The sequence below is a fragment of the Capricornis sumatraensis genome, chromosome 12 (assembly GCF_032405125.1).
Source record: "Capricornis sumatraensis isolate serow.1 chromosome 12, serow.2, whole genome shotgun sequence".
Classification (NCBI taxonomy): Eukaryota; Metazoa; Chordata; class Mammalia; order Artiodactyla; family Bovidae; genus Capricornis; species Capricornis sumatraensis.
Window position 1 is genome coordinate 84,391,539 of NC_091080.1, and position 120,936 is coordinate 84,512,474.

The 120,936-nt window shown below is 42.6% G+C and overlaps 1 protein-coding gene and 1 non-coding gene across 2 annotated transcripts; both read left to right on the forward strand.

The window, feature by feature from the left end:
• Positions 1 to 55,408: 55,408 nt before the first annotated feature.
• TM9SF2 (transmembrane 9 superfamily member 2) lies at positions 55,409 to 105,433 on the forward strand. Its single transcript, XM_068984276.1, has 17 exons — positions 55,409 to 55,711; positions 71,984 to 72,051; positions 73,740 to 73,833; positions 77,160 to 77,287; positions 81,755 to 81,884; positions 83,196 to 83,320; positions 84,270 to 84,381; positions 85,922 to 86,001; positions 86,785 to 86,893; positions 90,782 to 90,914; positions 93,207 to 93,326; positions 95,977 to 96,034; positions 96,614 to 96,773; positions 98,524 to 98,675; positions 99,719 to 99,830; positions 101,763 to 101,934; positions 104,910 to 105,433. The coding sequence occupies exons 1-17, from the start codon at positions 55,547 to 55,549 to the stop codon at positions 104,975 to 104,977; spliced, it is 1,986 nt and encodes a 661-aa protein (XP_068840377.1). The 5' UTR covers positions 55,409 to 55,546; the 3' UTR covers positions 104,978 to 105,433.
• Positions 105,434 to 114,739: 9,306 nt separating this feature from the next.
• TRNAG-CCC (transfer RNA glycine (anticodon CCC)) lies at positions 114,740 to 114,812 on the forward strand. Its single transcript has one exon. It is a non-coding gene; the product is annotated as a tRNA-Gly (tRNA).
• Positions 114,813 to 120,936: the final 6,124 nt, after the last annotated feature.

A 120,936-nucleotide genomic window follows, 5' to 3' on the forward strand; every position in this document is an offset into this window, starting at 1 on the left:
TCAGGTGGGTTCCCTTTCCCCCTGTGTGTGTGTGTGTCTCTGCTAAGTCATTTCAGTCAAGTCTGACTCTTTGCAACCCTATGAACTGTAGGGGATCTTCCCGACCCAGGGATTGAACCCGGGTCTCCTGTGTCTCCTGCACTGTAAGTGGATTCTTTACTGCTAAGCCACCAGGGAAGCCCCTCTTTCTCCTTACCTTTTCTAATTAGTTACAGTTAGCAATTACAAAAACCATTAATTTTTATTGTGGTAGTGGTGGTGGTGGTTTAGTTGCTAAATCATATCTAACTCTTTGCGACCCTATGGACTGTCACCTGCCAGGCTCCTCTGTCCATGGGATGCTCCAGGCAAGAATACTGGAGTGGGTTGCCATCTCCTTCTCCAGGGGATCTTCCCAACCCAGGGATCAAACTCAGGTCTCCGACATTGCAGGCGCTCTCACTGCAGCGGATTCTTTACTGATTGAGGCACCAGGGAAGCCCACTTTAATCAGTTTTGAGTGAACAGTTCTGTGGCACTGAGAACATTCACACTGTTGTGCATCCATCCTCACCATCCAGTTCCAGAACTTTCTCATCTTCCCAAACAGAGACCCTGTAATCATTAGACACGAACCCCCCAGAGCCCCCTACTTCCAGCCCTCAGCCACCACTGTTCTTCCTTTTGTCTTTATGGACTTGACTGCTCTGGGAAGCCCATACAATATCTGTCCTTCTGTGTCTGGATTCTTTCACTTAACATAATGTGTCCAAGATTCATGCACTTTGTAGCCTGTATCAGCTCTTCACTGCTTTTTAGGGCCAAATGATAATCCATTGCATGTATGTCACTTTTTTTATCCATTCATCTGTCAATGGACACTTGGGTGGCTTCACCCTTTCGGCTATTGTGAGTAGTGCTGTGATGACTAGGAACACCCACTGTAAAAACATCTGTTTGAGTCTCTTCTTCCACTTCTTTGGATACATATCCAGCATTGGAATTTCTGGATCATACGGTTAATTCTTTGTTTAATTTTTTTGAGGCATCATCACACCATTTTCCACAGTGTCTGCACCACTTTACAGTCCCACCAGCAACGGACAGAGATCCAGTTTCTCCAGTTCTCACCAACAGTTGTTATATTCTATTGCTTTTTAAAAATACTCACACTAGGGAATTCCTTGGCAGTCCAGGGGTTAGAACTCTGAGCTTCCATTGCCAAGGGCACAGGTTCAATCTCTGGTTGGGGACCTAGGATTCTGCAAACTGTCTAGCATGCCCCCGTGCAAAAAAGTAAAATAATAGACTCTTCAATTAAAAATACCCACACTAATGGAAATTAAAGCCATTGATTTGTATATGTTGATCTTACGTCCAACCACCTCCCCAGATTCTCACATTAGCTTTTCATTTAGTGTCTTGGATTCTCTAGGTAGTTTATCACATCACCTGCATAAGTGACAATATCTTTCCTTCTCATTGTAGACTCAATGTCTTATTCTTCTATGCTGTCAAGGACCTGCTTTACAAGGTTGAAGAGAAGCAGTGTTGGATGGCAGCCACCCCTCCTTTCCAGCGTTTCACCCTTATTGTCATTCAGTCGCTCAGTTGTGTCCGACTCTTTGCAACCCCGTGAACTGCAGCACGCCAGGCTTCCCTGTCCACCATCTCCCAGAGTTTACTCAAACTCACATCCATTGAGTTAGTGATGCCATCCAACCATCTCATCCTCTGTCACCTCTTTCTCTTCCTGCCCTCAATCTTTCCCAGCATCAGAGTCTTTTCCACTGAGTTGGCTTGTTGCATCAGGCGGCCAAAGTGTTGGAGCTTCAGCTGCAGCATCAGTCCTTCCAATGAACATTTAGGGTTGATTTCCTTTTGGATTGACTGGTTTGATCTCCTTGCCAAGGGACTCTCAAGAGTCTTCTCTTACATCATGATTTGTGTAAGCTTCTGGTGAACCCTGGTTAGGGCTCAGCATGTTCCTGGATTGCTAAGAGTTTATCAAGAGTATCCAGCTTTTCAAATGTTTTTGGGGTGTCTATTGAAATTATTATGGCTCAATGCAATGAAATACACTGATAGGTTCCCTAATAATAACCCACTCCTGCCTTTGTTGGGTGAACCTACTTGTCTTGAAGTATTTGTGTTTAATGTAAAGTCTGGGCTACACTCGATCACCACAGATGAACAGGTGTCCAAAGGCTAAGGAAACACAAGAGATAATGATGGATAAGGATCATATCCTTGCTCCCAGAAGGGCACATCAGTGGAGGAAAATCCCGAAAGAGCAAGAGTCTTCAGAGAACTTCTGACCCTGTTGTAATAAGGTGGAAAAAAAACACATTTACCCAAGTTAATACCGAGGAAAGTGCTGGGTGCCCTTAGAAGAAGCGTGATAAACAGATTTTGATTGGTGAAATGTCCACCCAGGAAGAGCCTCATGTTGTGCTGAGAATCTGAACTGCTGGGGTACGCAGAGCTGGGGCAGAGCTGACTTGCCCGGGGCTTGAAAAGGACAGGAAGAAAACCTGGAAGCGGAAAGCTAGAGAGACTGGCCAGTGCTGGGGAGAAAGGAGCAAAAAGGAAAGGAAGAAAACCCTGCCATCGGGGCAGCCAAGGGGGGCGCCTGGGGGAAGGGACTGTCTCCTAGGCTGCAGGCTGTTTGCTCTCATGACTTGTGAAAAAGTGAAAATGAAATTTGCTCAACCGTGTCTGACTCTTTTGCGACCCCATGGGCTATACAGTCCATGGAATTCTCCAGGCCAGAATACTGGAGTGGGTAGCCGTTCCCTTCTCCAGGGGATCTTCCCAACCCAGGGATCGAATCCAGGTCTCCCGCACTGCAGGCTGATGCTTTTACACATCTGAGGTCCAGAGGGGGAGCAAGCAAAGGGCCAAGCTCTGTCCTCAGCTGGAGACGCCATGCAGGTGGAGCGAAGGAGCTGGGGGCACCTGACTTCAAGGTCACCTGAGGTTTGCTAAGTCATGTTAGTCATGTCCGACTCTGTGTGACCCCATAGAGGGCAGCCTACAAGGCTCGGCCACCCCTGGGATTCTCCAGGCAAGAACACTGGAGTGGGGTGCCATTTCCTTCTCCAGTGCATGGAAGTGAAAACTGAAAGTGAAATCGCCGTCATGTCTGACTCAGCCACCCCATGGACTGCAGCCTACCAGGCTCCTCTGTCATGGAATTTTCCAGGCAAGAGTACTGGCGTGGGATGCCATTGCCTTCTCCGAGCCCGAGGTTTGGGAGGCAGCAAAACCTTGCACCTGCGCTGGCTGGGGTGGGGTTTACCAAGGGAAAGGGCAAAGTACAACTTGGGAGATGAAAGTTCTAGTCTGGAGGATCTTAATCACATGGATGTGGATCCTTCAAAGGGCCTGTGAAGAGAACCCAGAGGGTCCATGAACTTAAATAGGAAAAATTCACATCTTTATTTTCCCTAACCTCTAACTGAAATGGAGCATTCCCTTCTGTCTTGAACACAGGTAACAAATCCTAAGTTTTAGCCATGCCAAGAGAAATAACAAGACAGATTCTCGTTCCGCACTTTAGGGGTTGCTAGTATCTCAAAATATTGTCCATACCTGTTGCCACTTTGAAATCACGTGGTCCTGAAACAACTCTAGGGATATGAAAGAGGGTGATGGGGTGAACGGTAAGGACCACACCAAAGGCAGGCTGGAGGGGGCTCCACCTGGCTCTCTGTTTTGTCATTTCACCCAGCACTTTCCCTGTGCCGGATACTGGTGACCCGAGGGCAGATACATAGACACAAGGCAGAGAGCCTGCCTGGAGGCAGGCTGGAGGAACCCAGGGGCTGGGGGAGGGACACAGCTCAACCTGCGGACCTGCAGCTCCTCGCCCGATGATTCACGCCGCGGGAGCACAGAGGAGGGGTTGGTGGGGGTCAGATGAGGTTTCTCACGGGAAGTGACATTTGAACTGAGTTTTTCAGGATATATTAAGAAGTGCACACAGGACATAAAAACTTTCCTCTAACCAGAAAAATCCCTCATCAAATGCATGCATGTCTCTGCTTAGAGTTCAGAAGAGCAAAAAGCAGAAATTTCCCCTGGCCATGGGGCTGAAACAGGAAACCACCCAGAAACCCTCAGCCAGAGGAGGCTGGGAGTCCCCGGTTCCCTGGGCCCGAATGGACATTTCACAGGAAGCACCGCTGGGTGCAGCGCACGACTGTGGCCACTCCTCTGCGGCCACCCCTCTGCCTTGGCATGAAGCCTGCATGAGCTCACGGGCTGCCATCTGTCTCACATGTTAATGAATCACAGGCACCTGTGCCTGATGCGGACCTGGCCCCTGCAGATCCCTGTTGAATGAGCGAATAAATCCAGCCACAGCCTTCTAGAGCTGAAGGGGGGCAGCCACATAGGGCAGCCATGCCTCCACCCCTCTGAGTGCCATTCCTGTCCCCAGATCACAAAGGTGCCCTGCCCCTCTGGATGACCTGGGAAGACCCCCACCCCCAAATTCCCAGGGATACAGAATGGCTTCAGGGCAGTGAGCAGGTGAAGCGGCATCCCCCCTGTGCTGCTCAGGTGTGAATTGTCTCTGCTTCCCTGGTGGCTCAGAGGTTAAAGCGTCTGCCTCTAATGTGGGAGACCTGGGTTCAATCCCTGGGTCAGGAAGATCCCCTGGAGAAGGAAATGGCAACCCACCCCAGTATTCTTGCCTGGGTAATCCCACGGATGGAGGAGCTTAGTGGGCTACAGTCCATGGGGTCGCAAAGAGTCGGACACAACTGAGTGACTAAACTTTCACTTTCATCCAGGTGGGCAAGGTGTCATCACGGGGATCGGCAGGGTCCTAGTGGGTGTCTGAGCTTCGTAGACGAGGGACCCCTTTCCTCAGGGCGTGGTCTGGGCTGGAAGGATGAGTCCCAGCTGGTGGTAGCAGAGGGCTGGAAGCATCTTCACTGGAGCCTCCAACCTGAGCTCACAGTGGGTGCAGAAGGTCGCCTCCTCCCGCGGCCTCCTATGAGCTGGTCCCTGATCTGCAAAGAATACAGTAGAATGCTTCTACGGCATCTCTGTTGCCCCCAACAGTGTTATGGGCAGAACTGTGTCCCTTCCACCAAATTCATCTGCTGAAGCTCTAACCCTCAGCACCACAGAATGTGACTGTTTCTGGAGATGGGATTTTTAAAGAGGTGACTAAGTTAAAATGAAGTCACATAGGAGGGCCCTATTCTAATATGTTGCTGTTGAGTTGCTAAATCGTGCCTAATTCTTTTGGGATCCCGTAGACTGGAGCCCACCAGGCTCCTCTGTCCAAGGGATTTTCTAGGCAAGTGTACTGGAGTGGGGTGCCATTTCCTTCTCTAGAGGATCTGCCCGACCCAGGGATCGAACCCGGGTCCCCCGCATGGCTTTCCTGGTGGCTCAGAGGTTAAAGCGTTTACCTGCAATATGGGAGACCCGGGTCCGATCTCTGGATCGGGAAGATCCCCAGGAGAAGGAAATGGCTACCCACTCCAGAATTCTTGCCTGGAGAATCCCATGGAGAGAGGAGCCTGGTAGGCTACAGTCCACAGGGTCACAAAGAGTTAGACACGACTGAGCGACTTCACTTTCTCTCTTTCTCCCCTGCATGGCAGGTGGATTCTTTACCACTGATCCACCAGGGAAGCCCAATCTAATCTGACCAGTGTCTTTATTAGAAGAGGAGATTAGGACTCAGACTCACACAGAGATTTGACCATGCAATGACTCAGACAGAGGACGTCCTGTCTACAAGCCGAGCAGAGAGACCCCAGAGGAAACTGATAGCTTACGGTGACCGGCGTCAGCTTCGTGATTTCCAAAGATTTAACCTCGGGATCAGGGACCAGGCTTGATCAACTTAAGAGCTTTTGTACAGCAGAGTTTTATTAAAGTATAAAACGGAACAGAGAACGCTTCTGACATAGACATCAGGAGGGGGATGAGAGTACCCCCCTCGCTAGTGTTAGCAAGAGAGTTACATACTTTTAAACTGGTTATTACAATAAATCAAAAGAATGTCTCAAGGTTGTAAAGATCTTACTAGACCCTCTCCCACAATTTGCATTTTAGAATAACAGGATTAGAATTTAACAATAGAAAGATCCCACCAGACCTACTCCCATAATATACATTCTAAGACATCAGGATTAGTCAGAAGGTCTTCAGGAAGGAGGCACTGTCCTCAGGAAGGATATATTGTTGTTATATAATCCTTAGCACAGAGTGTCAACTGAGTTGTTGTGTAGTCATCAAAGACAGAAACTTTTTATGTGACCAAGACTAAGGAACGTACAGAGAAAAAAGGAGGTTTGTCCTTTCCTCCTTGAGAATTCAAGACCCCATCTCCGCTTTGAGAGCCCCAGACCCCTTTTTCCTCCTTGGGGACCCCGGACTTCTTGCCAACCTGTCTAGGAAGTGACTCAAAACCAACCCCACTGACGCCTTAATCTCAGACCTCCAGCCTCCAGATTTATGAGGAAATAATTTTCTGTTGCTTAAACTCCCCAGACTGTGGTACTTTGTTACGACAACTCCTACAACTGACCTTACTCCGTGAAGTTTTTCAATGGGCTCCTAGAGATAACACCCACATGCTTCTGTCACCACAAAGGAGAAATACACAGAAGTGCCTTCAAAGACTCATAGGTCAGAAAGACCTCGGGACCCAGGGGTGGGTTATTTGGTTATTCGCTGACCTTATTACATCTCCGCAACCAGAACAGGGTTTCAGAGCTTGAACTTCCCAGAAGCGCCAGCTGCTTCTTGCTGATGTCAGAGAATCCACGCTCGGCAGTAAGCTGATGTTGGCTCACACAGATTTTACACGCAGAGGAGAACCACGGAACCCTGAATCCCATTACACAGCTGATGTCTGCAGGGAGGTTAGTGGGTTTTAGTCTTAAAAAAAAAAAAAAGAAATCTGATGCATGCCTTAGTCTTTTACAGGGTTTATTAGTCATGTGCCTGACTTGCCGCCTCAAAGACAACAAGACTTAAGTCCAGCTTGCAAGTGTCCTAAGGTATTATACTTGGCAGCCAGTCTCTCAGTTTTCATGCATTTCACTGATTACCTGGCAATGCCTCCGGAGGCTTTGGGGACATATGGGCGCCCCCCTCTCGCTGCCCCACCCCCATCTCCAGCTCGCTGTGCCTTTAATTGCCAGGCAGGTAACAGCTTCCAGCTGGGCTCTGCTTTAATAAGATGGAACCTCCCTCTGCCTCTGGAGAAAGTCCAGGTGGTTTTGTTGGTTTTGGTTGATAGGTGACTGACGGGCACGTGCGTGCAGGAAAGCTATGATGGGTTAAACCGTCTCCCGCTGTCCCCTCTCCCCGAGGTGAGTAAGCTCTCAGGGCTGGAGGTCCCAGGACGGGAGAGGCAGCGTTTGCTGCTTCCTGGCCCAGTGCCTTCACTTTCTGAGCTTCCATTTCCTCACTGTAAAATGAGAAAAATAATAACACCCCGCCCAGAGGACCTTTGCAGGCTGAAGGGAGTCACTTGTGAATGGACTCTGTCTGGGGTCTAGTAATACTATGTGTCTGTTCCCTTTTGTCCCTGTCTTGCCCCTAGAAGGCAGAACTATGGCTTCTCCTGGGCACCCCCCAACCTTGCCCAGCACCACGCTGGGCACATGCTGAGATTGGGACAGAGAGTGTTGATGAATTGATGTCCTGGTCTCAAATCCTTTGCACATTTCACTCAACGGTGTCTGCCTCAGCTGGGACTATATTTGAAGAAGGTGAACTTTAAAACTGTCTTTCTGATAAAAATGACTGATGTTCCTTGCATTCAGTTTGGAATATGTACTTGAGCACAAAGAAGAAAATAAATATAGCTAACCCTAGATGCTGAAGTTTCAGTATGTTGGCCACCGGATGCAAAGAGCCAACTCATTGGGAAAGACCCTGATGCTGGGAAAGATTAAAGGCAAAAGAAGGGGAAAGCAGAGGATGAGATGGTTAGGTAGCATTACTGACCTAATGGACGAGAATTTGAGCAAACTCTGGAAGATACTGAAGAACAAGGGGAGCCTGGCATGCTGCAGTCCACGGGGTCACCGAAGAGCTGGGTGTGACTTAGCAACTGAACAATATTTTGCAGTCTTTCCTTCCAGTCTTTTTTTCTACGCATATGTGTACTCAAGTCCCTTTTACTCCACTGCCTGGACATTTGCCCTGAACATCTTAGAGAAATCTGTCAGCATCTAAAGCCTCAAAGACAAGAGCTTCCTTACAACAGAGCTACATTTGACAGCCCTGTGTCTCTCAGTAGTTGAAGTCCCTGTACACTCCAGGGCTCATTCACACTTCTTATGGAAGTAAGATCACTCTTGTATCAAAAGCACGACCGAGAGAGCTGCCGGGATATTTCCAGGCTGGCAGCTTGTGGTGATGAGAACTTTTTAAGTTAGGCAAATAATTTAGAGAAAAGAATGTCTCTAGGTTTCTGGACATCTTGCTCCGTGTTTGTTATTTAGATGAAGAAATACAGTCATCTCGGGTTTATTTCTGGTTATGGAGGAACTAGCTGCGGGGCCCTCACGGTGGGTCCTTTCCCCAGATCAAGGTTTCACAAAGGAAACCAGAGGGCAGGCTGTTGTGCTGGGCAGCCCTGCACCACTCAACAGGGCAGGTCAACCTGGGCACCCAGCTGGGAGGGGAAGTGGGTCTGCAAGGCCCACTCATCTGATCCAAGCATTTTTAGGAAATAACAGAGGGGACTCCCCTGGGGTCCAGTGGCTAAGACTCCTCGCCCCCAGTGCAGGGGACCCGGGGAATCCTGGTCAGGGGACTAGATCCCGCATGCTGCAACTAAGACCCGGCGCGGCCAAATAAATAAATAATTTTGTTAAAAAAGGAAATAACAAGGCAAAAAGTGTTTTGCCCAGGTGTAAGACCATTTATGGAGTCCAGGAGGCCTCTCATGCACCCCTGCTGATTTGGTGTAGGGTCCACATGTTTGACACCAGACGTAGAAACAGCTGTGATTCTCACATAATCAAAGCTGAGCTGGTGGGTGACTTTTTTCTTCAATTGAAGTATAGGTGATTTACAATACGGTGTTTGTTTCAGATGTACAGCAATGTGATTCATTATATATACACATATTTTCAGGTTATTTTCCATTATACGTTATTACAAGGTATTGAATATAATTCCCTGTGCTATCGAGTAAACCCTGGTTGCTTATCTGTTTTATATATGGTGGTTTATATCTGTTAAACCCATATTCCTAATTTGCCTCTCAATCCCTCCCTCTCTTCTTTGGTAACCAGAAGCTTGTTTTGTATGTCTGACAGTGTATTTCTATTTTGTATACAAATTCATTTGTATTATTTTTGTTAAGATTCCACATATAAGTGATATAATATTTGTCTCGGCCTGACTTACCTCACTAAATATGACAATCTCTAGGCCCATCCATGTTGCTGCAAATGGCGGTATTTCATTCTTTTTATAGCTAATATTCCATTGTGTGTGTGTGTGTGTGTGTGTGTGTGTATACATACTGCATCTTCTTATGCCAATGGTCTGTTTTTGCGCACTGGGGTTGCTTTCATGTCTTGCCTATTGTAAATAGTGCTGCTGTGAACATTGGGTCGCATGTGTCTTTTCATGTTAGAGTTTTTGTTTTTATCTGGATATACACCTAGGACTGGAACTGCAGGCGGATATGACAGCTCTTGTTCAGTCGCTCAGTCGTGTCCGACTCTTTGTGACCCCATGGGCTGCAGCACACCAGGCCTCCCTGTCCATCACCAACTCCCGGAGCCTACTCAAACTCATGCTCATCGAGTCGGTGATGCCATCCAACCATCTCATCCTCTGTCGTCCCCTTCTCCTCCTGCCTTCAATCTTTCCCAGCATCAGGGTCTTTTTCAATGAGTCGACTCTTTGCATCAGGTGGCCAAAGGATTGGAGCTTCAGCTTCAGTATCAGTCCTTCCAGTGAATATTCAGGGCTCTGTTTTTAGCTTTTTAAGGACCCTGCGTCCTGTTTTTCCATGGTGGCTGCAGCAGTTTACATTCTGCCGGTACCTTCTGAGTCCTGCAGTCTGCCCTTTATAGCTGTGACCCTCCCACCACTGTGGTGACGAACCCAACTACACTTCAGATACATTTTTGTGAGTGTGTGTGAGTCTATAAAGGGAAACACTCCAAGGTCAGCCTTGCCGTTTCTTCTTGGCTGTCTAACTTTTTAAAATATTTCGATCACGAAAATATCTGCTTCTCCATACAATTTTTCCTCATAGTATTTAAACCCTACCCTTCACCCTGAAATCATACTGAATTCCTGTAATTTATTTACACATGTGCATGTACCTGTGTGTACACACACACACACGCACACAGGGCTTCACTCAAGGCGCTGCAGGTATGCAATGTTACATACTTTAGCTATTATTATTGTTGGTTTTTCTTTTGGATTTTAGTCTGACCTTTAGAACCCTGTGAATAAAACGGAGACCCCAGGAGTACAGACCAAGGACACCTGGGAGATCAGTGCATTCCTTTTTTTTTTTTTTTAGTTCTACCAGTTTATTACTACCAACCCTGTCACCCTCCACCCTCATGCACACGTGCTCAGTCATGTGACCCAATGGACTGCAGCCCACCAGGCTCCTCTGTCCATGGGATTCTGCAGGCAAGAATACTGGAGTGGGTTGACATTTCCTTCTCCAAGCGCCTTCCTTTTTAACAAAATTGTTAGCTGAGGGAAAGTAGGGTCGCCTTTCGCACGGAACAGTTTGAGCTCTTGACTACGCCCTCTTGTGGTGAAAAAGGAGTAAGACAGAGGGATTGGTCCCTAGAGCAGAAAACGTTTCCTTTGCGTGAATGTCAGTTATCCCTACTATGTCACTACTATTGTTGCTGTGACCACTGCACTTTCTACAGGTTGATTGTTATTATTCATAAGGACACTATTGAACCTGGCATCGTGCTAAGTAAGCACTTCATGTACTTTATTTCATGTCAGATTTATAACAACCCTATGCTGTAACTAGGGCCTTCCCGGGTGGCTCAGCTGCAGGGAATCCGCCTGCTGATGCAAGAGACCCAGATTTGGTCCCTGGGTCGGGAAGATCCCCTGGAGAAGAAAATTGCAACACACTCCAGTTTTCTTGCCTGGAGAATCCCGTGGACAGAGGAGCCTGGAGGGCTACAGTCCCAGTCCGTGCAGTCACAAACGTGTCAGACACCACGGAGCGTACAGACTAAAGAATCAACATTGTAACTATTGTTAGCACTGCCATTTATAGAGCAGGAAGCTACAGCTCAGAGGGTTTGAGTAACTTGTTCAGAGTCACACAACTCATAGGAAATGGGTCTAGAACTTAACCCAAGGCCTAACCCCTGCGCTTAACCACTTACCCACTGTCACACCATAGCCAGTTAGAGTGGTGTTACTCAAACCTGAGTTACATGTGGACCCCTTTAAATGAAAAGACTTTCTTATGAATGAAAGAAAACAGACTCCTCTGAGAAACTGAGTTAAAACTCTGTAACCACAGGCGATCCTGGGCACCATCTCAGCTATCCAAGAGCCACAACCACCTAAAGAGCCCCCGGCATGGGGCTTCCCTGCGTGGCCTCATTCAGTTAATCCTATCCATTTTTTTTTTTTTAGAAGATCACAGAAATGAAAACAAAGCTAAGTTTTATTCTTAAGGGGGCATGTGGGCAAGGCACTGCCCTCTTGCCTCAACCCTGCCAACTATTTTTAATAAACCCCAGCCTGAGAAACACCCATTTAGAATGCGGGTACAGAAGAAAGCGGTTGGTGTCACACCACTCTTTGCATGGTGCTCGGAAGACTGTTCCTGATGGGCTGGCCCTTTAATCTCATACTTTTAACAATCCCGTAAGGCTTTTCTTGGATATCATTTGAACCCGAGTCTTGGAGGTGAGTCTTGCCTGAGGCAGAGTGCTCCCAATGCCAGAGATGAGACACAAGCTGTGTGCAGCAGTTAATTTGGTTGATGGCACACGGTCCCAGGAGGCAGGAGTGAAGGATGCGTGTGTGTGCAGGTATGCTCTGTAGGAAGGGGGAAGGGAAATAAGAAAAGGGAAGACCATATAAAATGTGCTTGCGAGTTGCCCACCAGAATCCTCTGCAGAGGGTGTGGACCGATCTCAGAGCTGCCCACCTGCCCAGGAAGGAGAGGAAGAGCAGCTGCCCTTGCCTGGCTCATTATCTGCGCCCCCAACCTGGGCTTCCCTGCTGGCTCAGTTGGTAAAGAGTCTGCCTGCAATACCAGAGACCCAGGTTCAATCCCTGGGTCAGGAAGATCCCCTGGAGGAGGACATGGCAACCCACTCCAGCATTTTTGCCTGGAGAATCTCACTGACAGAGGAGCCCGGCGGGGCTGCAGTCCATGGGGTTGCAAAAGTTGGACTCGACTTAGCACTAAACCAGCACCACCGATCAAGGGCTCCCCTGAGGGCAGTAACCTGTGCTCTTCTAGGCTGTCTAATGAGCACCAAGCTCCAGAGGCGCCCCCAGGGGTTGGTTCATTCATTTCCTGAAGTTGCTATAGCAAAAATACCACAAACGAGGTGCCTTGAAACCACAGACACCTTTTTTTTTCCTCCCACCTCTGGAGGTCAGAAGTCCAATATCAGTTTTGCCAGGCCCAAATCAAGGTTATCTTGGAGACTTGCTCCCTCTGGAGGCTCCAGGGAGAAGCCCACTCCTTGTCCCCAGCTTCTGGTGGCTGCGGGGCTCCTCTCTCCAACCTCTGGGTTCATCTTTACATTGCTGTCTCCTCGGTGTGTCAAACCCCGCTCGGCCTCTTCCTTATAAGGATGCATGAGGGCATTTAGGACCATCCTGGTCACCCAGGATGAGTCTCCTCGTCTCAAGATCCTTAGTCTCACTGGGTGGTTTAGTCACTCAGTCGCGACCCCATGGACTATTGTAGCCCACCAGGCTCCTCTGTCCATGGGACTCTTCAGGCCAGAATACTGGAGTGAGTTGCCATCCCCTCCTCCGGGGGATCTTCCCCACCCAGGGATCAAACCCAGGTCTCCTGCATTGCAAGCAGGTTCTTTACCCGCTGAACCACCAGAGAAGCCCCTTTAGTCATCTGCCAAGACTCTTTTCCCAAGAAAGGGGACCTTCACAGGCTTCACGGCCACAAGCCTCACTCACTGCAGGTGAAACCCATTGGGGCCAACCAGAGGGAGGCTTGTCTGAGCTAGCGGCCCTCCCCAGAGCTGCAGGCAGAGGTGAGGATGACAGCCCAGGGCAGGAGGTGTCTGATAACCAAGTGGACGCCTCTGACCCACAGACCAGGCCATTCAAGGGTGACGGAGGCGGAAAACCTCTGCAGGAATTCCTGGGGAATTCTGCAATTACACTTCCGTTCTGGCAAATGTGGCTCAGGTGTTGTGGCATCTGCTTGATTTATTTCTGCAGGACAGTGGTTTCCCATGTGCCTCTTGGGGCCGCGTCATGAAGAGAATCTAGAATAACACCTCGGTCATCTTTTTCTACAGGTGCTTGCTTTTCACTCACCTGGAACGTTCCTGGAACAAATGCAGTAGGTACCTGCCTGGTCTCCCTGCCTTCGCGTGCTCCATCCTAGAGAACTTCATCTCCAAAAGGCAAGCCTGCCCACACCCCACCCAGGTCAGGCCCTTCAGTGGTCCACGGTGCTGTGAGACAGCAGTGGAACGGCGCTGGGATGGCACATTGCACCACATCCTCTGCTTGTATTTATCCCCCACTTATGGGAAGGTGACTGAACAACCACATCCAGGAGATGGTGAGGGACTGGGAAGCCTGGTGTGCTGCCGTCCATGGGGCTGCAAAGAGTCGGACACGACTGAGCAACTGAACAATATTTCAATCTAATCATTTTTAACTTAATTTTAGCTGAAGTATAGTTGATTTACTCAACATAATTTTTCCTTTGTTATTCTCCTTAGTTTATTTTATGCGTTGAAAACATTCTAAGAAAGGGTCAAAGGCATCACCAGAATGCCTATGGAGTCCCTGACCCAATAGAGGCCAGCCTCACTTGCAATACTCCAATCTGTCCAGCAGAGGGGACTAGAGCTCCTGTGCAAACCTGCATACACATTCCTGCCTGTTTTACTATTGCCCACCATTGCAGAGGCAGAAATGTCCTTTAAATTCATATTCCTTTTAGAATAGTAATAATGTATGCACAATGATCAGAATATGAAAATACTTACAGACCTGCTCTCCTATTTCTTTGTCTCCTATTTCTTAAAATTTCCATACCATTTTTTAAATGCTTAACTGAGCAGTTGGTACTGAAGTTATTTTTAAACTGTGTCTTATAGCTGGAGCTACCTTATAATTTCTATGTCCTATATGAAAGTATGCAATCAGTATAAAGTGGAAGTTAAGATAAAGACTAGCCTGACCACATTATAAATACACACAAATGTATACAAAATACCAAATAACGTGAGCCATAGCATGACTGTGGAAGAGCCTTCTAGGTCTTTGGCCAACTCACCTAGAATGTTATCTAAAGGCTCCCTAGTGTACATAATGTAGTCCTTTTTTTCTGAGCAAAAAATCCTTTCCTATTGTGTTTTCTCAGAGAGTCTGATCACCCTGATCAGACTGATATTTGTTATTTGTTGAATTATCCACCTGGTATTTGTTAAATTATCCCAGTGAACTGAGTGTCGGGTATTCAATGCCTATTTTACACAACAGTTTTGAATGGGGAGGTCAGTTTGAAGGCAAGACCTGTTTGTCCTCTTTCTGCCATTGTCTCACCAGTGATTCAGGGGTTTCACAAACAGCAAGCTTCACAGACTGCCTTCTCCCCTGTTTTTTCTGGGGGAGCAGGATCAGAGGAGGGGGGAAACGTGATAGCAGGCGAGCCCCACCTATTTCTTCTGACGCTGGTAAGGCCTCTGATGAATAAATTAACCGCAGTTTCTCAGCATGCCTGCCCTGCGTCTGTGTATGCCTGTGACCCAGGACATGCAGAGAAATAGTCCTTACCCCAAACCTGAAAACTCTTCGTAAGGCAGGGCCACCTTCTCACACTGTATGGCAACCATGTGGCGTGATGTGGGGCTCAGATGGGTGAGACTTCAAATCTTAACTGCAACTCTTAAGTGATATTAGTCAAGCTGGCTTCCCAAATGGCTCAGTGGTTAAAGAATCCGCCTACAACGCAGGAGGCGCACGCAAACGCGGGTCCAGTCCCCTAGTGGGGAAGAGTCCCTGGAGGAGGGCATGGCAATCCACTCCAGTATTCTTGCCTGGGGGAGAATCCAACGGACAGAGGAGCCTGGTGGTGAGGGTCCATAGGGTCGAAAAGAGTCAGACACGACAGAACTGAGCACGCACGCGTGGGTCAAGTTACTTATTTTTGAACATTATCTCCGAATCGTAGTTACCTCCAATAATGCTCATCTCTGAATAATATTTATCTCTGGAACTACCTCTGAACACATGTTGTCTCCTCCATAAAATGGAGTAGCAGTTGCTCTTCCTTGGGGTTGTGCAGATTCAATGCAATTTTGTTTGGAAAGCAGCAGGCGCACAGAACATATTTGGTCAATGTGAGCCCCCAACCCTTCCAGCTCCCCCCAAAAACACATGCTTTCCCCTTGGAAGAGATGCACAGGCCAACTCTGAGTGTTACTTTATGATCCTAGGGAGACTTAGAAAGTGGGCTATTAAAAGATAAATTTCAGAAAAGGATAAACTCGTGACTCTTATTCAAATACAAGAAAAATGACACGTGTCGAAAATACTATTTTGCTCCTCACACAGTGAACGCGGGCGTCCCTCGTGGCTCAGTGGTAAAGAACCCGCCTGCAATGCAGGAGATGTGGGTTCAGTCCCTGGGCTGGGAAGATCCCCTGCAGGAGGGAATGGCTGCCCACCCCAGTATTCTTGCCTGGAGGATTCCATGGACAGAGGAGCCTGGTGGGCTACAGTCCATGAGGTTACAGTCAGACACAACTGAAGTGACTGAACACACACAAACGCACAAACGCATGCACAGTGAGGGAATCAGGCAGATTTTATAACTGTTTCAAGGAAGAAGTCAAAATGCACCTGTGCAAGGAATAAAAGAAATGTTGAAATGAATCATAAAGGAAAGCTATTTTTTTTTTCCCAGCAGTTGGGGAGCGGGGAGGTAAGTTGGACCTCTCCCAAACAGGATGGAATGTACGTAATTACCAGTTATCTGTAGCTCCTACAGCTGTAAAACAGCTTAGAGTCAGAAAGAAAAAAAAATCAGAATCCAATAAGGCAGAGATTGCCTGTTATGGATAATGCACAGTTTTCCATCGGAACACTTTCTTTTTTTCCACCTTACCGCTGAAGGTGTGTGCAGCAGTAACAGGCGCTGTTTTTATTTCCTACTTCCTAGAACTAGATCATACAGAAACTGCCCGGCAGTGACCCCAGGTTTTGAAATCACGAGGAATCAGGGTTCCAGGTCCTGGAACAAAGCTACAGGCTCCACAGGCAAACAAAGTCCTTTGCTAAAAATCGGTGCGTGTCGCAGAGACAAAGCAAGCCCAGGCAGGCAGCACCCAGCCCCTCAGGACCCCCAGAGCTCATCTCCAGCTCCCGGGCAGGTGGGCTGCCAAGTGCGGAGGGCATGGCCCCAAGGGAGGGAACCGCCCTCCACCTGCCGGGAGGAACATTGACCAGCGTGTGGCCAGCTCCTAGTCAATTTCATGCCCAGCCGACTGCTTGGGTTAGGCTCTCCGCCCAGGTGAGGTCCACCACTAGCTCCCAGTTTCTAGCTCTTGTGGTCTGCTTACTCATACAAGATGTAATCTTTCCCCAACAACTTTTCCAATTCTTGAGACCCACCAGAAGCCCAGTGCCACCTAATGTGGCCTCCCAACTCCGTTCCAGAGCTCCTGAAAATGTTAGTCCTAAGGTGGCTCCTTCATGTGGCCCCGTGGGTGGGCGCATGGACTGTGATTGTCTTTGCCAGATAGTGCCTGGCATTTACCACTCAGGGTTAGTAAGTAAGTCCCCCAGGGAAGTGAAGCGGAACCATGATTCTTATTGACTGAACCACCCAGCTTCTTTGTTGAATAGCAAGTGGATTCAGCTCCTGTTTCAGACTTTTTCTGCTCCGGATACTCCTCCCCTTGGACTTCCACTTAGCAGGGTAGGTGAGTGAGGCATTTGATCAGACTGCAAAATTTAAGGGGCACCAGGGTGCAAAAAAAAGCTCCATAATTAAGATAAATAGCCTTTCAATACAATTTTAGGAAACTGAAATTAATGCAAACAGTCCATAATGAGCAAAATCTAAACGTTTTAAATAAAATGAGGATCCAGCTCTGTATACGCAGTATCCAGAGAGTGAGTCCTAAGCCTTCCACCGAGCCTAAATAAAAGCAAAGCAGACAAATAGCACCTTAAACTTTGTCCCACTGGTGCTTTAAAGTCTAGGCTCTCAGAGGTAAATGTGCATTTTTAAAACAGTGAATGCACACTTAAGATTTCATTTCATTGAAAGTAAATTTTACACTAAAAGAAAAAAATATTAAACAGATATTGAACTCTGCTTAGCTAAATCATTAAGGGGTAGTGTATTGATGTTTACAATTTGCTTTGTCCTACACACACACATATAAATGGTGCTGATAAAGAACCTGCCTGCCAACACAGGAGACATAAGAGACCTGGGTTTGATCCCCATGTTGGGAAGATCTCCTGGAGGAGGGCATGGCAACCCACTCCAGCATTCTTGTCTGGAGAATCCTATAGACAGACAAGCCTGGCCAGCCGCAGTCCATAGAGTTGCAAAGAGTCGACATAACTGGAGCGACTTAGAATGCATGCACGCATATATGACGGGTTATGGATGAGTAGGGGGAAGATAAAGGGGGGGCTTCCCTGGTGGCTTGAGGTTAAAGCGTCTGCCTCCAACGCGGGAGACCCGGGTTCAGTCCCTGGGTCGGGAAGATCCCCTGGAGAAGGAAATGGTAACCCACTCCAGTATTCTTGCCTGGAAAATCCCATGGACAGAGAAGGCTGGTAGGCTACAGTCCATGGGGTCGCAAAGAGTAGGACATGACTGAGCGACTTCACCTCACCCTCAACCTCATTGATAAAATACAGTAAAATGTTAATAATAGAATCTAGGTGGTAGGTTCATAGGTATTCACCATAAAATTCAATTTTGCTGTGTTTTTGAAAAAATTTTAAATAGTTTTAGAAATTTAAAAATAATTAGAAAAAAATAGAGAAATCTGCCATTACAAATGTAGGATCACTAGCCAAGTTAGAGGTTTTGTTCTTATTTTCCCTTGACCTTTAATGAGTAGAAAATGGTAAGGATTTGACTCTAAGCATACCAAGTTTACAGTCCTCAATGACGTGTATTAGACCACACCCAGTCCTGTCTGGCAAAATCCTCCGAAGTTTATGTCAAGACATCCACATGCTTTTATTTCTTCTGAAGCCCTGACCTCACCTAGGGTGTGAGAATATGATATACAGTGAGTGTCTGCTCTGAAGGGCATCTCGTATGTCATGCGCTGATCAGAGCACAGGGTTTCGTTTATATTTAATGACTGTTAGCTTCTGAAGAGTGGCAGAATGTGCCACTCCAAAATATGTCTCTCTGGCGTAAGAATTATGCTGAGCTGAAGGCAATTGAGAAAAAAAAGCTAAAAGAAATGCTCTCTGTCCTCCCCTATTTGCCTAAAAGCAGCCCACAAATCTGTAAAGTTGTCTCTCCTCCCTTCTCTAAGAGGAAGGACAAAGGTTAATCCCCGGAGATAGCTTGAAACCAACTTAAATCAATATGAAAAGCTGACTCATATTTACTGTCCCCTTCCTGGTCACTTCCTCGTGACTGGCATCCTCCACTCACTTCTCTCTTTTGTCTTTAGTTGAAGACGATATTTAAGCCTGAGTTTTAAGCCACCTCCGAGAGCTAATTGTTTTTCACCGGGTGTCTCCCATATATCCATGAGAGATACTGGTCAATAAACTGCTGTTTGTATTTCCCATCTTAAGGGGTCTTTTGTTACAGGGGAGGTCCCAGCTGAGTGCTAGGAAAGGTAGGAGAAATTTTTTTTTCCTCCCTACACTATTAATGTTTTACTATTATTATTACTATCTAACTCACAGGAGGAAAGAAAGAAGGAAAGGAGAGATGCAGCCAAATATTTTTTTTTTAATAAGGTATATAATTCCATGTGAATTTACTATATTCAGACAGTTGTACAACCATCAGCACAATCGATTTTAGAACATTCTTGTCACCTCACAAAGAACGCCATACACTTCAGTCACCTTTTCACAAACCCTCTCTCTTCACTCTCTCAACCCTAGGCCACCATTAGTCTCCTCTCTGTCTCTATAGATTTGCTTGTTCTGGGTATTTCATATAAATGGAACCATATAAAATCTGGTGTTTTTGTGACTAGCTTCTTTCACTTAGCATACTGTTTTCAGGGTTCATTCATGTGGTAGCATGAATCAGTACTTCATTTTTTTAAATAACTGAGTGATATTCCATTGTATGGATATAATGCACTTCAGTTCAGTTCAGTCACTCAGTCATGTCTGACTCTTTGCGACCCCATAGACTGCAGCACACCAGGCCTCCCTGTCCGTCACCAACTCCTGGAGTTTACTCAGACTCATGTCCATTGTCGGTGATGCCATCCAACCATCTCATCCTCTGTCGTCCCCTTCTCCTCCTGACTTCAGTCTTTTCTAGCATCAGGATCTTTTCCAGTGAGTCAGCTCTTCACATCAGGTGGCCAAAGTATTGGAGTTTCAGTTTCAACATCAGTCCTTCCAGTGAACACGCAGGACTGGTCTCCTTTATAATGCACGTCATCTATCCATTTATTGTGATATTTGGGTTGTTTCCACTTTTGTACTATTATGAATTATGCTGCTATGAATATGCATGTAGTTTTATGTGGATATATGTTTTCATCTCCCTGGGGTGTATACCTAGGACTGAAATTATTGGACAAAGGTCCATCTAGTCAAAGCTATGGTTTTTCCAGTAGTCACATATGGATGTGAGAGTTGGACTATAAAGAAAGCTGAATGCCAAAGAATTGATGCTTTTGAACTGTAGTGTTGGAGAAGACTCTTGAGAGTCCCCTGGACTGCAAGGAGATCCAACCAGTCCATCCTAAAGGAAATCAGTCCTAAATACTCATTGGAAGGACTGATGCTGAAGCTGAAACTCCAATACTTTGGCCACCTGATTCAAAAAACTGACTTATTTGAAAAGACCCTGATACTGGGAAAGATTGAAGGCAGGAGAAGGGGATGACAGAGGATGAGATGGTTGGAGGGTATCACCAACTCAATGGACATGAGTTTGAGTAAACTCTGGGAGTTGGTGATGGACAGGGAGGCCTAGCGTGCTGCAGTCCATGGGGCTGCAAGGGGTCAGACACGACTGAGCAACTGAACTGAACTGAACTGATGGTAATTCTATATTGAAAATTTTTAGGAACCATCAGACTGTTTTCCTCTGTGGCTGCATCATTTAATATTCCCACAAGTATATATGGGCTCCAATTTATCCACATCCTTGCCAACACTTGTTATTATCTGTCTTTTTTCTTGTGCTTGGCTGTATGAACTCAGTCATGTCTGACTCTTTGTGACCCCATGGACTGTACCCGCCAGGCCCCTCTGGCCATGGGATTCTCCAGGCAAGAATACTGGAGTGGGTTGCCATACACTTCTCCAGGGGATCTTCCCGACCCAGGGACTGAACTCGTGTCTCTTGCATCTCCTGCATTGGCAGGTCCTGTGCTAGCACGTGAAAGTGAAAGTGTTAGTTGCTCAGTTGGGTCCAACTCTTTGCAACCCCGTGAACTGTACCCGCCAGGCCCCTCTGTCCATAGAATTCTCCAGGCAAGAACACTGGAGTGGGTTGCCATTCCCTTCTCCTGACCCAGGGATGGAACCCAGGTCTCCTGTAGTACAGGCAGATTCTTTACCGTCTGAGCTGCCAGGAAGGCCTGGTAAGGCACTAGAACCCTGCTGCTGCTGCTGCTGCTGCTAAGTCGCTCAGTTGTGTCCGACTCTGTGCAACCCCACAGACGGCAGCCCACCAGGCTCCCCCATCCCTGGGATTCTCCAGGCAAGAACACTGGAGTAGGTTGCCATTTCCTTCTCCAATGCATGAAAGTGAAAAGTGAAAGTGAAGTTGCTCAGTCGTGTCCAACTCCTAGCGACCCCATGGACTGCAGCCCACTAGGCTCCTCTGCCCATGGGATTTTCCAGGCAGGAGTACTAGAGTGGGGCGCCATTGCCTTCTCCTACCAGCACCATAGAAGCTGCCTATTATGTGACACTGATGAGTTGACGAAAGTAGCAAAATAAGAAGCTCAGAGTGGAACAGCCATCTACGCTGGGCTCAATGAGTACTGAGCACATGGCAGGGAGTGTCTGAATTTGGGTTCCCTCAGAATTAGACACTGAGACAAAGAGCCTGGTGCAAGAAGTTTGTTTTGGAGGAAAAGAAACCACCACGAGAGGAGTAGGAGAGTGAGACTTGGAAGCAGAGCAGCCAGTGTGGGGTCAGCAGTCCAGCCGGGAGCGACTGTGGACAAGGAGAGCTTGGTCTCTCTTGGGAAACCCTTTGAGGCTCAGTGCAGTGCCCACACCTCCGAGGGCTCCTGAGAGGTGAGAGAGTTGGGGTATTTATACACCGTGTCCAATCAGCCATTGGTTGTGGCTGCTTCCGGGAAAATTAATTCCCTGCTCCTGCCATGAACATAGCCAGAGATAGCCCTCCACCTAAAAAGGATAAAAAGGAACCTTCTGGCAGTTTAAAGTTGGGCTGGCAGGCGGTGAGATGGTTTGGACAAGAAGAAAGAGGCAGGCTATTGAGAGAGTACACTGCAGGGGTATGAAATTGTACCTACAGTAGGTAGGTACAGTTACCTACCCACCTGACCTGCCTCTTGAGAAATCTGTATGCAGGTCAGGAAGCAACAGTTAGAACTGGACATGGAACCACAGACTGCTTCCAAATAGGAAAAGAAGTGCGTCAAGGCTGTATATTGTCACCCTGCTTATTTAACTTCTATGCAGAGTACATCATGAGAAACGCTGGACTGGAAGAAATACAAGCTGGAATCAAGTTTGCCAGGAGAAATATCAATAACCTCAGATATGCAGATGACACCACCCTTATGGCAGAAAGTGAAGAGAAGCTAAAAAGCCTCTTGATGAAAGTGAAAGAGGAGAGTGAAAAAGTTGGCTTAAAGCTCAACATTCAGAAAACGAAGATCATGGCATCCGGTCCCATCACTTCATGGGAAATAGATGGGGAAACAGTGGAAACAGTGGCAGACTTTATTTTTTTGGGCTCCAAAATCACTGCAGATGGTGACTGCAGCCATGAAATTAAAAGACGCTTACTCCTTGGAAGAAAAGTTATGAGCAACCTAGATAACATATTCAAAAGCAGAGACATTACTTTGCCGACTAAGTTCCGTCGGCAAGGCTATGGCTTTTCCAGTGATCATGTATGGATGTGAGAGTTGGACTGTGAAGAAGGCTGAGCGCTGAAGAATTGATGCTTTTGAACTGTGGTATTGGAGAAGACTCTTGAGAGTCCCTTGGACTGTAAGGAGATCCAACCAGTCCATTCTGAGGTGATCAGCCCTGGGATTTCTTTGGAAGGAATGATGCTAAAGCTGAAGCTCCAGTACTTTGTCCACCTCTTGCGAAGAGTTGACTCATTGGAAAAGACTCTGATGCTGGGAGGGATTGGGGGCAGGAAGAGAAGGGGACGACAGAGGATGAGATGGCTGGACGGCATCACTGACTTGATGGACGTGAGTCTGACTGAACTCCGGGAGTTGGTGATGGACAGGGAGACCTGGCGTGCTGCGATTCATGGGGTCACAAAGAGTCGGACACGACTGAGCGACTGAACTGAACTGAATTGAACTGACTCACGGGGAGCTTAAGTCTCAAGGTGGCAAGATATGACCATACGGCAGAAAGAGAGCAGTCAGCAGAATACACGGCCATGTCAAAATGATGATCTGAACATTGTGCAGTAAGAAAGACAAAAGTGATGACCACACATTTTTAAGAATCTATTTACATGAGACGTCCAGGAAAGGCAAATGTGTGGTTACATGGAGCCGGTATTGGCGTGCAGGAGGGGGTTGGGGTGGGGAAAGCAGGAATGACTATAAAAGAGCCAGAGGGCTTTTTTTTTTTTTTGATGGAGATTGTCTTCAGATTGGATTATGGTGACATCTACGCAGCTCTGTAAAAGTTTTAAAAATCACTGGATCCCTACACTAGAAATTAGTGACCTTTATGATGTACAAGAGCTGCCCTGGTGGCTGAGCCTGTAAAGACTTCACCTGCAGTGCAGGAGACCCAGGCTTCCCAGGTGGCACTAGTGGTAAAGAACCTACCTGTCAGTGCAGGCTAGACATAAGAGACGCGTGTGATCCCTGGGATGGGAAGATCCCCCTGGAGTAGGGAATGGCAACCCACGCCAGTATTCTTGCCTGGAGAATCCCATGGACAGCAGAGCCTGGTGGGCTATGGTTCATAGGGTCGCAAAGAGTCAGACACACCTGAAGCTGATGCATCAATTTATCACGCATGGTGCATAAATTATATCTTAACAGAAGCTGTCTTTAATAAGTGATGCAAAGAGACTTAAAACTGCCTGTAGGCACCGGGACTCAGGGCCAGCCTCCATCCTTTGTCAGTATAAAGCAGACATCCTGCTGCTGTGAACCAGGATCCAGGTAGTGCTGGGCCAAAATGACTTTGAAGTTGGAGATCCGTCAGACATTGACCACCTTGAGCTGGACAAGTTACTCAATCTCTCTGGGTTTCTTCTTCATTGTGTAGACTGTGCTGGGTGTTTTCTAAAGATCACAGGAATACTTAGCACCTTAAAAGCTGATAATATTGGATTTGTTACCTGGGGCCATTAGGGATGACTTCTTGGCATTATAAGGCATAAATACGGTAATGGGATAGCTGTCCAAACAAAAGTGATTTGGAGAAACATCCTAGCTCCAGGACACATACAAAATGAACGGGACTTTTAACATGAATAATGTAACAGTGGTAACAAAGAGCAACCCAGGGTAGGGCTAAGGAAAACACATCAGGGAAGAAAGTGTCAGTGAATAGCCTTCTGGGGGCGAGGCTTTTAACAATTTATACAGTTGGTAGAAAATCTGGCTTCAGGAAACCTCTAACTCAGCTTGACGAAGAATGAAAGAAATTTCCATTAGTTACTCCAGCTCCTATTCGGTCCTTCTGATGACGGAAGAAAATTGAAACCATTGAACCATGCTTTGTCTGACCAAGATTATTGATTTAATTTGAGCAGGTAATAAACTTGGCTGGAATGCTGCATATCATTGGTCAAATCAGGCCGTACAGTCGCCAGTTTTAGTCAAACTCTCTTTTAAACACCAGTCGAGAACTTTCTCCTGCATTAGGCACCTCTTAATTCAGTTTTCTATCACAATGTTCCCTCGATACTTTTGCAGTCAGCTGTGGTTACTAGAAGTGCTTTGAGATGGGACTTTGTTAGCTGCTAACAAAAATAAGTCAACTGATTAAAGCTATTTGGAGGTAGGTCTCATGAACTATTATCTTATGGGCGTCTGATTTTCAGAACGAGGCCTGTCCAAACGAGAATTCTGTATGTGATCAATCTTTCAGATGAGTTTGCTTTTAGAGTTATTTTCAAATGACTCTAGGGGTGATTTTCATTATTATCTTTTTAAATTTTTTCTGAACTTTATGAATATTATAAAACAAAATGGCACTATTTTATTTTAATTTTAGGCATTTTAATTTGTTTAATTATGCTAAACAATACAGGAATATATTCATTTTGTAAAAGATTCAAACAACCTAGAAGTGCTTAAATACTGCTACTGTTATCATTAGTCTCAACTAATTTTGCTACAATTAAAACAACTGTGACAAAGTAATGTGCACCCTGCTAATACTTTATTTACACTTAGATGTAGTTTTCATGGTATTATGCATTATGATTTTACATGTTGTAACTTGCCTTTTGTGCTTAAAATGGGTCTGGATGATTTTTAAATGTGTATATGTATATAGATGTGTGTGCATATCTGTGTATACATGGACTTCCCAGGTGGCTCAGTGGAAAAGAATCTGCCTGCCAAGCAGGAGACCCAGGTTCATTCCCTGAGTCAGGAAGATCCCCTGGAGAAGGAAATGATAACCCATTCTAGTTTTCTTGCCTAGGGAATCCCATGGACAGAGGAGTCTGAAGGGCTACAGTCCGTGGAGTCGCAGAGTCAGACGTGACTAAGCAACGAACACACACATTTATGTATACATTCCTATATATATATATAGTATTCCAGAGCTGTACCTTATTTTACAGTTCTCACCTTGATGGACATCCATTTGGCTTTCCAGTTCATGGGGCATCCTTCGTAGACTCATGTTTGTGCACACGAACAGGTATCTTTGTAGGAGAGATTCCTAGGAGTGGAATGAATGGGTCAAAAGGTATTTGCATGTTTACTTTCAGTAGATACTATGATATTGCTGCTCACACAATCTAAATCTATACTCCCACCAGCAGTGTAGGAGTGAATAGCACTTTTCCAAATTAACTTAAAAATTTTTTGCCAATCTGCAGGCAAAATGTATCTTCTTTCCTGAGAGACAGTGACGTTGGAGCTAGGCATTTTTTCATACATTTATTGTTTCCAGATATACCTGACCTGATGTCTACTACATCCCTGCCTAGAACTATCCTTGAAAAGCCAACTCAAGTCTTACTTCCTCTTTGAAACTTTTCGAAGCAGAATGGAGTGGAAAAGGTGTATCGTTGGAGACTCTGATAAACCACATGAACAGTATTGCTCCCCCGTATTCACTCCCCTTACCAGGAAGAGTCCCTCTCCGGGTGCCCTGAGCCCGTAGTGGCCTCCCTCAGGAGGAGTTGCTCTTCCTGTCTCCCTGTCGGCCATCTTGGCCGTATGGCTCGCTTTAGCCGATGGAGCATGAGCTGTAGTGACAAACGCCACATCCAAACGGAAGCTCTCAGAGGCACTGCAAGCCTCAGCCACTTCTGTTTTCCTTCTGCGATTACAGAACCTGTTCCCATTTTCCTCCTGGGGTGAAGAAAACATGTGAAGGAGAGCTGTCAGGTAATGTGACTGAGAAGTACTGGGTTGGCCAAGAAGTCCATTCGGGCTTTTCCATTACATCTTACGGAAACACTGGGACGAACTTTTTGGCTAACCCAGTGCCTCTTGGTTGTTATAAGCTGCCGAGATTTGGATCTGTGGAAACCAACTCAGAACCCCTGGGTTGGTATAAAGGTTATTTTAAGCTGAAGAGATTTGAAAGTCATCAGATGAGGGAGAAAGGAAAAAGCCTCTTCTCTGACTAAAGACAGCAACTTCTGGGAAATAAGGCTGCTTTATTTCCTCTTTAGGGTAGATCTACTCCTAGAAGCAAGAACATGAATAAAACCTTCCCCAAATACAATAAATGAGTCACAGGGGCGAAATGTATAGAGTGGGAAATAGAGTCAATAATGCTGTTATAATATATGTATCTGTCCCCATATAAAATCTTTAGCTATTATTTTAAAGGACTTATTGTAAAGGACTCCTCATGGTGGTAACTAGACTTACGATGGTGACCATTTTGTAATGTATAGAAATTTCTGATCACTGTGTTGTGCCCTTGGAACTAGCATAGTGTTAGAGGTCAATTATACTTCAATGTCAAAGCTAACAAATAATAACTACTGAGACCCTACTGAAGAGCACAGGGAACTCTCCTCAGTGCTCTGTGCTGACCTAAATGGGAAGGAAGTCTGAAAGAGAATATGTGTACACAGAGCTGATTCACTTTGCTGTACCGCAGAAACCATTGTAAAGCAACTATACTCCAATAAAAAGTAGTGAATAAAACCGAAAACAAGTTCCCCAAATCCCTTTACCAAGGGAGTTTTATGGCCCTCACGGAGATGGAAAGATCACTCATACCTGTATAGAGGAACATTATCACAAATATTTTATCCCCCATGTGTTTTCCTGAAAACCTTTGTCTTTAAAAAGTCATCAGTTTTCCCATAAGTGCCTCGCTTCCCCTGTCTTTCACCTATTCAGATGGTATATAAGCCCTGAATTCTGACCAGCCCTTTGTGTTACTCATCACTGTGTTCTCCCATGTGCATGTATCTTACGTATGTAAGTGAACTATTTTTTCCCTCCTATGAATCTATCTTTTGATAGTTTAATTCACATGCCACAGAGACAGAACTTAGAGGGTAGAAAAATCCGAGCTTTTCTTCCCCTATGGGAGCCATTTGTTACTATAGCAAAGCTGAATGATACAGAGAGAGATGGGTACCTTCATTTCCAACTGTGTCTCTTCCACTTACTTGCTGAGTGAAGCTTATGTTCTAGAAGACCTTTGGTCAAATGCTCCTTCATAAGCTCCTTTATAAATTAAATATAGCTAATGATTTTTTTCCTTCTTGTGGAGAACAAATAAGATGAACAAATTGTTGTGTGTTGGTATTAAGTCATAGTAATACATCTTTTTCAGAAGACAAATTATACATATTCCAGTAAGAAAAGAGATTGGATAATACTCACCAAATTCCTATGCCAAGTTATGTTTAAAAATTACTTTCTTACCATTTGGTGGTTCTGTTAAAGAATAAATAAGGAAGGGTCCACCCAAAGTGCTTGAAATGCTCACTGAGAATTACGACTGGCTGTCACATGCCCCATGATTGCTGCCATGTGATGGCACGGTCGTGAGAGAGGTCACCAGGGGGAACTGAGTTCTTCCCCTTTTTGAAGTTGGCACCTTGCCCTCCCCACAGAACTTGGCTGTGGGTCACAAGCAGCATTTCTGTGTCTGCCCCTAAGATCAAACAAGCAAGCAGAGTCCCTGAAGTGCTTAGACTTTTTTTTTTTTTGGCAGCACTACAAAGCATACGGGATCTTCATTCCTTGACCAGGGATGAAATCACACCCTCTGCAACAGAAGCAAGGAGTCCTAACCACCAGACTGCCAAGGAATTCTCAGTGCTTAGACATTTGAAAAATTCATCTCATGACAAGGAGCTGGAGAATTATATGAATATTACATATGTATACATTTTTGTTGAGCAAACTGTTTGAGATAGAAAACAAAAGGCATAATACACACCCATCTGTCTGGTCGCTACTTACCATTGTGCAGAAATTTCCTCAAGTTCCTACAAGTGTTAGAAGGAATCACAGTTGAAACAAGCGATATCATCAATGGTTAACTGTTGTCCCTGGGTGATGGGTACCTGGAGGTTTCATCTACTTTCTTCCAATTTATGTGTAATTTGAATTTTCCATCAGAAAAAGTTTAGGAGAGACAGAGGGAATCAAAGTATGCCTATTCCATGGCAGGGAGTCATCTGAACTTAGCCAGCGTTTAGAACAGTTGAGTAAGTTCCTTAACTTTCTGATTTTCAGTTTCTTCATCTGTAATGTCCGCTTAGTCACATCTGAGTCTTTGGGACCCCGTGGACTGTGTAGCCCACCAGGCTCCTCTGTCCATGGGACTCTCCAGGCAAGAATACTGGAGTGGGTTGCCACTTCCTACTCCAGGGAATCTTCCCAGCCCAGGGATCGAACCCACGTCTCTTCCGCCTCCTGCATTGATGGGCGGATTTTCTTACCACTAGCACCACCTGGGGAGCCCTTTGTCTGTAATATGGGATTAATAATAGCTCACTCTTGGTATCATGGAGAAGACAATGGCAACCCACTCCAGTGCTCTTGCCTGGAAAACCCCATGGACGGAGGAGCCTGGTAGGCTGCAGTCCATGGGGTCGCTAAGAGTTGGGCACGACTTGAGCGACTTCACTTTCACTTTTCACTTTCATGCACTGGAGAAGGAAATGGCAACCCACTCCAGTATTCTTGCCTGGAGAATCCCAGGGAAGGGGGAGCGTGGTGGGCTGCCGTCTCTGGGGTCGCACAGAGTCGGACACGACTTAAGCGACTTAGCAGTAGCAGCATGGTATTGGGCTTAGTAAGGGGTTCCAAGGAAGCTACTTTTCTGCGTGCAAAATAAACACCTGTTTATAATGAGAATTTCCCCCGTTCCCCCCAGCACCCCTTAACTGTCTGATTACTGGGAAAGGTAGAACCCTTGTGATGGGGTTATTGCCCTTGTAAGAAAAGGAAGAGACGCTGGAGTTGTCTCTCTCTCCACATGCAGGTAAAGAAGAAAGGCCTTGTGAGCACGCAGGAAAAATCCAGTTGTCTGTAGACAGGAAAGAGACGTCACAAAGGACCATATCTGCCACCACCTTGATCCCGGACTTTTCACCCTCCAGAATCGTGTCACATAAATGGCTGTTGTTTGAGCCTCCCAGTCTAAGATACGTCCTTACGGCAACCCGAGCTGACAAAGATAGCCTCTGCCTATGAGTATATGTCTTCACCTAAGTCTAAATGCATTTGTGTTTGCTTTCGTCTTGTGCTTTTATCTATGTGTTTCTGCTTCTTCTGAATGTGGTTTTATCAAAAGAGCCAGAAATACTTTAGGCATTTCTATAAACCAAGGCCAATGATAGCACCCATCTCATAAGATTGTTAGGTGTCAAGTATCGTTATTTTACTTTATAATTTATTGGTTCCTAGATTTGGAGAAGTTAGAATTTATCTTATCATCACTTATAAAGGCAATTTTAATGGTTAAGAATGGGTTTGAACCTTGTGTTTACCCACCGTCTGTCCATCCTTCCATCCATCCATCCGTGGCCTCACTTTCCCCACCTGCAACTGGACATAGGAAAAAGATCTTTCTAATCGGATCGGATGAAGTAATCCATGTAACCTGCTTAGTGCAAGGCCTGCACATGGTAAACACACACTAAATGTCAGCCACTAGAAACAGCACAGCATTCTGTTGGAAATGACGGTGCTTGGGCCTCCTAGGTGACGCTAGTGGTAAAGAACCCACCTGCCAATGCAGGAGACACAAGAGATGTGGGTTCGATCCCTGGAGGAGGGCACGGCAACCCGCTCCAGTATTCTTGCCTGGAGAATCCCATGGACAGAGGAGCCTGGCGGGCTATAGTCCACAGGGTTGAAAGAGTCAGGCACGACTCAAGCGACTTCACATGCTTGCATGTAGGGAGAAAACACAGATGTGAGTGAGGCTGAGGTCACAGTGCTATGACTCCGTGGCATCTTCACTAGGCTCCTTTTCCTGGGAAGAAGGGGAAGATGGGCCACGGTGGGTTTGTAATGGAAAACTCTCCGGACGATGGGTGAGACGGATGCTCAAGGCTAATAGGTGTTGGCTTCCTCCACCAGAAGGGAATGGGCTTGTCGTAGCTGGAGAGGGTCCCTAGGCTGCCTATTTCCCTTAAGAACTTGTTGGAACACTAATCATTTTGCGCACTGTGTATGACAGCCTTGTTAATCTTTTTTTGTGCTTTTCAACTGTGTTTCTTAACCCATTCTTGGTACCCAGAAGCAGGTATCTGTTTTATAAAGTAAGATGAACTCATTTGTTGTTCAGTCATTCAGTCGTGTCTGACTCTTTGCAACCCTGTGGACTGCAGCACGCCAGGCTTCACCATCTCCCAGAGTTTGCTCAAAGACCTAGACACACAAAAGATGCACTTATCAGAAAAAGGTAACTTATCACGTTGAGGAAGGTACTTATTTCCTTGGAGCTTAAGTTGTCTCGTGTATAAAATAAGAAGTTTAGAAGATCAGCTGTAGCACTCTTGTCTGCTTTTCTGGGGTATCCATGGCATCCTTGCTTGGGTTCCCTAACTCCTGGTCTCTGTAAGCAGACCTATTTTCGTGAACACTGTTTGGAAGGATCATGCTAGCATGGAATGGCGATTGGGAACCACCTCCCATGTTCAAGTGCCTTGCTGTTCCTTCTTCTCTGTCCTCATCTCCACGCCAAAAACCAGAGGGCTGCCAGGCAATACCTGGCTGGCAGATCTGGGGAAAAGAGACAGGGAAACTAAGTGATAATAAGCCTCTTTCAGGACCAAAGAGGCTTCCCTAATAGCTCAGTTGGTAAAGAATCTGCCTGCAATGCAGGAGACCCCAGTTTGATTCCTGGGTGAGGAAGATGTGCTGGAGAAGGGATAGGCTATCCACTCCAGTATTCTTGGGCTTCCCTGGTGGCTTAGCTGGTAAAGAATCCGCCTGTAACGTGGGAAACCTGGGCTCGATCCCTGGATTGGGAAGATCCTGTGGAGAAGGGAAAGGCTATGCACTCCAGTATTCTGGCCTGAAGAATTCCAAGGACAGTATAGTCCATGCGGTCACAAAGAGTCGGACAGGACTGAGTGACTTTCACTTTACTTCAGTACCTGAAAAGAAAAAAATGTGATGGTTACACCCTACTTCCATGGTCTCCTGGAGAAACTTCCAGGCTGTGTGCTTTTTTTTGCTTCTTAATCAGAATACAATCAGAAATCGGGAAGGCAGTGCTGTTACAACAGTCGATGCATATGGGATATGTACCAGGTACTGGGCATTGTAGTCAGCAAGGGCTTTACAAGAGCCTCTCATTTTCTCAGGGCTTCCTGGGTGAGTCCGACAGTAAAGAATCTGCCTGCAATGCAGGAGACCCTCTTTCAGGATGGTTCTTAATCAGAATACTTTATCAGCTCGTGGGCGCTATTACAGCTGTACCAGTTGTTAAAGTGTGGGAACACTGCGGTGCTGGTTGGTTACCAGGTGACACTGGAGTCCACTAAGTGCTTCCCACCCACACCACCCACCGCTCTGGCTGCAGGTAAGGCACCGTGGGGGGCATCTAGCCAGCAGCTTCCTGCTGGGGCAGCAACAACTTCCAACCGCCAGACCATGGGGAATGCCCAGTGCAACCTGGCTTTTCGAGGCTGTGTTTAGCCACCACCATCTGACTCCCGCTGTCATTACTGCAGCCGCCTGTTGGAGCAGCCTCCATGCTATATAATACCGGCTATTCAGCGTTTTTTGAATAATTTCATTTATTTTTGTTTTTAATGATGTTTAGGTGGTGCTGAGTCTTCGTGGCTGCGTGGGCTTTAGGTGTCGAGACCAGGGGCTCCTCTCCAGTAGGGGTGAGCAGGCTTCTCATCCGGGGCTGTCTTGTAGCAGAGTACAGGCTCTAGAGTTCACAAGCTTCAGTAGTTGCGGCTTGTGGGCCCCGTAGCTGAAGTTCCCCGGCTCTACAGCACAGGCTCAGTAGTTGTGGCGCATGGGCTCGTTTGCATATGGAATCTTCCCAGACCGGGGATCGAACCCGTGTCTCCTGCATTGACAGGTGGATTCTTTACCACTAGGCCACCAGGGAAGCCAGTTATTCAGCATTTTTAATCTCACTCTGCCTTTTCTTTTTTTTTGCACCAACTGCAGCAAGATTACATTAGTTAATTAAAAGATTCAAAGATCTTTTAAAAATCTCCTCAGACATCAGATGTTTTTCATTTTGCCCTGCTGTCTTAGAGACCATGTTCATATGTATCCATAACTATTACACTGTTGTAATCACAGCAAAGTTCATTTTTGTGTCTTGCCTCTCTTGCGTGACATGATGTCATAGGCATTTTCTCAAATTCCTACATAGTTTGGAAAATTATTATTTTAATGATTTATCAGCTCTTACTTGGATTTAAGCCAGATGACTAGGCTATAAAAATTATGCGCGGTGGGTGTGGGAGGAAGAGAGAAACGAAAAGCGATGAATGTCCGCTCTCGTGCATCCTGTAGGTTCCCTCAGCAGGTGTCAGATAGCTAGACAAAGTGTGTGGCTCAGAGTTCTCCTACTGAGCTGAATTCATAGCCCTGGAGAAGGAATTTCTGAAGAACTTCACAGTCGTAATCACAACTTGGCCCAGATACCCAGTTCAACGTCACTTGTTTCCTGGCTCTTTTCTTGGGGAGGTTCAATCCCCCGACGGCTCAAAGCCCTTCATAGAAGTACTTATGACTCCGATGAAAGTAGGGCAACTAGAACCAATGGCTGCTTTTGAAAACAGTCCGTCCAGTAAAATCTAGAAAAACGTCACTAATCTCTCAGAAACATCCCTTGATCACAAAGTGACTAACTTCTTTATTTATGAACATTTGAATAAGTAGGGCCATTCTCCCCCATGCCCTGAATCAATTGCTTCTATAATTCTCTATGTCTTTTTTTCAGATTGTAATAAAGAAAAACAAGAGAGACTTGATAACACTAGATATTCGACACATTTTCTTGTTGCTAAGGCTTAAAAATGTTTTTTCTGTGTGTTGAACACAGTATTATCCTGTGCTTTGCTTGCTGTAGGTAATTTAGCAACGGGATTTACCTAATAGAACAGTTTTTGCTTGTTCTTTTGCTTGATCTAATTTTAAGTAATTACTTTTCTTTTCCCTGGTGGCTCAGACGGTAAAGCGTCTGCCTATAATGTGGGAGACCTGGGTTCGATCCCTAGGTTGGGAATTTCCCCTGGAGAAGGAAATGGAAACCCACTCCAGTACTCTTACCTGGAAAATCCCATGGATGGAGGAGCCTGGTAGGCTACAGTCCATGGGATCGCAAAGAGTTGGACACAACTGAGCAACTTCACTTCACTTCTCTTTTCAAAGCTTGTTTTCCTAGTACTTCTACTGGCCCTGGTTTCCCACATAGCGATATTTACCCCAGGATAACCTGCCCATAAGGCACTAGAAAGAACAGCTCAATTTCCTTCATCAAATATCAAGCATGAAATGTAATTTAAACGGGTAAAATGAGGAATTCCACACCAGTCATAAAAATCTACCCATAAAAATGAAAATGAAAAAACAAAACCTAAACCAGAACGCCCAAGTCAATAAAAGATTTCATGCATGCATGCATGCTAAGTTGCTTCAGTCATGTCCAAGACTTGTGACCCCATGGACTGTAGCCCGCCAGGTTCCTCTGTCCGTGGGATTCTCCAGGCAAGAATACGGCAGCGGGTTGCCGTTTCCTTCACAAAGGAATCTTCCTGACCCAGGGATCCAGCCTGACTCTCCTGTGACTCCTGCATTGCCAGCGGATTCTTTACCACTGAGCAACCACCAGCAAAGCCCGGAAGATTTCATAAAACCAATCAAATGCTAAGATTACTGACAACTGGATTTCTTAATCTGAGTCATTATCCAAAGAGAGTGCCTTCTCCAACATTCACCAAATACCTGTTATTTCATTCAAAACACCGTGCCTTCCTGGTAGAACAGTAGAACCCTGCGGCACTTCCCGCCAAGTCCTCTGGCTGCCTTTTGTCTACGGAAAACTTAAGTCAAAGCGTAAGTTTAATCAGAGAAATGTGAACATGCAAAAACAAAGGCAAACAGTCAACGGAGACCAAATAATAATAATATAACCATTAAGCAAAGTCAAGGGCTTTTAGTTCCTTCTCAAGGGCTATAGATATTATTCTGAGCCATATCCTGTGGGCTGTCTTATAGGAACTGAAAGCCCCACCAGGTGGAAGAAATGAGCTTGATGACCGGACTGTACGTACGACATAAGCTGCCACAATTCTGAGAACAGGCCTCAAAGAAATAGAAACAAAATAACCCTGGAACTGAAGATTAACTGTACCTAGAACAACCAAGATGACGCTATTCAGACCACTGATGACCTATTTCAAGATGACTGTCAGAGTTGACTGTCTGTTTCTTCTTGGAGCCCCCTCCTTCTGTCTATACAAGCTCTTGCCTTACTGGTCGCCAGTAAGCGGGAATTGGCCTTTGGACAGACATCCGCCCTCCCCTCTGTGGCTTAGTCACTAGGTCATGTCCAGCTCTTTGCGACCCTGTGGATTGTGGCCTGCCAGGCTCCTCTGTCCATGGGATTCTCCAGGCAAGAATACTGCAGTGGTTGCCATTTCCTTCTCCAGGGGATCTTCCTGATCTAGGGGTTAAACCCAGGTCTTTTGCACTCCAGGGAGATTCTTGACCAACTGAGCCACCAGGGAAGCCCTCCCCACTAGATGCCAGCATCCAAAAGAAAGAACCTTTCCTTCCCACCAACCTGGCTTGTTTATTGGCTTTTGAGCAGCAAGCAGCTGGACCCCACCTTTTGGCAACCAACAATGGGACTGGGTGTGCTAATGCCTTAATAAAGTTAGTCCCTGGAAATAAAGAAAGCAGTCAGTCAGCTCTGCAGCATCCGCTCATTTTTTGGAAAAACTTTTCTCTTTTAGAGTCTCGATCTTTTTGTTTAAGCACATTTTAAAATGCTTTACATCAAATAAGGAAGAAAAGGAAAGCGTTAGTCTTTCAGTCCTGTCCGACTCCTTGCCACCCCATGGACTGTAGCCCACCAGGCTCCTCTGTCCAAGGAATTCTCCAGGCAAGAATACTGGAGTGGGTTGCCATTCCCTTCCCTACGCAGAGTTGAACCCAGGTCTCCTGCATTGCGGGCAGATTCTTTACCATCTGAACCACCAGGGAAAGTGAAAGTGAAGTCACTCAGTCGTGTCCAACTCTTTGTGACCCCATGGACTGTAGCCTACCAGGCTCTGAGGAGCCTCTCAGTCCATGGAATTTTCCAGGCAAGAGTACTGGAGTGGGTTGCCATTTTCTTCTCCAGGGCATCTTCCCAACCCAGGGACTGAACCCAGGTCTCCTGCACTGCAGGCAGACGCTTTACCATCTGAGCCACCTGGGAAGCCCAACCTCAAATAGAAGTACATTTTCCAGTATTTTATAGGGGACAGAGGAAAAAAACATAATTTCTTTAGGACCTCTGCGCCAGGCACTGAGTAGGTGCCTTTTGATGTTTTCTCATGGAAACTATAGTCTGGAAACTGTCTCACTGACACTGAGCAGGATCTATAATAGCTTCCTTGCTTGTGTCACCCAAAAAATTTTTTGTGAGGACCATATAAATGAGGGTAGCTGGGGGTGGGGAGGATTTCAAACTTCTAAGAGAAGTCACCTGTGTGGGGCAGGGAGCCACCTTTTATTTTAGACATTTTTAACATTACGCAATACCTTTGAGGCTATTAACTTTTTAATTGTAACTTTTCCTTACATAGCCCGCTAAAGGTATCTTCATGTCTGTAACACGTTATATTAAATATAACCTTAGTAGTATACACTTCAAATGTAATGATTCTGTTCAAACATAATGAAAAAATGGAAAGAAGAATCTAAAAATTCAATTTTAACATAAATAGACTATCTAGAGCAATTTTAGGTTAGGTTCACAGAAGAGAATTAGCAGAAAATAAAGAGACTCCCTATTCCCACCCTCTTCACTGTGCATCTTTTCCCTATTATTCACATTACTATTAATGCTAATAATATTAACAAAATATTATTCATATTTTCCCACATTATTCATGTGGTACATTTGTTACAATGGATGAGCCAATGTAGATACCTTAACTAAAGCCTATAGTTTGCATTCAAGTTCTCTCTTGCTGTGGTACATTCCATGAGTTTTGACAGAGTATAATGACATGCATCCACCATGACAGTATTACACAGAAGAATTTCACGGCCCTGAAAGCCCCCTGGGATCCACCATCCTTCTAGTAGTCACAGACACCAATTCTCCCAGAGTCTACCCAGGCTCCTCAGAGCCCAGGCTTCACCAGGCCTCAACTTCGGCCCATAAACACTCGAATAAATATTAGCATAGTATCTAACCTCCCCAGGTCATGTCCCTAGGGTGACTGTACCTCCCCGTAAAGTGCCTGCCTGAGAAAACTCAAGGCTTCCCCAAAATTGCCTGTTCCAGCCACATCTGAAAATAAGGGCCCTGCTCCCAGCCTCTGTGAGAAAGAATGAGCCCAACTTAGCAAACCCAAACAGTTTCCCACGGACCCACTTTTTATAATTTTTCACTTCCCATACTCTTCTCAAGCCGCTGTTTTCCCCACCCCACCCCGCCCCCCTCCCCCATCTGTCATCACCTCCACACCGATCAGTATTGAATTCAGTCCACAACGGATTCTTTTCCTGATGGCAGTTCACTTCAGTTCAGTTCAGTTCAGTTCAGTTCAGTCGCTCAGCAGTGTCCGACTCTTTGCGACCCCATGAATCGCAGCACGCCAGGCCTCCCTGTTCATCACCATTTCCCGGAGTTCACTCAGACTCATGTCCATCGAGTCCGTGATGCTATCCAGCCATCTCATCCTCAGTCGTCCCTTTCTCCTACTGCCCCCAATCCCTCCCAGCATCAGAGTCTTTTCCAATGAGTCAAGTCTTCGCATGAGGTGGCCAAAGTACTGGAGCTTCAGCTTCAGCATCATTGCTTCCAAAGAAATCCCAGGGTTGATCTCCTTCAGAATGGACTGGTTGGATCTCCTTGCAGTCCAAGGGACTCTCAAGAGTCTTCTCCAACACCACAGTTCAAAAGCATCAATTCTTCAGCGCTCAGCCTTCTTCACAGTCCAACTCTCACATCCATACATGACCACAGGAAAAACCATAGCCTTGACTAGATGGACCTTAGTCAGCAAAGTAATGTCTCTGCTTTTGAATATGCTATCTAGGTTGGTCATAACTTTTCTTCCAAGGCGTTAGCGTCTTTTAATTTCATGGCTGCAATCACCATCTGCAGTGATTTTGGAGCCCAAAAAAATAAAGTCTGCCACTGTTTCCCCATCTATTTCCCATGAAGTGATCGGACCGGATGCCATGATGTTCATTTTCTGAATGTTGAGCTTTAAGCCAACTTTTTCTCTCTCCTCTTTCACTTTCATCAAGAGGCTTTTTAGCTTCTCTTCCCTTTCTGCCATAAGGGTGGTGTCATCTGCATATCTGAGGTTATTGATATTTCTCCCAGCAATCTTGATTCCAGCTTGTGTTTCTTCCAGTCCAGCGTTTCTCATGATGTACTCTGCATATAAGTTAAATAAGCAGGGTGATAATATACAGCCTTGACGTACACCTTTTCCTATTTGGAACCAGTGTGTGGTTCCATGTCCAGTTCTAACTGTTGCTTCCTGACCTGCATACAGATTTCTCAAGAGGCAGGTCAGGTGGTCTGGTATTCCCATCTCTTTCAGAATTTTCCACAGTTTATTGTGATCCACACAGTCAAAGGCTTTGGTACAGTCAATAAAGCAGAAATAGATGTTTTTCTGGAACTGTCTTGCTTTTTCCATGATCCAGTGGATGTCGGCAATTTGATCTCTGGTTCCTCTGCCTTTTCTAAAACCAGCTTGAACATCAGGGAGTTCACGGTTCACGTATTGCTGAAACCTGATGTATTTCCTGATGGCAACTGACCAAAATCTGTCCTTGACTTGAACTAGCATCAGGTTTTCTCTACCTTTCACATCATATTCAGTTATTCAGTCATGAATGACTCTTTGAAATGCTCTGGACTGTAGCTGGTCAGGCTCCTCTGTCCATGGGATTCTCCAGGCAAGAATACTGGAGTGGGTTGCCATGCCCTCCTCCACGGGATCTTCTCGACTCAACGACTGAACCCTAGTCTCCTGCGTGGAAGGAGGATTCTTTACCACTGAGCCAATGGAGAAGGCCATCTTTCCCATCACTGATCTTACCACCTCCACGGTTTGGCCTTTTCCACAATGTCCTAGTTAGAATTGCAGCCCTAGAAAAAGACAGGGCTTATTACCTACAACCAAGAACTCTGACTACCACAGGCGCCCTCTCCTGGACAGTGGCCGCTACATCAGTCCAGTCGTCTCGGAGTTAGAAGGTTGTCCTCAAGAAGTTGACTGGGGCTTCCCCTATGGCTGAAAAGAATCCACCTGCAATGCAGGAGATGGAGGTTCGATCCCTGGGTCAGGAAGATCCCCTGGAGGAGGGCAAGGCAACCCACTCCAATATTCTTCCTGGAGAATCCCATGGAGAGAGGAGCCTGGTAGGCTGCAGTCCATGGGGTTACAAAGAGTCAGACACGACTGTGGCGACTGGGCAGGCACTCAAGGGGCTGACTGATCAACAGTGACAAAAACACTGGGTGAGGAGGACATGCTGATGGTTGAGTATCCACAGGGTCAGTGCCCTAACCTCGGGAACAGCAGACTCTCAACTTCCGTGTCTTCTGAGTTCCCATCAGATGATTTTCAAACTGTTTTAGTTTCTTTTGAAGCCTATTGGCCTCGATATTGAGACATTTTCCTCATCCTAATTGTGCATTTCTTAGTATCTGAGCCGGAAAAGACAATGGCAACCCACTCCAGTACTCTTGCCTGGGAAATCCCATGGACGGAGGAGCCTGGTAGGCTGTAGTCCATGGGGTTGCGAAGAGTCAGACAGGACTGAGCGACTTCACTTTCACTTTTCACTTTCATGCACTGGAGAAGGAAATGGAAACCCACTCCAGTTTCCTTGCCTGGAGAATCCCAGGGACAGAGGAGACTGGTGGGCTGCCGTCTACGGGGTCGCACAGAGTCAGACACGACTGAAGCGACTTAGTAGCAGCAGCAGTATCTGAGCCACTCAGAATGTGCCCTTGTTCCTTGTAGCCTGAAAAACCTTGAATCTGCAAAATGAACCACGTTTATACAGTGCAACTAGCAAGAAAATATTCATCGTTGGGTAAATTTCCTTACCTTATACTAAAGAGAACCATGCAAAGAACTTGAAAAAACAAATGAGCTAAATGAATTAATGCATTAGAGAAGAAAGTTTGCTCTGAAAACAGGTGTTTTTCTTCAACTATAGAGTGACCCACCACTATTCTTGGAATCCTATTTTCTGAAAGACACCGAGTATAGATATGTAATTTTAGTAATGTCTTTAACAATAGCATCTTAAAATGTAATAAATGGAAAAATACAATGTGTATAAAAATAGGATCACATTAACCATTCTATTACTTCTTTTCTGGTTAAACATGTCAGATTGTACTCAGAATAAAGATAATAGAATTGAAGGTAATCATCAAGGAGTCAATTTTCTTCCTTGGAAATTCTGACTAATTATAAGTGGGATGTATCTAATAGCTATGGTATCTTATTTTAGTGACTTGTTCTCTCTTTGGTAGAACCTCTGCTCCTGTTATGTTGTAGACTTCTGTTGCTATTAGCTTAAGATAGTACCTCATTCTCCTGCACAGAACCACTGACTGTAATTTCCTAATAAAAGTTCATTGTGTTATCTGTCATGGTCCCTTTGAAATAGTCTCCTTCTTGATTCTCTTGAAAAAGAATTCCTTAATGAGGGAAAGAAAAGGGGAAGGAGGGACTTCCCCGATGGTCTAGTGGTTAAGACTCCATGCTTCCGAGGCAGGGGGCTCAGGTTTGACCCCCGGGAACTAAGATCCCACACGCCATGCAGGCCAAAAAAAAAAAAAAAGAGAGAGAGAGAAAGGAAAGAAGAGAGACGTAGAGGAAGGGAGAGAAGGAAGGAGAAAAGAAAGAAGCCTCTTTCTGCTTTTCTTCTGTTGGCATCTTTGAACGAGTTCAAAAGAGAATTTCTCAAAATGCTAAACGGTGACTCAACTCTTCAGCTTTTTCAGGAGACTGAGTCTCTAATTCAATCTCTTCTTTTCCGTGGGAAGAATTAACGTCACACACAATACCTCTTACTGTGTTCCTCTAAGCAGACCTCAGTCTGTTCTTTGTTATGCGGAACCTCTAACGCCCCCTCTGTTACCAGGTCTGAATCTCTGATCCTGGTGGTTCTGATTCTTGTCCTGCTCGGGCTGAATCCTTGGTGGCCCGCGGTCACACTTACTCCATACACATCAACCCAGCTAGCAAGTCCTCTAAAAAACTTGCCAGGATAATTTGGTCGCAACCTCCCCCCTGTTCCTACCTCATTTTGCATTTCTCTCTGGAATCTGTCACACTGAATTACCATCACTGACTTCCGACAGGAATCTTTGAAATCTTCCCTCGGTGGGGAGTCAGGGAAAGCCCAACGGTGCCGTTCTTCTCCTTTCCTACCTGTAAAATGTTGCCGCCTTCCTCTCAGGCTAACACACAAATTGTGAGGCTCTTTCTCAGAGGTCTCACCTTGCTCTCGTGTTTTTGCAGGAATCTAGATGGTGCATTCCCTATGACCGGAACTACTGTGAACGTGCCCCCATTCCTTTCATCCTGCAAGATCTTGAATCTGCAAAATGAACAACATTGATGCCAGTACAAGATGCAAGACTATACGGTCAAGCACGGTTCTGAACCTGTCTCCTACCCCTTGTCCTCAGCTGCTCTTCCTGCCTCCACAAACTGTCCACTGTGTGTCCAGCCTTACAGATCTCATCGCTTTCCTTCGGTCACGTGGTTACTCTTTGTCCTGGATCTTCTTCTAACTACTTCACATTCTCTCAGTGGTTAGAACAGAAACGATCCAGCTGAGAACTGCTGGATCACTAGACCATCAGACAACATGGTATCATTTCTCCCCAGTTCTTCCTCCAGCTATGAAACAACCTTCCCCGTTCAGAGCTGCCCCAGTCCTAACGCCTTCTTCAGGTGTCTTGTCTGCCTCCAGACTTCCATAGTTAAGGAGAAAGACTCTCACTTCTCTCAAATTCTCCTGTCCTTAACTCCTTCAGAGTAACTGCTCTTATAAAATGATAAAATGGTGGAATTTATCCATCTTTCTCCATCCCACTCTCCCCAAAAGGATTCTAGGACTTAAGTTACTTAAAATTACATAGATTATATGAGCTGTAAAAACTTTGATAGTTATAGACAAATTTAAAGTCCTCCCCCCACCCCCCAATCTTTACTACTGGCACTGCCAGGCTCCTCTGTCCATGGAATTCTCTAGGCAAGAATATTGGGATCGGTTATTATTCCCTTCTCCAGGGGATCTTCCCAACCTAGGGATCAAACCCAGGTCTTCAGTGTTTCGGGCAGATTCTTTCCCATCTGAGCCACCAGGGAAGCCCTTGTCTGTCTTGTAGCTATAAAAATTGGTTACTAGCCCGAGAGAGGAGTTGACTCTCCCTTGAGTAGGCCTGCTGTTCTAACAGCATCTCTCACTCTCATAAACTCTATTCTCCTCTCATTCTGCCTCATGTCTGGAAATTCTTTTCCAACTCGCACACAGACCATGACGATAGCCTGCCTGTCTTAGGATTTTGTGATACCCTCGCCTTGTGTGGTAGAGCTCTCAAGACAGCTCACAGGCAAACTGTCAAACGGAGGCCTAATACCTGACAACAGCTGTGGATTTTTGAGAAACAGCTTGGCCTGTGTGGTGCCTGGGGCCTCACTTCCTGCTGGCGTCTGGGCAGGAATAGCTGAGGGAGACTGAGATCCCTCAAGGGGTGGTTAGAGGGTTGATTGTCACAGCCTGGTAGGGATCTGCTTCTCAGTCTGCCGTCAGAATCTCCCTTCTGTCCTGGATGCAGCAAATAACGATCTAGGAGGCCTCGTGCACTTGGATTGTCACCAAGTCCAAGCTCATCTGGTCGTGGAGTATGGGGTCTGGATGTTAAGTTTCTTTTCTAGAACAGAGAGGGAGAGGAGGTGAGGAAGTAAAGTTAAAAGGTCCTAAGTCTTGCAAAATATCCCCTGGTTTGGCCAACCTCTGGCAGGGGATGAGTTAATTTCTCCTTTCCTGCAGCCATTCACAGAGGGGCAGGGTCATGGTGTCTCCCTGAGCAAAGACACTTTAGTTTAACATTCAGGCAGAGGGACAGGCTTCCCAAGGCAGGCCGTTATTATGAATGCTTATAGCTATAGGTATAGCCTGGTGTGCTGCAGTTCATCACGTCGCAGAGTCAGACACTACTTGTGACCGAACAACAATAGCTATGCGTGCGTGCTAAGTCGCTTCAGTTTGCAAACCTATGGACTGTAGCCACCAGGCTCCTCTGTCTGTGGGATTCTCCAGGCAAGAATACTGGAGCGGGTTGCCATTTCCTTCTCCAGGGGATCTTCCCAACTCAGCGATTGAACCCAGGTCTCTTGCATCTCGTGCGTTGGCAGGTGAGTTCTTTACCACTAGTGTCTCTTGGGAAGCCCTAACAAAAGCTACAGACAGCATCTTTTTAGTGATTACAGTAATGAAAGCAATGGGAGGCAAAGGTTGAAGTAAAAGAAACAGATCCAACACGGAGTCAGATTTTGTTCTTCCCTGTTAGTTTTGTTGGTGGAAGCACACTGACTGAAGCTGCCCACCCTGGCCAGACACCATAGGAACCATTTGCATGAGTTGTTTTATGACAGGAAGTCCTGATAAGGAACATGGAAGTAATCAACCACCACCAACCAGCAGAGTGCAGGAAAGGTCAAAAGGAGACACCACATGTCCGACCACCTCCCAGAATCCTCACTGGCATCCATCTTGGCTAAACAAGGCGTGCACCACCAGGAAGGACTCTGAGTCAGAATGATTGGCTGAAGCTGATCCCATCACCATAAAACCCGACACTGCAAGCCATGTGGCAGAGCAGCCCTCCTGGGTTCCCTTACCCTCCGGCTCTCCGCCCGAGTATCCTTTCCCAATAAAATCTGTTGCTTTGTCAGAACATGCATCTCCTCAGACAATTCATTTCCAAGTGTTAGACAAGAGCCCAGGTTTGGGCCCTGGAAAGGGTCCCCCTTCCTGCAACAATTTCAGTTCTTCTCTCTAGATTTTTGGATAAAACCGTTTGAAAACTCCACCTAGTATAACTTTGGTTACTTTTGTAGAGCAAAATCAAATAAGCCAAGTGCTACTGAAATGCCTGGCAGCTTCCTGATGCTTAATTCTTGATGGGAGTTCTGGTCCACTTGAAAGACACACTAGGATGATGAGAAAGGGAAACAAATACAGTACTTGGTTTCTCATTGCCTCATCGTGCCAACACTTTCCCCTTTCAGAAGGAATTCTGGCTGCATTCCACAAAGTGGAAATTGTGGGCTAATGGATGCTAATGGTGCAGGGGAGGCCAGGACACTGCACCGCCCAGGGCAAAGCGCGAGATGTATGGGACGATGATAGCACTGCCAGTTCTTTCGTGACTAAAAGAAACATTTTATCTAAAAGCTATTTCTCCAATAGCATGGTGAAGCTTCTTTGCCCCTAAAAGGCTGAACCAATATGAAATCATGGCAGATATTGTTGCAGGGAGGAGGCCAATTCTGACGCCATGTTGGAAACTTTTCTTGACTTGCTTTCCAGCGCTCTTGTTATCAGACTTAATGGGTTGCCTGGAGGACCCTGACCCTCTCTCTGCTAGACTGTAAACTAAAGTGCTTTTGTTCAGCTCCTGGAGAGATAGTTTGTCCCTGCCCTCCTGTGAATAGAAGAGATTAACACACCCCTTCTTCCAGAGGCTGGCCATTCCCTGGAGATGTTTTGCAAGACTGAAGACCCTTTCGCTTTACTTTCCCACTTCCTCTCCCTCCCTATTCTGCCTTTTGACTTTGGTTCCTCATTGCTTCTTTCTTTCTGATCTATAAAAGAATCTGGCAGCCAGACCCCAGTAAGATGTTTATTTTGAGGCGCTAGACTGCCATCCCCTCGGTCTGCCGGCTCCTGGATTAAAGTCTCTTCCTTGCCTCAACACCTTGTCTCTCAGATTCATTGGCTTATCTTGTGGCAAGCAAAGCGAGCTTGGACTTGGTAACGGTATCATTCAAGTTTTCCTATTAAAAAAATCTATCTACATATGTGTGTAAATATATATTTATATGTTTAAATATACATAAGCTATCTATACAAAAATCTCTTTAAAAATGAAAATTATGTTCATTAAAGAAGCGTAAAAACTACAGAATCAAGAGGGAGGAAATCGCCTGCATTTGCCTGCATAGAGATAAACCAGTATAAGAATTTTCATGTGTGTCCTTCCATTCCTCTTTTGCGTTTTAAGCCATTCTAATAGGTGTGTAGTGATACTCATCATGGTTTTAATTTTCATCTGCCTATTGGCTAATAGATGCTGAACACGTGCTGATTTGCAAGCCACACGTCCTCTTTGACAAAACGTCTACTCAAGTCTTTCATCATGTTTTAACGCGTTTGTTTTCTTCCTGTTGAGTTTGGAGAGTTCTTTATATACTGAAATCAAGTCCCAGCCCAGGGATTGAACCCCCGTCTCCTGCACTGCAGGTGAATTCTTTGCTGTGGAGCCACCAGGAAACCTTACAATAGCTATGCTGTGTTGCGCTGTGTTAAGTCTCTTCAGTAGTGTCTTGACTCTTTGGGACCCTGTAGACTGTAGCCCGCCAGGCTCCTCTTCCATGGGATTTCCCAGGCAAGAATACTGGAGCGGGTTGCAATGCCTCCCTTCAGGGGATCTTCTCAACCCAGGGATTGAACTCGTGTCTCTTATTGTCTCCTGCATTGGCACACAGGGTCTTTACCACTAGCGCCACCTGGGAAGCCCTATAATAACTATGCTGCTATGTCACTTCAGTTGTGTCTGACTCTGTGCGACCCCATGGACTGCAGACACCCAGGTTCCTCCATCCATGGAATTTTCCAGGCAAGAGTACTGGAGTGGGTTGCTATTGCCTTCTCCATAACTATAGTTTATTGCAAATGTTTTTCCCCAGGTTTATTTTGGCGTACCTTAATTGTGCAGGCCCTTTTTGAGTCCTTATTCAAATCTTTGCAAATCAAAGATCCATCAGTGTTAGGGTCACAGGATTTAGCAAATAAAAACAAACAACAAATACTTTTTCAATAAGTATGCTCCAGGTAGGCATGGGACATATATTCTTATACTAAAAAGTATCTGCAGCGTAAAGGTAACTGGCCACCCTATATCTGATCTTCACTCCTAACTAGGAGTCAGATCACGGCTGAATTGGGTGTTGGGTTCTAAAGTCAGCACAATGGGAAAAAATTGTATAAGGCTGAAAGTATCTTTAAAAGTCCTTTTAAGTAGCTTTCAAAGTTAGTATGCATGAGTACTGCCTCCTACCTTATATGGTAATTCTTAAGCACCATGACATTGGGAACTTCTCAGGAATAGGAGAAAAGTCCCTAGGCAGATGGCTGGTCATTCAAAACATTTTCCTCCTGTGTCAGTAGGCACAGGGAGGAAAAGGAAGAGGATTTTCAAGGATTCCTGTCTGTCTACAGGCTTTTCTGTTTTGTATCAGGCTTTAAAATGTTTAAACAAGTGGTTATTGGTAGTTGTGGTGGTTTAACAAGATTTAATGGTGAAGTTCATCCCACATGGTTATTAAGCTCTAAAGTTAGTGCTCAAGAAAAACATGACCACCCTGTGACTCCGTGGAATTGTTTCTACACAGTTACCCTTCAATTCACGCTCTCCAGCTCCCTTGGTCCACATTTTATTTTCAATAAACATTCTAACCCCAAGTTACTCAAATATTTTTCTTCTGGGGGAGCTTGTATATTTTGGATCATTCGGCAGCTACTTAAGAGTAATCATGGTGACAGGCTTCCTATGGCTTGTTGGGCAATCACATCCTGTTTCATGCACCTTTTCTCTTTATTTCTCTTTCTAACAACTGTGCCCAACATTTTATTGGAAAAAATATACCTAGTGATACTCAGAAGTTTCAACTCAATCATTAGTCAGGAGTCCAAAGCAAAATGAACAGAAAGAATGATGTTCATAACAGCAAATGTAATTCATGAATGACATTCCAATCTCATTTATTTCTAGCATATTTAAAACATTTCAATCAAATAAAAAATTTGTAATCCATGCCAAAGTTCATTGTCGCAGAATTTGATCTGTAGTGAATGACACTGTCATACTGTCAATCTTCTCTTCAAAACATGTGTATCTATAATATAAATATAATATACATTCAACATGATTGCATTACTACATGTATAAAAATGTTCATTCACATTGTTTCACATATTAGATGTATTACTTTCATTGGTTAATACTGTCTAGATATCCTGACCTTCTTTAATGCCAGTTTCTAAATCCAATATGCTATAAAAGAATTACTGGCTCTTTTCATATTGCTATGGTTTCTGGAAATCTTGTTCACTTTTGAAGAGATTGGCAATCAAGGAGTGACTCAAATACTTACAAATAAATATACATACATCTATACAGATACATAAACACGTATGTACACACATATACACAAACATTTGTATACATATATATTTTCTGTAATCTTACAAAAAAACCCAAACAAACTTTCTGGCCAACCCAATAACTTTATTATGGAAAATGCATGAAAGTCAAGAGAAAGGTACCCTTGGGTATCTCCGGTGTCTGACACCCAACTTCAATGATTACCAACTTTTCACAATAATATTATTCACAGCAGTGACATTAGTCACAAGAATACAAGTACTGTATAACATATATACATATAGGAAAGTGCACAGATCATAAGGTTACAGCTTGATGAACTGTTAGAAAATGACTGCACCCAGGTAGCCAACACTCAGAGTAGGCTATAGAATGTTACCAGCACTGCAGCAGCCTCACCACCTGCCCTGCATATGGCATGCTGGATCTTAGCTCCCCCACCAGGGATTGAACCTTCATCCCCTGCAGTGGAAGCCGCGCCAAGTCTTAACCACTGGACCGCCAGGGAAGTCCCAATCACTACCTTTTTATAGCTCCCTAAAGGTACTCACTACCCTGATTTTGAACATCATAGATTAGTTTTGTCTGTTTTTGAACTTTAGATAAATGGAATCATACAAGTGTTTTCATTGTGTTTCTTTCACTTAATATGTTTGTGGGATGAATACACATTGTTGTCTTTGACAGTGATTTGTCTTCGTTGCTGTATAGTATTCAATAGTAGAACAATATACTAAGGGTGTTATTCCATTCTGCTGTAGATGGACATTAGAATTCTATCTTGGTGAATGTATCTTTTGGTGAATGTAAATAGGCATTTAGATCTAGGGGTGAAATTTCTGGGTTATAAAAATACGTGTGCAAAATAATTTTCCACCAATTTACATACCCACTGGCAATGGATGGGCCTCTCAGTTGTTCCACGGCCCTGTCAATACTTAGTATTGTCAGTTTTTAAATTTTAGCTCTTCTGCTGTGTAACTGTGTCTCATTGAGGTTTTAATATGCAATTTCCTGATGATGAATGAAGTTGAACATGTTTTCATTTTTGTTAACCATTGGCTATTCTTCTGATGTATCTGTTCTATCTCTTGCCCTTTTTTCTACTTAGTTATTTTTTGTAACAGTTAATAAAAGTCCTTGTATCCTGGATATGAACATTCTGTTGGTTATATGCCCAGCAAATATTGCTAAACTGCATTTAAAAGTCCAGATGGGACTTCCCTGGTGGTCTAGTGGCTAAGGCTCTGCTCTCCCACTGCACGGGGCTTGGGTTCGATCCCTGGTTAGGGAACAAGATCCCGCATGCTGCAACTAAGACTTGGCAAAGCCAAAGAAATAAATAAAAGATATAGGATCACAAAATAAAACAAACAAATAGAATACTAACACTGTTCATTACCTCATTTATGAGACAAGGGTGAACTATTTAAAAATCCATAAAAATTACCACAATCTGAATTTGAGGGTTGAAGTATACTTGAGCGACCCAATATTTTTTTGCAGACGTTTCAGGAAAAAGGCAAATATATTTAGTGACACAAAGGAGTGAATGAGCCGTAGTTTATCCAGACAAGATGGCATTATCTTGGTGAAAAAGTGAAAAACAGCCCCTGACAGATTGGGCTGGTAATCACAGCTAGGCTCTGTTGAGTACAAATGATTTCAGAGAACATGGATCTCAGCTAGGCCACTCTGACCATGATCAAGACAAAACAGGGGCCTGTTGTAATTATGTTTAAACAACAGTAAAACCCTGAACATTGTCCAAACCACAAATGACCAGACATCCCCCTGCTCAGGCTGAGAATAGTGCTTGCTGTTTCTTTACCAACTACATAGCTTTAGCCTCAGTCTAGTCTGCCCTTCTTCTAGATAAGACTTAAGATAACCAGTCTTAAGAATTTCTTCTGCTTCCCGGCAGCATCCAACCCAGAGCAAAGCTCCACTTCTTTAAACACTCCTCCAAACCATCCAGCGCACACCCTGAATCCTAAAATTAGTCCCTTTCTAATACCCTAAACCCCATGTTGTATATCCTTCATTTTATCAAGCAGTAAACTCAACAGCCTTCGACTGTGTGGATCACAATAAACTGTGGAAAATTCTGAAAGAGATGGGAATACCAGACCACCTGACCTGCCTCTTGAGAAATCTGTATGCAGGTCAGGAAGCAACAGTTAGAACTGGACATGGAACAACAGACTGCTTCCAAATAGGAAAAGGAGTACATCAAGGCTGTATATTGTCACCCTGCTTATTTAACTTATATGCAGAGTACATCATGAGAAACGCTGGACTTGAAGAAACACAAGCTGGAATCAAGATTGCCAGGAGAAATATCAATAACCTCAGATATGCAGATGACACCACCCTTATGGCAGAAAGTGAAGAGGAACTAAAAAGCCTCTTGATGAAAGTGAAAGAGAAGAGTGAAAAAGTTGGCTTAAAACTCAACATTCAGAAAACGAAGATCATGGCATCCGGTCCCATCACTCCATGGGAAATAGATGGGGAAACAGTGGAAACAGTATCAGATTTTATTTTTTGGGGCTCCAAAATCACTGCAGATGGTGACTGCAGCCATGAAATTAAAAGACGCTTACTCCTTGGAAGAAAAGTTATGACCAACCTAGATAGTATATTCGAAAGCAGAGACATTACTTTGCCGACTAAGGTCTGTCTAGTCAAGGGTATGGTTTTTCCTGTGGTCATGTATGAATGTGAGAGTTGGACTGTGAAGAAGGCTGAGCGCTGAAGAATTGATGCTTTTGAACTGTGATGTTGGAGAAGACTCTTGAGAGTCCCTTGGACTGCAAGGAGATCCAACCAATCCATTCTGAAGGAGATCAACCCTGGGATTTCTTTGGAAGGAATGATGCTAAAGCAGAAACTCCAGTACTTTGGCCACCTCGTGCGAAGACTTGACTCATTGGAAAAGACTCTGATGCTCACAAGGATTGGGGACAGGAGGAGAAGAGGACGACAGAGGATGAGATGGCTGGATGGCATCACGGACTCGATGGACGTGAGTCTGAGTGAACTCCAGGAGATGGTGATGGACAGGGAGGCCTGGTGTGCTGCGATTCATGGGGTCGCAGAGAGTTGGACACGACTAAGTGAATGAACTGAACTGAACTGAACTGAACTGAACTAAACTCAATAGTGACAGACATAGGCCCTGGTGTGTTCCTCCTGGTGGTCTTTGGTTGGAGGGCATTGACACTGGATTCCCCAAGTGGAATAATCCAACAGCCTGAGACTATTTACTTGTCAGGACACTAAAAACAGACTTATCTCTAGGGTGAAATTACATTAGCCACAGACACTGAAATGAAATGATTAATTAATAATTAAAAAAAAAACCAGAGGAGTCAGAAAATGCTCAATTATAGACTAAAAGTAGATTAGTGGTCCCTGAAGCTATATGTGGAAAGAGGGATTAAATGTTAAAGGTCTTCTTGTTTGGGATGATGTTCTAAACCTATATTATGGTGATGATGGCTGATAAATTTGCTAAAACTTATTCATTTGTATACTTAAAGTGAGTGAATTGCATGTAAAAAAATATGCCTCAATAAAGTTAACAACAGTAATTCCAGAGAAGACCAGCTACCTGAATCCAGCAAACATTCTCTCTCTGTAAGCAAACTACAGGACAAGCTACGTTGTAAGCAGAAATGTGGTTGGGACATAAATTCAGAGCAAGTCGAACTGGCTATATGTGATTAGAATACCTCCATTTATATCACAGACACACAACCACTTCAGATGTGGAGTCTTTATACTTCAGTGTTTGCCTCTGCAGCTTTCATTCTTCCAGGTTCTGCCGGCTAAATAATCCTTCTTCTGGTACAATGCCTACTTTTAGCCTACAGATCAAGTTATGTTGTCCTGGGAACCACTTTTCACCTTAAAACTTCAGATATCTTGGCTCTGAACTACCATGAGTTGTGTTTACAGCCTCAGGGTCAATTTTATTTCCAAGTTGCAGTGTTCAGACTGGGAGGGAAGAGGACAATGGGTGACTTTTTGTCCCTATCACAATTTTATATCAGAAACGGAATGGCAATGAGGTGATTTTTATCTTATAAAAAATTTCTACTGGCACACAACGAGCAGGGCACAACTGCCTCTCCTGCAACATGACACCGAAGTAAGGCTGCCAGGTAAAACATACACAAGTCCCATAGAATATCTGGGATGTATACAGACTTGGAAGAAAAGTTATGACCAACCTAGATAGTATATTCAAAAGCAGAGACATTACTTTGCCAACTAAGGTCTGTCTAGTCAAGGCTATGGTTTTTCCTGTGGTCATGTATGAATGTGAGAGTTGGACTGTGAAGAAGGCTGAGCGCTGAAGAATTGATGCTTTTGAACTGTGGTGTTGGAGAAGACTCTTGAGAGTCTCTTGGACTGCAAGAAGATCCAACCAATCCATTCTGAAGGAGATCAGCCCTGGGATTTCTTTGGAAGGACTGATGCTAAAGCTGAAGCTCCAGTACTTTGTCCACCTCATGCAAAGAGTTGACTCATTGGAAAAGACTGATGCTGGGAGGGATTGGGGGCAGGAGGAGAAGGGGACGACAGAGGATGAGGTGGCTGGATGGCGTCACTGTCTCGATGTACGGGAGTCTAAGTGAACTCTGGGAGTTGGCGATGGACAGGGAGGCCTGGCGTGCTGCGATTCATGGGGTCGCGAAGAGTCGGAAACGACTGAGCGACTGAACTGAACTGAACACAGACTTAAAAATTACTCATGGTTCAACTAAGATCCTCTATTTCATTTGCGAGTAGACATAGAAGTCCTGGGAATTGCAGAAAAACATACTGTCCAAATAACTTTGGCAAAAAAATAGTGGAAGAACCAAACTCCAGGCTGTCAAACAGCCTCGCATCGGAGTTGGCAAAAGCTACCTGTACCAGAGTAAAGGACAAAAATCCTAAGTGTTAGAGCCGAGTCAGAAATATTAGTTGTCTTGGGAGGAAGGTGAGGGTCACAGCCAAGGGAAGGATGGAAGGAAAACTTCATTTATCAAGAATTTCTGATCAAGAATTCCCCACTCAGCCTTTCTGCGTGGCAGCGGCCAGAGAACAAGAGCCTGCAAGGAAGGGACTCCACTTTGCGGCCTGGATGACGAACGGGGCGATTTTCCCACACCAGTCCCAAGGCACCTGGCAGGCGCACCTGCGCTAGGTAAACGCGAGAAGCCCGGCCAGACCGGATGCGGAAGTGAGGAGTGAGCTCCGCCCCGCGGCTAAGCCCCGCCCCGCGGTTGAGCAACGCCCCTGCCGCGCCCACCAGGCCAGGCCTCGCGGGGTGACGTGTCTGAACTGTGAAGGCGGAAGCGGGGACGAGGTCGCTCGGGTAGGAGTTGGCGAGGTGCGGCTGGCTGCTGGGCGTGCGCACGCGCAATCCGCGCAGTGGGCGGGCCAGATTGCGTCTGGAGCCCGGAGACCATTGCTATAGAGGTAGGGTTCCCTTTTCCGGGTTTTTGCTAATGCTGAGCTCGGAGGACAGAGGTAGTAATGTGGGTAGGGAGGCAAGAAGACACGCCTTAGACACCCCCACTCCTGCGGGCTGGGTCTCCAGTAGCCATTTGACGGCGAGCCGTCAGCCGGTCCCCTTTCTTTCCTCTGTGAATGGAGGAGGATAAACGCGTGTGGGAAACGTCAGGTTTATGTCAGCGCTGAAAGTCTGTTGTTTTTCAGTGGCTCAAAAAGTCGTGTCCGACTTTTTGCTATCCCATGGACTGCAGCATGCCAGTGTTCCCTGTCCTTCACCATCTCCCCGAGCTTGCTCAAACTTGTGTCCATTGAATCGGTGATGCCATCCAACCATCTCATCCTCTGTCTTCCCCTTCTGCCTTCAATCTTTCCCAGCAGCAAGGTCTTTTCCAGTGAGTTGGCTGATCGCATCAGGTGGTGAAAGTCTGTGACTGTCAATTCAGATCTACAATTGATGTGGTCTGGCTAGTACCAATTCCAGTCGAGTTCTCCTGTTACTAGCTCCTCCCTCGTGTTCTAGACGCTACTGTAAGTTCCCGGGGTGTAAGCTAATGGGGGTGAGGGGTGGGGAATGAGGCAGTCCACAAATAACCACGTTAATGCCAGGTAGCGAAAAGTGTTTTGGAGTGTCAGAGTTAAGCAGAAGAGTGGAATTGAGTGATTTAAAGATTTTATGAGGTCGCTATTGTCAAGAGTGGACTCTGAGAGGCTACTGCAGGAAGTATTAGTCCGAGAGAACTGAGATTTTAGCTTGGTCTAGAGTGTAGCTGTGGATTTGGAAAGTATTGAAAGGATTTCGTGTACTTCAGCGGCCCAGCGAACACAACTTGTTGAAGGATGTATGTGGTGAATGACGGAAGAAGAAATTTAGGTTATCTTCTAGGTTTGGGGCTTGAGAAGCAGGTGATATGTAAAACAGGAGGAAAAGGTTGGGATGGGGCCAGTGAAATAGTGAAGATAAGTATTTAGTGGCACCGGATAAACAGAAGATAGTGGACAATAAATGTTCATTTTTCTACCCCTTTCTAAATGTAGAGAACATTTGCTTTCTCTTAGTATATTGTAAATCTCTATGACTTCAAGTATGGAAGTCTTTTCACCAGCCCAAATAAGTTCAACAAATATGTCAACTGATTTGCTCCAGGGAGAAGCGACCTAGACAGGATCCCACCGCTCAAGACACCTCAGCCTTCTACTCACCTCCTCCCCCAACCCCAGCTTTCCTTATAAAAATGGCTCCCTTTTCTCTTTCCTCTGCCCTGTGCTTAAGGTATATTCCTGCCCTCTCTCCCATCCTCCCTTAATCTTCTCAACCATCTAAAGAAGATGGACGTTTTCTCTCTACTTCCCAGTTCTCCCTATTACCTGGAATTTGATAAATTAATTTGCTCAAGGTGCACGTAACTGGATAGTAGTGTCCCAAAGCTGCAGTTCATTCTTCCATTGTTCCAGTTATCCCCACAGAATATAGATCAGTGGTTCTTAGCCTTTTGCTGGGTCACAGATTCCTTTGAAAATTTAATAAATGTTATAAAATTTCCAGGGGGGAAACGTGCAGATACTCACAAGAATTTAGATAGGGTTGCACGGGGCTCCACACTTTTATGAATTATCCCTCTTAGCAAACTTGCCCATTCTTGAATTCTGAGCTGGGGGTACGTCTGGGTTATAATTCCTTGCTATGTTGTCTAAATAGATGCCTTCTTCTGCAGATTTGATTGAAAGTTAAACATCAGAGGAATGGACTTCATAAACAAAAACTGTGGCCCCCAGTTCTACAAGAATCAAGCCATTTGCTACTGCAGTCACCCAACAACAGTGCACCCTGAGGGGAATTCAGGATGGAGAAAAAACAATATGCTGTGCTTTGGAGCCTGGCCCTGGATAGTTAGGATGCATATCTAAGGAATAATTTCACTGAACTCAGATGCTTGCATCCGCTCATACACAGAGATGTCTGTTCTTTGTGATTAGCAGTAACCTTTTGATATTGGCCTAGCTATTTTGTTCCAGCCAAAAAACTCATATACATCCTGTCTCCTCCCTTACCTCCTGAGACCGGTTCTTCAGAGCTATCTGAGAGGGGGTTTTTCTATGCTATATTCCTCAGTAAGGTCCTTGAATAAAACTTAAAACTTCCATGTTGGTGTTTTCCTCACCAAAAGCGTTTCTCCTGGAACAGTGTACCACACAAACACACACATGTACGTCGTACACCACTAGCACAGAAAGCGCATCAGTTCAATAGGAAAAGTGACAGAAATTTGCTCAAGTATGATCATACCAGATTTCTATTTTGCACGAACTACATTTCTCACTGGGCTCAAAGGTATGGCCATGTCTTACTTTGTAAAGAAATGTCAACCTTATGTTCCCCTACTTGCCTAGTCCCATTTTCCTCCCCACCTCATTTCCACTCACCCTTAAAGGGAGTCTTATCTAGTCTATGCAAACACTATGCAAAAAAACAAACCGTCCCACGCAAGGAGCCACCGCATCCAATGCTGGGAACCGGACCCTGCAAACACCTCTGAGTAGCTACTTGAAGATGGGGGGCTGGTTTCTCCCCTCTTTTCTTCCTTATCCTGCACCTAACCGTCTCCCAAACTTCTTCCCTCCGCCAACTCAGCCTTCATCAGCAAGTACTTTGTGTAATATTACAAGTCCGTAATGGGGGTTGGTGTGCCTCAGGCACTGAGGCGAGGAAACAGTGGGAAAATGCGGCAAGGCAGCAAGCCTGGGGCGCCAGTCGAGAGAGACACGCTCCCCGACGCCCCAAGGGGGCTACAGATCGGAATTTGGAATCGGAATGCGGACGCTGGAACATCTCTCGTAGCAACCTCCTTAGCTGGCCCGCCGAAAACATGGAAAGTGGATTTCCTCGCCGCTCCCTCCCGGAAACTCCCCGGGGCGCTCGCGGCCACTCGCACGGAGCATGTGCGGGCGGCCTCGCGCATGCGCCGTAGAGGTCCGGGTCGGTTTCTGTTGCGGAACCCGCGGCGTCTCCTAGCGCCACCGGAACTCTCCGTCGCGGGGCCGGCCTCCTTCAGCTCGGGCGGCCTGCTCGTCGTCTCCGAGCCTCCCCCCCGTCCCTCCTTCCCTGTCTTCCGCCCCGCGGCTCGGCCGCCCTTTCCCCGAGACAGCCGTCATGAGCGCCAGGCTGCCGGCGCCGTGTCCCCCTCGGTGGTGGTTGCTGCTGTCGCTGCTTCTGCTGGGGGCGGCCCCGGGCCCGCGTCGGGGCGCCGCTTTCTACCTGCCTGGCCTGGCGCCCGTCAACTTCTGCGAGGACGAGAAGAAGAGCGACGAGTGCAAGGTGGGCGCGGCCCGGCGGACAACACCCGCCTCACCCTGCCCTGGGGGGAGCCGGGGTCGGAGGGGAAGGGGGCGTAGCCGCCGTGGGCCCGGGGTTGCGGTCGGGGTCCCCCGCTCAGCAGTGCGGGGCCGTGGGTCGGGGGCGGGTCCGGAAGGGCCTCGGTGAGCGGCGGGGGTGGGTTGTGGAGGATTCGGTGGGCCTCGGCGCGTCTCAGGTCCGGCGGGACCGGGTTGAGCGAGCAGGTGTGTGTGAGTGAGTGAGTGAACCGGGGACGGTGTGCTGCGCGCGGCGGAGAGCTGCGTGCGGGTCGGCGAGCGCTCCACGGGTAAGAGGGTGTGTTCGCGCCGAGGAAGGGGCCCCCGCTAGGTCTTGCAGGAACTCTTTCATCTCCTGCCTTCCTAAATTTTCTACTTTTCTGGAACCCTGGTCGGTTATGAGGTCTTGTGCTTTCTAGGACTTGGGGGTGGGGTGTAAATTTTTAACCTCACGATTAGGAGTCGCTTCCTTATTTGTGGAGTTTTTACACCCAGAACCGTGTGAATTGCATTTAATAAAGAGTTGCTGTGATGGCTGAGACCGTTCACGTCTTAACCTTTTAAGTGTAAAAAAAAAAGTTTTTAGTATGCAAAAAAAAAAATATATATATATATGTAAGATCCCACTGTTCAGTTCTCTAAGACGGTTTTGAACACTTTAAAGGAGCCGGCGACAGGAGAAGGCGACGTTTTCTTAGGGCAGAGCTTGAAAACTTTGTGGTCTCTTAACGACCTTAAACCCAAGGCTTTCAGTTTAACTCTTTTACAAAAAGAGACATAAGTAACCTGCTTTTCGGCGTAGGGCAGGACAGTATACCTACGCAATTATTTTAGATGGCTAAAACTGACCCTTTGGGGCGCGAGAAAAGTCTTTGAAACCGTTAATAATTTTAACAATTCAAATAGTCGTTCAGCAGACTTTTACAATCTATAAATAGGTTTATTTACTAAGTTTAAATTTTTTAAGCTGGTGTTAATTTTATTGCTACTAGCTTTACTATAGTTGTGAATTTTGAGCTTATTTTAGGGCACTAAAGCTGTTAAATTTTTCATGGCATTTTACAGTTTCTGTTTAAAAAACTGGATCTCTAAAAATATCTAAAGATCTTTAAATTTCACACAGGTTAACAGCGCTTCAGTACTGTAACTCTGGTACCTTGCAGTGCAAGACGCTTTCACTCTGAGAGTTCTGACTGAAAAACAAAACAAAACAAAACAAAACAAAACAAAACAGTGCTTCCAAGTGGAAGAGAGAGCTAGTCTCACAAGCACACTGGTTTTTCCGTTAAATATTGTAGTAACCAGCCTTTAAAACTTGTTTGGTCTTTAAACTTAACAGCAATTGTGTATTGTATAACTAGTGCCTGTAGAGACAAAAATATACCTGCCTCCTAGGAAACTCAAAGGTCATAAATTTATGACATTATCAGAATGTGATGTTATAAAAGATGTATGTCCAAAGTGCTCTGAAGCACAAAGGAGGAAACATCTGTGGATTGGAGTCTTCAGGGAAAGCTGCAGTGAGGAAGTGACATTTGAGATGGACTTCAAACATGAGTATGAGTGAAATTTACAGGTGTTCTTCTGGTTAGGTAATTTTGTTTCCTCAACAGGTCCTTTTAGGTAGCTACTTTAAAAATTTTTAAAATAGTAAACTCTTGATTAATTTCAGGGAGTCCTTTTGGCCTTTTCATTCTCACAGATGCAGGAATAAAACAGGCAAGACAGATCATGTTTGATTTCTGAGATGTTTGGATTTCTTCTGTGTGGCCAGCTGCATTCACATCTTGTTCAGTGGTAGCAAATCTCAGACCAGTACAAAGATGTACTTGTAGCACTTTTTCCCTAAAATTTGACTAATTGGTTTAGGGAATTTAAAGTATACTTTAACATTTCTTCTCTTTGCCTCTCAAAGGAGAAAAACAATAAACAGTCTAAACTTTCTTTACATCAATCAGGGAATTAATAATTTTTTCTCATCATTCCACGTTTGTTAAGGAAGACAGTCTTCTGTACACTGTCAGAAAAATGGAAAAACACTTATTTTTAAAATTGGAACTGGAATTGTGACATGGGAATAATTATAAATGATTATTTATAATAATTTATACATACATTGAAATATATTAAAATTATAAATACTATAATAATTATTATAAATGATTATTTCCTGAAGATACTTTTCAGTTCAGTCGCTTAGTCGTGTCCGAGTCTTTGCAACCCCATGAACCGCAGCACTCCATGCCTCCCTGTCTATCACCAACTCCCAGTCTACCCAAACCCATGTACATTGAGTCGGTGATGCCATCCAACCATCTCATCCTCTGTTGTCCCCTTCTCCTCTTGCCCTCAATCTTTCCCAGCATCAGGGTCTTTTCAAATGAGTCAGCTCTTCACATGAGGTGGCCAAAGTATTGGAGTTTCAGCTTCAAAATCAGTCCTACCAATGAACACCCAGGACTGATCTCCTTTAGGATGGACTGGTTGGATGTCCTTGCAGTCCAAGGGACTCACAAGAGTCTTCTCCAACAGCACAGTTGAAAAGCATCAATTCTTTGGCACTCAGCTTTCTTTATAGTCCAACTCTCACATCCATACATGACTACTGGAAAAACCATAGTGTTGACTAGATGGACCTTTGTTGACAAAGTAATGTCTCTGCTTTTTAATATGCTGTCTAGGTTGGTCATAGCTTTGCTTCCAAGAAGTAAGCATCTTGTAATTTGATGGCTGCAATCACTATCTGCAGTGATTTTAGGTTAGGAAATCAGGAGTTGGATTAACTGGGCAGGTCATTGATAACCATTTCCATCAGTTTTTTTTTTCCATCTGTAAAATAGAGATTATCATATTTGCCTGTTAATATGGTGTTGGTTGTTTAGTTCCACCTAAGTTGTGTCCCAACTCTCTGCCCATGGGATTTCCCAGGCAAGAATCCTGGAGTGGATTGCCATTTTCTTCTCCAGGGAATCTTCCTGACCCAGGGATCGAACCTGGGTCTCCTGCATTGCAGACAGATTCTTTACCGGCTGAGCCAATACATGCTGCTTATAATGTATTCCCCTTGAAGGATATTTTTCCTTCACTAGAGAGAAAGTACAGTATTTATCATTGTTGCAGTATTATACAATATTCATAGGTGTAGGGATGAATCAAGTTTATCTTCAGGGTAAGTGTAATTTATGGAGTATAATCTTTACATATCCTGTGAAGTCCATGTCCTGTATCTAGCTCACTATGTATACTGAGAGACAGTCTAAAGAACCCTGAGGATTCAGTTATTTTCTCCTCTCAAAATTATTTTATGTTCAGTTTACTGTCATAGAATCAGGAATCCTGTGACCATCAGATCCTATTCATGTTCTTCTAGCTTCTGGTCTATGATCTTCATTTGCCTTTTTAAATAGTGTGACTGTATTCTGTGGCTTTTTGTGTGTGTGTGTGTGATTTTTTTTTTTTAACTTGCTATCATTACATATACATTTGAGCATTAACATAGTGTACATTTTCATGAGGTTTTTATTAAATATATCGTATTTCATTGTGTTAGTATACTGTGGTTTATTTCTTGCTTACAGGGCATTTAGATTGGTCCTGATTTTTCTCTACTATAAATAACATTGCTAGGATGTATTTAGCAGGAATTACTTGTGTATTCACAAATTATACTTGGTCAAAGGGAAGAAACAATTTTATAGCCCTATTGAATATCACCAGGTTTTCTCCGAGAAAGATAGATTTGGTTTACAGTGCCTGTGTGCATGCTAGGTTGCTTAGTGTCCTACGATCTGACCCCATGGGCTCTGTCCTTGGGATTCTCCCGGCAGTCATACTGCAGTGGTTGCCACGCCCTCCTCCAGGGGATCTTCCTGACCCAGGATTCAAACCTGCGTCTCTGTCTCCCGCATTGGTGGGCGGGCAGTTTACCACTAGCACCACCTGGGAAGACTGTCACGAGCTAAATGACTCCCTCTGTCTCTGCATTTTATAGTTTTTATTTATAAGTTTAATAGCTTTGTCATGGTACCCAAAACTTTTTTTTAGTGCTGCATTACTTTTGCTGCTATTGAGGTTTCTCTTTTAATTTTTTTCTCTTATTTTGTTAGTTTTTGAAGCCACAGTATTAAACAATTAAACCATGGTATTCCTTTCCTCTAGCATTTTACTTTCTTAAACTCCGGGGATAATATGTTGACTACAGTAAGTAGAATAAGCCCTGGTCAAGAGTGAATAAATAGATCTTCACAGGGTAAAATGTGCAGTTAGCTTTTGACTGAGTCTTAAGTGTACTGAGTGGCATTCTAATGGCTAATAGCTGAAGATTAGTGAGCAGTTCACCCTTGCTGCTTTTAACTTTCAAGCAATTATTTAATGGCTTGTGATGTTCTTAGATGAAAGATTAAGATTTTCTTTCCTGTCTAGTAAGGGGAAATGACCAAATGTCCCCCCTAGTGGTTAAGAAAAAAAGTTTAAGTTGAATTAGTTTAACAACTTTTTTAATTAAAATAAAAATCAGAACCTCACTTTTAAATTTCTTTTCTTGGTAGTTATTTTTATAAGCTTTTAATAAATTCTGTGTCTTATTTTGGGAGCAGTTGAATTTTATTGTAGAATTAGTCAAATTTAAGAAAACAGTTCTAAATGTTGTAATGAACAGATACAAAAATGAACATTCATTTACGTGTTTTAACTTGACCATAGAGACAGTTTGGAGATTTTGAAATATTTAAAGAAAAAATATTATTTACACGTGTGTGTGCATGCTCAGTCACTTCATTCGAGTCCAACTCTTTGGACCTTATTGACTGTAGCCCGCCAGGCTATTTTGTCCATGGAATTCTCCAGGCAAGAATGCTGGAGTGGGTAGCCATTCTCTTCTCCAGCAGATCTTTCCAACCCAGGGATCAAACCCGCGTCTCCATTGCAGGCAGATTCTTTACTGTCTAAGCCATGAGGGAAACTCCTTTTTTTTTTTTTTCTTTTTGCATGGAATTATTTTAAAGCTGTGGTTGTTCATTATAGTGGATGTGAGAGCTAGGATTAGGAAAGCAGACATGATTGATATAGATGAAATACGGTCCTAACTGTCTCTGGTCTCCATAGAAGGAAGCCCTGCAAGAGGTGTGTTCTTGAACATCTGAAAACCGCAGCCATGTGCTGCACATGCAGACACACCTAAGTTCTAGAAACTGGTCTGTGCTCTTTGGGCCTCGGAGCCCAGTTCTGGAAACCCCTGCTTGGACTCTAGCTTGCGGTTTGCTGTCACCAGGCCCTCTTAGTCAGTGTTGAACTGTAGTTAATTGTAGCTCCCACGTATCTGCGCTCTATGAGGCCGTTCTTTGTTGCCATGAAAATTGACTAAGTATCTATGAAAAGCTTTGCGGGAAACTGGTGAATGTATTTTTCTCTAAGAGAGTCCTTCTTACTCTCACCTTTCATTCCTATTTAGTGCCCTTTGCTAATAACAGTGATAGAGACTGCGGTTTGTATACTTTGTGTGTGCCAGGTATGTATTAACCTTAGTTGATCCTCAGAACAGTCCTGTGGCTTTTAGATGGGGACCCTGAAGGCTGGGTAGGATGCAGTGCCCTCTAGTCAGGACGAATCGAAGCTGCGGCTCCAGGAGTGTGTGAGTCCGCAGCCTGGGCTCTTCACGTTGGAATCCTGCTGGGTCTGCCGCCGAGCAGGTACCTCTTCTGCTGCCTCACCCTGCAGGTGCCCAGCTGCTGGTAATCCTGGACTTGCACAGTTGCTGCGCATACAACAAAAAGCTCTTTACCTAGGTAATCAGTTTTTAACCAGTCACATTTTATGTCTGTTCCTTCCTTTGATACAGTCTAAGGTTGAAATTTTTGTTTTTTGATGGGGGAGTGGAGGAAGAACCTTAGGATCTAGGAGAGCAGCTTCTGGGCCCTGTTGGTGAGGTAACTCAGAAGTTGTGAATTCCAGCACGTCTGTTGGGATTTTTAAATTACATCCTAGTTAAGGTTTTCCTTCTGTAGACATTTTCCTACTGTGAACTTCTCCAGTATTAACATAGTTGAACCTTCCATAGTTTTCCTTTCCTATGGCTATACTTTGGCTTTCCCCACTCAGCAGGTAAAGAACCCACCTGCCGATGCAGGAGATGCAAGAGACAGGAGATCAATCCCTGGGTCAGGAAGATCCCCTGGCGAAGGAAATGGCAACCCACTCCAGTATTCTTGCCTGGGAAATCCCATGGACAGAGGAGCCTGGCAGGCTATAGTCCATGGGGTCACAAGAGTCAGACATGACTTAGTGGGCGTGCACACACACCTTGGTATCTCAGATCTTTTTGTGACTAGTCACTTATATTGATCATTGTACAAAGTGACCTTTTTTTTGGCTATGCTGAGTCTTCATTGCTGCGTCCAGGCTTTCTCTAGTGTGGTGAGCAGGACCTGCTCTCTGTAAACTGTGGCGCATGGGCTTCTCATTGCCACGGCTTCTCTTGCGGAGCACAGGCTTTAGGGCGAAGCGGGCCCGGTAGTTGTGTCACACAGGCTTCGTTGCGCCATGGCATGTGGAATCTTCCCGGACCAGGGATCGAACCTGTGTCCCCTGCATTGGCAGGCAGATTCTTAACCACTGGACCACCAGGGAAGTCCCCAAAGTCAGATTTCTTCCCTGAGATTTCTCTCTACCTTGAAAAACAATAGTAGGTGTAAGATGAGGCATATGTGAGTGCAGTTGTAAAAGCAGAATCAAAACAAAGGAACAAGGAAATGGGAAATGCGGTCCTACAGCAAGCTGTGCCTTGAAGCCATAAAGTAGGGTGTAGTTGTGACCAAGGAGAAGGAAATGGCAGCCCACTCCCGTGTTCTTGCCTAGAGAATCCCGTGGACAGAGGAGCCACGGGGTTCTCTAGGTGGGCTGCCGTTTATGGGGTCGCACAGAGTTGGACACGACTGAAGCGGCTTAGCAGCAGCAGTTGTGACCAAAGTTGGGGTCAGAGGTGGAATGGGCAGATGGGGACTAGAAATAAAATTGTACATTTGGGAGGAGGAGGATTTAGAAGGGAGATGATAGAACTCTTTATAAAAATATTTTCATAAAAGATTTTTTAGGGTGATATTGTAATCAGTCTTGCTTTGGATTTACGGTCTTGCTTAGGATTACTCTGTACCTTTCTTATGTTGTCACAACTTTTCATGCTTGTAATAACTCATCTTGGGACAGTCTGAAAGTGGGGATGTTGAAAGTAACCTTAAGACTCTTCAGAGTCATGTCAGATTTTGGAGTTGGCGATCTTAATAAGGCAAATTTCCAGATGGAGATGCATTTAATTAATGTATGGATGCAAAATAAAGATGTTTAGAATGAAAAATGACCTTAAAGTTAATCAAGTACTGCTCTCTTATAGTGATTGCCATTTTAATAAAAAAGCAAACTAAATCCCACAGATTTAGAAAACTAAGTCTACCCAGTAGCTACCCCAGAATACATAAATAGCTTTGTCACTTTTTTCTTTTACTTTCTTCAATGAATGCCCTCTCTCCCCCACCTGGATTATAAATTCTTTAAAAGACAAAGCATTCATGCATTTTATATTATTATAGCATTCACAGTGTCTAATACAGGACATTATGGGCTTTGAATAAATGTGTTGATTGAATGAATTTCTCATGGTTTTTCAGGATTTGTCGTTGTAAGTGTTCTTAGGTTTTCACCTACATTGCAAATTTTAGTATTTCCCCCTATTTATTACTTCTTTTGAAGTCATCTTTCCTGCTTCTGACATGTTTCCACACTAAATTTTACTCTTTCATCTCTATTTTTTATTGCTTTCATTTGGCTTCTGTCACTTCATAATATGACTGAAGTCCACTCTTATCTTTAAAGCCTTTTCTTTTTCCAACTTTTAACTGCAGAAATTTTCAAAATTCAAAAGAGTTAAAAGAATAATGATCAGTATATCCACTGCTTAGCCCTCTAGAACCAACGTTTGTTTAAATTTTCTTCTGTTTGTTTTATCTGTGTGTGCACTTAACATTTTTTAGAGACAAATGTCATGTTTGTAGCGTACTTTTGCCCTTCATGAAACCACATACACTCACTGGCAGTCTTACTTCCTTTCTCGTTTCTTGCGATTTTTAACATTTATCCTACTGTCGTATTATGAAGATTTAGTAATACTATTTTTATGATACTTATAATACTTTTGAGATTCCTTGTTTGATTGTAACAGTCAGTATTTAAAATAGTGTTATAAATGTAGCATATTTACAAATATATTGCAAGTTGCTATATTCTGTGTGAAAAGATATCATTCATTTTAATATACAATTCTTATTGTGCTTTATTTTTTTTTAATTAAAAAAATATTCTTTTGTCATGCCCAGAACATGTGGGATCTTAATTCCTCCACCAGGCATCGAACTCTCACCCCCTGCCGTGGTCTTAACCACTGGGCTACAAGGGAAGTTCCCTTAGTATGTTTTAAATGAGATGTCTTAAAATTTCAAAATCTAACAACATAAAAAAGGTAGAATGAATGAAAGTGCTACAAAAATAGCCAAGACGAACTGAATATCCAAGATGTGTTTTGATTAGTTCACCAAATGACAGGGAAAGTTCCATAATTTAGTGGTGATATCAATGATGGACCAACTTTCCTATAAAAATAATTGTGGAAAAGTGTCAGAAGGAGAGAAGTAAAGGACTGAGAGCAACAGAAATTAAAAGTGGTAGCAGCAGTTCAGTTTACTTGCTTTTCTGAGCCAGCAGTCCAGGTTTTGAACTGTTTTCTTTGTCTTAAAGTAGAGCAAGTAATCCCTAGGTCATAAGGTTATTATGAGAGTTGTGCTTGATAATTATTACCTTCCCTTTACCTAGACTAATAGCCAAGAGGGGAGTAATGAATAGGCATAAACAGTAAATGAGAAGCCTCTGTCCTTAGTATCCTTTAATGAGAGGGAGATGGGACAGCCTCTCCCAGAAACCCTCAAGGTTATCCTGATAGGTATTCAGATTGAAGAAGGTCCAGTTTCTCTTAAACAATAGATAGTAATAGCTATCTTTAGCTTACAGTTAAGCATTTATTGTTATAGTTTAGTCACTAAGTCGTGTCCAACTCTTTTGTGACCCCACGGACTCTAGCCTACTGTCCATGGGATTTCCCAGGTAAGAATACTGGGGTGGGTTGTCATTCCCTTCTCGAGGGGATCTTCCTCACCCAGGGATTGAACCCCTATCTCCTGAATTGGCTGGCAAGTTCTTTGCTGCTGAGCCACCAGGGCCCCCAGTTAGACATTTAACTTATTAGTTACTGTGTGACAACTATGAACCTGTATTGTGTTCTTTTTTATTATTACATCATTCATTCTTCACATTCAGAATTACTTGCCCCATGAGCACATGTGTATTAACAGTAGACCTAGGATTTGAAATGAATCCAGAAGTCTAACTCTGTTCTTCCTCCAAACTGAAGTTTTGTTCTCTGTTTGTATGTTGTGTGTTAGTTTTTGTTTTTAGATGAAAGATTTGTGGGGAGGATTTTTTTTTTTTGGCTGTTTTGGAAAATCTTGTGGACAGCCCTCCACAAATTGTAGACATCCTTATAAATCACAAACCAAAAATGAAGTATGTTTCTTAGGTGATGTTAACATTTTTGTTATTAGGAGTAGAATTTGAAGCTACTTTACCAGATCAGGAGAAGCTGATAGGTAAATTTAATGGGATGTTGATACTAGACAAAATGCCGAGTATGAGATGGATAAAAACTAGTAATGTACAACTAAGAAAATAGTGAGGGGGAGAGTGTGTGAGTCTTTGGGCTCTAGCCTGAAATGGAGTAAGTGTGGTAATAATCAGTTTAATTGATGCTAAATTTTATAAACAGAAGACTGGCAGGATGTCTAGAAGAGAAATTTTTCTGGCTTCTGGAGTTTGATTCAGAGACTTAAAGTAGACTTAGAGGAAGCCAATGAATTTGATTTCTAAAGTTGTGACAAAGTAGTTTTTATTAAAGGTTAAACTGGAATTTAAAGTGTTGTGGGTTTCCTAAAGGTGAGTTAAGTAGGGAGTAAACCATCAGTTCAGTTCAGTTCACTCAGTTGTATCCGATTCTTTGCAACCCCATGGACTGCAGTACGCCAGGTCTTCCTGTCCGTCACCAACTCCCGGAGTGAACTCAAACTTATGTCCATTGAGTCAGTAATGCCATCCAGCCATCTTATCCTCTGTCATCCCCTTCTCCTTCCACCTTTGATCTTTCCCTGCTGCTGCTGCTGCTAAGTCGCTTCAGTCGTGACCGACTCTGTGCAGCCCCATAGATGGCAGCCCACCAGGCTCCTCCGTCCCTGGGATTCTCTAGGCAAGAACACTGGAGTGGGTTGCCATTTCCTTCTCCAATGCGTGAAGTTGCTCAGTCGTGTCCAACTCTTAGCAACCCCATGGACTGCAGCCCACCAGGCTCCTCCATCCATGGGATTTTCCAGGCAAGAGTACTGGAGTGGGTTGCCATTGCGATCTTTCCCAGTATCAGTCTTTTCAAATGAGTCAGTTCTTCAAATCAGGTGGCCAGAGTATTGGAGTTTCAGCTTCAGCATCAGTCCTTCCAATGAATATTCAGGACTGATTTCCTTTAGGATAGACTGGTTGGATCTCCTTGCAGTCCAAGGGACTCACAAGAGTCTTCTCCAACAGCACAGTTCAAAAGCATCAATTCTTTGGTGCTCAGCTTTCTTTATAGTCCAACTCTCACATCTGTACATGACTACTGGAAAAACCATAGCCTTGACTAGATGGACCTTAGTCAGCAAAGTAATGTCTCTGCTTTTTAATATGCTGTCTAGGTTGGTCATAACTTTCCTTTCAAGGAGTAAGCATTTTTTAATTTCATGGCTGCAGTCACCATCCGCAGTGATTTTGGAGCCCAAAAAAAGAAAGTCTGTCACTGTTTCCACTGTTTCCCCATCTATTTCCCATGAAGTGATGGGACCAGATGCCATGATCTTAGTTTTCTGAATGTTGAGTTTAAAGCCAACTTTTTCACTCTTCTCTTTCACTTTCATCAAGAGGCTTTTTAGTTCCTCTTCACTTTCTGCCATAAGGGTGGTGTCATCTGCATATCTGATATTTCTCCTGGCAATCTTGATTCCAGCTTGTGCTTCATCCAGCCCAGCCTTTCTCATGATGTACTCTGCATAGAAGTTAAATAAGCAGGGTGACAACATACAGCCTTGACATACTCCTTTTCCTATTTGGAAAGCAGTCTGTTGTTCCATGTCTAGTTCTAACTGTTGCTTCCTGACCTACATACAGATTTCTCAAGAGGCGGGTCAGGTGGTCTGGTATTCCTATCTCTTTAAGAATTTTCCACAGTTTGATGTGATCCACACAGTTAAAGGCTTTGGCATAGTCAATAAAGCAGAAATAGATGTTTTTCTGGAACTCTTGTGTTTTTGATGATCCACCGGGTGTTGGCAATTTGATCTCTGGTTCCTCTGCCTTTTCTAAATCCAGCTTGAACATCTGCAAGTTTACGGTTCACGTATTGTTGAAGCCTGGCTTGGAGAATAAATCACGGGGAATGGTAAAAGTGGAGACAGACTTCCAGAAGTATCTGAGGCTAATTTGGATCTTAAATTTAGCAAAAAGAAAGATGTGAAATGTTTTAATTTACTAGTAATATTAAGCTCTTGTAGTAATAAAAAGCCACGGGGAATATACTTCCAGAAGCTCTCTTAAAGTTATATGAAACAAAGAGTAGTAAATTTGGTCATGGGTAAGTTAAGAAAGTATATTTGAAGGAAAAGAGTTAAAAAGTATTTCTTTGAGGTGATGAGCTCTAAACTATCAGTTATAAAACTTAAAAAAGAGATGAAGAGTGTCATTGAAGAATTTATGCTTTTGGCCAGAAAGGCTAATGAAAAGTAACAGTGTCATCCTATACATATATGAAACTTTGATGTCTGCATCTTGAATTCTGCCTGTAATTCTCAATGGTACACCTTTTAAGAAAGATATGAGAGTAGGGCAAGATCCTGTGAAAAGCAGCTGGCATGATCAAGGAGATAAGACAATTCAGAAGATTAAGACCTTTCCATTTTGAAAGATTAAGACTCAAAGGAGAGATGAGAGAAGTCAGAAAATGAGAATAGGGTTTTCCTTCAGTCTTATAATCCTACAGCCAAGAGATGTACCATGAAACTTCAGAGAGAACATCATAGACTAGGAAAATATCTTGCCTCATCCATTAAGTGGAAATGCAAGAAACTTTTACTCTAAATTTATATGCTCTTCAACAGTGTCCTAATTTTTTTTTAATGGCATCAGATCTCTGAACCTTTTGCCCTGTTTTGTGTTTCCAAAGATGGACATTGAAAGAACATTGAAAACTACCTGGAAAACAGAGCTCGGGGATGAACTCTAGGAGTCTAGTCAGCTTGCTTTCTGTTTTGTAGGGTCCTGATCTAAGAATTGTGTTTACAGTTTTAAGTGATTAGAAAAAAATTTTAAAAAGAGTCACATTTAGAGATGAGTGAAAATTACATGAAAATCACATTTCAGTGCCCGTAAATAGTTTTTCTGGACTGCAGCCAGGCTAATTCACTTCTGTAATGTTCGTGCCTGCTTTTGCACTACGATCGCAGAGACTGTCCAGAAAAGCCTAAAATATTTACTCTCTGGCTCTTTGGGGGAGAAAACTTGCCAGCCTCTGGGATAGACTAACATTTGAGTTATTTTTCCAGGTAAAGTGTGTCATGACTAAAGTAAAATATGAAGTGTTTGAAAAGGCTATATAAAGGGTACTAAGCAGCATTCAATTTTTTTCCCATTACCATGCTGTCCTGTATATAAGCCATTAGTCTCCTGTGACCTCTTAAATGTAAAATTAAATAAAAATTTAAATTCAGATCTTCAGCTGTACTGACCACATTTCAAGTGACCGATGGTCTCGTGTGACTGGTAGCGACTGAATTTGACAGTGCAGATAAGGCTGTTTTCATCGTTGCTTAAAGTCTCTTGGACATTGCTGCATGATAATACTTACATAGTACTCTGTGACAGGCTCTGTTCTTGAATCTTCTCAGAAACCACTTGCAGCAGAGATTATTATTACCTCCATTCTACAAATGAAAAAACCAGGGCCCTGGAAGTAAAACAGCTTGTCCAGGATACATAGCTAGTGAATGTCAGAGTCAGGATTTAAACCCAGGCAGCCTGGCTTCAGAGTCTGTGCTTTTAATCACTTTGTACTGAACAAGGTCAAGAGTAAGGAGTGTACTTAATCGTAGCACAAGGAAGTTAGCTTCTGTGATGAAAATGTGGCTCTGGGGATTTTGAGACTCAAAACATAAAAAGTTGTGTAGAATATAGTAGCTACATTCCTTCCTGGAAAGAAATGTAAAGATGTGAACTGGATTAACTTTTGGGGAGCTTTTATTTTTCATAAGATAATATTAAGTAGACGTTTGGATTCTGGTGTATCTTCATAGCAGTGTTGACCCCCTTATAATTAGTGAAAATTATTTTGGCAGAGTAAGCTGTCACCTGGAAAATTTGCCTTCAAAACAGTTACAAATATTTATTTGTGATAATTACTCAAACAATCTGTAAGGTTAAATATTATGCCCTAATTGTCTTCTTAGCCAAAATGACCAGTGATACATTCTTGAATATTTTATACAAGGAGACAGTTAAACTTTCTCTGTTTTTGAGACAGTGTTGCCATCGAGTTGTCATTTTATTTGAGTACGGTTTTAGGGGGTTTATGTGCTACTATTTCAGTACTGTGTACAGAGGCTGATGTCTTCCATTGTAGATCATGAATACTGGAAGAGCATTTTAGTGGGTGAGCCGTGTAGTTTGGGCATTCCGTATTCTAAGTATCATTACATTTATTTGGTTTTTTTAATATAACAGATTCATGGCACTTCATGTATTAGGCACTGTTTGACGTACTTTATAAATGTTAACTCATTTAATCCTTACACCTCTGTGAGATAAATAACTACTATGCCCATTTTGTAGATAAAGAAACTGAAGCACCCATGAGTAAACTGTGATGTTAAATAATCTAACCAAGGATAAATAGTGGAGCCTGGAATCTGAACCCAGGCACAGAGGCCCCAGAGGTCTGCTCTTGCCCACTGTTTTGGTATTTTTCCAATGATAGTGTATTATTAGTTTTTGTACATTGAACATCTCGTCTCACTTTTGGGGTTTTGACAGGTATAGAGGACTGCTGACAGCGCTAGTAAATGAGATCAAAATGGGAGATGTGGCTTTATGCACTTGCAGGTAGCCTCGTGGTCAGAGTCCAGAGGCAGCCATAGTGATCTGACCCTGTAAAATACAGGTAAACAGCTCCTATTTGTTTGTTTTTGGTTAGCACCAAAAGTACTTCAGGGCACAAATTACTTACTGACATTTTCAGCTGAAGAATTCTGTCCTGAGTAGCAGTGAGCCACTATTGGGAGGGGGTAGGTGGGGTTCTATGGACCTTCAGATATGCCTTGAAGAAATTCAGGGAGCTTCAGTAGGCAGGCATGGCTTTAAGTTAGCCCAGGTTTCCTAGGACGTTCATTCAGCTTTGCTCTCTCTGCTCTGTTGTTGAACTTTATTTGGTCTTCATGAGTTTCTTCTCTGTTACTACCTTTGTAGTTAGCATTCTCAAGTTGATCCTTTAAAGCTGTCCTCCAAAGCGAAACCATGTTGTCATTGTCCATCTGCTGTTTGCTTAAGAGCATGAGATTGTATTTCTAGGATAGTTGATCCGGAAATGTCTTACCTACCTGGCATTTCTTTTTATTTCTTTAATAGTCCGATGATGTTTAATAGCTAATTTTCTATCAGTAGGCATACTGTGATATGTGTCTAGTTTTTTAGTGGGTAAGTCTGCAATATACATTCTTATTTATGGTCTCTTGTGCATGGATGATTTTATTTCTAGGGGGTAAGTTCTCATAAGTAGGATTGCTGGGTGGAAGATTTTATGTATCAATATTTTGCTTTTCAAAAGGCTGTAACCACTTCACATTTCAAAGAACCACAGGTATTATATATAGCTTTTGCAGTTTTTTGGCCCAAGTTTAGTACTATCTCAGTTACAAATGTGTCTCAAATTCATATCTCCAGATTTTTAAAAATAAATGCCATGACTGTTTATCCTCCTACACTTAGATATCTCAAAGGCACGTCAAACAAAACATATCTAAAGGCAAACTCTTGATCTCTTCCCCCAAACGTAATCCTCTTCCGGTGTCCTTTTTTTTAAACTTGTCCAAATCAGAAACTTGGACAAGTAATTCGTCTCTAGTCTTTAAACTTAAGACATCTTTAAACTCTTATCTTTACTGTCTCTCTCTCTCTTTCTCACACACACACAAACACACAACAATCAAAGTCCTGTCAAATTTATTTTCAGAATATTTCTTGGCTGCATCCATTTCTCTTTTTCTTCTTGCTGACAACATTTTTTTCAATGCTTGAATGCTGTGAGAATGTTTTTTTTTAATTGTTTAAAAATGATCTTTGCTACAGAACGAAATACTGAACATGAAAACCAGATTTAAAAAAACCCCAGAATCTATATAGATGTGGTGAATGATTTATTTTAAATGTCTTATTAGATTTGTTAGAAATTTTTAGAACTTAAAGAGCATTTAGAAAATATTGGAGACATTTGCAGCTGAAAACTAGTCAGTCAGTTCAGTCACTCAGTCATGTCCAACTCTTTGTGACCCCGTGGACTAAAACATGCTTCCCTGTCCATCACCAACTCCCAGAGCTTGCTTAAACTCATGTCCATCGAGTTGGTGATGCCATCCAACCATCTCATCCTCTGTTGTCCCCTTCTCTTCCTGCCTTCAATCTTTTCCAGGATCAGGGTCTTTTTTAATGAGGCAGTCCTTCGCATCGGGTGGCCAAAGTATTGGAGCTTCAGCATCAGTCTGTCCAATGAATATTCAGGACTGATTTTCTTTAGGATTGACTGGTTTGATCCCCTTGCAGTCCAAGGGACTCTCAAGAGTCTTCTCCAAGACCAGAGTTCAAAAGCATCAGTTCTTTGGTGCTCAGAATTATTTTGTTGTAATTTAAATGCATATAAATCTACTCAGTGCATGGATTTATAAGAGAACTCTTTAAAGTGAGTTGGATATCGTAAAATTTCACATTTCAAAAGTCAAATTCCTTTTCAGTTCTAGGCATGACCTAAGTTTTGGTCTCCAGTTGCTTATATTCTCATTCTGTATTTTCTCATTTTCAGGCTGAAATAGAACTATTTGTGAACAGGCTTGACTCAGTGGAATCTGTTCTTCCTTATGAATATACAGCGTAAGTTTCTCGGCTTGGTTTTCATACGAAATTTTGTGACTCATCAGGATTTTGTGCATTTAGAACTTTACTTTCTCCACAGTTAGTGGTAAGTTTACATGCATTTTAAAAATGTACAGGGCCTGAAAACATTTTTAAAGGGGGTATTCTTTATTTCTAAGGTAGGTTTAAAACGTGGGATGTGATCTCTTGATGTTGCTTTGCAACACCAACTGAAACTATGGACCATGGGTTTCCTTTTTTACCTGATTGGACAAATAGCTATTTTGTTTAATTTTTTGATTATTAAAAAACCCACATTGTTTTAAACAAAATCCTTGTGTCCCACATAATCAGTCCCCAGGAAAAACTGCTTTGTTGTCTGCCCCCTGCATTTTTTTTCTCTGCATATTCTAATGTATCTGACACATTTTTGTTTTAAATAAATGTAGGTTTATATATTTTATTTGCACCTTGTTTTTCTCACTGAATCTGTTGTAGACATCTTTTCTATGTTAATACACAGCTGCCTCAGTCTTTTTAGTAGCTGTTTATTATCCCTTTTTAGAGATCGTGTGGAGTCTGTTTATGCTTTGTTTCACTAATTCTCTGTTTATGAACATTTCATTATTTCCATTTTTGGGATATTATAAAAAATTCTGCATAAATAGACTTTTTTAAAAAATTTGAGCACTGTATACCATATTGGGTGTAAAATACAGTTTCTAAATTTTTGTTGGCTTCTAAATTTCTGCATTATCTAAGTTTTGAAAAAAAATGTTTACTGTAGAAAAATACACAAAAAATTTAGGATGATCCTATAAGAATTCGTAATCTTAAAACATGTATAAGAGGAGGATACAGAGTTCATGAGCGAATGGACCACCATTTATGTAACTGTTGGAGACTTTTTTCCTAGTTTTTGTTAAGTAAACAAATCTCTCTGCTTAAATCTTTGTGAATATTCTTGGGAAAACTCAGTGGATCTCTTATATCCAGTAGATGGAAAATCTTCATTAGGGAACTTCTTAGCTCTAGTTTTTATCACTCAAGATTCATCTTCCTCTTACGGCTCTAACTAGTCTGTAGTCATTTTGCTGGTCTCAACCGCAGTGAACACAGTACTGCCCTTTAATGTTCTATAGCAGGGCTGAAATTTGGCTGTAATGTTCAAACAAATCTGATCAGTAATATCAGGAAATTATAGAGAGAAGCGTGTAGCTGACTGGTCATGGCTTCTGCATGAGTCTTGTTTTCTCAGACGGTCTGTCTGGCCACGCTTTTCATGTTGGCCGTCGTATCAGGATGAGACAGATAAATTTGACACATCTTGAAAGGTCATTAAGTGAATATCTGAATATTAGAAAGATAACAAAGGGAGATAAATTATGCAGAATTCCCCTGAAGAATAGGATGTAAATAATTGTATCATTGGAATGAATAACAATAAATTGTACTGTGTCAGTTTTTTAAATTCTATAATTTATATCTTAATAAAAGTATTATTTGAAAAAGTGTTATAAAATTTTCTGATTTTTGTTTTGTTTTGAGGAGATGTGGTACGTGGAACTTGGAGTAGGAATATAGTTCTTACTCATCCACTAGAGCTGCTGGAGTGATAGTACCTAATCTGTCCTCTAGGTTGGTTAGGGGTTTGGTATCTCATTGCTTCCTTTTTTGCTTAAAACCTTAAATATTCTTGTCTGCAGGTTTGATTTTTGCCAAGCATCAGAAGGAAAACGGCCATCTGAAAATCTGGGTCAGGTGTTATTTGGGGAAAGAATTGAACCATCACCATATAAGGTTTGTATATAGTGTTACATAAACATCATTTAGTTGGATCTTTCCCCCTCCCCCCCCTTACAGAAAAGCCTGTGGTAACTTAGCTAAGAAGGAATTCATTTCTCTTTTGCATCCAGAAATAACTTCTTCACAGTTTAGAAAGATCCTTCCCCTTTCACAATATGTCATGAGTAAGTTTGTCCTAAGAAACATTCCTCCAGTCAGTATTGTCAATGGTAAGAGTGCTCAGACCTCCCCCCCATCCACCCCCCGGCTCACTTTGCAGAGGGATCCAGAACCCCGCTTCCAGTCACGATTCTCCATACTACCCTCCTCCTCTTTGGGAACAGTATTCCTAGATTTTCCCCGTTAGCACTTAGAGCACTGCTTCAGTTTTCCCATTGGCTTGTGGGGAAGCAAACCGTTCTATTTTGACCAGTGAAAGTATATTTGGGGTACATCTTTGATGCATTTTTAGAACTTCAGTTAAACCAAGCTGTAAGGACAATATAAGGTATTCTCTTCAGTGTATGTACTTCATCATCATCCAGAATTAGTCTGCCTTTTAAATCTATTATCTTTTAAGCCTATTATCATTTTGAATTCACAGTCCCCTGTTCAGTTTATATATATATCTGCTCTCCTGCTGCACAAAGTATAATGGAGCTCTTTTAGAAAAATTAAACTCATTTATAATAATAATATATCACCATATACAAAGCTAAATGGTACAAAGAATATAAAATGAAAAGTAAGTTTCTCTCCTCTCTTCTGCCCTGTTCCACATCACAGTTCCTTGTTAACCTTTCCTGAAATTTTCCATTTTTGCGAGCACATATAAATAGAATTAAATGTGTGTATTTATGTTTTAAAATACTGTTCTGCACTGTGCATTTTTCTTTAACTTTCTGCTTGGGTGTCTGTGCATGCTGAGCACACGCATGTTACTGGCTGTAACTTGACCCTGGGTTTTAATCCCCCAGCCTCACAGCTTCCTCTCTTGGTGTCCCATCCTTTCCATGATTAGCTTCCTTCCTTGTTTGCTCACTGAGCACCACCATCCATCTCCCTTGGCACTTACTACATTGAGCATCTGTCCAGCAAATCCTCATGCCTAATTAGTCTCACTAGCCTCTCACCCCAACACTGTGTCTCCACCATGCAGCACTGAGAGGAACACATATAATTGTACAAGTTTAATTCACTGCAAGGTGATAGTTTTCAACCATAAGTATGTCATCTTAAAATATTTTGAGATTTTCTACTGTAAAGATGCCAGAAATTTAAAATTTTTTCAGACAGATTTGAAGGCCTGATGAGATGAAGTCACTAGGAAAGAAGGAACTCAGAATATATGGACATGAGCGATAGTGAATGGGGCAGGCATACTAACTGTGTGACATTTCCCTGCTGTGGTATGTTGAGATTACTTTGGGAATTGTCGCATTCTTCTTATAGCAGAGTGGTTTTATATAAATTGTATAACTGCCTGAAAATCCTCCCTTAGTCTCTCAGCCCCATCTTTCTGTTTATATGCCTTGACCTTGGGAAATGATGGAAGGCGGGAAGAGCACTAGTAAGTAACACCGTCAGTGAACTTGAAGGGCAGCCAGAGTCTCTGACAGTAAACGGTAGAATATTCAGATCTATAGAGTTTTGTTCCCTTTGGTGCAGACTTTAAAGGCAGATTACTTCTTTACTAGGATTCTACTCAGGGTTCTTTGTATATAAAGACTGCCTTGCTTATGCAAAAAATCCTTCTTTTAGGCCTAATGCTTTTCAGGTTTAATTTTGTCTTAGGAGTTGAGGTAAAATAGAAGAACAGAAGGAGCATTTTAAAATGGAGAAAGAATACGCACCTAACATTTTCTATGAGTTTTCTAGAATTTTTTAGGATCAAGATTTGTGCTAAAACAGATTTTTTCTTAAAGAGACAGAGCAGGTATTTCTTAAGATTAGGGCATAGGTTAACAGAAACATAGACTAAAATATCAGCTGTTTCCCCCCAGGCCAACCATAAATGTATTGACATATTTTTCAGTATTGATTTCAGTACTGATTCTTTATCCTTTATTTTCAAAGAATTTTGCCTTATTTTAGATCTGTAGTGAGAGCAGTGGTAACAGGCAGCAACAGAACAAACCCCGGACTTGCTTTGCCGTCTCTTATCTACGACTTCTGTTGAGGTCAGGAAGAAACAGTGCAGGATATCATATGCATTAGGTGAAGCTGGAGCTACCTATCATAGGATCAGAAAGTCTCACATCCAGCCACTCGCATTCACTCAGTTAACACAACTGCTGATGCCTTTCACATGCCGGGCACTGTGATAGGTATGAACAAGAGAGAAATCTCTGTCCTTGTAGATCTTGTGTTCTGATGGGGAGAAGGAAACAAAATGAATTGCTGAAATACATAGCGTGCCTGTTGCTGATGAAAGAACTGTTGAAGATGAATCAGGGAAGAAGGTGGATGGAGAATTTGCAGTTTTAAATAGCCCAGAGAAAGTCTCACCTGAGAATGTGACATTTGAGCAGAAGACTTGAAACAAGTTAAGGGAGTGAACCCTGTGACTACCTGGGGGTGGGGTGAAGAAAGCAGCAAAAGCAGAGTCCTAAAAACTTGGAAATAGATTTGTTAAATTAAGACCTAAGTAGCCCCTGGTAAAGTAAGCCTATATGATATAATATGTTGTGAATAATATGTGTGTATGTGTTCATGCTCTCAAATAAGTCCTCGACCCCAAAGTTGGAGGACTCCTTACTTAGTTTTTAAACTTTGTTTTAAAAAATTGTCAATTTTTGTTTGAACTTCATTATTCATGACATCTTGAAAATTGACAGTCTTTTCAGTTGTGAGTAAAAAGAATCACATTTATACTGGTTCTCGATAGCCAGATTTGGCTTTTTCTTGTGTCATCACAATCTGTTATTCACTGCTGAACCTCCCATCACTTGGTGCATAGGAGGCACTTAACAAATATCCACTGAATGAATATACAGACATAAAAGCTTGTCTATTACTTGAAAGCCGCAGGAGACATTACTATGGAGAGACAGGTGTTGTTTTGTTCTCCATGTGGGTTTTTTCCTGAGGACTCATTTACATTAAAAAAATCAGTAAGTTGGAATTATCAAAGATAAAAACTTATTATCAAAAGAAATATTGATGACAGGTTTTTAGAGAAACAGATTGAAATTTAAATGTGATTGAGGTATGAGGAACTTTTATGTTTATTATCAATATTAATGCTCTTAATTTAATGAGAATGTTTTGCTTTTACTCTCTGTTATAGGTGTGAAGGACCTAGGTATTTTAATTTGCTTTCCACTTTATTTTTAATACAGTTTACATTTAAGAAGGAGGAGACGTGTAAGCTTGTTTGTACAAAAACCTACCATACAGAGAAAGCTGAAGACAAACAAAAGTTAGAATTCTTGAAAAAGAGCATGTTACTCAATTATCAGCATCACTGGTAAGACATGGAAATTTGGGATTTGGGGCTTTTTCCTTTCACAGAAGAAGATTCTGTTTCATTGAATGTGTAAATTACTTCATTCACTAAAATGTAGCACATTTATTGCCAGAGGATTACTGAGGTTGACAGCTTAAAGTGTTGTCATTGAACTGTGCTCAGATTATTATGCTGTCTGCTACTTGTTTTGGCACATAGACCTGGTACCTAGAGCACTTCTTTTATTCATGTGTAGTTTAAAGGAGCGTATTTATGCTTGGGGAAAGGAACTGAATCAAACTGGTAGAAAAATACGTTATTTTATACTTGTGGACCATGAAAAAGACCATAGGGGGAAAAAATTTAACTTTCATTTGATTTTTGAGAAATAGCATCTATTTCAAATAAAAATCCTTGTATTTTGTGTAATGTTTTTTATTTTATAAGCATGATGTAACATTAACAAGATGTTTTAGCAGTCTGCATCATAATAAAAAAGCATTTAAAACTTTTTTCCTTCCCACGTACTATTTACCTACCATACAATATTCAAACGGTATTAAAAAAAGAGTTTCAAAAATGCAGCTTTTCAAGGATAACCAGTTGTTGTTCTTCTGGATAATTTTTCAGCAAATGCCTATATTCTGTGGTCTACACGGTTTACATATGTTTGCCTTTTCCGTAAAGTATACGGTACTAGAGGTGGTGAACAGGATACTGTCTTGAATGTCGGTCCTGTCACTGTCTCAGATTGAGCCCTTTGCCCTCGCTCATTTTCAGTTTGGACATGACCTGATCCCGTGACTCAATAGGGTGGTTGGGACCTCTCATTCCCTCTTGCCTCCTGGGTTCCTCCCCATCCTCTCTTCCATACACATAGAGCAAAGAAGTCCTGGAGAGGGGCAACGCAGGGTCCCATGCTATTCACCAACTAGTCTGTGATTAGGGGATTTACTCTGATTAGCCAGACCTGGGTAGAATACACCTGAACCACATAGAAATGAGTTTCCCATAGCAGGGCTCCGTTACAAGGAGGGAAACTTGCCCATTACACTATGTCAGCTTCTTTCTCATCTGACCCTCAGTACAAACGGCAGCTTGAAAGGCCCCTCCATCTCCTCATTTCTTTGGTTTCTGGTAAGCCAAGAGCATTTTTCCTCTAAGCTACTGTTAGACCACTGCATAATTGCTGAGTTAATGTAACTTGGGATACCTTTCTTACTTACAAGTAATTGAAAAGTTTCCCTTGGTGTTTTTGCTTTCTGGATAAATTGTTCTTTCCAGCCTACAGAATCATATTTAAGGCTCAGATTTGCCCCTATCATCTCCATTTTCTCTGACAGTTGATCATTGAATGAATGAAAGAATGACTCTTAATGGCGTATGGGTGATTTTTTAGCTGTCTCTTTTACCCTCGGTTCTTAAAATACTGTTAGAGTCTTGCTCCTAAAGATAACAGAAGCAGTTCTTCCTTTGTAGCTTCCTGATAATAAAGTACTTAGAAATATTTTCAACTTATTTATGATGCAATTAACATAGGTACTGTTTTGATACCAGTATACTTAATAATAAGAATAAATAATGTAAAATAGTTGCAAATTTAAACTATTCTTGTTAAAAAAAATAAACTGGAAAAGTACTGGTGAACAGTGATTTTTGTTGTTAAGTCAGAAAAGTTTATGATTTCAAGTCTGAATCCATTAACAAAAAAATCAAAGCCATATCACAGATATACAGTCTGGTAAATCTAGGCAATGGGGTTTAGTCCTTAACATTATACATTTGGAAAATATTGATTCATATTGATGAATTCATGTGAACCGTTAGTTGAGTATATTTCTGTCCTTAACTTCAGAGTTTTTTTACTGTGTAATTTGATTTTAAGCACAGGTAACAGAGTTGACAGAGATAAAACATCATGAGCCTTTAGAAATATGAAAGATGGGTGATAAAGTGTTCTCTGCTGCTCTCAGCTTCTTTTATCCTGCTCCCTAGGAGCAGCACTGTTTATTCCTCATGTGTGTCTCCAGATTTCTGTGCATATGTAGGTATATAAACAAGGGTGTGCCTTTTAAAATAACAGCTGAAATATTGTACACAGTATTGTAGACAGTTTTGCAAATTGGTCATTTTAAGAAAATACAGGCGTTTTTCCCTGTAAAGCACATCTGTAGATCTCTGTCTACCGCGTTCTTTTTGTAGTTGTGTAGCATTCCATCATGTGACTGACCTGTAGTTCTTCCTCTATGATATTCCAACCATACTACCTTTTGAACGATTAAAATGCCTGATTATTTGTTAGTGCACCAACTCATTATTCTCGTTATAGAGAGCAGTTAATTAACAGTAGTTAATATTCATATCTAAATTGATGAATACTTTTAATTCTTACTTGGAATTTTAGAACATAATTTGAGGGTTTCTTGGCTTGCTCTGTCAGTAACCTAAGGTACTTCTTGATTCTTGAGACTGAACAATAAATATTTCGATACCAGCAATAGACTCTTGAATCCCTGTTCTCTTCATGGCTTGTGATTATGCTTTTTCCCTAAGTTTTGCCGAAGACTTGCGTCTTTGTGATATTTTATTTATAAAAGCATAATTTATTTAACTAGTTATCAAAGTACTTACATTTTTTAAAAATATCATAGAATTGCCAGAGTCTGGCTTATTGGACAGAAAGGGGTCTTTGAAGATACTTTAGTCTAGTGAGTACCAATCCTGGATCTCAGTTGGCTGGCAAAGAGGAGTATTAGAGTGGGTAGCCATTGCTTTCTCCAGGGAATCTTCCTGACCCAGGGATTGAACCTGGGTCTCCTGCATTGCAGGCAGATTCTTTACCATCTGAGTCACCAGGGAAGCCCCAAAAGTAACATAAATGCCAGGTTTCCTTGCTTTCTGCTGTAATTTTTTTGGTGTATTGTGGCAACATGGGTTATTTCATTTTGATCAGAAGCTCTAGAAGTTTAAAAAAAAAGGAAACTCTAGACATTAATTTATTGGGAAAAGCAGTTATTAATAAATGAAGCTTGACTGATAGAAGTGTTTCAGATGGAGCCTGTAAAGGTAGAGAATAATAGAAGGCATCCCTTAATGATGAAAAATTGGGGCCAGTTATTCGAGCTTTCATTTTCTGAGTTGTCTTACATATTCTTTTTCACTAGTTGAAAATAGTATTTTTAATATTTTTGGTATTACAAATTTCAGTAGCTACAACTTTCTGACTTAGCAAGGCAGTAATTGAAAATTATATTATTTGAAACTTACACATTTATATCCAAGGATTTGGGGGTTGGTTTTTTTTTGTTTCCAACCAGTAAAAGACTATATCAAGGCATTATATAAATGGTAAATTTAGAATATTCACCTTAGTTTCACATTTTCTAACTAGCACTATAATTTTATACAGTACTTTCTCTGATATGATAGCATAAAGATATTACAATTAATATATTGCTAGTATATATTCATTGATTGAACTTCATTGTCTAAAAAATTGAAGCAATTAACTGATTCTTGAGGCCTCCTGAAAATATGAATTATTTATATTATATAACATAGTTTTCATGCTTCTAATATTTTATAGTCTTTGCATGGGAACTGCTAGCCTGCTGGTTATAATAATAAGCAACTTAATAGTGTAGGTGATTCTTAAATTTAGTACATTGGGTACTATTAAATAGCATTTAAATGTGACGAGATGTGTTTTATTAAGTCATGAATGTATACCCTGAGTGAATATAGAATCATAATTTTACTTCCTAAGGCATGCGTTAATTAACAAATAAAACATGCCCTGGAGTGTTGTCTTATGACTGTAATAGAACTAGCATATTTTTAGTAATTATTTTTATTTGTATCCTGTGGTGTGTTCTGGGCATTGGGAGCCCCATGCTCAGACTTTAATGTGGTTATACAGTACTACAGAATTTTATTCTTAAAAAATTTTCTTTTCACTATAGAATTTGAAAATTTTATTTCTTTAGCTTTATAGCAGCCTTTCATTTAGACATAAGTTGGATTTACACAGTTTTAATAGATACTGTAATTTTCACTTTTTCACCTGGCCCTCAAGTTGAATATTTCCCCATATCTTGCAATTATATTCTTCTCCTTTTTTATTGAACTACCTGACTAATAAAAGATTTTTTTCTGTACTGTTCCATAAGCTATTCCCAAGAAACTAAACATACTGTTTCATACCTGTTTAGAGCTTTTGAGTGTTCTACTGAAGATAAATTATACTTAGGTATCTAGATAATGACATTGTTAAGTTAGTGATTGCAGTAAATTAACTTATAAAGCTCCCTTTCAAAAAAGCCACTATATATGTGTCATATATTGGCATAATACTATCACTTATGAAATACCATACACCTTAAGGCATTTCTAGACATTTAAATTTTACAGAGTGATGACAGATTTGGTGAGTAATTCCTAGTCATGTTACATGGTGGTTTGTAACTTGACTTTCATTTCCATGCACAGGATTGTGGATAATATGCCTGTAACGTGGTGTTACGATGTTGAAGATGGTCAGAGATTCTGTAATCCTGGATTTCCTATTGGCTGTTACATTACAGATAAAGGGCATGCAAAAGATGCCTGTGTTATTAACGTAAGTTTCTGGTAAACTAACTCTGCTGCTTTTAAAATAAGCTTTTTGGTAGAAGGCTTCAGTGCTTATCTGGACACAAATTGTTATATTCATCAAATGAGTACTATTTGCATGTTCTGAAGGACAAATGTTGAGTCTTTTTTTTTGGGGGGTGGGGGGGTGGGCTGCAACACAAGGCTTGTGGCTTCTTAGTTCCCAACCAAGGATTGAGCCTGGATCACCACAGTGAAAGTGCCAGGTCCTAACCACTGGACTGCCAGGGAACTCCCATACTTGAGTTGCAGTTTATAACTCTGGAACTAAATAATTCAGATGCGGTTCAGCATTTACAGACATTGTCTCTTACATGCTAAATACTATGCTATGGGCTTGGACTTTGTATGTTCTGACTCTATTAAAAAAATGTTCTTAGTGGACTACCAGAAAGACCTCATTGTAAGTCCATGAAATTTGTATTGGAAAGTTAAGTCTATAGAATATTGTATTGCAAAAGTTTGGGTATTAAACACTTTTTTAAAAAGGTATCAATCTTTGAGGCCATTCTTTTATGATTAAAAAAAAAAATAAGTGAAGGCATTAATTGAGAAGGTAGTCAAAATTATTGGGGAATATATATCAAATTTTATATAATGAGGTTAACCTGGTTTAATCTCTTAATGAATATAACCTGAATATCAACCTCTTAATGATATTCAGACATACAGACACACACAGTGGGATATAATACAGCCATGAAAAGGAATGAAATAGTGTCATTTGCAGCATCATGGATGGACCTAGAGATTATCATTGTAAATAGAGTAAGACAGGAAAGACAAAATATATAATATCACTTATATGTGGAATCTTAAACAATGATACAAATGAACTTATTTACAGAGCACAAACAGATTCACAGACATAGAAAACAAAACAAACTTATGGTTACCAAAGGGGAAGTGGGGAGGAGGATAAATTAGAAATTTTGAATTTGATGCAAACTGCTAGGTAAGCAACAAGGTCTTCCTGTCCAGCACAGGGAACTGTATTCAATATTTTTGTAGTAAACTGTAATGGGAAAGGAGATATATATATGACTGAATCACTGCTGTGTACCAAAAGCTAGCATACCACTGTACTTTAGTTAAACTACCATTTAAAAAAAAAAAAAGGGTGGGGAGTTTAAGCTTAAAACTTACTCATTTTTATGGAGAAGATGAAAATTCTGTCTGGGTTCGAATTTTCCTGAATGGTGGGGCTCATTTTAAAGTTTAATGTTTTGATTCTTTTATAGCCAGTGTTCTAACACTAACTTTCAGCTCTGTTCCACAGTCAGAATTCCATGAAAGAGATACGTTTTACATCTTCAACCATGTTGACATCAAAATATACTATCATGTCGTTGAGACTGGATCCATGGGAGCAAGATTAGTGGCTGCTAAACTTGAGCCAAAAAGGTAACTGTGAAAGAGATAAAAAAAAATAATTAACTGTAAGCGAGATTTAGACCCAAAGAATAAATATTTTGGGCCCAGTTAACTTTTCTTTAGTCAGTGTCCTGACATATAATTTGGTATTTTAGTTGTTTTTACTCAAATTCCCTTTAGTGTGATTTATTGAGTAGTGAGTCAGTGTTCTGACATATAATTTGGCATTTTAGTTGTTTTTACTCAAATTCCCCTTACATGATTTATTGAGTAGTGGGTTGTCCCGAGAAACCATATGAATATTTATTTTCCTGTCATGGTAGGTGGTAGGCAAACCAAGGTGCCTGTGTGTTTTGTTTTTCAGTCATTTTTTGACAGCTTTTCCATGTCAGCCTGGAATGGAGAGCATGAGTGGTCAGGACCGTGTTCCCTTTTACAGTGGAAAAGCAGAGGCCCAGACGAGCTGCTTAGTGTGTCATATCGAAAGTCTTCATGAGTATTAGATGCCAGTATGTGACAAGTCATTGCAATGGCATCTCTTCAAATTATCAGCTTTTTTAGTGTGAACGTACCTATCATTTATTTGGGAGGTGCTTTTTAAATTGAGTATTCTTTTTTTTCCCCATTGTTCTCCCTGCCCCCAACACCAACTGATATAGCTATTTTCTCATGCCACTAATGGTAAAGAAATGCATACCATAATAAGATGGCAGTTAATTTACACTGAGGGAGTGTAAATTCTGAAGATTCTTTAGCACTCTTCAAGTATTGTTTTCAAAAGTTTGGTTCTTATTTGAGTAATAGTTTGATAATGCATATGTATATGAAGCCCTTCATATGAAGTAAAGATTTGTACAGTTGTGATCTGAATCACTTTTGACTGTCAGCAGCGTTGTGAAATATGTACAAGATCTCTAACCTTTACTCCATTTAAAAAAACTACTTCATCAGCATCTTGCCGAAATGTTTCTTCTCACAGCTTCAAGCATACCCATATAGATAAACCAGACTGCTCTGGACCCCCCATGGATATAAGTAACAAGGCTTCTGGGGAGATCAAAGTTGCCTATACTTACTCTATTAGCTTTGAGGTGAGTGTGATTTTATCTTTAGTATAACTTAGAAATTGATTTTAAATTCATATTACTTAAACTAATTAAAAATATTAATGATCAGGCTTGTCAAGTAGATAAGCTTTTAATGAGCTGATTTTTGGAATAGTTTGTCAGTGCACCAAGCAACATAATCATGCTCAAAACTAAGTCTTCATTTAAATAAAAAGTATAGGAAATTAGAGAACTGAGCCTCATTAAAAATGTTAAGCCATAAGAGATACAAACAAGGCAAAAGGTAGAAAAGAGGCATAAAGGATGGTATGAAGATATCAAAGATAGGCAACAAGCATAGGTATGGCCGAGCACTACAGCAAGCCTTTGAAAACGACACCATTTTTGAAACCAGGATTTGAGTGTGATTGTAAATGAAGAATTTCCTGGTGATAGATGATTTATTATACATTCACTGGAGGGTTTTATTAGGAGGAAAGTAAAGTTTATTGCATGAGAATCTTGGGCAATCTTCCACCTCTATTTTTAATAAAGTATTTTGGCAATCCAATATAGTTGTGACATTTACTGTCCCCATATAATATATAATTTTGCAAGCCTGGTGCAGTAAATAATACACCTTTCCCTCTGGATATTAAGAGCTCAGTGTGGATGACACCCGCTAGAGGCTCAGGGTGCCTAGGTTATAGCTTTGGTCTGGTTAAATGTCGCAGATACAGATAGATAGCATCAAAGAGAATCATGAGTAAGCTATTCCACTCAATTTTCTGAAAAAATTAAATACAGCTTCTAAATCATAACATTTAAAATAAGCCTTTGCTAATTAAGATTTAAAATAAGACTTTAAAAAATACAAGTAACTAGATACTGTTCAGTTCAGTCACTCAGTCGTGTCTGACTCTTTGTGACCCCATGAATCGCAGCACGCCAGACCTCCCTGTCTATCACCAACTCCCGGAGTTTACCCAAACTCATGTGCATCAAGTCGGTGATGCCATCCAGCCATCTCATCCTCTGTCGTCCCCTTCTCCTCCTGTCCCCAGTCCCTCCCAGCATCAGGGTCTTTTCCAATGAGTCAGCTCTTCGCATGAGGTGGCCAAAGTATTGGAGTTTCAGCTTCAGCATCAGTCCTACCAATGAACACCCAGGACTGGACTCCTTTAGGATGGACTGGTTGGATCTTCTTGCAGTCCAAAGGACTCTCAAGGGTCTTCTCCAACACCACAGTTGAAAAGCGTCAGTTCTTCGGCGCTCAGCTTTCTTCACAGTCCACCTCTCACATCCATACATGACCACTGGAAAAACCATAACCTTGACTAGATGGACCTTTGTTGGCAAAGTAATATCTCTGCTTTATTGTTTTTTATTCACTGCTTAATTTCATCTTGATTTTTCTGAGTCTCGAGTAAATCTCGCTCAGTGAATCTTAGGACTGACTCAAGTTATGTTAATGAGAAATTGTTGATTGGAAGGTTAAGCTCTGAATGGAAATCTTTGGATTTCTGGTATACTTTGTTGGCAAATTCTTATTTAAAGAGGAGTTTGTTTTTGATAATCTGTCTAGGAAGAGAAGAATATCAGATGGGCATCTCGATGGGACTACATTCTGGAGTCCATGCCTCATACCCACATTCAGTGGTTTAGGTAAGACTTCACCGTTAATCTCCTTCATGCTGTGTCTTTATTCTGTTCTCTGTCGCTGTGAGCATCTCATCCACTCTAACTCTCGCCAGTTACTCAGAAGGCTGGACTTTTGAATTAGGTAGACTTGGGTTCAGTCCTGGATTTTGGTCACTGGTTATGAGTCAGGCTGGATCACCCAGGTGCTCAGAGTCTATTTCTTCATCTAGAATTAACCTATCTCACTGTACTGTTCTGAGGATTGAAGGGAGGTAATGAAACAGCATTTGAGCACCTTACCTGGCATGGAAGAGGGCTCAGTATACAAGCTGCTACAGCTGTTAGGACTGTTTTTTTTATAAATAATAATAATTAGGATTAGAGTTATTGTTACTGTTACTCTTTCTTCAGAACATGACCCGAAACTTTTATCTAGAGAACTGTTCAAGGTGCCATTTTGCTCCTTTTTCTACTTCACTGACTAATCTTTTTGACACTCATTAATTTACTGAATAACTTGTTTTTCAGTAGACTTCTTGAGGGTAGAGACTAGTCCATTATTGATCCTTACAGCTTATGGTGTGTTAATTTGGGTACAGTAGTTATTAACGTTGACCATGGACAAAAAACTCTAGTTCTCAATAGACCATGAAGCCAGAGCACAGTTCATTGAATTTGTTTGATTTTAGGTTAATTTTTCAATTGATTAATGCTGTTTCAGTGTTACTCAATAAATTGTTTTTAGAAAGAGTTCTGCTGATCCAGTGATTAAGCTCTAGGTTAATCCTGACGTGCTTATTTCTGCAGCATCATGAATTCCCTGGTCATTGTCCTCTTCTTGTCTGGAATGGTGGCTATGATTATGCTACGGACACTGCATAAAGATATTGCCAGATATAATCAGATGGATTCTACAGTGAGTGAAACATCTGACCTATTCCTTGGTCTGCCGTGGATAGTCTTTATTTTTTCCTTTGGAAAATTTTTAAATAATATCTTTAGTCAGAATCTGCTTTTAAAACATTTCTTCTCAGAAGTTATCCTGAATTGACATTTTCAGATAAGGAAATGATCCTCAAGAATTGGTTTTGTTGGTAGAGACTTGGTGCCTACAGCTCTCAGAGCTGAACTGTTCACAGTCTCGTCTGCAGCAGTAGAGGGTGAGAAACAGTGCGGGTGCAAGACTCCAGCTCTGCCCTCCTTTCACTTACGTGCTGTCAGCTCTGTTTCTAGCAGATGTTCAGTTTGAGAATCAGCAAAGTATTTAAATTTTGTGTATAAGTTTGATTTTTTTAATTAATTTTAACTGAATTTATATCATTTCAACCTTTTGGTGTATTCAAAGTAATTTAATGTCTCAACTTCATTTATTCTCATTTTAAGTTGTGTAACGTTTTGCATTTCATACTTTTTCATTTCCCAGCAATGATTTGTAATGAATACTTAAGACTCAGATTTTCATTGTTTTCTCTTCCCTAGCTTCTTAGCCTCCCCACCCATCTTTCTGTCCTGTTCTAATTAGAAAAAAGAACATGTTAATGTTTATAAGCTTTTTAGCACTTACATGCTGCAGTTTCTTTCCCATGATATTATTGATTATATGCCTTATTAAGTATTTTATTAAAATAATTTCACAATACTCTGTTCATAATTGGTAATTCCAAATAATTGCTAAGTTAATGGAATTTTTTTCTTAATTTGTGTAGAGGTGCTTTGGGGTACAGGACAGAAAACCCCATTTCCAGTCTTGCTCCCATTGTCTGCCTCCTGCCAGTCTCTCAGGGTAGCTGTCAGAGTGAGTCTGTTCCAGAGTGTCAGGTCATTTCACTCTGGATCACATTCCTCCAGTGATTTCCATCCACTGCACTCAGAGGCCAGAGTCAGCCCTCACAGTGGCCCGCGAGGCTCTGTGGTAGCCCCTGGCGCTCTGCTCCAGCTGTGCTGGGTGCCTTGCTGTTCCTCAGACGCATCGGTCATGTTCCCGTTCCAGGCTCTTCCTTACAGTTACTTTTCTGCCTTCCCCAAGTGTCCTCCCTCAGAGAGTCCCTCACATTCTCCTGGTCTTAACTGAGATGTGCTCTTCCCAGTGAGCCCTTCCTCACCATCCCATTAAGATTACATCCTCTCCACCCACACCCCACACCCTACACCCATAATTCCTATCACCATCTCATATACTATGTATTTTGCTTATTTGAGAAGATCTGCTCATAGGAAGTTGTCTGTTATACTCACTGTAGGATCTCTGGTATTTTAAACAGTACTAAGTATATAGTTGGTGATCAGCAAATATTTGTTGGAATGAATGAATTAGCCCTTGATGTACCAGACATGATGCATTGCTGGCCTTCAGTTCAGTTCAGTTCAGTCGCTCAGTCGTGCCCAACTCTTTGTGACCCCATGAATCGCAGCACACCAGGCCTCCCTGTCCGTCACCAACTCCCGGAGTTCACTCAGATTCACGTCCATCCGACTGGTTAAAAAAAAAAAAGGAATCCAAGGACTCCCCCAGATCCACCCTATCCCCCAAGATTGAGTGAGGCCAGAGCAGGAAGCAGTGCCAGCATGAGAGGTTAACTCTCATACTCCTTTAGGAGTATGCTTATATCAAGTTTTTAACCAATTGGGCAATTAAATTGAGTCAGTGGTGAACCTTGATCTCCTGTTTATTAAGCTTGGATTGTTGAAGCGGGCAGAATGATTCTAGCCTTCCGTTTTGAGCACAATCGAGTTGAAATAGAAGGAAAGTCTTCCAAATTTGGGTTTGCTGGATTCTCCGCATTTGAGGTCCATAACATATGATCTAGAAACTCACAAAAATTTACAACAAACAACAAATTTGTACCAGGTCCCAAATATTTCAGATATTAGGATTATTAATTAAAAAGTAAAGATATATGAAAAAGTAACAGCTAGGATTTTCCAGCACAGATGAAAGATGAGAATCTAGATGAGAATCTATAGATGAGAATCTATAGATAAAGATTACGCAGTGTCTCCAAAGTGGAATAAATAGAATGAAATCCACACCTCAGTCAGTTAGCCATAGAAGACCAGAGAAAGAAGATCTTGCCTTAGAATCGGCCAGAGGGAGAAAGACTGGGCTTTCTGCAGAGGAGAAGCAGTGAGATTGGCAGTGGAAACTCAAAAATAATATCTTTAAATCGATGGTGAGAGAAATTAACTACTTACATAGAACTGTGTACTCAGAGATCTTTCAAAAATGAAGGTGAAATACCTTTTTCAGACTAACAAAAACAGCTGACCACAAACAGACCTTCTCTAAAGGAATTTCTATAGAAATACTTTAGTAGAAAATAAGTAAAAATCCTAAAGAGAAGTTTAGAAGGATTAGTTAACAAAGAAATTTCAAATGATATTTTCTGCCTGTAAGAATAATGAGTCTAAATATGGAGGTTAACAAAAGTGTATCAACAAAGGAAAAGTAGCTTTGAGGAATAATTGTGGATGAGGTAGGTGGCCATCTGGAAAAAAAGTAAATTCCAACTTCATTGCTTATATTCAGATGATTAAATGAAAATGTGGAACTGTAAAATACTAGACCACATGGGAAGTTATTTTTAAATCTTGTCTGCTGCTGCAAAGATAGAAATCTGAGTGGGAATTTGGGGGAGGGCTACAGAAGTACCCTGGACAAAATGTTAAAGAGAGGAGGCTGAAGAAATAGCAGGGGCCACGTTTTGATGGAGTTTCTAAGCTGTGCAGTCTGAATATCACTGAGAAGCTGTTGAAGTATACAAAACAGTGTTGACATGGCCAGATTCATGTTTTAGGAAAATCACTTTTAACAGTGTATGGAATTTCCACAGTCAGGGGATGGTAGCAGGGAAGAAGTAGGGCAGTGGGCAGATAAACAGAGGGTGTCCGGGAGGTGGGATGGAATGCTGATTGGCCAGTTGAGAGGGTGGAAGAGGAGAGCAGCCAGTGAATGACCCCGTGTTTCTGACCTGAACCACCCGATTAGTTAAAAGGATCTTTCTGGTTCTGTATTGAGATTCAACTGAAGTGTAGAAACCAAGACCAGTTTAGTGCACACTGTGATAGCCAGGTGAGAGGCGATGGCTTGAACAGGGCTAACCTGTCCTGTGGGTAGATCTTAAAGCTAAACTGTAGGAATTATTAAAGGATTGTATGAAGTGTGGGGAAGGAAAAAGGTAACTCCAAGGTTTTGGGGACTGAGCAGCTGGTAGTCTAGAGTTTTATCTACTGGGGGAACTGCAGGTAGAGGTGGGGAGAAAATCAGTTTCCTTGTGGATGATTCTGCTCAAGGTGTCCACATTCAGCCACAGTGGAGCTGTTAATTAGGCAGGTAAATATGTGTGTCTGGAGATAGGGGAGCAGTGTGAGCTGGTGACACAAGCTTATTAAAATTATCAGAGCCTACTATGCATGCAGAGTAGCTTTGAGAACTGATACCATTTGCTTGTTTTGGAGATTAGTTACTGAGGGGTAAAAAGGATATAGAGTGTGATTTAAAATTGTCATCAAGTTGGATCATAAAACTTGACTGACTAGGGCATGCTATCCCATTATCTTTGTATTTCTTTTTAAAGTATCTCAGTAACTATTTATAGATCTTAACACACACAACATTTCTTTAGAAACAATTCAAGAAAGTTATATAAAGCTCCATGAGTCAAGCTTTCATACTTCAAAACTGAAATATATATTAATATCTGTAAGTTTTTCTTTAAATTTCCATATCTGCATATTCAACAATGAACAAACTGCCTAGTTTTCTTGATGATCCCATGGTGATGAAACGATTTCCTTCCCTTTTCAGGAGGATGCCCAGGAAGAATTTGGCTGGAAGCTGGTTCATGGTGATATATTCCGTCCTCCAAGGAAAGGGATGCTGCTATCCGTCTTTCTCGGATCGGGGACACAGATTTTGATTATGACTTTTGTGACTTTATGTAAGTGTCAAGTGAAAACTAACATGAAGAAAATGCTTTTTAAAAATAATTATTTGAAATCCAGTTTTCCTAAGTTGTAGCTAAGCTAGCTTGTTGTTTCTGAGAGTCTTTTGGTTCTCAGAATCTGTGTTCTTTGACCATAAGTGACCAGGGGCGGGGTTAGCCATGCCAACAGCTGACTCTTTAGATTACCCTCACAGCTGCATAGAGACCAAGCTTGTCGTGGGAGCACAGGAGCTGCAGATCCTCATCTGGGCAGCCTGGAAGCAGGGCCATGCAGGTTGGCTGTCCTACCTCACCGGAGCGTGTGATGAACATCCCAGGACATCCTTGGCTTCCACTGAGAAGGACAGAACAGAGAGGAGACGAGACAGAACCCAGAGGGGACGAGACAGGAAGCTTTTGGAGACCTCGCCACCTTGGCAAGATTTAGGAAGCAGGACCTGTTTCTTTCCCCAGCAACGTTGAGGAAAGATCTTCCTACACACATAAAAAAATATCTCTTCCTTGTGACTCTTGAAAGCCTTCAGAAATTTTATTAAGTCCTACTTTATCAATTAGGACAGATTTTTAATTTTTCTTTTTTAAAAAACAGAGCTGACTTAGAGGTATTCATCAGCAGGAGTGGCCCTGAGACTCCTGTCTGGAGATGTTTTAATGTCGTGGTCTTTCAGTTTTCCAAGTTATCCGAGAAAAATATATTTATGAAAAGAGTTTTATGAATTTTGCTTTTATTTCCTCATGTTCTCGTTGCCTGCTACTGGTGAACAAGTAACACATGAATGTTACTAGAAAAATTCTGAAACCACTGACTTTTCAGTAACTTTCTTAGCACACACTTGTTCTTATGTTTGTTTGCATATTAAATACGTAATACTATAGTCATTTTCTGCAAGTAAAATTGTCCCAAGTTTTTATGATGCAATTAAACACGTAAGTGTTTGGAAAGAGAATGACCGATTCCAGATGTCTGGCACCTGCAAAGTTTGGGGTTGACTGATTTGCACCTTCCGGCTCCGCTGAAGACTAACTAGAACATATTTATCTACTAACAACTTAGATAAGGTGATGTCAGTGTGATAGGAGAGGCTAGCCAGCAGTTGTAAGTATATTACACTGAAGAGGGGAGATTGGGAAAACGAGTCATGAAGGAGGTTTGGACACAGCCAGACGATTGATTGCAGAGTCCCAGAGAGCCGAGGTGGAGTTCCAGGGGAGTGGTGCTTGAGGGTGAAATTCGGCTTTCAAATTAGATCGAGAGTGGCCTTCTGCCTCTCTCTGATCTTTGTTGGGGTCAGCTAGAAAGCGACCTTGTCATGAAAGACAGTTTCAGAGAGCCTCTGTTAGAAAATGATAGAGATTGTTTCTCTTTAGTGCTTGAATATGGACTTTTTGCTTCAGAACAATCCATGTGTCAGGCCTGAGAGGACTGGGGGAGGGTGCGTCTTAGCTTGAATTCCAGTAGATCCTCTAGTTACCCTGTTTGGCTTCCTGTGATGGTGAGTTTCTCCTCTCCAGTCGATGCTGCTGGGAAGGTGTGCAGTGGTGTTTGCTTGGCTGTGTGCTCCTGGGGGAGACACCGGAAATTTCAGTGAGAGAGCCACCTGCATCTGTTCTTGGGTTTCTTTCTGAGAAAGTCATATCTGACTTCCAGTTTAAAGCTCGGAATCGCTATAAATATAAGATGGTGTTTTTTTTTCTTAATTAGTTGGGAGGGTTATATATTGAAGAACAAACAAGCAACTAGCTAAATAAAAGTAGGAAACAATTTCCCAAGTTACTGACCAAGCCCTTCAGTAGCTAGTGTTCACAAAGCTAATGGTGCTGTGAAATCTTTTTTCCTCTCTTTTGTCCTTCGACTAGATTCTGCCTCATCTCTTATGTTTGGATGTTACAAGGGGGTTTTTTTTCACCCCAGAGGAGTCAGTATTATTTTTAAAAGGAATAGAAAGTGAGACTATTTTACAGTGGGAGTATTTTTATTGATGTTAATTTAAAAGCTGTACTTGAAGCTCAGAAGAGCTGAAAGCACTCTTGAGCTTGCAGTCAGCCTCCACTGGTAACAGGAAAGGTCGACCCTGACAGGAAATGTCCAGATTGGAGCTTGCCTTACGTGTGATCCTGTTGATGCAGTGCCTTAGATAGTACCAAGATTCAGTGTGGCTGCGTGGTAAGGGAGCATATTTTCATGAAGTTGTATTTAGTTTATTGTTTAAAAAATGAGCAGGGTCTTCTATCACTTCAAAGGAAACAATAATAAAATTCATAACTTTAAATTACTTATTTTTTTAGTTTTTGCTTGCCTGGGATTTTTGTCACCTGCCAACCGCGGAGCTCTGATGACGTGTGCTGTGGTCTTGTGGGTGCTGCTGGGCACTCCTGCAGGCTATGTCGCCGCCAGGTTCTACAAGTGTAAGTAGGAGCTGCCCTGCCGGGTGTCAGACCAGGAGTCTAAGCTGCCACGTCGGGGTCTGAGCCTTTGTGTCTGTTAGCTGAGGCTGTTCATGCAGTGTGTTAAGAGGTGTCTAAAGAAGCTTGTGAAATGGATGACTGTCCCTAGATTTGCTTGTTCAAACACGCTTGTTAAACAGTGGCTTCAGTAAATTTAGGTGCTGCCTATCCATTGTCCCCTCTCTCCTTCTTAAGTTTTGACTTAGTAGCTTTGGCTGCACAACTTAGATTGGCTACATTCATAGAAATATATTTAGTCTAGTAAAGGGAAAAAAGTATCACTGAGTCATTTATTAAAACAAATAGTGCATATATATATATATATGTATATAGGAATACTTTATGAGAGGTCGTACTTACATTGATTTAATGTTTGTGAAGGTACACTGTACGTAAATTCAGATCTCACTATTTAAAGAGCCCCCAGGTAAGTTACTCTTGTAGCAAGGTTTAGTTGCATTCTCTTGTGTTCTTGCTTTCCAAAAGTAAAATAAAGTTCAGTGAAAAAAAGAATTCACAGCCACAGAATAAGAGTGAAATAGGATGAGACGACTTACAAAGTAGCTTTTCCGGGTCAGCAAATGCCAAATTTTGCCCTGCTTAGGAAGCCTGTGGTCCAGTTGAGATGATCCTATCGGTAATCTGTGATCGAAAATGCCAGGGAGATGATGACACAGGGCTAGGGTTCCCCAAGGTCTTCTGATAGGACTAAGGTTTCAGCTAAAAACACACAGGGTTACTTAGGTAGGCTTAAGGTATGGTTGGCTAGATTCAACCCCAAATAGAAGTATTAGATTTTGCTAGATGTGTAGAGTATGAGAAGGCCTGTGTGCATGTGTGAGTGAGTAAGTGTGTTTACTTGGTGTGAGTTTTGTCAGACTTCTTTTTTTCTTTCATTCTTTGCTGATAGACATAGGATTAGGCTGGTCATAGGTATTTTAAGACGAAGGAGACAGGGTTGGAGCCCTGCCTGCTCCCCGCCCCCTCAGTTTCTGTCCTCTTGCTTTCCTTCCGTTCCTCAGTCAGGCTCTGCACCGCACACCTTTCTGGGGCCTTCTCACCTGCTCTTCCCTCCACTTGACTTCCCATCCGTACTCCCTGCCCGATGGACACACCTCCCCTTCTTCTCCTGTCTGTACTTCAGACCTCCTTGCTGCTGATTAAGTAGCATATTCATCAGGCAGAACATTCGGAGACACACTGTCACACAGTGCTTCGTTGTATAGATTCATTTTTAATGTTTCAAATAATAATATTTGAATTTTGATTGGAATTGTATTAAACCCCCAAAATTCATAATTTCACAGTAGTCTTGTCAGTAATGCTGTGAATTCAAATCATATATATAAATTATATATATGATTATATATATATTATATATATAATTATATATATATGTATAAATTATTTTTTCTTTTAGACCAAGAAGTACTTCAGTTCAGTTCAGTTCAGTTGCTCAGTCATGTCCGACTCTGCGACCCCATGAATCGCAGTACGCCAGGCCTCCCTGTCCATCACCATCTCCCGGAGTTCACTCAGACTCACGTCCATAGAGTCAGTGATACCATCCAGCCATCTCATCCTTTGTCGTCCCCTTCTCCTCCTGCCCCCAGTCCCTCCCAGCATCAGAGTTTTTTCCAGTGAATCAACTCTTCGCATGAGGTGGCCAAAGTACTGGAGTTTCAGCTTCAACATCATTCCTTCCAAAGAAATCCCAGGGCTGATCTCCTTCAGAATGGACTGGTTGGATCTCCAAGGGACTCTCAAGAGTCTTCTCCAACACCGCAGTTCAAAAGCATCAATTCTTCGGCACTCAGCCTTCTTCACAGTCCATTAAACTTATAAATTGTTAAAACTTGTTTTAAAAATCAAAGCTGTGTTCAGATCTCAGCCAGTTTTATCTCCAGCTTTTAAACTAGGAGTGAAGGAGTACTTTCATTTATTTTACTCCAGATACTTTACATTTTTAAAGTGGGGGTGGGAGTTAGAAGCAAAGAAGAGTAAACAGCTGGTAAGTAAATTGTTCTATCAGGTGGCGGCACCCCTTCTGTTCTCAGTCACCTGATCCTACACGCTGACCCCCCACCCCTGACCCCCACGGCCTGGAAAAGCTGCCCTGCTGGAGGCACCCTGGAGATTCAGACCTCCTGTGGGCATTCAGGAGTGCTGCCTGTTAGGCCTGAGGGTTCCTAGTTTTAGAACAGATTCTGAAACTGACCTCAGGGTAAATGAGCATTTCCAGGGTACTCTTTCTTCATCCAGTCCCAGTGATTGAAACTGGGTTAGACTTAAAGGTTTGTTTTGTTTTGAAGTTAGAAAAAGGAGAAGAGAATAAAACTTGTTTGGATGACTTTCTTTTGATACTAGATTTATTTTATGCTGAAACAAAAGTCTTTAGAGTGGGACTTAATCCAAGCATTTTTGGGATGTGTGTCTCTGGGTTTGGATCATTTGATGAGGAAGTATTAGGACCTTTGCTCACGTCAGTTTTCTAGGGATAGGCATCCAGTGCTGTGTGTTCATTTGTCCAGTGCCAGACCTGAGGTGTGGACATTTGGTTTGCTTTGAAGGTACGTCTTTGAGTTAATGCCACTTTTGTTTTCTCCTGCAGCCTTTGGAGGTGAGAAGTGGAAAACAAATGTTTTATTAACATCATTTCTTTGTCCTGGGTAAGTGGGGTTTTCAATAATAACTTGCTTAACATAGTCATATTTTAGTTCCCAGAATTTCTGTCCTGTATGTCTAATCTTTCCTGTGTGTATCCAAGAAAATAAATTTAATTTTTAAAAAGTGAATGTTCAGCGAACATTTGCAGAATGACTACTACCTGTCTTACCTGGGAAAAACTGCCTTTAGACAGGAGAGTTTTTTATATTCCTTTTCTTAAAAGTCTGTTTCTTAGTCTGGCAGTCCCAAGCATGACGAAAATACGTTAAGGGATAAATTTCATAAGGTGCTGATAGGAGTTTAAGTCAAGCAAAACCAATTTGAAGAGCAATTCAGTTTTCTACTAAAGTTTTTTTATTTTTTAATTTATTTTTAATTGAAGGATAATTGCTTTATAGTATTGCGTTGGTTTCTACCAAACATCAGCATCACTGAAGTTTTAAATTCACATACCCTAATGACCCAGCAATTCCACTTTACTGTGTATAGCACAGAAATTGTGATACTTGCTGCATATGATTGCCACTGTATCATTTTGCTTCTACCTCAAATGTTACCCAGACCCCTGTTGTGTCTTTCAGGATTGTGTTTGCTGACTTCTTCATAATGAACCTGATTCTGTGGGGAGAAGGCTCTTCAGCAGCCATTCCTTTCGGGACCTTAGTTGCCATATTGGCTCTTTGGTTCTGTATATCTGTGCCTCTGACATTTATTGGTGCATACTTTGGTTTTAAGAAGAATGTAAGTTTATAGATGTTAACTTATTTGAATGAATCTCAGCCGTGGAAATTAGCATATGCCACCTTAAAGATGCACGTGTCTAGAAGATAGAAACTAGTCCTGTGGGATCTGAATTTCATAGAAAATGGATGACTTCTTCGTTTGACTGCAGTCATTCTTGAAATAGTCCTCAGAAGAATGTGGTTAGAGGTTATGGACGTAAAGTTAAGATTTCAGAGTTTGATAAGTAAATGGAAATGAAAACTAAAATAGGTGACAGGAAATGAATGCTAATTTAAACTAATGAAAAATATGAATTTATTACATTAAAAATAAATTTTTCCCTTTTTTTAACTTAAAAAATACCTGTATCTTTTTTTCTTAGCAATAAATGTTTCTAATCTATATAACTTAACTAAGTAAACTGGGTAAAACTGAGTATGGGTTAGGAAATAAAGCTGTAAAAAAAAAAGTGACCATACAGTGAGGATAGCAGTGTTTTTCATATGTAGTTTTGGAATAAACTTTATGTGCTTACCTGCTGGCATTTGGTTTTAGGAAGGGTTGCAATCACGGCTCAGTCCCTCCCTCCAGCCTGTCTGCCTCCACCTCTGCTGCCCGCTTTCTACCCGCAGGCTCAGAGGAAGCTGAGAATTCACTCTTGGGTCCTCCTCTAACTCCATTGTCTTTGCTTTTCTCTGAAGATGTCTCCACAAGGCTAAAAGAAGTTACGTAGTTGAGCATACTTTGTGAGGGGACCTGGAATACCCTGGAAGAAACTTACCTACTTTTAAGAGACTTCAGAGTTTCCACTGCACCTACCATGCCAGGCTACTAAAAGATTTCTCAATTCTTTGACATTTTGTTTATGACTTGAAATCTGTATAGCATAAATAGTAAACTGACATGATTTGAAATTTTTAAATTGCATAGATGAAATAAGTACTTAAAATTCTAAAAATACAAAATGTGAAGAATGGTATAGTGATTCTCTGCCTCTATACACATACACTGACATATGAAATAATCAAGTTCACAGAAGTATAATCTCAATGAGAATATCAGGTTTTAACTTTTGCTATATCATCACAGAAACTATAGAAGTAGGTTTTGAACTTTTTTTGCAAGAAAGTAAATTTCTACATGTGTACTCTCCTCCCTCCCCCTCATGTTACTGTGTTTAGGTACTTTAGGCTCCAGTTGTTTTTATACTACCATGTAATGTAGTGTGTTAGAGAATAATTGAAAACATCAGCAGTAGTTTATGATCATAAAGCTTCATATAACCATTCATTATCTTCCTTGTGTTCTTAAGTCTTAGCAAAAATTGAGCAATTTTAATAGAAATGACATTGTCCATCTCCAAAAAACACATTGACAACAGTTTCAGAACCAGCCCATTTCTTGCAGTAAATATATAACTAAAAAGAGAAGCTTAACTCTACGTTTGTATTAACTGCTGTTTTCTGAGTCCTATATTGTTTCCTCCTGTGTGTTTCTTATTTTGTTTAAAGCCATTAGTCACTGGATCACTGCTGGAAACAGTGGTGGCTTGTTCCGGGAGACAGACAGACTATTGTACCTGATGGTATCTGGTTTGGGGCTTCTGAATACAAGTTTCGCTCTGATGACCTAGGTAGACTTGTATTGCCACTAGTGTCAGGTTGGAAGCTGAGAAAAAGCTGACAAATAATCTAGTGCAGAGAAGAATTTCTTAAATAGATACATAATTATTAACCCTTTCTCTCTCTCTTTTTTTTTTAAACTGAAGGCCATTGAACACCCAGTTCGAACCAATCAGATTCCACGTCAGATTCCTGAACAGTCTTTCTACACAAAGCCATTACCTGGTATTATCATGGGAGGGATTTTGCCCTTTGGGTGCATCTTTATACAGCTTTTCTTCATCCTGAATAGTATTTGGTAAGCTGAGCACCTCTTATTGTACATACTACTAGCTTCTCTTTTTGTTTATAGGGCTTACTGTTTATACCTTTAAATGTAAGCTGTTCTCCAATAATCAGAAATCTTAAGAGATAAAAAGTTGTTTTATCTTTTCAGTGTTAGAAGAATTGTGATAACACTTATTATTAGTCAAGGGCTTATTATTTATTGCTCAGTTCTCACGCCTCTGTGAGGTGGATACTGTCCCACTTAACGAGATGAAATGAGATTTTGGAGGTTAGGTAATTTGCCTGTGTCACCCGGCTACTGTGTGACAGAAAATTCACCTGTCTCTCCAGTCCTGTGTTTTAATAAGTAATCCATACTGCTTCAAAGGAGTGTCTTTGAGCTCTTGATGGGAGGGAATTCAAGCAAGCATTGTTGAGCTAGATAACCTACAAAGTCGTTTCTTATCCCAAGATCACTTCATTCTCTGGTTTCTTGTTCGAGTAGGAAAACGCACCATGGTAATTTTGAGCCACTCATACCCTACAGTATGTTGTGATCTTTATTTGATCACATTGACATACGCTACAGAAAGTATCAGGGTTCCAGGTAGCATTGTCAGAACTAAAGTTGAACTTTTTCAGTTATTAGAGCCTGTCTTTCCTTCCTGTTTGTTATAGTGTTTTCCAGATTCAGCTGATGCTGTTATATATGATAAGAAACAATCTGTACCCAATATAACCCTTTCTTAGTTTGGCTCTGTCTTTACATTAATTTTTGGGGGGAAGTGTCAAATTTTTCTGACTCACCAGTAGACAGACAGAGTAAGCATATTTGAATAAATACGAGTTGCAAGTCCTACCTGAGCAGGAAGACACTCGAGTGCATTGTTGTATCCTGCGTGCCCTGCCCTGCCTCTGCCACATATATCACATCGTCTAAACCTGGGAGAATTTGTTGTCGATTGGATGGGAGAAAAAGCAAACATTTTCAGTTCAAAAAAATGAAAGGAGTGTGTCATTTGATGTGTCAAGAAGAAACTGTTGATGGGTTCATTCTGACTTGTTTGATTGTAGGTCACACCAGATGTATTACATGTTTGGCTTCCTGTTCCTGGTGTTTATCATTTTGGTTATTACCTGTTCTGAAGCAACTATACTTCTTTGCTATTTCCACCTGTGTGCAGAGGTATGTATTAGCAATATTCGCTTATGTTAACTTGCTAACAGTATTTATAATTTTGGCATAAGGTAACCTTGAATACTATTAATTGAAGTAACTGTGTTATTATGGGGCAAGTTGTGAAGTAATTTTCTTTATTGTCTTTTTTTTCCATGTCAACTTCTAATGTCACAAAATAGCCCCCCAAACCTGAATTATCAAAAGATTGCAGTCTTTTTTGTGTGTCAATATTTTTTTGTTCAGTGAGCAAGTATAACTGCACATATTCAGTTATAGGTAGAAATTGACCTATATTCCTAAATCAAATGCAGCCATCTTTAAGCCTGATTTAAGATAATTTCCCAGTGCAGTATATTTATTATTTATTTAGAAGTTAACTTTTAAAATGTTAATTTCCTAAGAATAGCACATTATGCTGAATTTTTAAACTGTTGGACTTTAAAATTATTCTTATTGTGAACAGACACTTATAGACTGAAAATTTAGTGACAGCAAACATTTTACGTGGAAAAATTTATTAAAACATTTCTGAGATTTCGTTGCAGTGAGTTATATAGTTGGCAGCAAGACAAAATGATGATGTCCTTGGGTGACTTTTTAAAAGATTTAGATTGTGGTTAAATCATTGTTTCATAGTTGTTTTCTATACAGGAGATGAAATCTTAACTGTTAAATTTGATATGCTTTTTTAGAAAATTGAGGTTAAGTTCACATAACATGAAATCAACCATTACAAAGTGAACAATTCAGGGGCGCTTACTACATATGCAGTATTGGGTAATCACTGTCTCTGCCTCAGAATAATTTCCTCACCCCTAAAGAAACCCCCGTGCCCACTAAGCAGTTACTTCATGTTCTCTCTCCCCTCAGACCCTGGCTGCTTCTCTCTACAGATTTGTCTGTTGTGGATATTGCATACAAGTGGAAGCGCACGATATGTGTGCCCTTTTGTGTCTGGCTTCCTTCACTTGGCAGAGTGTTTGAAGGTTCCTCTCTCACTATAGCGTGTGTCAGTGCTTCTTCCTTTTTATAGCTGAGTAACATTCCATCAGGTAGTTACACTCATTTTGTCTATACATTCATTCATTGATGGACATTAGGTTTGTTTCCACCTTTTGGCTGTTGTGAATAGTGCTGCTGTGAACGTCCATGTACTAATTCTCATTTTACCTGTTTGCAGTTCTTTGGGGTATATATGTAGGAGTGGTATTGCTGAGTCATATAGTTAGTTACTTTTTATTTAACTTTCTGGGGAACCATCAGACTTTTCCACAGTGGCTTCACCCTTTTATATTCCTACTAGCAATGCACAAAGGTTCCAGTTTCTCCACATCCTTGCCAGTTACCTGATATTTCTGGGTTTTTAAGTTATAGCCATCTAGTGGGTGTGAAGTGGTGTCTCATTGTGGTTTTGCATATTTTCTTGTGTATCTTGTTTGGAGAAATGTTGAATTCCTTTGCTCATTTACAAGTTAGATGGTTTATCTTTTTGTTTAATTGTAAGAGTTCTTTCTATATTCTGGATACTAACCTTTATCAGATTTTGATTTGTAAATATTTTCTTCCATTCTGTAATTTGTCTTCTCACTTTCTTAATGATATCTTTGGCACCAAAGGTTTTGTATATTTCTTTTCTTTTAGGGAATCATATGTTTTAAAATACAGCCTAATGCTTCATTATTCATAAACCATTTAAAATTTTTCTGCATGTATTTAGCCAATCTTTTAAGTAGCTCCATCAAACATAGAAGGTGCTTCTGAGCACCTTTGGCGAAATTGGCAAATTTCAGTATGAAAAGAGACTGGAATCAATAGCAAAAATTAGGTTTGGGGGGCTATTCCATTTAGCTATGTTCTCTTTAGTAACTTTCTTCAGCTGCATTACCTCTTAATTGGAAAGTAATTCTTGATCCTGGATTTTTTTTCTCTTCTGCCCAGGATTATCATTGGCAGTGGCGTTCATTCCTCACCAGTGGCTTTACTGCAGTGTATTTCTTAATATATGCAATACACTACTTCTTCTCAAAACTGCAAATCACAGGGACTGCAAGTACAATCCTGTACTTCGGGTATACCATGATAATGGTTTTGATCTTCTTTCTTTTTACAGGTAAGAATTAGAATGGTTGTTTTTTAGTTAATACGTTTTTAGGCAAATTATTTATAATTATTTTGCTTTTATAAAATCCATGAAGGCTCCTGCTACTTAGTGCTCCTATGTTTAGTTCTCAGTGCAGCTGAGCATGGTCTGGTCTGCCCCCTGGGAAGGGGCGGTGAGTACCAGTAAAGCAGAGGCGGGAAGACAGGCCTAGTGGAAGAAGACTAACCAGGGACCATTGTTGTGCTGGAAGTACAGGGGTGCCTTGGCCAGAACATCTCGAGGCTTTCCCCTGTCCATCTCTTAATGGAACAGTCTTGTTTTTGCTCTCATTTCAGAAATAGAGTAAAAAGCTCTAGCTATCTAATTTAGGAGTAAGTAGAAATTGGGGGTTAGAAATTTAAGATGAGATTGAGAATAAATGATACCAAGAAAAGATGAGCATAGGACATCCCTTATTCTAGAAGTTTTAAACTGCAGGTTTATATCACCACTTTAAAATCCATTTACCTAATGGCATAAAGTGTGCTTTACATTGGTGTTTGTATATGTACGTCTTCTCTGTCCACCTAGGAAAGTTCTCTGTATTTCAGTGCTTCGGTACTTAGCAATTGTGGAACTATTAAACAACAACCACAAATTGAGAGACCATTTCTTTGTCATAGAAAGTGTACATCTGAAATTTTATCTTAAGATTGTGTTGCATGCTATGTGAGGAAGTACAGCAGTCAAAAAAGAAAAAAAAACTTGTTAAAAAATGAGCTTTTCTACTTTCTACTCATCTGTTAGTATTTAACAGAATTAGGTAGAGTTTTGAAGTGCCCCTGTTGCTATGTCAGTATATATAACAAGATTCAGGCACCTGGATCAGTTCTGTACATCAGGTCATTCATTGGTCAGATATAGTGGGGTAGGTGTGTGTGTGTGTGTTGAGGGGATGCGTATCTTGGTCTCCGTGTGATAGATTTAGATCCATAGCCGTAAGTCTCTATAAATGATCTGTGAAACAGTCATAGCCTGTGAAATGAGGATTACTATTTGGGGGCATCTGTATCCATGTCTGTAAATACATATACAATTGATTCCTTATTACACACAAAAAACCATGGTCTGGGTGAATGTCTTGTTTTTCCAGGCACATGTTATGATAATTCAACCATCACCTCAACTTTATTGCTCTTGATTTTTAAAGTGTCATATTTTTACTTATTTTGGATAAAACAAATTTTCTAATCTAAATTCTGGAGCCACATCAGATTTAAATCAACCAGTGAAGCCAGTGACTTTTAGTGTATTTCAGTTTGTGGGAAGGAAACATCCACATTTATTTCAGGACTCTGCACTGACACCATTTTTTTAAGTCAATCTGTTTTAGAAAACAATAATTATTATTCTGCCACATTAGGAAAGATGCCACTTTTAGTATGTACACTAAACCCATTCAGTATTAAGAACAAAATAAAATACTAGAAGTACCTGAACAACAAAGTAAACTTAACTTTCTTAGAGTTGCTAGTATGATGATAAAATGTTTTTTTCTCATCTTAAAATGCCTTCTGTTACCTTGAAGTTCTTGTTTCACATAAGATTGTTTCAGTATATTTATGTTTTCACCTTTACTTTTCTGGAATTAATTCCAATCTCTTCTCAAGCCTTAATAATGACCCTTTGAATATCCAGAAGGTATATCTGTGTGTCCTCGAAAAAACACAGTGCATGGCATGTGCAGAGCAGGTCCTTGGTTATATATGTGATGTAAGAATGGGTATAATAACACTCACAACTTCTGTGGTAATGTCCCAACTACAGTCTCTTGACTTAAAAAATCTTAAAACAATGGTGGGAACCGTTGGAACTTTAAATATAAAACTCCCACAAGGGGCACGTGTATCCGCTTCTATATGCTTCTGTAGCCCTACCTATTGACTATTTCTTAGGGGATAATCTTCGAAAAAATGTTATGGATCAATTCTAACGTGGTAGGCAGTTTCATAATTTAGTACATGTTCTCTTGCAAAACAGTCTCTGAATTTACATTTAGTACATGTAAGTATGGTATAGTTTAAAAGGATACTTACACTTGAAATCAGAAAGAAATCTGAATCCTGGCCTTTCTTACCATCCATGGGCCCTAAACAGTTATGTAATCCTTAAAGCCTCATTTTTGTGAACTGTCTGGCATTCAGATTTTTTAGAATCTAAAGTGATAAAAATACTTCAAAATTTTTAGACTCTAAAGTGATAAAAATACCTGAAAATCAAGGCCTGTATTTTTTCATGATTTATGGAGGCCGGTAGGGCAGATAAAATTATCTCTCTTTAATGAGATAAAGAAATGGGGTGGAGATTCCACGTGACTCATCTAAAGATGTTTCACACAGCTCAGGACAGAGCTGCTGTGTCCTCCAGTTCTGTGCCACCTCTCATCTCAGAGGGAGTGTCTCTTTATTATTATTCTTTATCATATCACTTTAACACTTTGTAAAATCTTTTTGAGTTATTTTGTTATAATAATCTTTGAAAACTGATCATTCCCAATAACTGTACTTAGAAAATATTCCCTTTTAATTCTGTGAATCTGATATTCTGATTTTTAAGCTGTTCATATCATATGTTGAATTAATAGCATTTTCCATTTTGTGGTAAGAAAATATTTTTAAACAGGAAAGTAAGATTGGTATCCTTTTCCTCTTCCAATTTTAGCCTTTTCTGTATAATAAGAAAAAGAATATATTATAGAAAGCTTTAGATAATCTTATAGCATAAAAAGGTTTTTTTAATCAATTTCTGTAAGAAATTTGATCTGAATTGGCTCTGTGTTTTTCAGGAAAGTTCATGGGTCTTTGGTGTATCCCTGGTAATGGCTTATAGTTTTGGTTTACAGTTTTATGGCTTTTTAAAGGAAGCAGTCATTCTAAGTCTGTACTTTTACGTAAATCATAACGCTGCCTTTGAAAGGAGGTTGACTCTTGTTTTCTCTTTTATAGGAACAATTGGCTTCTTTGCATGCTTTTGGTTTGTTACCAAAATATACAGTGTGGTAAAGGTTGACTGAAGAAGCCCAGTGTGTCCAGTTAAAACAGAAATAAATTAAATTCTTCATCAACAAACACCTGTTTTTGTGACTGCCTTGAGTTTTACCAGACTTATTGGCCTAGTAATCCTTAAGAAACAACATGATTCTAAATACACCTCTCCCCACATACCTGTCCCCGCAGAATGTGTTATCAGCACTAAAACATTTGTATCGTGATTTGATTAAGTATATATTCAGTTGTTCTCAGTGAAGAGCAAATTTAAATATTATGTGCATTTGTAAATATAATAGCTATAAAATTTTCAGTACTTCTAATGGCAGAATAGAAGAGGCCATATTAAACAATACTGATGAAATACAGGACAGTTCATTGTAAATAGGATTTTCTAGGCTCGGTAGGTGGAAAGAATTATTTTTCTTTGAAGGAAGTAACTTTTTATCATGGTAATTTTGAAGGATGATTCCTATGATGTGTATTGGGGAGGGGGGGTAGGGATGCTGCTTTTAAAAAAATCTTGTATTGGTTGTAACTGTTCATATCTTCTTTTCTGTGTTGACTTCATTATTCCATGGTATTGGCCTTTTAAAAACTATGTGCCTCTGAGTCTTTCCATTTATAAATTTGTTATCTTAATAAATATTGTAAAAACATCTTCATTGCATCATTACCTGTTGTATATTCATGGGGATTCTGTATTTACCAGTGGTGTTTTTAAGTGATTTATACTGTTTTATCAGATTCTACTGATTTTTGCTAATGTACTTTCTGAGCTTTGAGCTAAATGAAATTCCAATTTCCCAGGCTTTGTAACAAAACTAAACTTTTCACTGTTAGGCAGTAACAGAAATTTTAGTCATGCATATCTAGCCAGATGAATTATGTAAGTATAGTAGTTAATACGAGCCTATTGCATTGCTGTTAAGGATTTCATATTTTTTTAAACCTGTTTTTCAAAATACAGTATTTTTTATTTTTTTAAATCAGTTTTTATGATTATACTTTAACTAGCAGCTCTTCTTCATTATGATCACGTTTGTCTTAATTTGGATTTCCTGGAATTAAGAAATCACTGTGTTGCAGTGTGTTGACTGGGACTGTCTCCTGGACAGCAGGAAGCTAAGCGGGTGGGGCTGGGTCAGCTGCATTGTGGACATTCACCTGTCAGCAGAGCTGGGTGGAAGGAGCTGAGCGCTCAGCATCCATCCCGTGATACTGCCACTGAGCCGGGACCCAGCCCCAGGGTCCCCTCCTGCTGGCTGTCTCCACCATGACCCCTCTGCTCTGGACGATGTGGCTTTGGAGAACTGGCCAACCCCTTGAGGAGGGACATGTTGAGAAACTGATGAAGCTGCAGAACTGAGGTCATAGACTCTTCTTTCAGGACTTCAAGGAAACAGTAAGGATTGGACCCCTGGGTGCCGTGGGAAAATGCAACTCAGTAAGTGTGATTGATTGTGCAAACCAGCTACCATCAGAAACGACTCTTCCCCTGCCCCCACTGGTTCATATGACTTCCTTGAGACCCATTACATGAAGCTGTCAGAGAACTGGGCCGTGTGGGATAGGGCCTCAGGAATCTGATGTCTTTTGACAGATACGCCCGGGGAGGCAGTGGCTTCCGTGGAGCCACGGGCGAGGCTTTGAACTGTCACCAATGCAGTGATGCCTCATTGGGCTTTTGAGTGTGTGTGTGCGTGCATGCTTGGGTGAAAAGGGGAGCAGAGGTGATGTGGAAAGGACCCAAGTGTGAGATGACATTGTTTCAGCCTTGTCCTGCCACCAATGAGCAGATCCCTTCCAATGTAAAAGCCTTTGACAAAAGTATTCCCTTTCCATCCTCAGAACTCACGCTGCTTTGTGCAATACTGATGTCTGACAGTTCTGTTACTGTCTTAAATATTAATATTACTCAAGATTATTGTAAAACTTTGCAGGCTTATCCTTCCAAATAGATCACAGGCCTTTCAAGGGCACGAACTATTGCTCCTTCTTTGGTTCAGGCCTCAAGTGTAACAGGACTTTGCATGTAGTGGGTGTGTATTTGGAAGCGACAGGATGAGATGGTTGGATGACATCATCAACTCAATGGACATGAGTTTGCACAAACTCTGGGAGATAGTGAAGGACAGGGAAGCCTGGTGTGCTGCAGTCCATGGGATTGCAAAGATTCAACACACTGAGCGACTGAAGAATAAGGCACGTATTTGTTCATCAAAACTAGGAACTTAAATGATAAGTGATATTGATTTTAAATATTTAAATTGATAGAATGATAGACACCATTTCAATGTTTTGTTTAGCTCTCAGATGCCAGAAGGTGCTGTTTTGAGCTTGGGAAGTTTTGCATTTTTATGTGCATCCAGCCACATTGTCTTGTACACTTGTTCTCTGTTCATTGACAGTTGTTAAAAACAAATCAGCACTGGCAGAACTTGGCCAGCTTCTCTCTACACTTAGTTTGAACTGTTACCCATGGAACCAGCTCGAACATAAAGCTACAAAGAGGCTAATTGAAATCAGAATGCTGGGTTATTTCTCATTCAAATAAAACAGATGGCCCTCCTTGCCACACTTCTGTCAAATCTGGTGGTGGGGAGAGGGGGATGAATGTGTTTTTAACTCCCACACAAGCTTACTCTGCTCCTTGAAGGCGTTACATGCAGCTACGGAAGGAAGTGTGGGGGGATGCAGGAGCGAGGGCTTTTATTTTGAAGATTTAAGAAAAAGCACTTTAATGGGGATAGTCTGTGTTCACAGTTTCAATTTAGATTCTGAATATTTAATTTTGACTTTTACTCAAATTTTTCTTTGGAGTAGGTAATCCACACCCATGGTTAACAATTCAAAATGTATAAGAGAATATAGAGAGAAGTCAGTCTCCTTTCAACCTCCATTCACTGACTTCTCTTGCCTGGAGACAATCATGGTTAACCATTTCTTTCCAGAAATTGAAACTTTGTTCTTAATGTACCGACTTGAAACCTCATTTTTTATTTCCTATTTAACTGACAGTATTAAGAGTATTCCGTTTCAGAGTTGGTTGTGAGAGTTTTAAGAAAGCAGCTGTGGAGATTGTATTTTTATTGGACGGAGTATGTTTGATATATTAGTACAAAGCATTGCTGTTACAAAGTCACCACTAATATTTAATAGATTTGTAAGGCGGTGTAAACCACCTCTTAGGAGCTGTTTGGGAAAAGAAATTTTGAGAGAAACTTGAGAAAATTCTCTTACTCCATAGCGAGGTAGTTGCTGCAGCTCCACTCCCCAGAGACTCTACAAGACGAGAGATCTGAAAAGAACCCAGCTCACAGAGGGTGTTTCCATAAAGAGCTGAAGTGGTGTCAGGCAGGAGTGCACCAGAGTGGGTCCCCAAAGCACCCGGGTGCCTTGGAGAAAACTCCCATCCTGGACACAGAATCTGTACCTAAGAGGAAATGACTTCTGAAACAAGATGATTTTATGAATGTTTAAAGGAATCAAAAAAAAAAAAAAAAGACTTCAGCTCCTGTGGCCCCTTGTTACTGATTTTTGGAAAAGGAACTTAAAAACAGCCTGGTGCCTGGCACACACACTTTGCCTCAGGGTGCCCTCCCAACCCAGTCTTGAGAAAGCTTAATTTCAGAAGAAGCCACGATGTGTTTTATTTCTGCCTCAGGTGTGAACTTTGTTTTTTTCACGTCTTTGTCAGGGCGGTGGCATTTTTAACTGTATGGGTAACAGTAAAGTGAGCTTTGATTCCTGGGGGCAAGAAGTCCAAGGATCAGTGTGAACAAATGGGGAGCCATTCCTTCCCTGCACCCTCATCGTCCCTACCCTGAGGTGGCTGACTTCACGCTCCCAAGCAGCCCCTCCGGCTGTGAAGGAACCCCGCTTATTCCCCCTCACTGTCCACAGCTTGGCTGTGGCTGCGAGCCCAGGCGCACCGGAGCCTCAGACACTCGGGGCTCAGGCTCCAGGTTCAGGCCATCCCCCAGGTACATCCTGCTGTGTGTGCCCTGGCCACCAGGATAGTCCCAGGAGGAGACCCCCACCAACTGAAACCCAAGGTGCTGGTGGGGAAATGGGCTCCAAGGAAAGCAAGGAGAGACCTCACACCTGAGTGCCCGTGAGCTGCCTTCTTTCACTGGAAGATGTAGCCTACTTTCAGAACCATGAAAAATCTATAAACTCTTACTTGATCCCACCTGACCAACACTTAGATTCAAATATTTACTCTTCAAGAGAGCAGCAGAGAATGAGATGGTTGGATAGCATCACTGAATCAATGGACATGAACTTGGGTGAACTCCAGGAGATGGTGAGGGACAGAGAGACCTGACATACTGCAGTCCATGGGGTCACGAAGAGTCAGACATGACTCTCGACTGAACAAATGTGAATCAGTGTATGTGAAGTTCTCCCAGCAGGTGACAAAAGGCTAAAAGGGAGTTGGATACGGATGTCATTGTATATTAAACCACAGTTATCTCTGATCTTCTCAATGTTCTAGTTACAAACCCAGTGGTTTGGCATTGCAATGTTTATCCTCATTTTATCCGATTTTCTGCAGCATTTAGATACCTCTATGTGCATTCTGAAGACTAGTACATTATTCATTTCCTTAAAATCCTAGTGTGACCATACAGGAAGGAGAGGAATTGCTGGAGCATGTGAGCATTGTTGGGAGAGGGAGAGGCTTCTGGCAAGAAGCAGCTGACTGGTGGTGCAGGCAGAGGGTTTACATTGCTGACTGGGTGGTGGAAGCAAGCCCCAGTCCCCTCCAGTCAAGGCATGGGACGCAGGTGGAACCACTGGAGGTTGACCAAGAAGTGTTTGTTGACTGCTGGTTGAGAAGCCCGGACCCACTGGCTTTCTCATGAACAGAAAACATGAACAAAATACAGGATAGGAGGTGGCAGTTGAATGGCAACTGTACTTGAGTCAAAAGCTGGGGAGTTAAAGGAAGGACAGTGACTTGAGTTCAGACTCCCACCCTCCTGCCACTTGCTCTGTAAACTGCAGGGCGGCCCAAGGTGTCCTTCGTTCATGCCTTTCCTGTCCTTGTCTACATCGGGCAGGGCAGAAGGCCAAAATTCCACCCGTCTGTGAGCACCCCGTGAGCACTTGGAGGGGCAGGCCTTAAGTGGGCCGGGTGCCGAGGGATGTAGGGGGAGGGAAGTTCTGGAACCCTCAGACCAGGCAACCAGCATCCCTCAGAGAGAGGAGCTGTGCCACAGACCCCCTCATCTTCAAATGGGATTCGATGAGCTCCTCAGTCAAAGGCCAGGCTCCCCTGGTGGCTCAGATGGTAAAGAACCTGCCTGCAATGTGGGAGACCTGGCTGGGTTCCATCCCCAGGTCGGGAACATCCCCTGGAGAAGAAAATGGCAACCCACTCCAGCATTCTTGCCTGGAGAATCCCATGGACAGAGGAGCCTGGCGGGCTACAGTCCATGGGTCCGCAAAGAGTCAGACACGACTGAGCGACTAACTTTCACTTTTCAGTCAAAGCCAGGCTCTGGAACCTGCTCAGGATTTTGATGGACTAGGATGTGGCTACCCGCTCCAGTATTCTTGTCTGGAAAATCCCGTGGACAGAGGAGCCTGGCGGGCTACAGTCCATGGGGTTGTAGGGTCAGACTCAATTGAGCACGCACACGTGCACGCAGGGCCTTGATTCAACAATGGCCGAGCCAGGCTGAGCCTCCTGACGGAGTGTGACTGGAGCCACACCCAAGACAGACTTCTCCCACAGCCGGAAGCTGCAGATCGGGGTCCCCCGGGGCCCGTCCTGCTGGCAGACAGGCCTTTTGACACACAGTGCCCACGAGGGCACGGGAGACCAACTCTGTAGTTTCTTAGGATTTCTGTCAGGTTCTGAGGTTTGGCTGGGCTTTGGCGACCAGTTATATCTGAGCAGTTGCCTACTTCGCATAGAAACATAGGCCTTTCTAGGGAATATATAAAACATCTTTCTGCCTTCTCTGACCTTCCCCCTTCCCCCTTCACATCCAGCAGAAGCACCAGAATTCCTCAACTGGCAAAGAATCCTGCACGTTTTTCTAAGGAGGACTGGGACACATCTCGCTTGCTTTTTTTTTTTTTAATTGACAAGAATATGTTCTTTTTTTTTCTTTCTTTTTTCTCTGTCTCTTCTTTTGAGAAAATTGTCAATCTATATGTAATTTTAAGAAACAACACAGATGGCCTTAGATTACCTTTTGCCCAGGTCCCCTAGTAATGACATCTTGCAAAGCCATCGCACAATATCAAAATCAGGACATTGACAATGATTCGTGAAGATACAGAACACCTCTATCACCAGGATCCCTCGGGTTGCCCTTTCATAGCTATCCCCACCTCCCTTAGCCTCCTCCCACCATTAATTCACTCTCCATCTCTAGAATTCTACCACTTCACGAATATCATTTAAATGGACTCAAGCGGTATGTGATCCTTAGGCCTGGCTTTCTCCACTCACTATCAGTCTTTGGAGATTAATCCCAACTGTACTGTGCATCAGTTCACTATCTTTTATCGATGACAACATTCCAGAGTATGGATGTTCAGAGTTTGTTTCCCACATTGAAGGACATTGGGATCGTTCCCAGTTTGGAATGAATATGAATAAAGCGTCTCTGGACATTTTTATACAGACTTTTTTGGGAGAACATGAGTTTTCATTTCTCTGGGATAAATGCCCAAGAATGAAATCACAAGGTCAAATGGTAGTTCCACGATTAGTTTTATAAGAAGCTGCCAAACACAGGGTGGCTGTGCACCATTTTACATTCCCGCTGGTAACATGGGAAAGATCTGCTTCTCCACATTCTCACCCGCCCTTGGTGACGTCGCTATTTTTTATGTTCTGATAGGTATGTATTGACATTGTGGTTTTAATTGGCACTTTCCTTATGGCTACTGATACTGGGTATCTTTTCATGTGCTCAGTTGCCATCTTTGGCAAAATGTCTGTTCATGTCCGTTGCCCATTTTCTGATTGGATTGTCTGGTTTTTATTGTTGAGTTCAGCTCTCCCTTTTTAAAACAGATTGCAGGGTGGAGATAGGGGGAAGTTCTGAAATTAACCCAGTAATTCTGTTGGGTCTTTGCTCATCCCCTGGATCTCTTAGCCAAGGATTATTAGCAAGGTGGGGGTGAGGTGAGGGACTTGCATTTGAATCCCTATTTTCTGCTTTCAGTGGGATGACAGAACGGGTAATGCACAGCAGCTTAGAAGCAGGGATGAGCATCTTTCCTCCAACCTGCTCTCTGAGTAGGGGCAATGAAGGAAGGGAGAAATGAAGGGCTTCATGTTTCATAATGATGGGCTCCGTGGTCTCCATCTGTGACCACCAGGCCCAGCTAGTCTTAAATCAGTGCCTCTCAAACTTCCACGTGCCTGTCAATCACCTGGAGATCGTAAGATGCAGATTCAGACACACCTGGCCTGGGGTGGGTCCGGAGAGTCTGCCCTTCCCATCAGCCCCAGGAAGTGCAATGCTCCTGGTTCCTGGCCCAGGTTTGAGCAGGAAGGGCCTAAAGAGCCCCTCTCTCTCACAGAGAAGGACAGCGAAGCCCAGGCAATTAAACAGTTCACCCCAAATCACAAAGTCCACACCAGCTCTCTTCCCACCCCCATTGCCACCTTCAGTGGCAGCATCCCCACCCCGCCGTGTCCCCCACCACCTGCTCAGGGAGAATGACATTCTTCTCAGGAAGCGGCCAGAAAATCCTGCCCTGGGGTGCATTTGAGTCAATGAGTTAGTGCAATTTCCCCCCAGGGATTTCTGCAGTTTGGGTCTGGTCTTGAGTGGTTTCGTGTCCACTAAGCAGATTCCAGGCTATGTCAATACATAGTGAGCACCTATCCCATAAACCCAATTTCATCAAATCAGCAAACTACAAGCTTACAGGGCATGTGAGAGTGGTGTGTTTAGGGCTGACTTGTGTGCATGTCCCCCCTCCTGCCCCCCAAATTCATATGTTGAAGCCCTAATGCCCAGTGCCTCAGAATGCAAGTGTATTTGGATACAGGTGTTTTAAAGAGGTAATCAAGTTCAATGAGGTCATTAGGGTGGGCCCTAATCCAATATAACTGGTGTCATATGAAGAGGAGATGATAACACAGGGGGAAGATGGTCATTTACAAGGCAAGAAGTGAGGACTTGGGAGAGATCACATCTGCCAATACCTTGAGCTTGGGTTTACGGCCTCAAAACGGTAGGGAATTAATCTATGTTTTGTAAACCACCCAGTTTATGATACTCTGTTATGGCAGCGCTACAAAACTAACATACCAGCTAATAGGAAGGGGAGAGGGAGAGGTAGCAATATTCCTTGGCACAGCCTTCAGGCAGGTGTGCTGGAGGGTAGCCATCTTTCAGCAGCAGATTACTTCCTCATCCGTCCCCAACCCTGCCTTGATTTTCTCCATAGTTACCTACCTCTGTGTTGAACCTTGAGACTCCAGGCATCCTCGCTGTCCCCCACTTCACTTCTATTTACTTCTTTACCTGTTAAAGTATAAAATCCTGGAAGGTAAAACATGACTCTCAGACAGACATACACTTCTTGCTTGTTAAAAATTTTATTTAACTTATTAATCAGTGAGAGAATGAATAAGAGGTTAAACCAGGTCGAATGACATTTAGACTTGCAGGGATTTATATTCTCCACTAGGTAATATTCTTTTGCATTACTATGAACAGGACTCATTGGCATGGCTCGAGACAAAGGATGTTTGCCTGACTATCCATTTTCCACACGTTTACTTCTATCTGTACATAACTAAATACTAGTCCAACCAAAAGCAATCAGAGGTGCACACACCCTTATAGAATCTGGTACTCTTGAATGATCTGGGGGACAACAGACTAGCATTTTATTGGAAGGATACTAATAATCTCTTTTGCCCATTTCCAAACCTTTGGCCATTTTCCTAGCGTACCTATTTTGCAATGTGTAAGGGGGTCCCTGAGAGTGATTCACACCCAACTTGGTGGGTCAGGGGTGGGTGGGGAGGAAACTCACTCAGTCCTGACCTCACCTGGGGTCTAGTCCAGCCTGTCTCACATGGGCCAAGCTAAAGTCATCCTACCAGTTGACCTCCTTCCAAGGCCACTTGAGCCCCACTTGGGCCACATCTACGTCCCTCTGTGCGTCCTAAGTGGATGCTAAGTTGCTTCGGTTGTGTCCACAACCCTGTGCAACCACATGGACTAGAGCCCGCCAGGCTCCTCTGTCCCTGGGATTCTCCAGACAAGAATACTGGAGTGGGTTGCCATGCTCTCCTCCAGGGGATCTTCCTGACTCAGGGATCGAACCCATGCCTCTCACGTCTACCTTCACTGGCAGGCAGGTTCTTTACCACTAGCTCCACCTGGGAAGCCTGCCATCTACATCCCTGGGGACCCACAGTTACCTGGTGCCTGAGAGGAAGAACAGACCCTCTGCCATTGTTCCAGCAATCCTCCTTCTCAGCATTCACCACTTTGTTATCTAATGCACTTGTGAAAGTGCTGGATGTGGTAACCGATCACCCAGAGCCGGCCCTCAAGCTCTACATCCGCTTCCCTGGTTCCGAGCTGGGAAAACTAATATCTGCTCCTTTAGTAATATGCTTCCTCGCTCATTCTATGACATAGGCAGATAACAGCTCACAATGGGGCAGAAAGAGGATTTAGCAGAATAAGCATTTAACAATATTGGAAACATTTATTCAACTTGAGTGCCTTTTGTATGTTCGGCTTTATAGTAACAGCTAAGATAGATTTTTTAAGAGTCAACCTGGGACTTCCCTGGTGGTCCAGTGGCTAAGACTCTGTACTCCCAATGCAGGGGGCCCAGGTTCAATCCCTGGCCAGGGAACTAGATCCCACATGCCATAACTAAGAGTCTTCATGCCGCAACTAAGACCCGGCACAGCCAAATAAATACATTTTTTTTTAAAGGTCAACCTTCCCATTCTAATGGGGATAATAGCCAGGAAAGCAGATAACTAGCAAACTACTGATCTGAGAAGGGCCACTGCAATACATTCCCAAATAAAGGCAATGCCAAAGAATGCTCAAACTACCGCACAATTGCACTCATCTCACATGCTAGTAAGAAGAGGGCAATGGCACCCCACTCCAGTACTCTTGCCTGGAAAATCCCATGGACAGAGGAGCCTGGTGGGTTGCAGTCCATGGGGTCGCACAGAGTTGGACACGACTGAAGCGACTTAGCAGCAGCAGCACATGCTAGTAAAGTAATGCTTAAAATTCTCCAAGCCAGGCTTCAGCAATACGTGAACCGTGAACTTCCAGATGTTAAGCTGGTTTTAGAAAAGGCGGAGGAACCAGAGATCAAATTGCCAACATCCATGGGATCATGGAAAAAGCAAGAGAGTTCCAGAAAAACATCTATTTCTGCTTTATTTACTATGCCAAAGCCTTTGACTGTGTGGATCACAATAAACTGTGGAAAATTCTGAAAGAGATGGGAATTACCAGACCACCTGACCTGCCTCTTGAGAAACCTATATGCAGGTCAGGAAGCAACAGTTAGAACTGGACATGGAACAACAGACTGGTTCCAAATAGGAAAAGGAGTACGTCAAGGCTGTATATTATCACCCTGCTTATTTAACTTCTATGCCGAGTACATCATGAGAAAGGCTGGGCTGGAAGAAGCACAAGCTGGAATCAAGATTGCCAGGAGAAATATCAATAACCTCAGATATGCAGATGACACCATACCTATGGCAGAAAGTGAAGAAGAACTAAAGAGCCTCTTGATGAAAGTGAAAGAGGAGAGCGAAAAAGTTGGCTTAAAGCTCAACATTCAGAAAACAAAGATCATGGCATCCGGTCCCATCACTTCATGGGAAATAGATGGGGAAACAGTGGAAACGGTGGCTGACTTTATTTTTCTGGGATCCAAAGTCACTGCAGATGGTGACTGCAGCCATGAAATTAAAAGACACTTACTCCTTGGAAGGAAAGTTATGACCAACCTAAACAGCATATTGAAAAGCAAAGACATTGCTTTGTCAACAAAGGTCCGTCTAGTCAAGGCTATGGTTTTTCCAGTGGTCATGTATGGATGTGAGAGTTGGACTGTGAAGAAAGCTGAGTGCCGAAGAGTTGATGCTTTTGAACTGTGGTGTTGAAGAAGACTCTTGAGAGTCCCTTGGACTGCAAGGAGATCCAACCAGTCCGTCCTAAGGGAAATCAGTCCTGAATATTCATGGAGGGACTGATGGTGAAGCTGAAACTCCAATACTTTGGCCACCTCATGCGAAGAGCTAACTCATTTGAAAGACCCTGATGCGGGGAGGGATTGGGAGCAGGAGGAGAAGGGCACGACAGAGGATGAGATGGTTGGATGGCATCACCAACTCAATGGACATGGGTTTGGGTGGACTCCGGGAGTTGGTGATGGACAGGGAGGCCTGGCGTGCTGTGTTTCATAGGGTCACAGAGAGTCGGACACTACCGAGCGACCGAACTGAACTGAACTGCCATACATGGCCTTCTGATAGCCCCATCTTTTAAAGCCTTGTCCCTTGGCCCAGATGACCCCTAGCTGGAAGCTCTTCAAGAGCACAGTCTCTGAGTTACCCAGGTACCTGTTGCTGTGCCCAGTAATGACTTGTTGGGACAGGCCATTGCCATGTGGGCAGGGTCTTCCCAGTCTCAGCCTGGAATTCTGTGTGTCATAGTTGTGTCAGTTAATGTGCTTTGGGGGAAACCTGGGTTTGATTAGGAGAGAGAAAAGAGCACAGGGTCCTGGGGAAATATTATGGGTTAATGGTGTCCTCCCAGAAAGGATGTGTTGAAATCCTACCCCCGCCCCTGCTCTTCCCTGGCGCCGCCTCACAATGTGACCTTATTTGGAAATAGGGTCCTTGCAGATGGACTTAGCTAAGTTAAGGGCGTACTGGCGTGAGGTGGACCCTGTTCCAACCTGACTGGTGTCCTCATTAGAAGAGGAGAGAGCCACGTGAGGACAGAGACAAAAGGGGAGATGCCATGTCATGACTAAGAGCTCCTGGAGTGAGGCCCCTGCTGGCCAAGCACGGCCAGCAAACCTCGAGAAACTGGGAGATTCGAGGAAGGACCCATCTCCACAGGTTTCAGAGCCGCCCTGAGTTTGGATTTCTAGCCTCCAAAACTGTGAGAGAACATGTTTCTGTGGTTTTAAGCCTCCCTTCATCCCCCCTGCCCATTTTGTGGCGACTTGCTCCTGCAGCTCTAGGAAACTCACACAGCAGGCCACCAGTAATCTCCCACATTCAGCAGGTAATGGAACTTGCTTTCTGGTGTTCCAGTGGATACAACTCTGTGCTTCCAAGGCAGAAGGTCTGGGTTCAATCCCTGGTTGGGGAACTCAGCTTCCACAGGCCATACAGATCCACTAAAAGATTTTTTTTTCAGTTATTAAAAAATTTAAAAAATGAAGTGGGGACAGAATTGAAATTAATAGTCCACCTGAGGGAGCTCTAGAGCCTTCGCTCCCCGGTTCCTATTTAGACTCTAGCCTAGATGAGGGATGAATAATAGCTGTTTTCCGGGGGTGACTCTCTCAATCACCTTTCAAAGTGATTTTGCTTATTTTCAGTTTCTGTGCTATTGAAATATGGATTCAGACCATGAGTGCCTTTATCGCATGGAAGGCTTTTGACCCGAGGTGTTTGGTTAAAAGGGCAGGACTCTGAGGGCGACAGACGCTGACTGACCCGCTAACCCACTGCGACCGTCCTAAGCAGGGCTGGGCGCTGGGCCAGTGTGATTGATGGCAGCTTTAGTGAAGAAGACTCGTCTGCGCTGCCTGCAGCTTTTGACCATGGGGTATTCCCAGGGGATAGGAAGAGCTTTTGGGGGGGTATTTTTTCAGGGGACAGGAAGGCACCAATCCACTATTCTCTGGAAATTACTGTCTGGACTGACAGCAGAGATGTTTTCTCAGTTTGTCCAGTACTTCCTGCCAAGCCTCTGTGGTGTTTGATTTTCTTAGCCACTCACTTCTTCTTGAAGCTCTGATGGCTCTGTGTGGTTCCTCAGACCATCAGCAGCAGCAGCATCTGAAAACTTGTTAGAAGCCCACACTTTCAGGCCCAGGCCCAGACCCACTGGACTGGAAACTCTGCAGGGTGTAGGGGGCCACCCAGGAAGCTGAGGTTAAATGAGCCATCGAGGTGGCTCTGAAGCTCCCTGATTGTCTGAAAACCAGAGTCGAATCTGTTGCCATCTGGTTATAGCCTTGTCTTAAGGGACTTACCAATCTTTCTAGCTGCTTCCTCACTTCCGTAACATCTTAAAGAGAGGCCACAATGAATTTTTTGGCCAACTCAGTACATATTGACTCATTGGAAAAAAACCGGATGCAGGGAAAGATGGAGGGCAGGAGGAGAAGGGAGCGACAGAGGGTGAGATGGTTGGATGGCATCACCAAAACAGTGGACATGAGTTTGAGCAAAGTCCAGGAGATAGCGAAGGACAGGGAAGCCTGGCATTGTGCCGGCCGTAGAGTGGCAAAGCGTCAATTTAGCAACTGAACAACAAACAGCAATACATACACATGTATGTACATATTCATACAGATGCACATACATGCAGTCTTGGGCTCTGGGTCTCCTGCTTTTGTTTTTCTCACCTCCACAGCATGACCTACTCTTGCAGCTGTATGAACCTCTTGTTCTTGCAGCCCTCTGGCATGCACCCAGCACAGTTGCTCTGTCCTTCCCTTCAATATGACTGGTCTGACTCCAATTGCCTGCTCCCACAAACGGCTAGGATACATCCTTGTATACCTTCTCTTACAGACCGGGGTAAACTTCCTGAGTTGCGTGCAGGCATGGGATTGCAGGCTCATGGGGTGTACACATAGGAGGTTTGCTGAGCTCTGCTGAGCTGCTCTCCAGAAGACTGCAGAGTCTACCTGCCCATCTGCATTGCGTGCTAATTTCCACCTCCTTAGATCTTTCTCGACAATTGGTATCATCTGACTTTCTAATTTTTCCTATGGTGTGGGTGTACGGGGGGAATCTCCTTTTACATAATTTGCATTTCTCTAACAGTGAGGTTAAAGCTCAACACTCAGAAAACTAAGATCATGGCATCTGGTCCCATCACTTCATGGGAAATAGATGGGGAAACAGTGGAAACAGTGCCAGACTTTATGTTTTGGGGCTCCAAAATCACTGCCGATGGTGATTGCAGCCATGAAATTAAAAGACGCTTACTCTTTGGAAGGAAAGTTATGACCAACCTAGATAGCATATTAAAAAGCAGAGGCATTACATTGCCAACAAAGGTCTGTCTAGTCAAGGCTATGGTTCTTCCAGTGGTCATGTATGGATGTGAGAGTTGGACTGTGAAGAAAGCTGAGTGCCGAAGAATTGATGCTTTTGAACTGTGGTGTTGGAGAAGACTCTTGAGAGTCCCTTGGACTGCAAGGAGATCCAACCAGTCCATCCTAAAGGAGATCAGTCCTGGGTGTTCTTTGGAAGGACTGATGCTGACGCTGAAACTCCAATACTTTGGCCACCTCATGCAAAGAGTTGACTCATTGGAAAAGACTCTGATGCTGGGAGGGATTGGGGGCAGGAGGAGAAAGGGACGACAGAGGATGAGATGGTTGGATGGCATCACCGACTCAATGCACATGAGTTTGGGTGGACTCCCAGGGTTGGTGATGGACAGGGAGTGCTGCGATTCATGGGGTCACAAACAGTCAGACATGACTGAGCGACTGAACTGAACTGAACTGAACAGTGAGGTTGGGTTTCCCTGGTGGCTCAGTGGCAAAGAACCTGTCTGCTAATGCAGGAGATGCAGGTTCGATCCCTGGGTCAGGAAGATCCCTTAGAGTAGGAAATGGCAACCCATTCCAGTGTTCTTGCCTGGGAAATCCCATGGACACAGGAGCCTGTTGGGCTACAGTCCATGGGTTGCAAGAGCTGGACATGACTTAGTGACTAAACAATAGTGAGATTGAGCGTGTCTTCATATTTCCCCTTTTATATCCTTGGCCTATTGTTCTACCAAATTTCTGACTTTTTTGGTTCATTTCCTTGTGTATTCTAGATAAGATGTCAGTACACTTTACTGTAAAGGCCCAGGCAGTATTTTATTCTTTGCCAGCCATCTGTTCTCTGCTGCACCAGTTGAGCCGTGCCGCTGTAGCACACAGCAGCCATAGATGGTGCGAAGTGAATGAGTGGGCTGTGTTCCGTAAAGATTTACCTACGAAACAGGTGGCAAAGCTGAGTTTGGCTTGTGAACCACAGTTTTGTCAACCTCTGTTCTAGATATGACTTCCTTGTTGGATTTTGACATCACAGTTCTCTTCTCCTGCTGTCTGTGGTGTCCTTGGTTGATCATTTCATTTTGATGGGTTCAAATCCATCTGTTTTTGTCTCACAGTTAAGAATTTATGGAGTTCTTCTCAACCTCAAGATAACAAACATATCTGATTTTTTTTCTCTTGGTTTTCTGTTTTTCATTCATTCGTTCAGTCAGTAAATCATGTCTGAGTCTTTGCAATCCCATGGACTGTAGCCTGCCAAGCTCCTCTGTCAGTGGGATTTCCCAGGCAAGAATACTGGAGTGGGTTGCCGTTTCATTCTCCAGGGGATCTATCTTCCCAGATCAGGGATCAAACCCACGTCTCCTGCGTTGGCATGTGGATTCTTTACCACTGAGCCTCTATGGAAGCCCTTTATATTTTTATCTTTCACACTTTAGACTATACAAAACTGACCCTTTTGTGTGGCGTCTATTTTTCTCTATATAGTAAACTGATTTCCTAACAGCACGGATTTGTGGTGTTGAGAATCATGCATCAGTTCCCACATGTAAATGAATCTGTTTTCATTCTGTCCCACCAGCTTATTTATCTGTTCCTCTGCCAACACCACATTGCTTTTGGGCCTTGTCCCGTTTTGTTTTTTCACTGTGGCTTTGCAGATCTTCACATCTCACAGTGTGGCTCTTGTCACGTTTCC

Excerpts from the sequence above, each read along its gene's own strand:
- TM9SF2 (XM_068984276.1), top strand. The coding sequence starts at position 55,547 with ATGAGCGCCAGGCTGCCGGCGCCGTGTCCCCCTCGGTGGTGGTTGCTG. Across the intron at positions 96,035-96,613 it reads ACATCATTTCTTTGTCCTGG|GATTGTGTTTGCTGACTTCT; the intron begins GTAAGTGGGGTT and ends TGTGTCTTTCAG. Across the intron at positions 96,774-98,523 it reads ACTTTGGTTTTAAGAAGAAT|GCCATTGAACACCCAGTTCG; the intron begins GTAAGTTTATAG and ends TTTAAACTGAAG.